Source organism: Corvus cornix, chromosome 15 (assembly GCF_000738735.6).
Source record: "Corvus cornix cornix isolate S_Up_H32 chromosome 15, ASM73873v5, whole genome shotgun sequence".
NCBI lineage: Eukaryota > Metazoa > Chordata > Aves > Passeriformes > Corvidae > Corvus > Corvus cornix.
In genome coordinates this window covers 11444035-11585370 of record NC_046345.1, presented here as the reverse complement: position 1 = coordinate 11585370, position 141336 = coordinate 11444035, and the positions used below count along the sequence as shown (strand labels likewise).

Here is a 141336-nt window from a genome sequence, read left to right as displayed (position 1 = left end):
CTTCCAGCCTTTTTTATCCCCTTCCCTTTGCTTCTGCTGCTGGGTGAATCCATTTTATTAACAGCGCTCCATAAAGCCTGGCAGTGTTTGAAAGACTGCAACGTTTGCCTTGGAATATCAATCAGCAGCCGCCTTTCCAGCCTAGGGAAGGTTTGAAGGAGGAAAGAGGGGAGCTCTGACGATCAGTGATCAATGCCAGCCCCACGGGGAGCCCGAGTTTAGGAGATTTGTTAGTGAAATATTAACTCAGTTCCTGCCCAGAGTGGGCTGAGCAGGAGCTGTGCTGGAGGATTGAGGAGCCTCCAGCCACGACGCGTCCTTCAGCACCAGGAGCATCCCTGGAGCATCCCCTCCATCCCACCGCAATGCCATCAGCTGCATCTGTGGCCAGGAGAGAAACTTTCAGGTCTCTTCTTCCAACAGAGCTTTGGTTTTTTTTTTCCCCTCCAGGTGAAATGCTAAAATCATGGAATCTCCTGAGTGGGAAAGGACCCACCAGGATCATGGATCCAGCTCCCGGCCCTGCCCAGACACCCCAACAACCCCAGCCTGGGCATCCCTGGCAGCGCTGTCCAAACGCTCCTGGAGCTCTGGCAGCCTCGGGGCCGTGCCCATTCCCTGGGGAGCCTGGGCAGTGCCCAGCAGCCTCTGGGGGAAGAACCTTTCCCTGCTGTGCAGCCTGAGCCTGCCCTGGCCCAGCTCCAGCCGTTCCCTGGCTGCTGTCCCTGGCCCAGGGAGCAGAGATCGGAGCTGTTCCTGCTGAATTCACCCCTCAGTCTCCTCCTGCCAGAATTCCCTTCTTCCTGCAATGGGCAGGAAGGCAAGGTCAGGGATATCAATCCAGCCAATGTCCAGCTTGGTTCCAGGCTCTCCTGCTTGGGCTCAGCTCCAGAAGCCTGGCAGGACCCAGGAGGGCACTGCTGGCTGGGCAGGATGGGGGTGGGCAGCACGGAATTGCTTTGGATGCAGTGTGTGTTTGTTTTGTAGAAAACACCGTTTCACCATTTTTTTTCTTTTTTTTCCCCACCCAAACACAGCGGTTTTTGATGAAATATTCATGGGAAAACTGTTTCTCTGGTCCAGGAGCAAACTTTCCATAAGTGAGTGACAGACTACAAGAACACTTTGCCCTTTGTTTGGGGCACTGACATCGGACTCCAAGGAAATCCTAATCCTCCAGAAGGGACCAGAGCACAGAGCTCCCACTCCATGGCAAATCCCCTGCACCAAAGCCTTGTTTTTAAGGTTGATTCCCCAGCACATTTTTGACCTGAGATCCCATCCCAGATCTTGGCAGCTTTCCCAGTTCAGCTTTAATGGAGACTTTCCAGCAAGACATTTCACTTTTGACAAAAAAAATAAGCAAACAAGCAAAGGGTGGCAAAAAAATCTTGTATTTAGCAAATTCCCTGCTCAGCCTCTTGGCTGTCTCCATCCCAACCCAAAATCTGCTTCTGTTCCTGCAAGTAAAGCCTGTTTTGGCTGGATACAGAGCTGCTCCTGGCCATCCTTCCAGATGGATGAACCACAGCCATTGGGAATCTGGTTCTTCCCAGCTGCTGGTGCCTCACAGCTCCTGGGGATTTGGGGTCCCTGCAGAGACCTGAGCTTGGTCCTGGACTGCAGAATCCACTTGGCCAAGGGGGAGCAACACCTTGGAGGGGATGGAGAAAGAGCAAACCCCTGCCTGGGGGAAATTCTGGGGCAAATTCTGGGAAGCAGCAACCAGGCTGTCCTGGCTCTCCTCTCTCTGGACCTCACGGACTGCAGGTGCTGCTCTTCTGGGACACAGGGCTCTGGCAGGAGGAAGGAGCACCAGAGACAGGAGCAGCTGCTACAGGGGGACAAAGGAGGAGCAAAGGAGGCTCAGGGGGGACCTTGTGGCTCTGCACAAGTCCCTGACAGGAGGGGGAAGCCAGGGGGGTTGGGCTCTGCTGGCAGGGAACAGGGACAGGAGGAGAGGGAACGGCCTCCAGGGGAGGGTCAGGTTGGACACCAGGAGGAATTCCTCCATGGAAAAGGTGCTCAGGCCTTGGAACAGGCTGCCCAAGGTGGTGGTGGAGTCCCCATCCCTGGAAGTGTCCAGGGAAGGACTGACGTGGCACTCAGAGCTCTGGGCTGGGGACAAGGTGGGGATCGGGCACAGCTTGGACTCGATGGCCTGGGAGGGCTTTTCCAGCCTCGGCGATTCTGGGATTCTGTGATTCTGTAAGTCCTTAAGGAGCTACAAGTACCAGGCTGATTTAATCCTCCATGGAAGGCTTCCTACATGGGAATTTTACCTGGATATTGTGGAGCCCTTTCGTGACATCGAAAGAGGAAAAATAAAGATACTGAGAACAATTTGGTGACACCTCAATGCACTGGGTTGGGAAGGGTGAGGAGCCAAAGTGCTGCAATTTAAAATTGCAAAATGCCTCAGGGAGGATCAAGAAATGGAGGGGAAGATAGACATGGAAATATCCAGGGAGCTACACGGAGAACACAGACTGGAAAGCAGAAAATACAGACAGAAGATTCCTCAAACATGGTTAACAAGGGCTGGAACATGAGCAGGGCTGGGAAACATTTGGGTTCCAATGCTCAGGGGTGGGCAGAATTCCTCTGGCCTTCCTGCTGCTCTCAACACCTGGCAGGAGAACTTCCACACCTCCTTCTGCCACCTCCTGCTGCTGCTGGCTCACCACAGGTGACGCACAGTGCTGGCCACTGGTCACTGTGGGAGGAACTGGACCAGCCTCAATCACACTGGTGTTCATCTCTGACCCAGCAGCACCAGGAGAAGGAATCCATTAGCAGAGTCCAGCCTAGATGGGTTTGGATAAGGAGGGGTGGCAGCAGTGCCCTGCTTCCCCTGCCCTTCCCAGGTCAGTCCTGCTCCTCACCAGGAGCACCCACAGCTCTTGCCCCAGCTACCCCTGCCCCACCCTGGAGAAAGCAGCCAGATCAGTGCAGGCAAGGAGGCTCTGGCCTGCCCAACATGGTTCCCCTGGATTTTGGGGTGGCTGGATCGCTGTGCTCCCCCCATTTCCCAGGACAGCCAGCGTGAGGAAACATCAAAGGGGACTTTGCAGCCTGCGCTTCCTCCAACACAGCACTGAGCAGCAGCAGCTGGGAGCTGAGTTATTAAATATGCACAACCTCGCAGATCACACGGTAGCACTTAGCCGGCCTCTAATTAAGAGGCAGCTGCTTCCTCATCCAGGGGAAGAAGCCTGCTAGAAGACACTGGAATTTCCCTGTGTATGGCTGATTAATGAGGAGCCCTGGAGCTCCTTCCTACCCAACTTCTTCCACCGCCCAGAGCTGCTGAGAGGCTCTGCTCGAGACACTCCCAGCCATGCAGGGGGTTGAGATCTAACTTCAGCTGAGCTGGAGCTACAAAGGTTAATGCTGGGAACAGGTGGAAGAACTTTTGGAAGTCCATGCCAGCTCCAGAGCTGCTTCCTGCACAGAAGAGCTTGGAATGAATAAAAGAAATCTTGTTGCCCGGAATCAATCCCTCCAGACACGAGCTCCGCCTCCTCACTGGTTCCTTTCACTAATTAATTATATTTGTATTCACGGAACACGCAAGTTTCACAACCATGGGCCAAGATCCCACCCTGCTGGGGTCGGAGCAAACAAACAAAACAAGATCCTTCCTGCCCCAAAGAGCTCCAAATCCAGAAAAGAGGTGACTGCAGCCAGCCAGTCATGGATTATCCCAGTGCTGGGATTATCCTGCCCTGAACATACTTTGGGGAAGTGCTGAGGCATTTCACAGCAGTGGGATGCCAAAGGTGCCTTTTGTGTGATTCCCGGGATCCTGGGATATGGAAAGCCCAATTGGCTGCTCAAAGGGATGTTCCTCTGGAGGACATGGGATCCGTGGGCTCGGCTGGGACAGACAGGGTCAGCACCCCCTTTTCCCTCAGCCAGGTGGGGCAGGAGGGTCCCAGAAGCTTCCAGGAGCTTCACCCAGAGCCAGCACTCCCTTTTCCCTCAGCCAGATGGGGATGGAACCTTCCAGAAGCTTCCAGGAGCTTCACAGAGGATCAGCACCCCCTTTTCCCTCAGTGGGAAGACGCTTCCAGGAGCTTGCAGGAGCTTGGCTGACCAGAGCATCCCTGTACCCTCCCAACAAGGGGGAGAGCAGGTCTGGGACCCTCAGGAGGAGCTGGACATGGATTCTCCTGCTCAGCACTGTCCCCGTGGATTGGGGGGATCAAAGCCACCCTGCCTCAGACTCAGCAGGATGCAGGGGGAATTCTGAGTGGCTGCACAGCTCCCAGACGAAGCTTTCCCGTAACGAGAGAGGAGTCGATAGGGATGAGCCGGTTATTTATGCTCTGGGAGAACAGAGCTGATGCCAAGAGGAGATTGGGAGGCGCTTCCCATTCCCTCAATAATGAATCACAGCCTCTCCCTGCCTCCCACTTTTTTTTCCCCAGTTCCCAGCCCCTGCTGAGAACTGGGGACCCAGTGAAGCCAAATTGCCACTTGGCCTCTTCCACCAGTGACACAATGCATAAAATCCAGGCATGGGAGGAGATGGAAAGGGATGCAGGAAAAAAAAATCCCTCTTGAAGCCTGTATTTATTTATATATTTAACATGAAAAATTAAACAGCAAACAAACCCTGTATCTCTATCAAAGCCAATGGGATGAAAAGGATTTGCAGTGCTTTTTCTTGCCATTCTATTTAGGCCATTTCAGAGAAATCCAGGGATAAATTCTTCCCAGTGTTTCCCAGAGCCTTCATGGGAAAGCACAGGCACCCAGGTGTGCAGGCACTGGGCAGGTTAAGCACAGCTTAAGGATTTCAGGAGCAGGGCCCACCTTGGCAGCGCATCCCAGATCCTGTCTGGGAGGTGGAGGGGCCACAGGGATTTTTGCATAATCTATCCCAAGGATCTGAGCTCTGGAATCTGCAAATGTTTGTCCAAGGTAAACAAAGAGAGGACGTTTGCTTGGGATGAAACACAGTGAGGAGCCATCCTGGGATGAACTTCGGAGGAAAAACAGGCTGGAGCATGGAATGGAGGCTGCTGCAGGGATCAGCTTGGGGAGCAAGGCTGGGACCTCCTCCAGTGCAGCCAGTCCTGCTGGGAATCCTGTGTGTGATTTCCCTGATGGGACCAAGGGAATCCTCTGCCCTGGCACTGGGGTATTGCCCACCTGGGCAGGAGCTGTGTGGTGGGAGGTGCCCCGTATCCCTGTTCCCACATGTCCATGTCCCTGTTCCCATGTGTCCCCGTGTCCCTGTTCCCAGGTGTTCCCGTGTCCCTGTTCCCACGTGTCCATGTCCCTGTTCCCACGTGTCCATGTCCCTGTTCCCAGGTGTTCCCGTGTCCCTGTTCCCAGGTGTCCCGTATCCCTGTTCCCACGTGTCCATGTCCTTGTTCCCAGGTGTCCATGTCCTTGTTCCCAGGTGTCCCCATGTCCCTGTTCCCAGGTGTCCATGTCCCTCTTCCCAGGTGTCCCTGTCCCTGTTCCCACGTGTCCCCGTGTCCCTGTTCCCAGGTGTCCCATGTCCCTGTTCCCAGGTGTCCATGTCCTTGTTCCCAGGTGTCCCCGTGTCCCTGTTCCCAGGTGTCCATGTCCCTGTTCCCAGGTGTCCCATGTCCCTGTTCCCAGGTGTCCATGTCCTTGTTCCCAGGTGTCCCCGTGTCCCTGTTCCCAGGTGTTCACGTGTCCCTGTTCCCAGGTGTCCATGTCCCTGTTCCCAGGTGTCCCATGTCCCTGTTCCCAGGTGTCCATGTCCTTGTTCCCAGGTGTTCCCGTGTCCCTGTTCCCAGGTGTTCCTGTGTCCCTGTTCCCAGGTGTCCCCGTGTCCCTCTTCCCAGGTGTTCATGTCCCTGTTCCCAGGTGTCCATGTCCCTGTTCCCAGGTGTCCCATGTCCCTGTTCCCAGGTGTCCATGTCCTTGTTCCCAGGTGTCCCCGTGTCCCTGTTCCCAGGTGTCCATGTCCCTGTTCCCAGGTGTCCATGTCCCTCTTCCCACGTGTCCATGTGTCCCTGTTCCCAGGTGTCCCCGTGTCCCTGTTCCCAGGTGTCCATGTCCTTGTTCCCAGGTGTCCCATGTCCCTGTTCCCAGGTGTCCCCGTGTCCCTGTTCCCAGGTGTCCATGTCCCTGTTCCCAGGTGTCCATGTCCCTGTTCCCAGGTGTTCCCGTGTCCCTGTTCCCAGGTGTCCCCGTGTCCCTGTTCCCAGGTGTCCATGTCCTTGTTCCCAGGTGTCCCATGTCCCTGTTCCCAGGTGTCCATGTCCCTGTTCCCACGTGTCCCCGTGTCCCTGTTCCCACGTGTCCATGTCCCTGTTCCCAGGTGTCCCCGTGTCCCTGTTCCCAGGTGTCCATGTCCCTGTTCCCAGGTGTCCCCGTGTCCCTGTTCCCAGGTGTCCCATGTCCCTGTTCCCAGGTGTCCCCGTGTCCCTGTTCCCAGGTGTCCATGTCCCTGTTCCCAGGTGTTCCTGTGTCCCTGTTCCCAGGTGTCCATGTCCTTGTTCCCAGGTGTCCCCGTGTCCCTGTTCCCAGGTGTCCCATGTCCCTGTTCCCAGGTGTTCCCGTGTCCCTGTTCCCAGGTGTCCCCGTGTCCCTGTTCCCAGGTGTCCATGTCCTTGTTCCCAGGTGTCCCATGTCCCTGTTCCCAGGTGTCCATGTCCCTGTTCCCAGGTGTTCCCGTGTCCCTGTTCCCAGGTGTCCGTGTCCCTGTTCCCAGGTGTCCCCGTGTCCCTGTTCCCAGTTGCCCCATATCCCTGTTCCCACGTGTCCATGTCCTTGTTCCCAGGTGTCCATGTCCCTGTTCCCAGGTGTCCCCGTGTCCCTGTTCCCACGTGTCCATGTCCCTGTTCCCAGGTGTCCCCATGTCCCTGTTCCCAGGTGTCCATGTCCCTGTTCCCAGGTGTTCCTGTGTCCCTGTTCCCAGGTGTCCCCGTGTCCCTGTTCCCGGGTGTCCATGTCCTTGTTCCCAGGTGTCCCCGTGTCCCTGTTCCCAGGTGTCCCCGTGTCCCTGTTCCCAGGTGTCCCCATGTCCCTGTTCCCAGGTGTTCCCGTGTCCCTGTTCCCAGGTGTCCCCGTGTCCCTGTTCCCAGGTGTCCATGTCCCTGTTCCCAGGTGTCCCCATGTCCCTGTTCCCAGGTGTCCCCGTGTCCCTGTTCCCATGTGTCCCGTGTCCCTGTTCCCAGCTCCTCAGAGGAACTGGCCACACCAGGGAAATAAAGGGATGAGGCTGCCTGGGCAGACAAGGAGGCACTGGGCGGTGAAGCCCTTGGGAAATCACGTCAGGGAAGAACAGGAAAGAACAGAGCTGAATTCCCAGATCCAACCAATCGTTCTGACTGGGAAAGGTGACCTGACACCCCCTCCTTTTTTTGCATGTGTGAGCAGATGCTCATTTCCCTCTCCACAGGTTCCCTTTGCCCACCAGATTCCCTTTTCCCACCAGGTTCGACTCCAAAGCCACTCCCTGCTGTCCCAGTGCTGACCCAGGATGCACCTTGACCAGTTTCCCTGTACCCAGAGGCGAAGGAAAAGGAATTTATGAGCAACCCTTTTGTTTTCCTCCTGTGAATGGTTTTCAACACTTAGAAATCATTTGAATATTATGCAAATGGAAGTGACTTGGCTTCTAAATATCCTGAAAAATGCCCACTCCAGCAGTCTGTGCCATATGGAAATTACCTCCGCTGGGACGTTGGGAGGTAAATCACCAGGAAGGGGAGGATGGACTGGCCAGCAGTGAACAGCTGATGTGGACAGGGGATGTTTGTGGGACCTCCCCGATGGATCCTGCTCCAGGGGCGGGACAGACCCCACTGCAGATGGGCCCTGCCAGTCCAAAGGCAGCTCCTGGGAAGCTGCTGGTTCCCTTCCAGCACACAGCACAACTTCAGCTCGTCATCCTCGGGGAATAATCCCTCTGGAGCTGCTGAAGGAGCTGATGGTGCTGGGAACCAAGTCAGGATCCTCGGGAAACAGGGGTGGTGGTGGTGGAGCTGCAGGGTGGAGTCAGGAGCATAGATGGTGATTCTGGCAGCAGTGCAGTGTCCATCTGTCCATCCATCCATCCATCCATCCATCATCCATCCATCCATCATCCATCCATCCATCCATCCATCATCATCCATCCATCATCCATCCATCCATCATCCATCCATCCATCATCCATCCATCCATCCATCCATCCATCCATCATCCATCCATCATCCATCCATCCATCCATCATCCATCCATCCATCCATCCAACATCCATCCATCCATCCCTCCATCCATCCATCAACCATCCATCATCCATCAGTCCATCCATCCATCCATCCATCAACCATCCCTCCATCCATCATCCATCCCTCCATCCATCCATCCATCCATCCATCCATCATCCATCCATCCATCCATCCATCATCCATTAGTCCATCCATCCATCCATCCATCATCCATCCATCCATCCATCCATGATCCATCCATCCATCATCCATCATCCATCCATCCATCCATCATCCATCCATCCATCCATCCCTCCATCCATCCATCCATCATCCATCCATCCATCAACCATCCATCCATCCATCATCCATCCATCCATCCATCATCCATCCATCCACCCATCCATCATCCATCCATCATCCCTCCATCCATCCAACATCCATCCATCCATCCCTCCATCCATCCATCAACCATCCATCATCCATCAGTCCATCCATCCATCCATCCATCAACCATCCATCCATCATCCATCCATCCATCATCCATTAGTCCATCCATCCATCCATCCATCAACCATCCATCCATCATCCATCCATCCATCATCCATTAGTCCATCCATCCCTCCATCCATCATCCATCTATCCATCCATCCATCCATCCATCCATCATCCATCCATCCATCATCCATTAGTCCATCCATCCATCCATCCATCATCCATCCATCCATCCATCCATCCATCCATCATCCATCCATCCCTCATCCATCCCTCCATCCATCCATCCATCCATCCATCCCTCATCCATCCATCCATCCATCCATCCACCCATCATCCATCCATCCATCCATCCATCCATCCATCCATCATCCATCCCTCCCTCTGTCCATCCATCATCCATCCATCATCCATCCGTCCATCCATCCATCCATCCGTCCACCCATCATCCATCCATCCATCCATCCATCCATCCCTCCATCCATCCATCCATCCATCCATCCATCCATCCATCCATCCCTCCATCCCCAGGACCTGGCAGGGTAAAGGAGACCCGGGAGGGAGGACACATATAAATCCTTGAGGATTTTGGGAGGGACTGCAGAGGGACTCAGGAGCCCCAAGGGGATGAATCCAGGCAGGAGCAGGAGGAACAGGGCCCATCCTGGTGCAGCTTTACAAATACAGTGGAAAAATCCCTGCTGGAAGGAATCAGATTTTCCTCACATGACAGGGAGAGCAGAGGAGGGTGGGGGCGGCAGGGAAGGAACCCTGTGATCCTTTCCTGTGGAAGAGGATGGGGAATCCAGACCGTGGGACTTCCCAGAGCAGGCACAGGGGGTGGGATGAAGCACAGGAAGACTGGGACCGCTCATGTGTTTATTCCTCTGAGGGAGGATAAATGCAGTGGTTTAGTCCCTCTGCATTGGAAATAAACGTTCCAGGAATAATCCATGGCAGAAGGAATTCACTCTCTCAGCTCTTTAAGGAAGTTTTCCACATAAAATTCCAGTGTCTTAGACATGGTACAAACTGTTATTTACACATGGCATAGAATTATCAGCTCCGCCTTCCTGAAAAAGAAGCTTTAAAAGAACAAAAACTGATCACAGGTCACAGTCCTGGCTTTTTCTAAATGATCCAGAGGACTCTGGGCTTGGGCAAGTTGGATGTGGAAAAATGGATCAGTAGAAAAAAGAGAAAGTGGTTTGGAGGCTGGGACCAGTGGGTGTCTCAGGAGCTGAGGAGAGGAAGAAAAGGCTATGGAGCTGCCCCAGAGCTTACTGGGCAGGTTCCATGTGATGGGAAGGTCTTTGGTTCTGTCACCACATAGAAATGATGGATGAGAAGTCAAGGAGACTTCAGGAAGAGACGCCCAGAGGCATGAAATTTTCCCAAACTGCCGTGGGAAGAGACATAAATCCAGGTGAGAGGCAGGAGGGTTGGAACCAATGCGTGTTTCAAAAGGAGGAGAGGTTTGAGTGGACAGCTCCTCTTCAGGGGGTACCCAGCCCTGGGAAGAATTCCTGGTAAAAGCATCTCATGGCCCCAAAGATTCTTCTCTGGGAGGGTGGGGAGGCCCTGGCACAGGGTGCCCAGAGCAGCTGGGGCTGCCCCTGGATCCCTGGCAGTGCCCAAGGCCAGGCTGGACATTGGGGCTTGGAGCAGCCTGGGACAGTGGGAGGTGTCCCTGCCCATGGCAGGGGTGGGATGGGATGGGCTTGAGGGTCCCTTCCCACCCAACCCATTCCATGATTCCATGGACTGGCATCAGTGGGTGAGCCAGGGTGTTCCTTGGCACAATCCCCAGCCTCTGATGTCACTGAGGTGCCAAGGCAGTGCCAGGTGCTCTGGCTCTGGACAGGCTTTTCCCTGGGGCTGGCAGAGCTGTTTGGAGTTATGAAGAGCTCAGGAGGTGCTGAGGATTTTCAGGTATTTCCGTGCTCATTTGGGAATGAAATCTTTGCCATCCCCTGGTAATGGAAGCCCCTTTGATGCTGAGGACAACACGGATTCTCTGCCTCATTAAATCCCGGTTCAAACCTCCCCCTGCTCTGCCTGGCACTGACTCCACTGAAATTCAGCCTGCCCAAGCCATCCATGGCACTGAGGTGCCCCCCTAGCCTGCCCTGCCCCCCAGCTCTGCTTTCCAGGACCATTCCAGCAGGACAGGCAGGGCAGCTCCCAGGGGAGCACACCTTGTCAGGTGCCTTTTTCCCCCACTAACAAGCATCAGGACGCTGCAGGCACTGAATCAGAAATTGGAATTCTGTTGCTCTCCATCCCATGGGAATTCTCCTCCCTCCTGGGTGAAAACAGCCCTTCCCAACTCCACCAGGATCTGAGGCTTAGAGCAGAAAAAAGGGGCTGGAGAGACACAAGAGGAGGGGCTCTGGAGTTTATTTTCTGTCCCTTGTCTGCCCCTCCAACATCCAGCAGGCGATGCTGCCTTAAAAGGCAGAATTTCTGACGCACTGTGGAGGGGAAAGGTTTATTTTGGGGTTTCCAGCACTGGTGTGAAATTCAAATCTCATTCAGCAGCAGCTGACTGGCTCATTAATTGATTCTGCTGCAAGGCTCCCTCGTTATCCCTCACTGCCTTTCCCTGCCTTTGCAGGATGTGTCCCCACTGGATTTTGCCATCATTTCTGATCAGAAAACCTCTGTCCTGGGACCCCAGAGTGTCCCCTGCTCCCCTTCTCCCTGCTACTCCCTCAGCTGGTTCCTCTCCTCCCTGTTGTGCCTCACCCATGTCCTTCCCTGTCGCCCCCCTAAGGTGCCACCTCTGCCTCCAATCTCCCGTTCCACTGCAGTCTTGGCTTTTCCCTCCATGAGTTTTCCCTCCCCTTGACTTCCCACCCTTTTCCCAGCTCATCAGATAAATCCCTCAAACCCTCCTGGCTGCCCTGCCTTGAGAGTTTAACAGTAGTGGCAGGTCAAAGAGCAGGTAAGACAGGAGAGGCAATAACCCAAATCATTGTCCGGTATCTCATAAACCCAGTTTATTTTGAGCTGTACTGCCCTGAGATGCCTCATTTTCTCCCTCCCTTGCTCACTGACTTGTGTATTAAACAAGCTCCCCAGGGATGGAGCTCCAGAGGTGCTGGAGTGATGCTGAATCCCAGAATCCCAGAATGGTTTGGGTTGGGAGGGACCTTGAACATCATCTCTGCTATGGCCAGGGTTATCCAGGATCCCATCCCGCCTTTCCTGAAACAAGAGCTAAGTGGAGCATCCCCAAATCCTCATCTGGACCTCACACATCCCTTTCCAGGTGCTGTTCATGTGGCTCCAGCCTTTCCCTCCACATTCCCAAGGAAAAGCCTCAGGACACCCAGCAACGTGTGTGTATCCATCAGGACTTGCCTGATCCCAGGATTTTGGGAGCTTGGGGAGCACCAGCTGTACAAAAAACCAGAGCCTGAAGAGGCATCAGCAGCCAGGAAAATTTTGCTTTCAGGGCTGGGTTTTGTCGGAATGAAAATGTCTCTAGAAAATGATTTTAATATTTCCCTCAGCATTTTCTATTATTCATTAAAAAATTAAAGCCGGGGGTTTATCTGAAGTGGTTTTGTGAGAAGTTCAGCAGCTTGCACAGGAAAAACTTGGGGAAAAAAAGGAGTAGTTTAGGAAAAAATATTCAATTCTCCATCAAAATAGGGCTTAACTGGGGAAATATTAAGCAGCTGTAACAATATTGGATCAGGAGGGAAATCGCTGCAGACAGCAGCTCATTTCTCAGAGCTGACTTTTCATCAAAGCCCTCCCTTCTTTTCTGCCTCAAAATTTCAGTTGAAAATATGATTTCGTATCCCTACAGGAATCAGGAACTTTCTGAAATCAATTTGGTTTAGTCAAGAATCCAACTTTCCATCCAGGGAGAGTTTGGGCAGGAAATCTGTGCCCATCTGTCCACATTGCAAGTGACACCCTGTTCCCATCCCCCAGATCCCTCTCCTGCACATCCCAGCAACTGCTGGTGAATTCCTTTGGAAATACTCGCAGTCCCTGAAGAGGTCATTAAGCACTTCTTGGATTTTATTCCCTCCTCGCTGTTTCCCTCTTTTTTTCCTTGATTTTTTTTCTCTTCTGCGCATGATGAAAGTCCCACCTGGCACCTGGACTTCCTGTTTTTATTGGGATTTGGAGCCATAATGAGTGTAACAGTCTCCCTCAAATATTGATCTTTATCCAATGAGCTGCATATTCATGGCCGAGGCCTGAAGGAGCTGTTTTTGCCGTAAATCCCTGAGCACTGTGCTGTGCAGGGGATAATTGATGGCACCTCATCAGCACTGGATTGGCGTGGCGTCGTGATGGTGCAGCGGGACACCGCAGCTGTGCTGGCTATTCCCAGGGAATGCCTGGGAATAACATCATGGACACACTGGGACTGCTGCATGAGCAGGTTTCAGGCTTTGCAGAGCTTCCCCTGATCTCTACATTTTCCCTGATCCTGCAGCACTCAGGATGAATTCCCAGCACATGGAAGCAGTGGATGGAGAAGCCCTCAGCAGTCGCCGGGAAGAATCCCCATGGATTCTCCACATGCAGCACTCCAGCTTTGCTCAACATCAAAGGGCCTCCTTGCTCCTTTCCTAATTTGGCTTTTTCCAAGAGCAAAACCGTCCCTATTTTCTGATCAAAAGGCAGGCAGGTGCTGCCGAGGAAAATGCTGACACTTCCCTGCTGAAGGGAAAGGTTTTTCATGGAAGCTGTGCCAAAGGCAAGGATCTGGCCAGCTGGGAACCCCTCGCTCGCACAGCTGGGTTTGGCCTCAGGCTCCGTGTGCAAGGGGGCTCCCAATGAGTTCCTAATTGGAGAATTCGGTGCTGCCTGAGCAAAAAGCAAACAGCAACTGCCAATTTCTCCAGGTCTTAAAAGCACTGGAGAGGGAGATTCCTCTCCAGGATAATGAGCCATGGAATATTTGTCACAGAGCTGAGCAGCTGATGTGACACCGCCGAGGCTTGGGGCTGCTGCTGGGCCGGGCAATGTGCCCTGCTTGTTAACAAGATCCTGCAGCCACGGGTTCCAGGGATTCCCTCAGCTCGGGAGTGCTTGGAATGAGTGCCAGCTCCTGCCAGAACCTGGCTGCTCCCAGGAGCAGAGTCCCAGTGATGTGATGTGGTGCCGTGTGCCCCGTGGAAACGGAGATAAGGCAGCGGGAATGTCACAACTGGGACACCTCAGCACCTCTGTGGTGGCCCTGCCCAAACCCTCAGGCTTGGATTGTTTTGGGTCCCAGAGCTGCCTTGGGGCTTGGAAAGAAGTGTTTGGAAAGCTCATCCTCTGAGCTGAGAGATTGGCCACAGCCTTTGGGAAACTGCCTTTGGAAAACTGCCACTTCCAGGTGATCCACCAGGGCCAGAGGGTGGAGACGCCTGGAAGAGCTGAGGGGGTGGAGCTGAAGGGAGAACATGCCTAAAAAATTCCAGAAAATTTGGAATTTGCCTGCTTTGCCTTCAAGCAGCACAGCCACATCCATGCAGGAGAAAGGGTCAGAAAGGGTCCTCCAGTCTCCTGGGAATCCAGAGCTGCATCCTGATTATCCTGCTTGGAGGAAGAGCTGGGGACTCATTGGCTCAAGCCCAAGGGTTTTCCTTGGCTCTGAGGATGATCCACACACAGGTGTCTGTACTGGAGCCATCTCCAAGTACGGAACTGGATCCCACTTCCCACTTCAGTGCTTGTGTCTCTGGGAAAGTTTGGATTTCTCAGACTGACAAGCAGGACAGCTCCCAGAACCTCTGCTAAACCAAAACAAAACAAAGAACAAAACCAAACCCCTCTGAAACAAAGAAACAAACAACCCCCCCAAAACTCAACCAAATAAACAAAACAAAAAACTCAGAAGAAACAAAAAGAACAAGCAAAAGTGACTCTAAACAGAAAGAGAGTAGGGTTAGATGGGATATTGGGAAGGAATTGTTCCCTGGGAGGGTGGGCAGGCCCTGGCACAGGGTGCCCAGAGCAGCTGGGGCTGCCCCTGGATCCCTGGCAGTGCCCAAGGCCAGGCTGGATGGGACTTGGGTCCCTTCCCACCCAAACCATCCTGGACTTCCATAATTCTATAAAAATCTTTGACAAAAAGAAAACGTTGACATCACCTTCTGCAGTCTGGGCTGGCTCTGCCCCAAAAGCCCTGGTGCCAATGAATATTCCCCATTCAGCTCCATCCCCACTCTCCACACAGCCATGAAGTCCCTTCCTCGGGAAGCTGGAGCACCCTTTGCCCTCTGAGAGTGGATTTGTGTCTCTGTTTATCCTCACTGCCCTTTTCTATTTTTTTCTTTAATTCCCCTATAATCCTGTTGAAATGACACAACCAGGAACGCCCTTGGCCTTCAGGGTGCAAATCCCTTCCTGCTGCTCTGCTCCTTATTCCTCACCCTTCCAAGTGCCCTTTGCTTCCCGCTTCCAGATCCCACCAAAGCCTTCACAGCCTTGTCCAGCTCTTCCGCTTCCCAGCAAGAGCTAGTTTGGAGCTCACCCCTCTACCCAAGTGGGAAGGATTGATGATTATTTCCCCATCTATTTTCTTTTGCCTTTATTATCATGTGCCTTCAGCTCCCAGCCCATGGATGTTGTTGATTCCTGCTCCCTTTCCTGCCAGCAGCCTCAGATTTGGCTGCTCCCTAACACACATCCCATGCAAATGTTGCCTCCCTTCAATTTGCTCCTTTACAGGGAGTTTAGGAATATTACACATCCCAAATCCCAGCGCAGACCTTTGGGGAACACTCCCGGCAACCACTTCCATTTATTACTGCTCTTTCTTCCTCTTCCTGAACCTGTGATGTGTTCCCACCAAAGCCAAGGTTCCTGAGGAACTCCTAATGAGGGAACACGCAGGAGGCATTTGGGAGATCCAGGATCACCCTCCTCTCCGTGTTTGCCAGCTCCTTCCAAGGGCTCAGACGTCGGAGGCATTCCTCCCTGCTGCACACCCACGGCTGCCCATTCATTCTGCACTGCAGCTTTTCCCACTGTTCCCAGGGCAGCAGTCAGACTGCTCCGTGCTTCCCAGGTTCCCTGGGAGTTCCTTTCAGACCTTGGCATCTCCTCTGCCGCCTCCTTTTCTGTTGGCACCGGGGCCAGTGTCAGCAAGGGGTTCCCAGGCACGGGCAGAGCTCAGCAATTCCGTACCTGAGCTCCTTGACGAGGCTGGGACTCCAGCTGGGACGGACAATTTGTCATTATTCCCTCAATGGATTCAGTCTAAAATCCCCTTTTCTGACTCCCCAGTTCCTCTGGTTTGTCTCTGCCCCCACCCAAAGGCCCTGGCCAAGGATTGTCTCCATGTTCCAGTGCAGAGAACTAACAGGAGCAGGGATTTTCTGCTGCCATTTTTCCTTAACAAACCCTCCACCACCTTGGGGTCACTTTTGGCTTCTGAGGTCTTCAGCAGGTTCCACAAGGGCCTCTCCTTCCCAGCATTTGCTGGGGAGGGATGGAGCAGAACTGAGGATTAGACAAGGCTTTGCCTTTTCCTGCTTTTTTTCCATGATGGTTTTTCCCCAGTGCCCCTCCAAGGGTTAGGATGTCCCAGGAAGAGCCACCAAAGCCGTCCCTTCGTGTGGCCTTTGCAGCCAGCTGGGAGAGCCTGGAAGGAGCAGAGCTCAGCATCTGCCTGGATTTCCTGCCAGTCCCTGGTGATCAGTCCTGGAAACAGAGCATGTGGCAGAGCTTAGGGAAGGGTTTAAGGGGTCCTGGGTATTTTCTTTTAGTTTGGGGTTTTTCTCCCCATGAATTAAAAGAAAACTTAAAATGGAATTCTTCACCTGCTGCTCCCTGCTCCCCTTAGCACCCTCCTGTGACCCTTCCAGCAGGGCCTGGAATTGCTCCAAATCCAAACCAGACATTTTCAAAATTGAATCATAAAATCATGGAGTGGTTTGGGTGGGAAGAGACCTTCAAGCCCATCCAGTGCCACCCCTGCCATGGACAGGGACACCTCCCACTGTCCCAGGCTGCTCCAAGCCCCAATGTCCAGCCTGGCCTTGGACACTGCCAGGGATCCAGGGGCAGCCACAGCTGCTCTGGGCACCCTGTGCCAGGGCCTCCCCACCCTCCCAGGGAACAATTCCTTCCCAATATCCCATCCAGCCCTGCCCTCTGGCACTGGGAAGCCATTCCCTGTGTCCTGTCCCTCCATGCCTTGTCCCCAGTCCCTCTCCAGCTCTCCTGGAGCCCCTTTAGGCCCTGGAAGGGGCTCTGAGCTCTCCCTGGAGCCTTCTCCTCTCCAGGTGAGCACCCCCAGCTCTCCCAGCCTGGCTCCAGAGCAGAGGGGCTCCAGCCCTGGGAGCAGCTCCTTGGCCTCCTCTGGACTCCTCCAGCAGCTCCAGGTGCTTCCTGTGCTGGCCCCAGGGCTGGGGCAGCTCTGCAGGTGGGGTCTCACCTGAGCAGGGCAGAGGGGCAGAATCCCCCCTCCCCTGCTGCCCACGCTGGGGATCAGCCCAGGGCAGGGGGGGTCTCAGGGCTGGGGCAGCTCCAGCTCTCACCCACCAGCACCCAACTCCTCCCAGAGCTTCTCTCCAGCCATTCCCTGCTCCTTGTGGATTGCCCCAGCCAGGGCCCTGTGGCCGAGCAGAAGGAAAAGTCCTCCCAGAGGGGAATGGGTTTGGGGCTGACCCGCTGCAGGTACAGAGCAAACGCTGCTTTTTCTCTCTCTTGCTTTTGGCCCAGAGAAGGGCTCTTGGGTGGGCACAAGGGCACCTCTGCTGAGGATCTCATGGCTGGGTGATCAGTGCATTTCACTCCTGCCTGTCCAGACTCTGGCTTTTCCTACCACCTCCATTTATTTGTGGGCTCAACTTCCTTTCCTGAGTTATCCCCCCACACCACACCTTCCCCCACAGCGTTTGTTCCTCTGGACAGATCTGTCTCAATAAAAGCAACAGTCGGAGCGTTGAGCGCAGCCCCGGCAGCGGGAGAAGCTCCACACAAATTCCAAAATGTCACTTTGGAAGTTCGCACTTCATCTTTTTTAGCTGCGGAGGGGAAAGATCCTCCTCAATGCAAATTAGCACTGCAGCAAAGATGCCAAAGCTTCTTTGCCTCCCCCAGTCCTGGTGAGATTCAAGACTGCTGCATGATTAAGCCCTGGCAGCTTTGCCTCCCCTCCTTTTTCTAAAACAAACATTAAATTATGAAAATAAATGTAAAAAATCCCTTCTGCTCCCGCAATCTGGATGTTAGGGATCCAATGGACCGGAGTCAGAATATAGAAATTCAAAAGGTTACAGAGAAATATCAGCTCTTCATCCTTCATTTCACAGCCTTTAAATCAGGATTAAATGATTGCATTAAGGCAGCCGAATATTAGAGAGGGAATTGGCTGAAATTTTGCAGGAATACTTCTAGTCAGGGAAAATGGAAATGCGGGAGCAACAAAATGTTTTGCAAATCCATATTTGTTTTGCAGCTCGTGCATTTATTAGAGACACTTGGGCAATGTCACATTCCTTGGGTTCCCATCATTGTGCTTTTGAGAGTTTGAGGTTAATTAAAAAAGGAGAGAGAGAAAAGAGGATGTCCCAGTTTTCAATTGAAATGTTTGTGGTTTGTCAAACTAATTTTCACTTTAGCCATAAGAAATTCTTCTTTGAGTTCCTGCTTTTCCAAAAATTTCAGTTTGGCTTTAGCTTGGAATTGAGTTCTGGGATTCTGTGAAAAATCTGGGTTTGTACAGAATTCAAGTTGCCACCAGATCCTCTCCTTTTGTGTTTTCCAGCTCCTCAGTTTGCATCCCAACTTTGGGGAGCTTTTGTCTTTAATTGCTCCAGTCTATTTTAATAAATACTCACTCAGCAAATCCGTCCGAGGCTCTCCTCCTCCCCTTCTTCTTCCTTTCATCTGCAAAATCCAGATGAGATCTGCATCAGGGCTGGGAACTGAAGGACACAGGAAGGGACGTTCGCCATTCCCAGCTACTTTTTCCTGATGAAAGCCGTGGAAAATTGTCACGTTGGACATTTTGGCCTTTGCTGGGGATGGGCCATGGGTGGGTTGTTGTCCTCCCTCCCCAGAGGTGCTCAGCATCTCCCTGTGCTTGGAATGCTGCCCATGGATGGACCAGAGCTCCATGGGGATACCCTCCATGGAGACCTTCCTCGGAGAGCCATGGGCGTGAAGGGAAATCCCAGTGGAAAATGGGAGAAGTCAGAGGTTTTGGAGGAGGGGGCCAAGGGGATGGACACAGAAATTCTCAGGAGCACTTTTCCATGTGCTGTTCAGTGAGGGAACACCACAACCAATCCATGGGAGAAGGCCAAGGGCCTCAGTTCTCCCTCCTAGGCAGGAAGGAAGGAAGGAGAGATCCCAGAGTGTGGAACATAGCAGGTGCCTCCCATCTCTTCTTAGAAGATCTCCATCACCCAGGAGGGCAGGAGAGTGTTTCCATTTCCTGGGCAGATGGTAATGGAAAAGAAAAAAAAAACCAATGGAAAAGAGAAGGAAGGAGGTGTGTAATGCCTGACTGGGTGAGCAAAGCCTCTGGAGCATATCCTACATTTATTGTGGGAATAAAGTAAATATTTCTCTTTCCCAGGAGAAGACAACCTTCATTCATGCTCCCATTTCCAGGTGGGAAACCCAGCAGCCATGACTGGGATTCAGTGAATCAGCCACCAAGGGGTGGAGGAAGACAAAGAGCCCCCAGACCCTGGCTCCAGGTGGGATCTTCCAAACCCTGGCTCCAGGTGGGAGCTCCCAAACCCTGGCTACAGATGGGATCTTCCAAACCCTGGCTCCAGGTGGGAGCCCCCAAACCCTGGCTCCAGGTGGGATCTTCCAAACCCTGGCTCCAGGTGGGAGCTCCCAAACCCTGGCTCCAGGTGGGATTGTTTTGGGACTGGAGCTGCTCAGTGCCTTTGCTTTGTGCTCCCCACTCCTCTCTCAGCTCCAGCTTCGCTTTGCAGAGACCAAGGGCAGCCTGGGAGGGTGGATTTGTGACCTGGACACCAAGGCCACGGCAGGCTTTGCCTTCCCAAAGAAGAATCCCTCCTTCCTGACCTCCAGCTGTGCTCAGTTCTTCTTTCTTCCGTCCTTTTCCAAGTTCAGCAATTCCCAAATGCCCAAGTGTTTGGTGAGGTTGGCACAACCCTATCCCAATGGCTGCCCACAGTGGCCATGTCCCAGGGCTGGGGAAAACATTGCTAAATCCATGGATTGTAGTAGCTGAGGGAAAATCTGCTTCCAAACGTGGATTGTGGAGCCGTGAGGAGCTGTAGGTGCAAAGCTGGAGTGGGAGAACCTGGACAAGGAGCAGCTTCTGCCTGTGCAGAGCAGCCCCAGGGATGGCGGTGACCGTGCCCCTCACCCTCCACCCAGGGTGTTCCTCCAGTCCTGCACCCGCTCCTCCAGGAGGAAACTGGAAACTGGGGGAGGAGCAAGGAAAGGAGAAATTTATCAGCCCCAATTTATCCTTCAACAGCCTCAGCACATGGAGCCTGCTGGAGAAAAATCCAGGTTTCAGCAGGAAAATCACTGCTTTTCCCTACGTGGAGATGTCCCTCCTGGCAGCGTGGATGGATTGGCGGATTCCTGGCAGGGAGGATCCCTCACTGCTGACCATGACGGGACTCTGGATCATTACTGGGATGGAGACTTCCCCACTCTGCCCCGGTGCCTGTGCAGACGGATCCTGCTGGGCTCCTGATCCCTCTGACACCTGCGGGCATCCAGGGGGAGCCCCATCCTCCCCCTGTTAGGAGGGTCACATCCCATCCTCCTTACTCCCCTGCTCCCCATCCCTGTTCCCAGAGCAGCTGTGGCTGCCCCTGGATCCCTGGCAGTGCCCAAGGCCAGGTTGGACATTGGGGCTTGGAGCAGCCTGGGATAGTGGGAGGTGTCCCTGCCCATGGCAGGGGCTGGGAATGGGGTGAGCTTTAAGGTCTCTTCCAACCCAAACCATTCCAGGACTCTGTGCCTCCTCCCCATATCTCAGAGCAGGCTGTGCCCCTGCAGCCTCTGGGTTCCCATCCCAGCTCCAGCATGAGCCAGGTGAGCAGCTGGGGACTAAAACTCCCCCTTTCCTACAAATCATATTAAAACTATCTCCCCCAGTACAAAACAACCCAATTCTTGTCTGAGAAAATGTTTCGTTTGGCATTTTACCCCACCAGGGGCCGTTTCGCTTCACCAAAATTTCTGTAAAGCTGTAGTTTTGGGTCAGCCTCACACTACTGTTTTTTTCTGGATCACTGGCCAAATCCAGGGAACAATTCCTTGCAGATCCCTGCTCCTGACAATCCGACAAGGCAGCCTTGCCCCGCACTTGCAAAGAGCAGAAGGAGGTGGAAGATCTGAGCTGTCACCACCACACCTGAACTGCTGCCAGCTCCTGCTTTCAGGGCCCACAAAACCAAGGGATTTTACAGGAAAGGGAATTATTTTCTGAGCTCCTTTGCCCGGAGCAGTGAAGGTGGGATGGGGCTGTGATTCAGAGAATGGATGTGGTTCGGAGATTCATGGAAAAGCTGGGGTGAGGGAAGGGGAATGAGATGCAGGCAGAGCCCACGTCAGAGGCAGCATTGATGTTTCCAGGAAAGGGAGAGCAGCCTCAATGAGAGCCCAGCACCTCCATTCAGGGCTGCTCCCAATTAGACTGATTACAGAGGGGATCTAATCATGACGGATTCTGGCCTAGAGCTATCGATAATTAAATATTTGCAGTTTCTTAGCGACATCCTGGGAATTTTTTTCCACTGCAGGACAGCTCTGTGCTTGTTGCTGCCATTGCTTTCAGCCAACAAGGGCACATAAATCTGGGAAATTCAGAAAACTGGAAGAAATTACATTGTGAGTTCAACAAAACAAAAGAAAATCCTTTTCCAAGGATTTTAGTTGCAGGTCCCATCTTTTTTCTAGCAAATCCCACATCCCTCTTTCCCATGGGGGGATTCCCAAGTGCAGAGAGCTCCGTGTCTCTTCAAGCCCTGTCCCCTGTACAGTGACAATGGGGATGCAGATTCCAGGCAGGGTGGACGGAAGGTGGGTTTTCCTTTTCACAGCTCATTCTTGGATTGATTTCCAGTGTTTTCCACAGTGTCCCTTGGGGTTTTTAGTGTCATTTCCATCTCCATGGAAAGGGACAGTCTGAGGAACCAAAGCACGCCTTGGAAGGAGGGACTGACACCAGCATCTTTTTGTTTTTATATCCATGATCAGGAGCTAATTCCTCCTGGATTGTGGAATGCTCCCAGTGAGCAGGGAATATTTGGGATTCAGAGTTAGGGAAGCAGCCTGGCATCTGGCACAGCATGACCTTGCTCCTTCTGCCTGAAATATGAATTTATGGCAGAATTCCCTCCTTCCTTGAGCAAACTGAAGGATTGGGGTCCACCCATGAACACGTGGGTGGCCCTGCCTCAGGCTGTAATTCGGGAATATCCGAAATTTCCTAAAACCCCATCTCAGGTTGCTGCCTGAAACATCTCTCACTCTGGGTTCTGTGTAGCCCCAGGGCTCTGGATTTCTCTGCAAGATCCAGCCCTTCCAACCTGGAGCCCACAGTGTGGAGTGTGTCTCGTTTTTAGAGGTTCTAACAAAAGATCCCGAGCTTTTTAAAGAGTTCCCGTTATCAGGAATGGAGTCCCTGCGTCATTCCCAGCCTCAGCCTCTCATGCCTGCAATTTCCTATCCCTGGATCTTGATCTGTGCTTATCTGCAAAATTAGACATTGTTTTGCTATCAGGAATCTGCACCCTCTGGGGGAGTTTTGTTCTGTGCTATTATTCACAAACTTCACTTTAATAAACTGGAGGATGGAGCTGCTTCTGTTTGGCACACTCAGGTTTTCCAAGGCTCGACTCATCCTTTCGAGGCTTTGTCTCCCTGTTTCCAGCGTGACAACCAACGTGCGTTAACAATGTGGATATCAGCTCGAGGGGCACAGTTTATCTCTCCCCATTGTTGGATGCAGAAATCACAGCACATCTTTCTCTCCACTTGGCATTTCCCTATGAATAAATTCCCGGCTCCTGTTCACCATCCCCATTTCCTTATCTCAGCGTGAGCTCCCATTAAGTTGTTATCTCTTTTCATCTCCCAGTCATTTGTGGGGTCATGCCTTTATCATTCCTCATATCACAAATCTGATCGGTGCTGTCTGTGCCTTGATTGAGGCTCTTGTGTCTGGTGGGTTCGGATGCACATCGTTCATGGAATCACAGGATCATGGAATATCCTGAGCAGGAAGAGACCCACAGGGATCATCCAGCCCAGCTCCCGGCCCTGCCCAGACACCCCAACAACCCCACCCTGGGCATCCCTGGCAGTGCTGTCCAAACGCTCCTGGAGCTCTGGCAGCCTCGGCGCCGTGCCCATTCCCTGGGGAGCCTGGGCAGTGCCCAGCACCCTCTGGGGGAAGAACCTTTCCCTGCTCTCCAGCCTGAGCCTGCCCTGGCCCAGCTCCAGCCGTTCCCTGGCTGCTGTCCCTGGCCCAGGGAGCAGAGATCGGAGCTGCCCTCGGGAGGAGCTGTGAAGTCACCCCTCACTCTCCTCCAGCTGGACCTTCCAAGTATCCTCAGCTGTCCCACAAGGATTTGACTCTTCCCACCTGACCTAGATCTCTCCAGTATTTCTCCTGTAGCTCCTTCCACTGGGAAGGAGTTGAAAGGTTTGGGGCTGGAAACATCCCCAAGGCAGCAGAGGGTGGGGGGCAGCTCCCAGCTGGGGCTGGGCAGCTCCGTGGGGATTTGCTTCAGCAGATTTCCTGTGTGGAATGACACCACGGGAAGGAAGTGACTCCTCTTCCTCAGTGAGAGCAGGATTTTAAGTGATTCCTGTGCGCATCGAGAAGAAGCTGCCAGTTACTCATATCACACTTTTGCCCTACCCTGCCCTGTGTTTTCCATCATGGCTTCTGCCAGGATATTCCATTCTTCCCCTGCCAATGGAAAAGAGTGAGTCCCAGAGCACCTGGCCACTTTCCTCATGGCCTCCCAGGCTTCTGGAGGAGGAAGGAGCCACTTGACAGCTCAGAAGTGACATCCAGCCCCTGGAGCTGCAATCTTGTGCCTGTGGGGCTCACAGGGAGCTGCTCTTTTCCAAGGATAAAGCCACGGAGCCTCAGCGTGGGCTCTGCTCCTCGCTCAGACCAGGATGGGGCTCTGTGTGCACCACAACCCTGGGAATGCTGCGCAGAAAATCCACCCAGCAGCTGCAGAGGTTCCAGAGGAATTCCCAGCTTTGCTTCAGGTAGGATATCGGGACAGGCTGTGCAGCTTTGCTGAGAGCATCACCCCCGGGGTTTGATTCCCGTGAGTCCAGCTGTGCTGGGACACACACGGGGCTCAGGCGGGCACAAAAACACCCCAGCAGTGCCAAGAAATGCAAATCAGCCAGGCCTCCTGAATGACCACTTGGAAAGGGGCAGCGAAACAGCGGCTACCTGGGAGAGGCTTGAGCAGGAACAACAAAGGGGAGGAGAGAAGATCTGGGGTAAGGGGTGCAGGCGGGGCAGCTCCGTCCCCTCTAGCTGCAGCAGCCCTGCAAACCCAGCTCCTGAGACCAGAACCACACTGGGACAATGTTTAAATCATAATCCCATCGCATCGGGGAAGAAATTTGCTTTTAAGCACAATTATGTGGTTTAAAATAGAGGAGAACTGGTTTGCAAGAGCCCCCGTGGCCAAGGCGCGGGTGGGGCAGCAGCTGGGGGCACAGTCCCAGGGCTTTATCCCTCATCCCGTGGTTCCTCCTGCCTGGCATCTGCCAGAGGAGAGCCGTGACTGGAGTGCTTGTGCTCCCTGCCACAGACTCCTCCCCACAGGGGACACTAATGCTGATGTTTCCCCGTCTCCTGCTGATCGCCAATGGCCATCCAGCCCCTTTTTATGGCTGAGGGAGAACAGATGTTCCAGCAGGACGCTAAATCTCCCCCTAAATGCTCTGTCTGACAGAATCCTGCACCTCTGGAGCCTGGGGGATGAACTTTGTGCCTTGTTATAGGGGGGAGCTCCTGCTGTCCTGCTCTTTGCTGCTTTGAGGGGCTCTCTGTGCCCCCACAGAGCTGTGCCCAGCATGGCAAAGACACCCCGACACCCCCAGGGCTCCTGTGCTCAGGAGAATTTAGTGCTGTGACCCATTCCCACCGGGCTTTCCTCACTTCCCGTGACTTCCAAGCGCTCTTCCTCCAAGGAACCCAAACCAAGAGGTTTCCTGCTGCCTTCCTGCTCCCCATCCCTCCCCACACAAGCAAGGCCTCATGAGCATGTCTAATCCCATGAATAATTTATGCAAAGGAATAAGTTCCTGATAGCAATAAACAGAATAAATACAACTCCCAGAGACCACATTACCGAGCAGAATTCATTTTTACACAGATATAAAACTGTTATGATCGAGTAAGGGGAGAAATAATCTCCATCAATAACATTCCCTTATTTCCTCATTGTTTTATTTGCATGGGGCTCCATCTCCGTGGAGTGCCCCATCCATCCAGCTGTCCAGGGGATGCCTGCGAAGCTATTCCAGCCAGGATTGGATTAATCATTTCTCATCAGCACCCAGACAGTGGTGGAGGCTGGTCTTGTTTTCCTCTCAACATTAGATCACTTTGAGAACAAGCAGGGTGAGGCTTAAACTTATTTTCCAGGGACTGAAAACCAGCCTTATTTATAAAAATCCATATTTTCCCGGTTAATTCCACACTGGCACTCAGTGCACAAGACATAAAGCGTCATTATTGGACACCAGGAGTGTTTGAATTCCGAGCTAAAAGTCACTGGAAATGCTCAGTGTCACTTGTGGCTTGATTAGATTTTTGCAGATGGCTTTTTCCATTTGGGTCCAGATTATCTTTTCCCATTATTTCCCAGCTTTTTCCATTTTATAATTCACTAAAGGGTTTGAGAGGCTCAACAGACACCTTTTGAGGCAGCATTTACTGAGCAGTGGCTGCATCCTGTGGATAACTCTAATATCCTCCCTTTCCATAACAACCATTCCCTTCAAATGCATGTGGGGAAGGAGGCCTTCCCTGGTACCTGCTGCTTCTCCTCATTGCTCCCCTGATTTTCTAAACTCTGAAAAGCACAGACTGGGCAGCAATCACCTGAAATTTATGCGTTTCATATTTTGACAGAGATTTGGGACTGGCAGGAGATAAAAAACCAAAACCAATTGAATACTTTGCAACTTTTTAGCCTGAGCTCAGATTCCAGCAAGGACAACATTTCCTCATCAGCACAAATGAGATCCCTCGGTGGGAATCTCTCTCCTGCTCAGCATGGAAAACATCAGGTCCCTCCGGAGGGGAAACACCTACCTCGGCAGCTCTTAATTGCCACTGTTAATTGCCGGGCGGGAAGCGCTGCCTGGCCGCGGCTGATAAAGGAGAGATGAAAAGAGAACAAAGGCAGCGGCAGAGTGCAGAGCCGGGGAGCTCTGGGGATGGAGCCGTGGGGACACAGCCGGGGGGCTCTGGGGGACACAGCTGGGGGACAGGCTTTGGGGATGGAGCCATGGGGACACAGCTGGGGGGCTTTGGGGGACACAGCTGGGGGACATAGCTGAGGATGTGAGCCGTGGGGACACAGCTGGGGGGCTTTGGGGGACACAGCTGGGGGACATAGCTGAGGATGGAGCCGTGGGGACACAGCCGGGGGGCTCTGGGGGACACAGCTGGGAGACAGGCTTTGGGGATGGAGCCATGGGGACACAGTCAGGGTACTTTGGGGGACATAGTCTGGGGACAGAGCTGGGGACAGAGCTGGGGACACAGCTGGGGGACACAGCCAGGGGGCTTTGGGGATGGAGCCATGGGGACACACAGTCTGGGGACACAGCCAGGGGGCTTTGGGGATGGAGCCATGGGGACACACAGTCTGGGGACACAGCCAGGGGGCTTTGGGGATGGAGCCATGGGGACACACAGTCTGGGGACACAGCCAGGGGGCTTTGGGGATGGAGCCATGGGGACTCACGGTCTGGGGACACAGCAGCCGCTGGCAGAGCGGCCAGGCCCAGGAGGATCGGGAAAGGCAGGAGGAAGATGTGGAAGGGCTGTGTTTGGAGCAGAGGGTGAATCAGTGGACTGGACCCAAAGCATCCGGGGGCTGCAATTCCTTGGCTCCCTGCCGTGTCCTTGGCTTCTCTTCCCACACTTCCAAGCAGCAGCTCAGGGATCAGCTCTGCTGAAGGTTGTTGTGGGAAGGTGAGGAACATGTTGGTGGCACAGCCCAGCTGGTTCTGACCCCACAAGGAATGGAATCACAGAACCGCGGAGTCATTAAGGCTGGAAACGACCTCCAAGGTCACCAAGCCCAACCTTCAATCCTGTCCCCGAGTGCCACCTCTGCTCCTTCCTTGGACACCTCCAGGGATGGGGACTCCAGCACTGCCCTGGGCAGCCCCTGCCAAGGTCTAACCACTTGCTGATGAAGGAATTGTTCCCAAATTCCACCCTGCCCCTCCCCAGCCCAGCCTGAGGCCGTTCCCTCTCCTCCTGTCCCTGTTCCCTTCGAGCAGTGCCCGACCCCCCCCGGCTGCCTCCTCCTGTCAGGGACTTGTGCAGAGCCACAAGGTCCCCCCTGAGCCTCCTTTGCTCCAGGCTGAGCCGTGGAATCGCCCAGCTCTGCTCCCTGGGTTATTCCCAGACCACCCTTCCAGGGTTTAATCCCACGTGGCAGCGGGGAGGTAAATGTGATTTAATGCCCAAAGCTGTGGTGCCAAAGCAGGCTTTTCCCAAAATCGGAGGATTCCACAGCAATTATCTGGGATGCCTATCAGGATCAATTCGCCACATTGTGCAGGTGTTGGGAATAAATTTTCCTTGGTTTGTCTCCACCAGGAGTCGGAGAAAAATCTTGGAAAATGGCTCAGAGAGATAATAACACTAAAACTGGTAAGAAAACCGAGGTGGCCTCTCATTGTTTTTTTTCAATTACAGCATTTTCAGGAAGCAAAGAAACCTCTTTATAGTTCCTTTCACAGGAAGATTTCATTTTCCCACCTGGAGTTTCCCTCTCATGTGAACTTTGTCCAGTTCAAAACCATGGGCAAGCAGAGGAGAGCTCCTTGTTTTTAAGAAGTGACATTTTGGGTTTAAATATTCAGGATTTCATAAAGCTACCCTTGGAAAAAAGCTGCTTTTATCAGGTGGGAGCCAATATCCATAGGAGCTGAGTTTTCTCCTTTCTCACAGGGTTTTCAGTGGCCAAAGAGAAGAAAAACCCCCACACTCAACAAAATGCACTTTCAAAGTCTTATGAAGTTTTGTTTCTTAAACATTTTGCTTAAAATAGAAGCAGAGAATGAAAAAAAAAGTAATTGAAAATTAGTGTCAGTTCCTCAAAGCAATTTCCTTCAGAGAAACACTGGTTCTTGAATTAAAAAAGACATTTATTTTGGGAATATTTTCATGCTCCTCTGATTAGCACCATCTAAACAAACACTTGTTCCTGAGTGCAGGACAAACCAGGCAAACCCACAGATATTGGGGTTTTTACACCCCATTTTTACAGCACTGGATCTGGCTCCTCTCTGTCCTCAGCCACTGTTTGAAAATCTCAAGGGCATTTTCCTGGGGGAATTGTGTTCATGACCCACCTCAAACCAAAGTTCTGTTCTTCTGGGACATTTCCCGATGCCACAACTTTTCCGTGTAGAGCAGGGATGGATTTAACAGCTCCTGCCAGGAATCTGTTCCCAACCCTTTGTAATTCCTTCCCTCCCATTTTGAGGAGCTCATCTGGGCACTGCTTTTACCGCCAAGGAAGCCTCGGCCACTTTGACCTTGTGTTCCTCCACACCAGGATTGGCTTCTGGATGGTTTTATCTCAAAATAGGGCCTAAGAGGATTGGTCTGTGTTCTCTTCTGGAGGTTGCCGGTGCTCTGGGTTCCTCTGAAGGAGCAGCTCAGGTTTGTGTGGCATCTTTAGTTCCTCACCTCGTTAACAGCACTTCGAGGGTGTGACAGGCTGGGAGAGCTGGGGGTGCTCACCTGGAGAGGAGAAGGCTCCAGGGAGAGCTCAGAGCCCCTTCCAGGGCCTAGAGGGGCTCCAGGAGAGCTGGAGAGGGACTGGGGACAAGGCATGGAGGGACAGGACTCAGGGAATGGCTTCCCAGTGCCAGAGGGCAGGGCTGGATGGGATATTGGGAAGGAATTGTTCCCTGGCAGGGTGGGCAGGCCCTGGCACAGGGTGCCCAGAGCAGCTGGGGCTGCCCCTGGATCCCTGGCAGTGTCCAAGGCCAGGCTGGACATTGGGGCTTGGAGCAGCCTGGGACAGTGGGAGGTGTCCCTGCCCAGGGCACTGGATGAGCTTTAAGGTCCCTTCCCACCCCAACCATTCCATGGTTCTGTGCTCCCAGGGCTCCTCTGCCCTTGCAGGTCTGTCTGAAGGGCAGGATGGGGACAGGGCACGCTCCCTCTCCCTGGACAGTCCCACACCTGCCCAGGGGCTCTGCCCCAGGGTGAGCATCCCTCCCACAGCCCCTCCGGGGATGTGCTTTGCAGCAGAATTCAAAGTAGCTTTTTTCCCTCTCCGAAAGGATGATCAAAGCCTCTCTCCCCTGAGCTGATTCCAGCAATATTCCTCATCAAAAAGCAAGGGAAGAAAAAAGAACATATTTGCCTATGGTTGTCTTCTAAATAAATCCCCCTCTCTCAGGAGGCTCGGGGCTGCTGTCTCACCCCCAATCAGCTCCGGGGCTGCTGGTAAAATTCTTCTTTTCTCTTCAGCACCTCCAGAAAAAGAATCCCCCTATTGTCGGAATTGGAGATGTTTACATCTGCTTATCTTCCCTCTGATCTCAGGATTCCTGTAACATTCCAGCTCCCTCTTTAGCTGTATCATTAGTTCTGCACAGATGACTGAGAAAAGCCTCCTTGCAGAGCCAAAACCAGCCCAGCATCCCAGAGCATTCCCACCTTCCTCTCCTCTGGCCTCAGCTCCCTTTATTTATTTCTCTGGCCAGGCTGGGGAAGGATTCCTGCCCTGGCTGGACTGAGCAGCTCTTGTGGCAGTGGCTGCAGCCAGACCCTGCTCCTCCTCGGTGAACCTCTAAGGCTGCATGGACAGATCCCACAAAACGTGTTATTCCTACTAAAATTCCTCTTCCAGAGGCACTTCACTGTTTCTTTTCCAGGCACCTGCCTGTGCTGGAGCCCTGCATCCATTGAAATGGCAGTTTCCTTCCGTCCCTGTGCTGATCAGGCAGAGGGAAGGGCCAGCTCTGGCCTCAGAGCTGAACAAGCCGTGCCTGATGTCACGTCAGCTCCCTCACAGGACATTTGTAACCCACCACGGAGCAGAAACAGGTTTGAAATCCAGAAATGCAGGGGCCCCTGGGGCACAGCTTCAGCCAGGGCTGTTCCTACTCAGGTGTAAAATTGAAATGATTTAAATGCGACAGAGCTGAGACAGATCATCCCAAAGCCTCGTTCAGCTCCCTTGGACCCAAAGCCATTCCAGAACTCCAAGATGCACTGAGGGACATTTTTAGAGTCACCTGTGTCCACACCACCAGGCTGGAGCATTCCCAACTCCTGCTGGTCCTCAGGGATCCCACACTGGTGTCCACTGGGGTCCAACCTGGCACACATCCCTTGGGAAGAGACAAGGAGCTGGAAAGTTGTGTCTGACTCTTTTCTCTGTTGGCCCAGCAGGCCCTGAGAGACCCCAGAGCTGGGTCCCACAGAGTCACACCTGGGGGTGGTCTGGGAGAGGTGTCCTGGTGCATCCAAGCCTGGTGGAAACACCTTCAGTGATCCCATGTCCGTGTGGGATACCCTGAGCAGTCCCTGGCGCATGGCCCAGCCCCGAACACCCCTCCAGGGCCATCTGGCAGGAATTTGGGGATGGAATCTCCCTGTGTTTCCTGCCTGAGGGGAGCTGCATCACCCCAAGGGCACGGGGAGTTGTCCAGTGCCCCAGTCTGGCTGTGAGCTGACCACACACTGCCCACCAGTAACACCAGTTACACCACCAGGTAATCCCACAGCATGGATATTCCTCAGAACTCACTAAGCAGAGAGTGTCAAAGGAAAACCATCTTTCTACCAGTCCCACCAGTGCCTCATATAAAGCCAAAATCACCTTTTTCCCCCTGTCCTGGATGCTGCGAAATCCCACCCCAAGGTGCTGGCCTGGCAGTGACATCCAGCACCGTCACCTTCCCCTGCTCCCTGCCGGAGCTGGAGCCTCCAGCAGCTCCAGGTGCCCTGCCCCAAACCATCCAACACTCATCTGCTGGTGAGAAACACATTTTAATGGAGCAGCCCCACTCCCGGGAATTATCTCCGGCAGCAGAGCTGCCTGCTTTTATCTGTACATCCATCCTGCCAGGCCTGATGCTATCTGCAAATTTCACGTTTATTTTTAGATAATTGATAGAAAAGTTGAAAAGTACAAAGGCTTCAGTGTTTCCTTGCGATCCCACCAGAAATGTCCCCATTCAGTGACAGTTTCGTGTTGATTACTCGTGTTCGAGAGTCTGTTGTCGCTTCCCAACCCATTTCACATGGATTAGGTAATGCCCAATATTAATGTTTAAAAACAGAGGATGATGTCAGGTCCCTTTCATGGTTATATCTGTCAGCTCCAAGCTGAGAGGGACTTCAGTGGCCTGGAGGCCACTACTGTGTCACTGTGTCCTGCTTTACTCACACCACACACAAAGGTCCTTGAACCTCACGACAGCACAGAAGCAAAAATCAAGGTCCTGGCAGTGTCCAAGGCCAGGCTGGACATTGGGGCTTGGAGCAGCCTGGGACAGTGGAAGGTGTTCCTGCCCTGGGGTGGGGTTGGAACGAGGTGAGCTTTAAGGCCCCTTCCAACCCAAACCACTTTGGGGATTCTCTGTTCCAAGTCCAGCCAGGAATTCGCTCTGCCCTGAGGACTGGAGCTGTATTCCCACTGCTCCTCCTGAGGGAATTCTCCTGGTGCCCCTGCACCAGCACAACCTTTCTGCAAGACCTTGACCTGCCCCTGTGCTTCTTCCAGTTCGGTGAGGGGGTTATCCATGGGGAGCAGGGAATGGAGCCCTGCAGGGATTGTGCTTGGCAGCCCTGCTCCTGCCCTGCCCCAATGTCACCCTGGCTCTTTCCTGTCCCCAAAGTGCCCCTGGCTCCTGCCCCATCCCCCAAGTCCCCCTGGCTCTTTTCCTGTCCCCAAAGTGCCCCTGGCTCCTGCCCCATCCCCAAAGTGCCCCTGGCTCCTGCCCCATCCCCAAAGTCCCCCTGGCTCTTTCCTGTCCCCAAAGTGCCCCTGGCTCCTGCCCCATCCCCAAAGTCCCCCTGGCTCTTTCCTGTCCCCAAAGTGCCCCTGGCTCCTGCCCCATCCCCAAAGTGCCCCTGGCTCCTGCCCCATCCCCAAAGTCCCCCTGGCTCTTTCCTGTCCCCAAAGTGCCCCTGGCTCCTGCCCCATCCCCAAAGTCCCCCTGGCTCTTTCCTGTCCCCAAAGTGCCCCTGGCTCCTGCCCTGTCCCCAAAGTCACCTTTTCCCTGTCCCCGACGGCGCTGCAGCACCGAGTGATGCCTGGCGCATCCCTGCATCCCTGGAATGATCCCCTCCCTCTGCTTGGCTCCCTCTCCCCATCCTGCCCACCCAGCAGGGAGCAGGGATGAGGCAGCTCTGCTGGGCTGCCTCTGACAGCCTCGTCTGCCTCACAGCAATTATTTCTCTCTCCTGTCCACCGGCTCCTGGAGGTGTAAACAGGGGCTGTGCCAGTGCCTGGCAGTGCTCCAGGACCAGCTCAGTGTCAGGATGCAACAGGGGATTTTTAGTTTTTTTTTCTTTATCGTCAAGCTCAGCTCCAAACAAGCCTTTAATTAATTCCTCCACAAAGTTCTGCTGAGCTCGTGGCCTCCAATTCCTCGGGGCTGCTAATTAACCTGATCTCCCTCCCTGCTCCTTCCTCGTGATTGTCAGTTTGCACTTGTTGAATCCTAATGCCTTTCCCTGGTGCAACAATCTGCTCCTGTTCCCCAGACGCCTTCGCCCCCAGAGCACAGGCTCCACTTCTATTTTGCCTCTATGAGCTCATGCTCCAGCTGCCTGAGGAACAGCAACAGCTCCCACTCCTTCGCGGCAAAATTCCACTTTTTTCAACATTTCCCATTAGCCTTGGGAAAGGAAATCACCCAGGGATTGCAGTTTTCCACTAAAATTTTCATTTTTCAAAGCTGTTGTCTGTAGGGTTTTTTCAGTGACAGTTACAGTGCTGTGGAATCATGGAATCATGGGATGGTTTGGGTTGGAAAAGGCCTTAAATCCCATCCAGCGCCACCCCTGCCATGGGCAGGGACACCTTCCACTGTCCCAGGCTGCTCCAAGCCCCAGTGTCCAGCCTGGCCTTGGGCACTGCCAGGGATCCAGAGGCAGCCACAGCTGCTCTGGGCACCCTGTGCCAGGGCCTGCCCACCCTCCCAGGGAACAATCCCTTCCCAACATCCAATTTAAATCTCATCCCCTCCAGCTTAAAGCCATTCCCTCTGTCCTGTCAGTCTGTGCCCTTGTGCGAAATCCATCAGCATGTTCCTGTTGCAAATGTTTCCTGCAAAAACTTGAGGAGAAGGAATCCAGACTCTTGTCAGATTCACAGATGTCCACAGGCATTTTGTGCAAAAGCCCATTTTTTGGGGGGGTGGATAATTTCCCTCAGCTCCATCTTGACCAAAAGCCCATTGATTTCAGACAGGAGGCACCCAGGCTGTTCTCAGCATGCAAAACATTTCTTGAGGCTGAAAAAAAGAAGCTCCTGAAAGGAATTGAGATGTTTTGGAGACATTTTAGTCTTTGTGTGACTCAGTTCCCTGAGACTGATGTGGGAGCACAGAGCCTTCCAAGCTTCCACGTGTGGTGACAGCGGGCACAAAAATGTTTGTGAAGGTTCCAGCTTTCAGGGGAATATTTTCAGGTTGGATATTTGGAAAATTTCTTCCCTGAAAGGGTGGTCAGGCATTGGCACAGGCTGGCTGGGCAGTGCTGGAGTCGCCATCCCTGGAAGTGTTCAAAAAATGGGCAAAGGTGGCACTTGGGGATTACTGGGCATGGTCAAAGGTTGGACTTGATGGTCCTGGAGGTCTTCTCCAGACTCAATGACTCTGTGGTTGTTTCCATTCTCCTACAACACCCATGGGCACCATGTGGCCAGGGAAATGCTGAGGGTGGAGCTGTGGGGGGGGGGTGAATTTGCAGCCCGGGAGCAGGGAGGCGAGTGCGGGACGTGGCACCACGGGGACACCGAGGCACAAAGCCCGCTTTCGCTCCGTGTGGGAAACCAGGGCCCTGCAGCAAGGCAAGGCAAGGACAAGGCGCTGCAGAGGGCCCAGGGACAGGTGGGATTGCTCACGTGCATTCCCACGGGAACAGCCTGGCACAGCTGGGCACAGTGAGCCCAGGGGAGGAGGGAGCTGAGGGATTTCACCCCAAGCCCAGCGTGCACCGTGAGAAGAAGCAAAGGGGACGCCCTGGGCCCTGTCCTGGGCTCCAGTGCCCTCTCCCCTGGCTGGCCACTGCTGAGATCCCTCGGGGGGCAGAAGCAGAGCAGGGACCAGAGCTGTGCTCCCCACCCTTGGCAGAGCTCCCAGGGCTGGCCTGGGGGACAGGAGGTGGCCTCCGCCCGCCTCTCTCAGGGACTGGCACCTCACTGCAGGCCACTGTTACTGAGCTTCTGCTTCCACTGTCAAGCCTGAAATAGAACCAATCCCACAGCTTTTTTTTCTGTTGAACACACAGTTTTTGTCTTTCCAGTCCTCCTGAGGCAAAAAACTTAAATTTGGAAAAACGCTGATATTTCCATTGGGTCCAACTCTTCTGGCCTCAAGGATTACTGGGATGTTGAGTGGCTCAGCTCCCTGCTGAGACTCAGGCGGGAACACTGAGACTTCCAAACCACCTCGGGAAGTGGCACTGGGAGCAAAAAAATGCTGGAAAAGTTTCAAGACACTGACGTGGCCATGGAAATGCTGAGGGTTGGGGTGGGGTCCAAATTCAGAGAATGAACCTGCACCCCAAAACACTGTCATTAGAGACAGCTGGGAAATTTGCCCAGAGCAGCTGTGGCTGCCCCTGGATCCCTGGCAGTGGCCAAGGCCAGGCTGGACGGGGCTTGGAGTGGCCCGGGACAATGGGAGGTGTCCCTGCCCAGGGCAGGGGTGGGAGCAGATGTCCTTTAAAGGCCCCTCGCAAGCCAACCCATTCCATGATTTTATAAATGCTGCCTGTTAGCTGAATGCTTGGGATGGAAGGAATATAAATGCCATAATTTTGAGGAGTTTTCTGTTATTCTTGTGGGTTTTGTTTGGGTTTTTTTTTAACTTGTATGTCACCCTCAGAGCAGTCCAATCAGGATCTTTCATTTGCTGAAAAGGAGGAGTTTGGGAGCAGCTTCCTGGCACTTTGCTGCTCTAACAACCAAAGCCCAGGTGCATTTTGGGCAGATGAGAGGTCACCAACCCCAGCCCTGCTCTCCAAGCACCTGGAAAAAACCACTGCCTACAATGCTGATAAAACAACCTCCCTATTTTCCAACATTTAAAAACCTTCCTGCCTGGCTGGGAAGCGCCTGGACACCACAGCAACGAGCAGCAGCCCATTTTTAGTGCTCTATCCAGAGCAGGGCTGGGGGAAAGAGGCCATGCATGAAGCAGTGCCTGTGGGAAGCAGAACCGAGCTGCTCTTCCACCCCCGGTGCTCTCGAGGTTGAGTGAGGTGAGGCCACGTTGGGCGGGAATGATGAGATCATTTCGTTCCTCATCTGAAGAAATGTTTGCCAGGATCTGGCCCCATGGGGGGCAGCCCTGGAATTCCTACCTCATCCCACCACAAGGTCGCTCCCCAAGCCAGGCTTTCCAGCTCCAGCTGCCCCTCCTGAGGGGGGAAATGTCTCGGACCTGATATAGTCCTCTGGTAGTGAAACACAAGAGGAAATGTGAAGGAGAAACCATATATAAGTGAATTTATGTATTTGGGAAAGATGCTGATTGTTGCTCAGTTCAAGATTTAAATTCTGAATATTATGTGAGCCCTGGATGAAAACACAGCAGTTCGAGCCCAAATCCCACTTCTGCTCCCACCCTTTGAGGCCACCTGGGGCATTTTACTCACCCAGAGCCTCCATTTCTCTATGAGCAGCGACAACACGGGGCTGAGCCCTTCCTGCAGGGAATGAGGTGTGGAAGAGCAGCTCTGCCTTTCTCTGTGACACTCCTGTCACACAGGGCTCTGGGGACTCTCCTTTGGCTGTTGAAGACAGGAAGAAAAGGTCATGGGAGCTCTAAAGGAACAGGGTGCAAACACCTTCCAGGGACTGCCCCCATTCCCTGGCGAACCTTCAGTGTCCAGCACAGCACCTGGGCTCCATCCCCCCCAGGGCAGCTGCCACATCCCAAGTGGGCCAACACAATGCAAAGCAGGCCTGGAGCAGGGGAGAGGGGGAGGCTGGCCTTAAAATAAAATTCTTGGGGAAAGAAAAAAAAAAAAGAAAAGGCAAAAAAACCCCCCACCACGCCCCCTCTCCAACTGAAATGCTTTGGAAATGTGAGAGTTTCTCTGAGGCTGAGAGATGACAAAGAAGGAGCCCCAGGGAGAGGGGCTCAGTGGGAAGGAGAAAGCCCCAGGAACAGCAGGGCTTTGCCAGGGCCTGGGGGGTGCAGGGGGATGCCAGTTATCCTACCACAGCACATTTGTTTCCTTTCTGACTGTCCTGCTGTTGCTACAGCCATTAAAAGCCGCCCGTAAATAGCTCGGTGTGGTGATTTCCTAATTGAGTTAACTGCTGCAGTGGCTGTGCTGCTGAGGGATGTGGCTGGTGATTAGATAAGAGCATTACCCCTTGCAAAACGAACACCACAGCGAGGGGTTTTTCTAGGTCAGGCCGGGCTGCTCAGCACAGCTCCGGCAGAGCCCAGAGCCCGTGGCCCCAGCCCATGGCAGACACTCATTACAGCTAATGAAGGGCTGTGCTCTCCTTCCCCCAGGGAGCCAGCATGGAAAACAGCAGCATCTTCAAGCTGGAGTTAAGTGTCCCCTGCCACAAAGTCCAGGGTGGCCAACTCAGGGTGCTTGGATTTGCCAGGTCCTGCTGGGCAGGCGGTGAGTGAGGTGTCCCCGAGCCCTCAGGGGCTCTGAATTCCCCCCAGGATCAATCGCTGGTCGTGGACCTCAGTGCAGAGCACAACAGCTCTGGAGTGTGATGGTCCCTCAGCGCAAACCCCGCTGGAGCCTCCCCTGCAGATCTGTTTCTCCCCAGATGTGCCAGCCCCACGCTGACCCTGGCCAAACCTTATTCCAGGGCAGCAAACTCTGGGTCAGATGGTTCCTCCCTGGGTCACATCTCCGGTGCATCTCCCAGGGTGCTGAGAGCCAGACCCACATCAGGAGGACCCACAGCCCCAGGTGCAGGGCTTGGTGCCCTGATTCCCTGGGATGCCCACAGGAGACTTGATGGAGTTGGTGGATCGCAGAATCACGGAATCAAGTAATGGTTTGGGTGGGAAGGGACCTTAAAGCCCATCCAGTGCCACCCCTGCCATGGGCAGGGACACCTCCCACTGTCCCAGGCTGCTCCAAGCCCCACTCAACCTGGCCTTGGGCACTGCCAGGGATCCAGGGGCAGCCACAGCTGCTCTGGGCACCCTGTGCCAGGGCCTGCCCACCCTCCCCGGGAACAATTCCTCCCCGATATGCCATCCGTCCCTGGGGTCAGTCATAGCACCAGCAGCCCAGCCTAGATGCAAAATGGGTGATGCTGAGGTGCCACCAATCCCCAAGAGTTTCACCCCTCCAGAGTCAGCCCAGAAGGACAATGAGATGCAGCAAGCCCTGGGGTTTCTCAGTCCCTCACGTCCTCCAGCTCGCAGTGACAAAGAGTTGGAGGCAAACCCTTCATTTCTGATATCACAGAACTCAGAGCAAAGGGGTTCTTGTTCCCTTGGTGGTGCTGAGGCACCTAAACCTGCACTATATCCCAAAGGAGTGGCCAAGGGAACAGCAGGGCTGGGGACAAGCCATGAGGAAAGACTACCACAGCCACATTCCTGGATTCACTCCTCCACCCAAGTGCTTCCAGCCTGGAGGAGATGTCCCACTGGAGAGCAGCTCCATGTCACACCCCCAACACCTGTGCTGCTCCAGGGCTGAATCCAGAGGCTGGTTCTGCCTGGCTGAAAGCCCAGAGGGAGCTGCAGGACATCTCAGCTGCCCCTGGAGCCTTCTCCTCTCCAGGTGAGCACCCCCAGCTCTCCCAGCCTGGCTCCAGAGCAGAGGGGCTCCAGCCCTTGGAGCAGCTCCGTGGCCTCCTCTGGAGTAGCTCCAGCAGCTCCAGATGCTTCCTGTGCTGGGCCCCAGGGCTGGGGCAGCTCTGCAGGTGGGGTCTCACCTGAGCAGGGCAGAGGGGCAGAATCCCCCCCTCCCTGGGAACAGCCCAGGCTTGGGAGGTTTCAGGGCTGGGGCAGGTCCAGCCCTCAGCCACCAACACTCAAACACCAGCTGAACATGAAATACACCCCTTTTAACAAGAACTGAAAGTTTTAAAGAGTGAAATCCTATTTTCCCTGTCAGCCCAGAGCTGGAATTGGCAGCACAAAAGCACCTGCCAGGGCTGCGCTGGAGTCATTAGCAGGATCAGAGCCCTGGCAGAGCAGCGGGAGCCTGGACTCGCTGACCTAATTTGCGTCCCTTCCAGCTCCGAGAGGCCTGTGATGTATTTTTAATGAAGCACACACAATAAACTGCTAACATAATATTAGAGGCTCACTTCAAAGCTCCATCAGGCAGGGAAATCAAGGTGAAAGTTTCTGGATTCATCATTATTATGTGTCACTCATCTTCACTATGACAACCCCTGGGCACTCCAGATGCTTCCTTTCCAGCCTTTGGAACGTGGTTTGGAGCCCACTCTCCTCCTCATTTTTTTCCAAGCAAACCAAAAATAACCTGGAAAGTAGAAATCTTGCCTAGATTCCCCTTATACACACATGCATTGTTCCCGCACCACAAAAGCTTTTGCAAGCAGCAAAATTTAGCAGCTCTGGAGAAAGCTGAGGCCACCTTAGACAAGTTTTCAGCCACCTGGGTGGCTCTTGTTCTGCTCACCCCTTCGGAGCTGGCATCTGGGAGGTTTGGGATGTGTCAGGGAACAGCAAGAGCACTGCTGTTCCCTCAGGGAAGGCCAGGATTAGGATGCTACGACTGGAAAAGGCCCCTCCAGTCACAGCTTGGCCCAAAGGACCTGGGTGAGGGAGCAAGACCAAGGGATGGTGGCCAGGTCCAGCCAGGAGCCCGCACAGCTCCAAGGGGAAGCCAGGGAATCAATCCACAGGTCAGGACAAGGTCCAGGGATCATCCAGCAGGGTCACAGTGAGGTGACAGCTCCAAGGGCAAGCCATGGAATCACCCCATGGAGAAGCCAGGAGGGACACGGCAATGGCCAGTGCAGACCAGCACCCCCCAGTATGTCCTGGAGGCACCAGGCTGGACAAAACTGGAGCTCCTGGGGCCAGGGTTTGGGTGGAAACACCAAACCAGGCTGGCCAGGACCAGGAGCACCCAGAGTTAGAGCAGGGCCCTGGCAGGGTGGGAGCTGCACCAACAAAACAACAGAAAATGGGGGCTCTGAGGTCACTTTGCTCCTTCCCTGAACTCTCAGGCCACTTCTTCTCCCAAGTATTTTCTCCCACAAAGCCAGGCCCAGGGTGGGGTTGTTGGGGTGTCTGTGCAGGGCCAGGAGTTGGACTGATGATCCTTGTGGGCCCCTTCCAACTCAGGATATTCCATGATTCTACAAAACCCCCCTTCCTTCTGGGATGGCTCTGCATCCCCCAGTGGCTGGAAATCATCTCTTAGGTTGTTTAAAGCCCACAAATCCGCTGGAAATAAAGAATCTATTCCAAGGGTAGGAACAGATCAAAACCTCAAGGGTCCTCTGACTTCACCTAAATATTCCTGACCCCTCCAGCTGACAACAGCTGGCCAAGAGCAATGTGGTCAAAGTCCAAAGCACCTCTCGGGTCCTACCAAACCGACAATGTAGAACTTACCCACACGGAGGAGTGTGGAGGAAGCTGGTATTGAACCCCTCTGGTGAGCTGGAATTGCTGGAAAATTCCTAGAGGTGACACACAAATTAAAACATAGAGAGCAAAGTTAAACATCCTGGGGGTTTTCCACTCCCACCCCTAATTCCCAGAAATCAGGTGTGTGTCTGGGAATGCATTCCCAGACTTCACATTGCTTCTCCTTCGTCCCCACATCCCAGCAAGGTCACTCTGGCAGCATGGCAGGAAAAGAGCAAAGAAAAGGCATTTAGTGAGATACAGAATGTAACAGCCTTGCTCGGGAACCTCGTTAGAATTCCAGCTTTTACTGCCCAAAGCGAACGGGAACATTTAGTCCCGGAGTCTCGAAGTGAAGCTGGCTGGGTGCGAGCGCCTGCCGGGGGTGAGGAGCCGCTGCTGCTGCCCAGGCTCCCGCAGCTCCCGCAGCCTCCCTGCGGGCAGGGCAGAGCCCAGGCGCGGTGCTGGCTGCGGAGCGGGGCTGGGGTGCTCCGGGCGGAGCGACAGTGACGGATGCCTGTGCCGGTGTCAGGACACGAGGCACGGGAATGTCACCGGGACTTGCGAAGCGCTTGTAACCACTACACACAGCACTCGGAGCAAGGATCACAGGAGATAACTTCCCGAGCCCGCTGCTCCGGGAGGGCGTTCGTACAACCGCTGGCTCTTCTTGACATTTCTGCAAACAGCTCATGAATATTCCATGGCAGCGGCTGCTCCCGCTGCTGCTGTGGTTTGAATGGAAATACCGGGGAGAAGAGAGCAGCTCTGCCCTTACTGAGCAGCGTGCGGCTCAGTCCGAGTCCTCAGGCAGCCACTCCAGAGCTGGGCTCCGGTGAGAGCAGAGAGCAGCCGAGCATCCTGCCCCTCTCCTGCTGCGGGAGAAGCTTGGATGCGTCTGGAGACCCAGCCCACCGCACCCAGACGGGCCCCGGGAAGGACTGAAGGACGCACCCGCCGTGTCACCGTGTCGGAGGCTGCAGCATCTCCCCGGCTGTGCCCCAGGGCTCAGAGGCAAACAGAGCTCCTCGGGATGATGTCTGAGGGTCTGGGGGCAGCTCCACGTGGATTTGGTCACTGTGGAAGGAAGGTGCTGGGTCCCTCCTGGCAGCCACGGGCACGGGAGAGCCCAGCACAGCCCCTGCCCAGGGCAGCGGGAGGGTCCCCAGCCTGTCGGGGCACCTGGTGAAAGGTGCTCCTGCTGCCCATCCCAGGAAACTCCTGCTCCTTCTCCAGAGGTGCTGGATCCACCTGCACTGGGAGGCTGGTGCAGAAAGCAGAGCAGGATGTCCCAGCTCAGCAGGGAGCTGCAGGAATTACAGTTGAAACCCCAGCAACCACCACCACCAGAGAGGTGCAGCCTCACTGCTTCAAAACGTGAGCTGCCCACTCCCATGGAAAAGCCCAGCACTCCCTCCTCACACCAGACCTTGCAGTTGTTCCCTTCCTAGTTGAAATTCCAGGGATAACACTCCGGACCAGCCACGGAACAACAAATCCAAGTGGGATCCAGCCCCAACCACACCAGCAGAGAGGAGCTGAGCAGTCAGCAAAGCACTGCCCACAGACCCGACCCAAAACAAACCCCTGAAGGTGGAACCTGCCACAAATAAACCCCTGCAGGAGGACCCTGACACCAGTAAAGCCCTGCAGGTGGGCACTGGGACCAGTAAATGGAGTGCAGATGGAGACTGGGACCAGTAAAGCCATGCAGATGGACCCCAACACCAGTAAGGCCCTGCAGATGGACCCTGACACCAGTAAAGCCCTGAAGGTGGGCACTGACACCAGTAAGGCCCTGCATATGGACCCTGACACCAGTAAATCAGTGCAGATGGATACTGGGACCAGTAAATCAGTGCAGATGGACACTGGGATCAGTCAGGCCCTGCAGGAGGACCCTGACACCAGTAAATCAGTGCAGATGGAGCCGCCCACCAGCGAGAGGCTGCGAAGGAGCCCAGCCCGTGAGTCATGCGAGCAGCGCCCGTGTCGCTGCCATGTGGAGTGCAGCAGGCTATCAAAAGCGATGATTTCATCCCAAAAAACGGCCCTGTTTTTGTGCTTGATGACAGCTGGGCCTTTTTGGTACCTGCTGACCTAGAACAAGTCTCTCCACCAGCACTGAAGGTGGGTCACTCTGAGATTTGAAGTGCCTCATCCTTCAGTGAGTGGGCAGGGTGCACCGTTATTTCCATTGTGCCTCTTTTTGCCAAGGCTCTGTTATCCCTATTTATAGATACCTTGGGATGCAATTCCAATAAGTCTCACCTGCCTCAGCAGTTCCCCCTGCAGTGTCCTACTTATGGCACAAATCAAGGGGGCTCTAATTAGAGTTTCTGGCCCAAGCCAGACTCAAATATTTGACTTTGGATTTATAAGAAAGCTTTTCACAGATTCCTTGCCCTCACTGTGGTCATAGGCAGAGTTCCTGCTGTCTCCAGAGCTTCCCACCAGCAATCCTGCACCGTGGCCCAACATCATCCCTAAAAACTCCTGTCTCTCCTGCCTGTTCTCTGCTCTCCTGCCCACCCCCAGCTCTCAACAACTCTGGTTTTTTTATCCTTTCCTGATTTTGAGAAGGAGGCAGAACAGCAATAACTCTACTCCCTGACTGCCTAATGATGGGGAACTAATCCAGAAACACAGCTTGGAATTAAAAACCCTTCCAGCCTTTATTATTTCTATGCATCATGTTTGTTTGGAGCAAAACTCAGCAGCTCGGATAATCTGCTCCGTGTCAGAGCAGAGATGTGGAAACACGGCTTGCTCACAGGGTTATGGGGAGTCTCTTTAGGAGCAGAGATCTCATCCCTGTGGAGTCACAGCCAGCTCGGAATTTGCCACAGGATCTTCTTTTGGGGAAGGATGGAGCAGAGAGGCCACCTGCCTGCAGCCCAGGTGTCCCCACGGACAGGTGAGGAGAACAGCTCCCTGACACAGCTCTCAGTGCTCTCCTCATTCTTGTGGCATTTGGGGTTTTCCCTTGGTTCCCCAAGTCCTGGGAGGAGTGGGGAGACTCCAGGCTCAGATGAGAAAAGCCTGGAAAAAGGATCCCCAGTCCCAGAATGCAGCTAACAGGACTCAGGTGAGCTTCATTAAGGAGCTGATTTCAGCTCGGGAAGCTGAGCAGGGGGAGAGTCCCAGTGCTGCTGTCGGGAACAGCTTGGAAACGGGAGCTACTTGTCCCAGGAGAAGGGCAGGAGAGGCAAAGGCAGCTCCTCCCACATCCAGTGAAAGAGGGGGAAGTGGGGAAATAAACACATTTGAGGCAACTGTCGATTCCTCAATCTGAAGCCAGGAGACACCACCAGAGCAGGCACTGAGGTGAGCAGGGACAGCAGCCAGGGAACGGCTGGAGCTGGGCCAGGGCAGGCTCAGGCTGGAGAGCAGGGAAAGGTTCTTCCCCCAGAGGCTGCTGGGCACTGCCCAGGCTCCCCAGGGAATGGGCACGGCCCCGAGGCTGCCAGAGCTCCAGGAGCGTTTGGACAGCGCTGCCAGGGATGCCCAGGCTGGGGTTGTTGGGGTGTCTGGGCAGGGCCGGGGGGGATTCCGTGATCCTTGTCCCATCCAGCTCAGCGTATTCCGTGATTCTGTCATTCTGCATGGAGCAAAATGCCTGGAACACTCCTGGGGACACAGCCTGGTGTGGACAGAGGATGTCCCCCAGTGCCTGCCATGGTCCCTTTGGCTGCCCCTGTCCTGCTCCCAGTCTCTCTCAGTCACCTGCTGGGGCGTTCCCAGCAGGGCTGACTCAGCAGCTGCAGCCATGAGCTCCAGTCCCAGCCCCATGGGGCACTGTCCCTGCCCAGACTCGGACTGTCTGTGTTGCAAAGGCTTGGAGGGGCTCTGGACAGGGACAGGGAGGAATCCTCAGGAGAACACAGCTTGTACTCGAACTGCTGAGCCACAGTGTCCGAGCAGCTCAGTCCTTCCCGATCCATGGCCAGGATATCTGCTGAACCAGGCCATCAGTGGGGCTTCTTCCACACTGCATTCCCCCTCTCTTGCCTCCAGCTTTGATGGGAAAGGTCTTGCTGATGGAAATGACATCAGAGCCACAGCACCCCTCCATGAAGTTTTGATCCCGGTGAATCACAGTTATCCATTAGCAAAGGAAAAAAAAAATCTTTCAAAACCAGTTGGATGAAATTCCTCTTCCATAGAATCTGTCCACATGAGGTGTTGCAGCTTGGCAGCAGAGATGGGGTCCCCCGGAGTGAGGGTCACCACACCTGTGTGTCAGGGACCCATTTAGGATGGGACAAATCCCCACCTGTAGAGGCCTTCGGGATCCACTTCCCCATCCACAGGCAGAGGAGCAGCCCCATCCCCTGTGCAGGAGGGTGGGAAGGGGGAGGGAGGGGCAGAGGATCAACGCCCTCCCCGTGTGACCATGACAGGGAGGGGCACAATCATCTCATTGCCAGCTTGGGTTGTCCTTCCAGGTGGACCCGAAAACCTGCAAAAAGGGTTTCTCTTTTGGTTCTGTTCCTGCTTGGAGCTACCAGCCAGCAATCCCTGGAGACAAATTCTGGAATTAAGGATGAATGTGGTGTGTTCCCACCGCTGCTGGAGGGGCTGTGGTGCCGCTCCTCTTCAGCGCTGCCAGGGCTCTGCGTGGGGACGCTGCCAGGGGGCAGTGGGTGCTGGGGGGTGCAGCTCTGTGCTGGTGATGGGGAGCCCATTCTTCCCAGGGATTCTATCCCTCATCCTTCCTGGCTCCTTGCTGCTGACTTGATTTCATTGCTGGCATCAATGTCAGGAGCAGGAAATTGAGTGTGACTTGCACAGGAGAAAGGAAGGGAGAGGGAGGATCCTGAGATGAGGAACAGCCAACAGGGTCCTGAGCCCTGCTGGGTGAATCCCACTCAACTCAGTGACATCCGAGTGTAAGATATGTCTGGGAATATCTGGAAGAGTTGTCCCAGTCCCAGCATGGCACAAAGCAGGAGCAAAACTCCCTTCATTTGAATTCCTCTCCTCCCTCACCAATACCAGAGCTCAGCCTTTGCCTCTTCCAAGCTCCTACGGGAATTCCTGCTGCCCACTGCATCCCCTTCTTCAATATTTGTCACTCCAATGGCCTTCTAATGCCTGTAAACACAGGAATTGGCATCTGGACAGCAGGAAATCTAGGAAATTAGCACGAGGGACTCTTCTGGGCTTGTGGCCAATGTCTAGTCCTAGGAGCCACTGAAAGCATGGCAAAGTCGAGCTCTAGAAAGCGGGAACGGTGTCACTGGGTTGGCAGAGCGCAGCTCCTGCTCCGTTCAGGATAACGACAGGAATTCCTTGTCTGCTTTGCATTATCCACAGGGAGCCAAACTCCTGAGACCCTGATCTGGGCAGGGCAAGCCCAGCTCCCAGCTCTGCCCTTCAGCTCCTGGGTGGAAATGCCACAATGGTCTCTTTTTTCTCAATTTTTCCTTTCAGGTCTATCCTACATTTTTGCCACCTGGTCTGGCTTCCTTGTGCCCATGGAGCAGGAATCTGGACCACAAGCCTCGCTGATTACTGTACAAGGGGGTCACACTGAGCCTATGACCCAAACAGGAGGTTCCACGGGAGCCTGTCACAGCAGAAATCTTCCAGCTTTTCCACGGGCTTTGGGGCGGTGCTGACCCCATGACCAAGCTGCTCTCTACTCCTGAGCTTCAGATTCCAGTGCAGCTCTGAATCCTTCAGGAGTCTCGATGATGCATTTTGGGATGAGTGGGAGAGGACAGGGAATGCAGGGCCTTGGGAAATCCTTCAGCGCTGGCATGATGGGACAGATCCGAGCAGGAATGGCAGAAGTGGCTGGTGAGGTCCCAGTCAGCGGCCTGTGAGTGTGGACAAGTGCACACCAGGCTGGGCACACCCAGCAGGGCTGGCAGGGCTGGCCAGCTCACCCCGGCACTGTCCCAGCACATTTCCTGCTCCATCCTTCTGGCAGGACAAGGAATTTGCACCCAAACACACCTCAACCCTCTGCAGAGGCTGGATCGTGGAGCTGGGCTGGCAGGAATCAGATCTGCTAGGATCCCAGGGCTGTTCTGCACAGCAGCTCCTGCCTGGCTGGGACGGACAGACCTGTCCCCATCTCGGTGACACGAGGAAGGTGTTCACTCCCGGGGCTCTGTGCCACACCTTTTTGGCAGCTCCAGGCGGGGATTTGGAGACAGATCACGAATGCAGCGCTTTGGGCACTCCCTGTCACTCACCGAGGTGGGAACTGGCTGCGGCAGAGGTGGGAAGAGGCAGCAGCACCCCAGAGTGGGGCACAGCCCCTGCCACGCTGCCCTGCAGCATCCCGGGGGGAACATCGGCCATCCAAGCATCTTCCCATGGTCTCTGCTCCCTCCTCATGAGCCATCAGGCCCAGGACAAGGCTGGAGTAAGCCACAGCCCTGCTGATGCCCATCACTCCTGGCTGCCAGGGCCTCACTCCATCTGGGAAGCTCAGCACCAGCCCCAGTGCTGGGAACCCCAAGGGATGGTGCAGCCTGGAGCCCCCCCAGTCTGACTTCCACACATAATCCTGGAGTGCACGTTCCCTTGGGACTGTGGCACTGCCCTTCTCTGGCCTCCATCCCATTCCAGCTGCATGTGACAGGCTGCTCCTGCCTGCACGGAGCTCCAAACCCCAGCAGGACAGAGGGGCACAGGAGAATCTCTGTGGTTTGATGAGGAGAAGCAGCCTCCTGATAAGCTCTGTGCCCAGCCCTTCCTAGCCTGGCCCAGGAGGTGGTTGCAGTGCCAGGAGGACACAGCCATGTCCACTTTATGGCCCACTGGGTCCTATGGGGTGGCATCCACTGTATGTGGACAGCAATGGTTTATTCCTTCAGCATCCCAAGGTGACCCTGGAGATGAAGCCACTGGCACGGTGACCCCAAGGATGGACACCTGAGCTGCCAGGCTGGGAGCTGTGTTTTTGAGGAGATACCTCCCCATTTCCTAAATCCCAGTGCTGCTCCACTCGGGATCTACCACAGAGCTGAGCCCATCTGTGAAGAGCAGGAGAAAAATGGCCCTGCCCAAATCTTGGGATTGTTGCTGACATTCCTCTACCCCAGCTCTGAGGGGCTGGGCCAATATTTCCTGCTCTTCTGAGCATCCTGGAATCTGAATGATGCCAGGAGAAGGTGGGACAGTTTGAAGAGAAACAGGAGCATGAGCAGGGCATTTTCACACGACCAAACCCTTTGCTGGCACCAGTTAAAGGTTGCATAACCATCCAAAAATGCCTTATTTATCACTGTGGTGTTAAATGCTCAGATCACACTTCACATCCCTTTAAATTTTCAGCTTTTGAGCTGCTCCGAGTCCTTCACCCCTCGCAGATGACAAGCACTTAGGAAAAAGAAATCTTTATTTTATAGGTTTTTTGTATACTTGTACACAAGTAAAATAAAATGCATATCTATATATACTGCAATCTTGTGGAGGGGCAGGCAGCATTCTTTAACAAATGCTGCCCGTAAACATGGAAGGATGGAATGGAGATGGAAAAACTGCAAGAGTCATCAACATAGGATTAAAACAGCATAAAATCCATTACCTCTGCAAATGGGAACCTGCAACATTGTTCAGTGTGATGGTGAGTTACAAACAGATTTTGGACATTCTTTTCAGAGCATTTCTTACACTTCTTTTTTTTTTTTTTCCTGTAAATAAACCATATTTCTTTACCATCTGCTGTAGCAAAAGCTGCTTTGTGGGCAAGTGCAGTTCCGAAGACCAAAGGTATAATTCACAGGTTTCAGGACAAATAAATTATGTACATCTCAGTATTTGTCTTTTTGTTTTGTTTGTTTGTTTGTTTGTTTGTTTTAATAAAGGCATCCAGTTAAGTTTTGTGTAACAAAGCTTTCTCAGGGTGGATGGGAGTCCTGCTTTTGTTTGCAACATTTATGGAGGTCAGCAAAAGTCGAGTATTAAAGTGTCATCAACCCAGGAAAAGAGTTAATTTTAGCAGAACAACAGTAAGCTCCACAGCAAGGGGGGGATCAAAAGGCTTAGGCTGAGCTGTAACGTGGAGCTGTTCCCCTGCTGGGTGAGGCGGCACTGGGCCTTTGATCTGTTCTTTTTAGAGCAGCCCTGCCTCTTTTTGGTTGGGACTGTGGAAGGTTCAATGGGCTCTAGAAATTCGGGTCTCAACTTGGTCAAAGGAGGGTCTACAATGCTGGGGAAGGTCCCAAAGGGGGAATCGTTTATCTGCTTGTTGCTGCCGTTTTTGGAAGGGTCCGTCTCCATGTACTTGGGCCTGGACATGTTCTCCTTCTCCTTGAGGTGGTTGTTGGACGAGCGGCTGCTGTGGGAGGAGGGCCCTGCCTTGCCTTTAGCTTCGTAAATAAAAGACTTGTCCATCTCAGGCTGGCAGCACTTGGAGGAGCCGTCGTGGGAGCCCAGCGGGGGGAGCCCCGTTGGGAGTTTCCCCGACCTGGTTTTGGTGCTAAAAACGCTGGTGCGGATCTGGTTGAAGGAGTCCACGCAGCCGTCCAGGTCGGAGCTCTGCAGCCGCTTGAGGTCCCGCCCTGCCAGGCGAGGGGGCAGGTGGCACTCCAGCTCCGAGGAGGAGCCCTTGAACTGCTTAAACCAATTCCAGAGTGAGCGGGCCTGGCAGTCACAGATCCACTGGTTGCCGTTGAGGCGCAGGTACTGCAGGGACACCAGGGGGGCCATGGTGTCCCCCGTGAGCACGGTCAGGTTGTTGTTGAACAGGTACAAGGTCATCACCTTCCCCAGGTCGTGGAAGGCGCGCCGGTGCACCAGGCTCACCCTGTTCTGATGCAGCAGCAGCCGGTCGAGGTTGATCAGCCCGCGGAAGACGTTCTCCGACAAGCTCTTGATTTTGTTCCCGTGCAAGAACAGGTACGTGAGGTTCGCCAGGTCGATGAAGGTGTCGTCCAGCAGGATCTGGAGGTTATTATCCTGAAGGTAGAGGTACTGCAAGGAGAACAACCCTCGGAAAAGCCCCGTGGAGAGCTCCAGGAGCCCGCAGCGGTCCAGGTGCAGGGTGTGGAGGTGCACGAGCCCCCGGAAGGTGACGGGGTTGATGGATTTCAGGTTTGTGTTGTCGCTGAGGTCCAGCTCCTCCAGTTTGGTGAGCCCGTAGAAGGCCCCAGGCTCGATGAGGCTGATGTTGTTGGAGTGGATCCACAGGATGGTCATGTTGCGGCAGGAGGTGAAGCTGGTGGCCCTCACCAGGGTGATCCGGTTGTTGTGCAGGAAGATGCGCTGGCTCTGGATGGGGATCTCCGTGGGGATCGCTGTCAGCCCCTGCTGCTGGCAGCTGATGGTGATCTTGGGTTCACTGTAGCATACACACGCCCCGGGGCAGGACTCCACTTCTGATGGGATGTTCAAGCAAAGCACCAAAATCAGCAGTTTGCTTCCTGAGGAATGACAAGAAAAGGGTGGGAATTAGGCAGGGTCATGGAGAGAGCTTCTCCTTGCAGAGGAGCCTGCAGTCCCCCTCTGAGTGCGGCACCACCAACCACAACCAGATGCCAGGGCAGCCAGCGATTAAAAGGTAGGATTAAAAATGGGATCCTACCACTCAACTCAAAAGCTTAAATCAATGTACACTTGTAGAGATGGAGTCTGAGTGTCTCCTCTGCCCTGCACCCTCGGGACATGAAAGAGAGGGATCAGCACTTGGATTTGCACATCCAACACCAGCCCTATTCCCAAGATCTTACCTGAGCAAAGGGACTGAATTTTAGGGCATTTCCCTCTGCCATGGGCACACCTGGCACAGCTCAGCCCCTAGAAAAGCACCTGGGATGGACCAGGAAACTCCAAATCCCATCCCAGCACTGCCACCAGCTCCTCGCCTTGCAAGGTCACAGAACAACTCTTCCAAACAAGCAGGTGTCCCCACACTGCTCTCAAAACAGAACTGTGGCTTTCCACAAATAATTTTGGATGGATTTGATCTTCCTGGGAGAAATAACTGTGAGACATTCCCAGAATAACTTTCAGGTCAGACCTGCCTGGAGAAGTCTCAGGGCCAAGAGGATCCTTTCCTTCTCCTGCTCAAACTTTCAGACACATATTCCTGCTTCCTCTCTCCCCATTTGTTTTTTCTTTGAACCTGTGCAGCCATGGAGGAAGAGGAGGAAACAGCAGGATCTTCCACGGTGCTGTTGTAGGAGAAAGGCACATGGCAGGCTTCATTCAGGGATCCCCCCCAAGTGTGCCAGGCAGGAACAGATTCCATGTGTCCCAAGCGTGCAGGCAGCCCCATGGGGCTGGAAAACTCCTGAGAGGAACAATTTTTCCTGGTGATGCCCACCTGCTTCCCCAGGAGCTGGGCTGCACTGGAATCACAAGGAAGCATTTTGGTTCACCAAATTCCCCAGCTGGGGAGCTGGGAATGAGCCTGGAGGGAGGGAAGGGATGGACAGAGCAGCAGCTGCTGCTCTTTCTTCTCCAAAGGGACCTCGAGGGTCCCTGAAGCTCCTGCGGAGACACCTGAGGAGAGCCAGGCTGTTCCCTGCTCCCGGTGGGGAAGGGAAGCAGTGCCAGCAGTGCTTTCCCAGCAATTAGCAGTCAGTAATTAGTCTGATTCCTCCGAAAGGGAGCTGAAATGAATGGGCAGCAGCCGGAGAAGCGGGGGGCTCCATTTGGGAATGCCACGTGTGAGCAGGGACACCGTGTCCCCTTCCCAGCTCCTCACAGCACCGCTGGCAAAGGGACGCGGCCTCCCCGTGGCTGGGAGTCTCCAGCCCGGGGACAAGAGTAGCTTTGCCTCTCTTGTGGGAGGGTTTTTCCTCCTCTGAACCACTCAAAACTTCGTTCAGGGATGTTGATGCCTCATTACGAAGAAAGGTGGAAAAGAAGAGTTCAAAAAGCCGGACAGGAGAGCCCAGCGGTGCAGAATGGGATGAACTGGGGAGACTGGAGCTGCATCCAGCCTTGCAAATTCCTGAGGGGGAACCCAAAGGCAAAACCTGCTCCTCCCTTATAGCCTGGCAGGTGCTCATGTGGCCAATGAAACCACATCAAACACCAACAATAACAGATTAAATCACACGGAAACCTCACCAAATGTTTACTGCAGGAATAACAATTGGAAAAGCTGAGGTGGGAAAGTCTCTTTCCTGCAAGAACAGGCCGGGATCCCAGGTGTGGGTGTCGGCCTGGTCAAAACGATTCCCCGTGTGCAGTTAATAAAGCTGGTGTGATCCAACAGTCCCATACAGGCAGGAGGCTCCCATATATCATATTCCACGAGGGATAAAAACCCCAGCTCAGCATGCAGAGATAATTGGGGGCTGATGTTATCAGCTGCTGAGCCGCCCTGCAAGGCAGAGTTTGAGCGCAGTGTTGTGACACATTTTGGCTGCCTTGTCATGTTTTGACGTGTCACGTCCCATTGCAGGAAGCACAGTAACACGAGACAGCTGAAGTTCCCCGCCGGAGCCGTGGCACACCAAGAGCAGCCTCCTGGGAAATTAAAACAGTGCTGGCGACTCTCCGGCCATCCCTCTGCAGCTGATAATGAAACCCCGTGGGCAGGGAAATGGGACTTTCTGGAGCCTCTCTCTTCAGCTCCGTGACTGGGGTGATGGGGATGGGGTGACACCGGAGCAGTGGGAGTCACCTCATTATGCAACACCTCCCACTCCAGCAAAACAGCTCGGACTGGGACACTGTCCCCAGCTGTCCCCAGCTGCTCCTCCCTGCCATGGCCTGGGGCAAATCCAGCCACAGCCCGGGTGCATCCCACAGGCCTTAGGAATACATGGAAACAGTGGTGGGAGTGCAAAGAGGAACCGCAGTGATGCCATCCCTGTCCCAGCTCCAGCCAAGGGCACGATAAATCCATGTAAATCCATGTATACACGGGGAGAGAGGAGAGGACAGGAGGCAGCTGGCAGAGGATGAGCCATGAGCATCACCCTGCCCGGTGCCACCCATCCTGGCAACTGAGCGCACACGGGTGATCCACAGGATCTCTCTTCCCATGGGAAGCTCCCGGGCCGGCAGCAGGGTCCTGTCCCAGCTCCTGGGTGTGCCCAGAGCCGGAGCACTGCGGCTCCTGGCTGGCACAGAGGAGCAGCAGGGAAGGGGCACATCCTGCTCCGCTCCGAGCCTCGGCTCCGATGCCCCGGAGGCTGCCAGCAGCGGTGAGTCAGTGCCACTGAGAGCGCTGCCAGCCAGCAGCACGGGGAAATTAATTACAGCGGGGCCAGGCTATGTGCTTTAATTAGGGACCTGGTGTTCATGAGCTGCTCGGATTAGCTCCTTCCACCGAGACAGTTCCTGTCAATCATTCCCCAAAGCCTTTTTCCAGTGACTTTCCCGCCGTGCAGCTCAGCCATGTTCTGACTGATCCACGACAAAGCCCAGCCGCTGTCAGTCCCAGCCAGGGCAGGGCCAGAGGGACGGGCAGGAGTGGATGAAGCCGTGGGAAGCCGAGGTGACACTTTCATCCCCAGCCAGGCTGGGTGTGCTGTGACAGAGACCCCAGGGACCCTGCCGTGGCTTTCCCTGCTCCTCCAAAATCCTCCTCCAGTGCCTGGTGTCCAACCAGCAGCTGTGCCTGCTCCAGCATGTCCCAGACCCCAGTGGCCACCAAGTGCCATGAGCCACCCAGACTTTGCACTGGGATATTTTGATTTGTTTGTTTTCCTGGAGCACTGGGTTCAGCTCTGGCCATGGGGTCCTTCCTTTTCCAGGAAAAACACCCCCTGCCCTTAGGCCAGAAGTGCAGGAGATGTTCAAGGCCAGGTTGGACAGGGCTTGGGGCAACCTGGGACAGTGGAAGGAGTCAGGGGGTGGAACGAGATGAGCTTAAAGGTCCTTCCCAACCCAAACCATTCCAGGATTCTGTGATTTACGGGTGTTACAGGGAGGAGGGAGGTCAGAATGTTCCCTGTCTGCCCATTCCCAGAACATGCCACGCTCAGCTCCCAGGGAGGAACAGCATCCTCCCCTCACCGTCCAGATAAACCCATGCCAAGTTCTGTATGTGCAGTGAGCTCCCACCACCACTGGATGCTGGATCCTGCACCTCCAGCTGGACTCTTCCACCTCAGGACCCCTCTCAGTGCCCATCCCTGATGAAAAGCCTCTTGGAATGACACCCATCCGCTCCTCTCTTAGCCGAGAAACCATCCCTCCCTCTTGCAGAACATGATTAAAACTTAACTCGAGAGTTCCTGTCAAAAGTAAAAGATGAAAGAAATTCCAGAACCTGGAACCTTCAGTCCCTCCAAGACTTTGGCTTTGAGTTTAGCATTTGTTCCTCCAGAGCTTTCTTAAAAGCCAGAAAGCTCCTTCAGTGAAGCTGCAGTGCTTCTCCTTTGCCATCCCCGAGTGTTCTGACTCATGGAACTGGAAGCAATTAAAGTGGGTCCATTATCTGCCTCTCCGCCGCTCCCCCGGGCCATCGCCTTGTCAAACGTGGCAATTAGAAAGAAAAGGCTCCAGAGACCTCCAACAGATGCTTTGCAAACTTTTTCCAGGAGGCCAAAGTGAGCAGCAATTTGGTGCCGTTTGCAGAGCCACGGCCTCTCCCTGCTGCTCTGCTCGCGCCTCGATTGATTCGGAGATATTCTAATGTGGCTTTCCTGCAGTGGAGGGTCAATAACCATCTGAGTTCTCTCCTGCTCGGACATAAAGGGAGTACTTCACAATACGAAGCCTTTTGCTGATGCACACAGCGTTTTGCCTTTGTTTATAGTAGGGACACACTGGAGCTGCCGAATTTCCGGCTCGGAGTGGGCATCGTTTGAAATTCCGTGGGCATCGTTTGAAATTGCGCACTTGGCTGCTCCCGGTGCCTCCCGCTTTGTCCTGCGGCCAAAGGTGGGGCTGTGCCTGTGCCGCAGGGAAGGGGGCAGCGCTTTGATGCATTTCAAATGAAGGTGAACCGAGAGGTCAATGAGGAAGGACAACTGGTTCGGAGTAGTCTGGAGTTTCCCTCCCTTCTGCTGCGGAGAGGAAGGATGGAGCACGATGATGCAGCTGGAGCGGCTCCAGCTGGGAGGAGAGGACGGGGTGAAGCTTTGGCACCATAAAACACCGGGGACAGGCACCAGAGTCACAGCTCCGGGGCACTGAGGCCCTGCGGCAGGGACAGAGCAGGTCCGTGCCGCCCTCAGGCAGCTGCAGCACAACATTTTGGGGCTGAGGCAGATCCTGGGACACCTCTGCATCTCCGTGGGGGTGTTGGGGTGTCAGACACCCCTCTGAGGTGGGACAGTCAGTGGGGTCACTGGGATGAGCGAGCTCTGGAGTTCTGAACCACTCCCCAGGCTCTGCTGGGGATGCACCCTGTCCAGGGGCTGGAGCTCAAGCCCCAACTCACACCAAAACACCAGTGATGATTCCCAGCGGCCTAAAAAAAGGGAGCTAATTCCCTTTTAGACACCCTTGGGGGCCTGAGGCAGCAGGAATGGTGCAGGCAGGTTGGGCACAGCTCCCATGTGAGACCTGCACCAGCCCTGCCTGGAGCTGCTGGGATATGAGCACCAGTAGGAGCAGCAATTTAGGCACCTGTCCCTGGTCCCACATCCTCTGGGACTGCATCCAGACCCATTAACCTTTGGCACTGTGGTGCTCTTCCTTGCCTTTGGCAGCACAGCCCTGCTGGAACATCCAGGCTGTGCCCTGGACAGGATTTGAGCAGGAAAATTCTCAGCTGTGGCCAGGGCTGAAAGGTCATTTCCGTAATGCATCCCGGCAGGGAGGCAGGCAATGGCTGTGCCATTTCCTCACTCCGGGGTGTTCATCTTTTCCTCTTAAATCACACTCCCTTAATGTGATTTTTGGACTTAATATTGCAGGGATATTTTGAAGGGAAGAAGGTAAAAACGAGTTATATCTTGTGCAATTCTTCCACTCCATCCTCCCAAACCTCCAGGGGGGTTTGAATGCTGATTCTTCAGCATCGCTCGGGGCTGAGCTCCACAGCTCATCCCAGGAGCTCAGGGCAGCACAAACCTTCCCTGGGACGGCTCCATCCTTTCCTGGGGTGTTCCAAAGCACCTCCAACTTGTGGGGCTCCCCATCCCTCGCTCCCAAAATTTTGGCGGCAGCCTGGACTTAGCCTAAGAACATTTAGGCGGGGTTACGCTTTTGGTGCTTTGCCAGCATTTCTCTCGGCAGCAGCACGGAGAGGAAGGAGAAGGGGAGAGTGAACAGGTTGTATTTCAGCCCATTTGAATGAGAACTCGACAAGGAGCAGAAAAATTAAAGTTTTTTCTGTAGCCAGAAGGTTTTCATCCTGCTGGATTCCCAAGGCCTGCTGCAAGGCACCGAGGTGTGAGAGCCTCGCAGAGAAAAGGTCACCAGAGCCCTTCCGAGGGGAAATATCAAGGGATTTAACCCCAGGAGTCATCAGGTCCCCGGTTAACAATAACAATTATCAATTATTACAGCCCAGGAGTGCCCTGGGAGGCCAGGGAATGGGAAAAGTCCTGATTCCAATAAAAGGAGGTGAGAAGAGCTGCAGGGAGACAGGCCAGGGACATCTGGGCTGGGCTGAGATGGGATCCAGACAGAGGTGGGAATGCAACTCTAAATAGTGAGAGCGTTTCCCAGGCAGCTTCTCCAAGCCCTGGGCACACAATGAGGCAGAGCTTCCCTGGCTCCCTAACAGCCATAAAACCTTCTTTCCCCTCTTCAGGATTCTTCCAGGCCCTAGGTCCTTGTGGGAATGCTGCTCCAGATGTTTTTGCTGTTCTTCACAGCTTTTCCTCTTCGCTGCAGGGGTGGGAGGGCGATACTTGGGATAGCAGGGCAGCGTGGGCCATCGTAGAGGTGCGGATGGAATTGGGCAGAGATTTAGACGGAATTTTGCAGAAATTTAGGTGGACTTGTGCAGAAGTTCAGATGGACCACTCCAGAGGTTCAAAAGGACTTTTGAAGTGTTTTAGATGGACTTTTGCAGAGATTTAGATGGACAATTCCAGAGCTTCAGATGGACTTTGCAGAGTTTCAGATGGAATTTTGCAGATGTTTACATGGACCGTTCCAGAGGTTCAGATGGACAATTCCAGAGGTTCAAAAGGACTTTTGCAGCATTTTAGATGGACTTTTGCAGAGGTTCAGGTGGGCAATTGCAAAGGTTTCAGCTGGGCCATTGCACAGATTTAGCTGGACAATTGCAGGGGTTCAGATGGACTTTTGTAGAAGTTCAGATGTTCTGCTCTGTCCCGTAGTCCTGCACTCTTCTGCCACTGCAGGCCCCAGGCTGAGCGTTGCAAAGATCCCTCCCCGGAGTCCCCGGGTCCCTCTGGTGAGTGGCAGCAGCTCATTCCCAGCCCCTCTCTGTGTTTGTTCAGGGTGGCTCCGGGCTGGCTGCCAGGGTCCATTAAAGCTCAGCTGGGCTTGGGAATCTCTCCATGAACCCCTCATGCAACAATTCCCATGCCCAAACATGCACTGCCCTTCAAGCAGAGATGTTATCACAGCTCACAGTGCCCAGAGCTTCAGAGGTCAGCTGGCTGTGAGCAGGGACATCTCCCTGAGCCTTCAGCCAAGCTGCAGCAGGAGGTCACAGAAACAGCCATGGGATCACAGAATTATGGGATGGTTTGGGTTGGGAGGGACCTTCAAGCCCATCCAGTGCCACCCCTGCCATGGGCAGGGACACCTTCCACTGTCCCAGGCTGCTCCAAGCCCCAATGTCCAACCTGGCCTTGGACACTGCCAGGGATCCAGGAGCAGCCACAGCTGCTCTGGGAATTCCATTTTAGTGCCTCTCCTACCACAGGGAACAATAAATAAGGACTTGGCCAATCCTACACAGGTTAAAGATGGTGTTTGAAGTGGTTTTCATGAAATCAGGAATAATCTTTGAGGTTCTTAAGCACTAAAAACCTGACCTAGCTATCCCTGTTTCCTATGGATAGGCATTGGAAAATCCTATGGATATACTGGCCCTCTTTCTAGTGAGTGCTCCTGCCTGTGCTATGCTCTGCCCCTCAGCTGCTGGGGCTCTCTCTGACACGTCAATCAGCACAAGCAGAATTTTCAGCTCTTCTCGTGTAATATGGAACAAATCTGCATGGTTGACACCTGTTCTCTTTCCATTTGGGCCATATCTGGAAGGGGAAGGCTCCTGACCTTTTACAGGGAGAAGATGATGAGCTTAAAGTAAAACATGGGGAATTCCTGTGGAAAAGGCCTCTTAGGTGGGTTTATTCCAGCCCTGGGCTTGACAGAGTCCAACCCTGGTCCTTTCTGTGCAGACAGTGCAGGTCCCAGGTGCTGCTGGCCCACCCAGAATCCCAGTTCCCTTTTCCTTCCTCAGAGGTGGACTGGTTCCCCCACTGCATGCAGGAGTGTGGCCCTTTTTGGGATGTGATCACATCTGCAGCTGGAAAAACCATGGACACGTCCCATTCTCCTCAACACCTAATGCAAAGTCTTGTGCTGGTGTCCTCTCCACCCGTGTGACACCACAAAGCCCCTGCACCACACCAGCAGGCTCTGGACCCCGTGGAGCACGTGGGATTTGCAGGGATTTGGCTCAGAGCAGGTGAGTTGGACTTGATCCTTTGCCAGGTACCAAATTCCACAGCGACAGCAGGAGGAGAGGCCAAAATCTCCTGGAGATGCACCGAGCAGGGGACAGGCTGTGCCAGAGGCAGGGATCCAAGGCTGTGGGAGCTGGATGAGAGGCAGCAACAGCCCAGTGCCCAAAGGGAAGGTGAAAGCACATGGCCTGGAATGTGCCTTTGGAGAGCTTGGGGCACACCTGGGGAAAACGGGCACAAAAAGGGGAAGAGAATGGGCAGGAGGGCTGCAGGACAGGGGGACATCCCTGAAAGCCTGCACGTACTTGCTGGACTCTCCAAATCCACCTGAATTCACCTTGGACAGCAGCTCTGAGTAGCTGCTGTGATCCTGATCCACCTCCCAGGGCTGTGCCGGGCACCTGCCAGGCTGGGCCTGGCCACACCGAGCTCAGGGGCCAAGGAAGAGGGAGGCCTCCTCCCTCACAGCCTGGGAGAACCAGATGGGTTGGAAAGAGTTCATCATCAAGGTGTCTTCCCACCCAGACCATCCCAGGGTCATATGAAATGTCACAGCTGCATTGTCCCAAGTGACAGCCACCGATGGCCACGGTATTGTCCCAGCTATCACAGAACTGTGGGATGGTTTGGATGGGAAGGGACCTTAAAGCCCATCCAGTGCCACCCCTGCCATGGGCAGGGACACCTCCCACTGTCCCAGGCTGCTCCAAGCCCCAATGTCCAGCCTGGCCTTGGACACTGCCAGGGATCCAGGGGCAGCCACAGCTGCTCTGGGCACCCTGTGCCAGGGCCTGCCCACCCTCCCAGGGAACAATTCCTGCCCAAATCTGTCCCTGTCATGCTGCCTTTGCCAAGAGTCCCATGGCCAAACCCACACCCAGCCCAGTAAAGCCAAACCCAGCAGCTCCCTAAGAACAGAGCAGCAAAGCCGTGCCTGGTTCCAGTACTGTGCTAGGGCATCCTAAGCGGTCTGAATCCTCGTTCCCATCCTATCCAGATGGGATGCATCCAGCACACTGCACGAGCAGGATCATGTGTGATCCTGCCACCATTCCATCCCCACGCTGGGGAGAATGAAGTGACAAAATATTCATTGTGAATCACAAGCAGCTCCTCCAGAAGTCAGGATTATCTGTGCCATATCTGTAAAAAAGCAGGGACAAACAGGTGTCCAGAGGAAGGAAACTCAGGTTCCCGAGATGATTTAGGTCTCCCATGAAGCACAAAGTACCTCAGGAATGCTTCAAAACCCTCCTAGGAAGAAGGAGAGTTTCCTGCAGCTCCAAGCCTGGCGTTGGTGGCTGCTCTGTGTGTGAGTGACTCAGAGACAGGAGAGGTGAAGCTCCAGATGGGATTTACACCTGCTCCCCCCCAGCCATCTGCGACTGCACCCCCTGCCAGCTGCAAATCCCGCCCCCACAGCTTCTGGAAGAGCCCCCTTGCCCGAGGCAGCATTCGCCTCTAAAATAACATTATCTCAGTTTTTGCTCGCAGCCCCAGCATCTGCATCATGTGGAGTGAGGGACGAAGTTTAGGAAAGAGCCTGGAAGGGAAAGTTGCTCCAAACATCCCCCACGGCCTCAGCTTGGTTGTGTGTGTGGATGCAGAGTGACCAAACAGCCCTGGGCAGCTCAGGCAGGACAGGGAGGGGGAAAACATTCCAACTCGAAGCTCGGACACAGCCACGTTCCCAAAGAACAGCTGGAAATGAAAACATGGGAGAGCAGACACGCGGGACTGGAGATGACGTTCTCTGGCCTGCTCACGACTTGTTGCTCCCCTTGCTGTGCCTGGAGGACCAGAGCTCTCCAGACATCTCAAGGTTTGTCACCTGGAGCAGGGGGGGAGCAGTGGAGGAGCAGAGCTGTGCAACCATCTGTGAGGTCTCCACCTCAATGTTCCTTTCAACGGCTCAGGTCATTTCTCATTCCCCCTGGGACACCCAGCCCCTCCAGCCTGGCCATGATCCCCCTCTCCCTCCTTTCCCCTTTTCCCTCAGCATCTCTCCTGGCTCCTGGCACACATCCCTGGCTCGTCCTTTCATTCCCAGATAAAGCTGGGAGTGGTGTTTGATAAGTGTGTGTGTCTCAGGTGAGTGCAGCTCACTCAGCCACGCTCCCCAGGTGAGGAGAACGACACCCACAGCTCCATCAATAAATATACTCCTCTGAACATAACTCTATAAATAAACACATTCCTCTGCAATGTGCAGCTCTGTGAAGCCAAGCTAAACACGGACTCAACAGGCTGCTAATGATACAACTTTCTGTTTTCCTGGAAATTGGGAAGGGAGCAGTGGGGAAGGGATCCTGCAGCTCATCAGGGCTTGAGCCCCCGTGCTGGGCTGAGCTCACCTCACACCCACCCTGAGATCCCACAGAATTCCACCAGGAATTCACACCAGATTTCCATGCCCGAGGCCCTCAGTTCAAGGTCTCATTACAGGCAGAGGGATGACAGCCCCTTCCTGCTTCTCATTCCCGCTGGATAAAAGCTCCCTGTTCCGCTGCAGCCTCCCCTTTTCCCCCACGCCCGTGCCCATCCATTTCCCCACTCCAGGGCCTTAAATGTCCATAACCACCTGTTCTCCAATGTGGTCTTAAATCAGTTTTAGACCCTGCGGCTCCCAGGCTGCCGGAATGCCCCATTCCCTGTTCCCAGACGGATGGCCAAGCATCTGGCTGGACTCAGATTCCTGTTGTTTCCCAGTCACCAGTCTCCCAAGCAGTTGCAGTTGCTCTGCATTAGAGCCCTGCCTTCAGCTTTATTTATCAGGGCAAAATCTCAGCCAGCTGCCAACTTTACGGGCAGTAATTTATAGATATTTTCCGGATCATTCATGAAAAGAGGGAAATACAGCGGGGTGGAAGCTGAATCCCGCAAAGCTCCTGTGCAAGCAGCTTGTTCTGCACTGAGCCTCCACCAACAATCGCATTTGGAGGGCTTTAAGCTGCCTGGTTCTTAATCCATTTAATAACTGTCCATTGATTCCATAGGCAGGATATTCTCCGCCGCAGAAATCAAGCGCCTGACATAAATCTGAATTTATTATGATAATCCAGATCCATGAGCAGAGGCTGGGGGAGTTTGTGCATCGGTCCAGGCCTGGGGCTTGCTGGCACTGAGGGGATGCCATCAATAAATAATTGTGACAGCAGAACCTTTAAAAATAATATCAGGAAAAAAAAAAAGAAGACAACTGTGCTTAAGAAAAATTCCTGGGAAATCTAGCAGCAGAAATTATTGGCATTTCATGGAATTGTAGAATCAATAAGGTTGGAAAAGCCCTCTAAGATTTCCAAGCCCAGGTGTCAACCCAGTACCATTGAACCACATCCCCAGGTGCCACTGGAGCACTCCCAGGGATGGTGACTCCCTGGGCAGCCTGTTCCAGTGCTTTCCCATGTATTTGTCTCTGGATTTCCATGCCTCCATGGAAAACATCTCCTCCTTCTCCACAGCACTGATCCCGAGCTGAGCAGCCTCTCCTCACTGCCGGGGCTTTCCAACTTTCTGCTTCCAACCTTCCCTGGCCTTCCCTGCCTCTGGGAATCCTGTGGTTTTCAGGTTTATAAGGAATTAGAACCAGGATCTTGTCAGCAAGTCCTGGCCATGCTCCCACACACAGTCCTTAGAAAGGGCCTTGAGCATCCATCCGTGTGGGATTATTGTCCATAAATGAGCCTGGTGGGTGGGGTCTCATCCCAGCTGGGCAACCCTCTCCACAGACAAGTTGTTTAAGCATTCAGGATCATTTCAGAGGAAAGAAAAGATTTCCTTGAGCAAGAACAGCATTTTCTCCTTTCCATGGGAGTTGTTTTTCTGCAGGACTGGGCATTCCCATCACCCCAGCATGCCCTGGTGGTGAGGCCACCTGTCCTTCCTCTCCCACACCAAGCACACAGGGTCAGGCTGTCCCTGAGCTCAGCAGCCCCTGGAGCTCATTTCCTAATTAAGAGAACCAAGCCATGAACGTGATTGAAGACAATCACCATCCCATAGCCGAGCCCTGCAAATCCCCTGGGGCACAGAGAATTCCCACCCTGCAGGTCCCTCCCTCCAGCAGAGCCCTTCCAGAGCAGCAGGGCTCACTTCCCGTAAGTGCCTGTTAATATTTCATGGGACTAAGTGAATTTCTTTCCATTTCATTTCCCATCTTTGTTTAATTCACCTCCTTCAGCGCCCTCCTTGGAAGGGAGACCAGGGACCAACTGCTGATGTGGGGGAAATATGAATCATCTCGTCAAAGGAATGAACTCAAGTGAAAAAAGGAAGAAATCGGTCAAATTAGGAATAGAAATTACAGCAGAATCACAGAAATGCCACTGGAAAGCTCAAACCTGCAGGGGCAATAGCATCAGGCACCCAAATGGCACCTCATAGGAAATATATGCATTTCCAAGCAGAATATCCCATCTCTTCCAACCTGGAAAAGCCTCATCCCAGCATATTCACAGTTATTTTCTTCAGGATTTCTCATATGATGCAAGTCAAGGAAAAAGAAGAGTAAATTTTGTGGATTTGAAGACAGAAATAACCATCTCCTCATGTCCTCCTGCTCTTTTTCCCTGGCAAAGTGGAAGGAAACTCTCCTTTCCCTGGGGAAGTCATTTGTGCCGCTTCTGACAGGAGCAAGGACAGGGAGCACAAACCCTGCTGCTTCCAGCGGGAACTCTCCAGACATCACTTCCCAAAATGTGCTTGGTGCCAGCCTTGGTTCCCAAACCTGCTCAGTATTCCCACCTCCCAACCCCAAAGCTCCACAAAAACTGCCCAGCAAATCCCCTCCCAGCCTCTTGTGGGGCATCAGGCCTGGGACCTCTCACAGGAAAACCAGGAATACTTTGGAGTGAAGCTGGGAATTCCAAATTGTCCTTTTCCTCTGGTGCCTCTGTCTCTGCCTTCCCTTCCTTAAGGACTTTTTCAGAGCCAGTCTCCCCTCAGTTCCAGAGTCCAAATCCTACATTACCACTCATGGAAATGTGTAGATACAAAAATGCTGCTAGCGAGGATTTTCTTGCTATTTTCTAAGTCCGTGAGAGACTTTTCTCTCTCACAGAAGAGGTAGCAGAGTTATGTAAACACCCAAGCCACCTGCAACCTTGAAAAGTCTTGTTTATGGTATAGTAGAAAAATATTTTGACAATGGATGTTTTAGGATTTTAGCCAATGACCCCAAGGGGTGGCTGATCCTTGTCCAATTAGACTATGAAGAAAAAAAGTCTATAAAAGAGTTTGTAAAATAATTAAATAAATCAATCTTGCTGCACAATTCCTGCCTGCTGGATCTTCTCTCCTCCTCCTCCCTATGGCTGCGGGACACGGTGATATACCCTAGGAACCAGGCCTGCGGTAATAGAAATGTTTCCTCCCAGGATGTGATGCTGCTGGTTCTGCTTCACTGATGCCTTTTCCTGGTCTTAAAACCAAGAGTCAAACACGGTTAGAAGGGAAAAAGGGCTTTTACCTCAGCATTTATTTTAAGGACCCTTAGGTGCACACGTCCAGGTGGAATGCACTGAAATGCACACCACAAAGCCCCCACACAATAGACCGGGTATGTCATTATAGGTCTTACTAATTAGCAGATCTATCAAGGATTCCCCAGTGAGAGGCTCGAGTGAGCCCCCCTCCCCAAGGAACCTTCCCCTGGATGGTTCTATCTTAGTTTACAGAATATGTTCTGGAGAGGACCTTGGGGTCTGGGGTTTTCTGATCCCTAGCTACGAGGCTTCTAAGATGTTTAGTCTCCTAGCTTAACAAAATAAGTCTAAGAATGTAGGCTTAAAAAACACTAAGAATACAAAAAGCTGTAAAAAGGTATATAAAAGGGGTAGAAAAGAAAAGGCAAAAAATCATCATGGCATCATCACCACCCATGGCCTCTCTCTTGCTACTTTCCTGCTGAGACGTTATTTGGGGGAAAGCAGCCCAAACCCTCTTCCCTTGTGCACAGCCTGGTCAGACCCACACGGGGCAGCGCCAGCTCTGGGGATTGGCGACAGCAAATCAGGGTGGCAACAAAGAAACCAGGAGCAAATTCTGCTCTTTTTTGTGCATGTCCTGGGCTGATCCCACAGAGTGGGGGACCAAGGGAGGGGATTCTGCCCCTCTGCCCTGCTCAGGTGAGACCCCACCTGCAGAGCTGCCCCAGCCCTGGGGCCCAGCACAGGAAGCACCTGGAGCTGCTGGAGGAGTCCAGAGGAGGCCACAGAGATGCTGCAAGGGCTGGAGCCCCTCTGCTCTGGAGCCAGGCTGGGAGAGCTGGGGGTGCTCTCCTGGAGAGGAGAAGGCTCCAGGGAGAGCTCAGAGCCCCTTCCAGGGCCTAAAGGGGCTCCAGGAGAGCTGCAGAGGGACTGGGGACAAGGCATGGAGGGACAGGACACAGGGAATGGCTTCCCAGTGCCAGAGGGCAGGGATGGATGGGATATTGGGAAGGAATTGTTCCCTGGGAGGGTGGGCAGGCCCTGGCACAGGGTGCCCAGAGCAGCTGGGGCTGTCCCTGGATCCCTGGCAGTGTCCAAGGCCAGGCTGGACATTGGGGCTTGGAGCAGCCTGGGACAGTGGGAGGTGTCCCTGCCCATGGACTACCTGACATTTAAGAGGTCCCTTCCAACCCCAGCTGTTCTGTGGTTCCATGAGTGAAGCAGCAGCAGTGACCTGTCCTTGGGACAAGGGAGCCTCTTGCAGTGGCAAATGTCCCCAGGAGCTGCCAGCACCTGAACTGCAGCTGCCACGGCACCTCTTAACCCAGCTCCCTGGCACGTTTAGGTGTGAAATTTAGATGAAATCTCAGGCACTTTTCTGGCACGGGAATTCTGTTGCCACGCTGCAGCGTGAGGGTGCGCATTTCCATCCCCAGGGCTGATGGAACACGCAGTGTTTGCTTGGCCAGCTGGGCACGGGGGGGCTTCCAGAGGTCTGCAGGGGTGTGTGACCATTCCTTAACCACTCCTAAGGCACCCGGGAGCACAGTGGAGGGAGATCTGCTTGTTTGATCCTTCCAAAGCCTGGCTTGAGGCAGAGCCCTGCACCCTCACCCCACAGGCAGGACCACACCACACTGCAGCATCAAGCTGCTCATTCCTGCTGGACTAGGGGAATGACTTCTCCACGTCAGTCCATGGAGGAATCCCTCCTTCTGGCTGGGAGATCCCAACTCAGTGTTAAGTGGCTGATGCATGGAGAGGAGGACACTGTGCTGTGACAGGCCACTGGGACCACCATCACACCCAGCCTCATTAGAACTCTCATTAACGATCTAATGAGAAGGGGAGAAAATAGCAGGTTAATTAAATCTGCCCTTCCTGAGCCGGGGAAGGTTTCAGCTTTAGTGGGGATGGATGAATGACAGGGAGGGCTGTGGCAAGAGCTGGCAGATTGTTCTAGGCTGGAAAACTGCTCCTTGTGGGGAAATTGAGGCTCCTTCCACCTCATCAGGAAGGGGAGAGGCTGCAGATGAAAGAGTCGTGTGTGAGGAGCTGCCAGGAGCTGAGAGGTGATGCCTGATAATGAGAGAGGGAAGGTGGGGGCCTTGGGAGGGAATTTTTTGCTCTGAGCTTGTATTGCCAAATGTTACTCCTTGCCTGGGGCTCCTGGAGCCGATCAGAAAGAACCCAATTGTTATTGATCCCTGTTCCAACAGCTCTTAGGGGCTGATGTTCTTCCTTAGCCAAAACACCAGGAAACTCAGAGAAAGGAGGAGAGAAAGAGCTTTATCCACAGGTGAACTTGGAGCAGCACAGGGGGGAATGTCAGAGCTGGAGAGTCCTGGAAATACAGGAGGAAGTGGTGTGGGGCAGTAAACTAACTGAGCTGGAGGAGGACGAGCTCCAGGACTTCCAGGGCCCATCAGCAAGGAGATATGGAAAGAGTGCAGGGAAGAATGCTGTGTGATCTCTCTGGTTCAAACTGATCTCCTAACTGAGCTGTGCCGTGATGGGAACCCCCGTGTAGGAGGGTACCACAAGGCCCCAGGGCAAGGGCACACCAGGACAACACCTGGCAGCTCGCAAAGAGCTGGCAAAACAAAAGCACCCAGGAAATTATGGGCAAAATAGCCCCAGCTCAATGTCTGTGTTACCCTGGGACACAGCAACTGGAAGGCTTGGAGCAGCCTGGGATAGTGGAAGGTGTCCCTGCCATGGCAGGGGGTGGAATTCCATGATTTTTAAGGTCCCTTCCCACCCAAACCATTCTGGGATTCTGTGATTTGGTGTAAAATGATCCCTCAGACCAGCACAGCACCAGAGGTCAGCGCTGTTTGGCCTCCTTTCTGTCATCCCTATCCAAGGGAAAGGAAGAGAAGGACATTTGGTGCTCCACAAAAATAAATATTTTAGGAGAAAATGCCTGCAGAAAAGGAGACAACAAAATGTCGCCTTTCCAAGGCAGAAATGTGTGCAGAGTGCGTCTGTCCCAAGTTCTGCTCTCTCCAGAGTCAGAACTTCCCTGGAATCCTCCAACTTAAACCAGCTGCAGTCCAAGTGCTCTCTGAAACCACATTTAGTCACAGCAGTGAAAGACTAAATGACTTAAACCCTTTTCTAAAGGCAGGGACTTCAAACAAGAGGGAGAAGATAGTCAAGGCAAATGTGGAAGTATGACTACTTGAAACAGCTCCTGAAGAGCAGAGACGAGGCAACAAAGCAAGCTCGGAAAAAAAAAGGTGTTAAGGCTTGAGAGCAGCATTAATGCACAAAATCAAAGCAATTTCTCTAAGCTGTCAAAATAATCCCTGGATGTTGGGAGGAGCAGACCCACAATTGGAGAAGGAAGGGATCCCTCCTGCCTGGGGGGTGGGAATTCAGCCATTCCTGACAATCACAATAGGAGCAAAGCCCATGGCTGAGTGGCATTTACAGGAGACTGAGAGGAAAATCTAAATGAGAAAGAGAGAATTGAAAAGCCCTGGCAAGCAGGGACACAAAAGGTTTCTGTTGAGATGCTTGTAAGCCTTGGTGCATCTGAGACGTGCAGAAATTAATAAATCAGTGGTGTAGGGCTCTGATTAAAAAAATAAACCCATATATAAATAAGAGGTTTTCAGCTCTCAAATCCACGTTGTGTCACCACCAATCAGATCTCACCCAGCATGAGCAGCTCAGCACCAGAGTGAAATTAAAGACAAAAGGCACAAAATCAGCATTTCTGACTTATGAGCTTGTTCTAAACTCCCTCACTCGAGAGGAGAAACCCTCCAGGATCAGAGGGATAGACCAAGAGGCTTCAGCTGAGTTCTGGGTTGGAGTGGAGCTCCTGGAGGCTGCGCAGCTGAGGAAGGGCCTGGAGCATCCCCGTGCCCAGCACAGGCTGAGGGAGCCGGGGCTGCTCAGCCTCGAGAGGAGCCCCAGCTGAGAGGGGCCCTCAGCCCTGGGTGTCCCTGGCTGCAGGGAGGGCTCAGGGCAGGGCCCGGGCTCTGCTCCGGGGCCCAGCAGCGGCACCAGAGCACCGGGCAGGGCCTGAGCCCGGCAATTGCCCTGCCCAGGAGGCAGAACTGCTGCCCTGGGCAGGGCCCGGCCCTGAGCAGAGCCCAGAGAGGCTCTGGGGTCTCCTCGCTGGGGATATTGCAGAGCTGTGGGCACACACTGCTGTGCCCTGGGCTCTGGGATGGCCCTGCTGGAGCAGGGAGTGGCACCAGTCACCCTCTGTGCTCCCTTCCAGGCTGACCCATCCCGGGATCCTGTAACTGTGATATTGGAGACTCTGAGAACCTGTGGCACTTTAAAGAACATTTGAAAGGGCTCTGATGGAGCAGAGGATCCCACCCAGCTTTCCCAGAGAGCCGGATATCAGCTGAAAGGGCACATCCCCACCTCTGCCTCTTCTGCATTTCCCTCTCCCACCTGAGGTGTGGAGATCAGCTGGAGCCCAGGATAAGTTTTCCATCCCTCACCCTGTCCCTGGGACTGCCTAGAATGACAGGCAGGGGGAGGGAAGGGGCCACAGCTCTGCCTGAGATCTTTACCAACATTTGCACGAAGGCCCAACCTTTAAGAGGAGTGGTCTGAGCTGACCTTGAGCTGAAATCCCTGCCCCAGTACCCCCGGAGGAAGCACAATCCATGTGACATTTTGGAGCACGGCCTCTGCGGCGACTCTGACATTACAGAGAGAGAAAACAACGTCAGACTGCAAGGAAAGTTAACATCAGCTCCAGAAACCTCGGCTGACAGCAAACACCCAGGGCTGGTGCCAGCCCAGTCACAGCCCCAGCACTGGTGTGACAGTCTGGGCTTGGGAAGAGCTGAGCTGGGGACCGTGGCCAAGCACAGCACAGCACAAACAAACCCAGATGCTGATGGGCTCCATCCCTAAGCAAAAATGGAGATGTCAATTGAGAAATTCTTGCTTATGAAGAGATCTAAACATTTTAGACCCCTTTAACAACAGTGAGTCTGTGGGCACAGCACGGCACAGATCCTAGGAAAATGGAATTCAAAGGGTGGGAAGCAAAGCCCCTGGGTGTAAATCGTGACCTTTTAACAACCAAGCCCCTCTTGGATGATCAGCTGCAGCTCTGTCCCAGCACCACAGGATGAAGCTCTGCTCACACACTGGCCACACTCTCACACCTGCCCAGAGAGGAGAGCCATCCCTCAGGTGCTCTCCAAGCACATAAATCCTGGGAGCAGAGCTCAGATCCCACGTGCAGGTTAAAAATCACCAGCTTCTTGCAAAAGGCAGCACCAGCATTGATTCACGGTGATAATGTTGATGCAGGGGTGTCACAGCATGAGGAGAAGCTCCTCCACAGACCTGGTGTCCCATGAAACTCCGTGTCTACCTGCACTTCCCAGGCAAATTCCCAAGCTCAAAGCTGTGCCTGTGCATCCCAGAGCATCTCAGTGCTTGGTGGGAGGTTCCAGAGAAGGGGGGAGGGGCACTCAGGCATGGAATTCTCCAGCTCACAGCCACATCCAAGTGGATTCGAGAGGAGTGATCGGGCTGGGTCACGAACCTTGTCAAGAAGGACTGGAAATTGAAACAGTTCTGCCATGACAAATACAGCCACAGCTTGCACAAAATGAGGCAGGAGATGAACTGGAGAGCAGGACAGAGAGCAGAAGGAGAAGGTTTATTTCAGGCCCTGCTCTGAGGACTGTTCCTGTATCTGACATGACACAGCTGGGAATTAAAAACCAGCAATGCTCTGCTGAGAAGGGAGGAGGGGAAAGGGCTCCTTCCCTCCTGCGTGTTCCTGCTGTCCTCTGCATGCTCCCTCGGGATCCCTGCACTTGCTGGATGCATCGGGGATGGGAAGGAAAAGCTGCAGAGCACCACTTCCCTCCCCCTCCCTTCCCAGTTGTCCATCACTTGGGGTGGCTGCTGGCAGCAGCCTGGACCAGGGATCTCAAGCCTCAGGGACCAAGCCTCTGCCTTGGCTCCCCCATCTCAGAGCCTGATGGTGAAGCACGGGCAGGTGTCACCCTCAGGCTGCCATGAAGTATTTGGAATTCATTCCTTGCTGACCCCTGCTCCACCTGGAGCACTGCATCCAGCCCTGGGTCCAACAGCAGAAGCACCTGGAGCTGCTGGAGCCACTCCAGAGGAGGCCACGGAGATGCTCCAAGGGCTGGAGCCCCTCTGCTCTGGAGCCAGGCTGGGAGAGCTGGGGGGTGCTCACCTGGAGAGGAGAAGGCTCCAGGGAGAGCTCAGAGCCCCTTCCAGGGCCTAAAGGGGCTCCAGGAGAGCTGGAGAGGGACTGGGGACAAGGCATGGAGGGACAGGACACAGGGAATGGCTTCCCAGTGCCAGAGGGCAGGAATGGATGGGATATTGGGAAGGAACTGTTCCCTGTGAGGGTGGGCAGGCCCTGGCACAGGGTGCCCAGAGCAGCTGTGGCTGCCCCTGGATCCCTGGCAGTGTCCAAGGCCAGGCTGGACATTGGGGCTTGGAGCAGCCTGGGACAGTGGAAGGGGTGGAACAGGATGGGTTTTCCCACCCAAACCCATCCATGATTCCATTGTCTTCTGCACTTCTCATGTTGACTTTATTCCTCAGGAGCTCTAACACTGCATCCCGAGAGTGCCACATCCCCTGAGCACAGCAGGAATGCAGCTGTGCATTATCCAGCAGAGTCGTGTGGCTCAGCACTCTGGAGCTGAGGAGCTGGGGTTGGCTGGGTGACCATGACCAGGTGTGGGCACCCAATAGGGCACATTTGGTGTGTAAAAATAATAAATACTTGAGTGAGAAGTTGTCAGGCCCTGGAGAGAGCGAGGTCACCGAGGGTTTGCCATCCTAAGATATCGTCTTCCCAAGAGCTGCCACTCAGCTCTGCTCTCCCACTGCTCCTGCAGCCTCTCCCTGTGCTGAACTCCAGCTCTTGCTCCCCTTTCTGCACCCCAAAAACGCCCCAGCCTGTCAGAAACCCACAGCTGGGTGCAGGTACAACATCCTGGGGGAGGGATGACATTCACCACCACTCCCCCGACACTACAGACAAGAAGCAGCTCTGAAATGCCTTTAAAGCAGGAGAGCTCAGAGAAGTGTGGATACAAAAATGCTGCTAGCAAGAATGTTCTTGCTAAGTCCGTGGGAGACTTTTCTCTCTCACAGAAGAGGTAGCAGAGTTCTATAAACAATGAAACACCTGCAACCTTGAAAAGTCTTGTTTATGGTAGAGTAGAAAAATATTTTGACAATTAACCCAGGGGGTGGCGGATCCTTTGTCCAATTAGACTATGAAGAAAAAAAGTCTGTAAAAGAGTTTGTAAAATAATTAAATAAATCAATCTTGCTGCACAAGTCCTGCCTGCTGGATCTTCTCTCCTCCTCCCCACGGCTGCAGGACACGGTGATATTTTACGGTGTTAATAGAGAAGGAGCTCCAAACATCACCTGTGGTTTCCTCGAGACAGGCTGACCCAGGGGAGGTTACAGAGCTGTCACCCGCTGCCAGCACCAAGGGGAAATGATGGGATCAGGCTGCTGGGGAGTGTCTGTGACCCCATTAAACACAGGCTGCCCCATCTCTGGCTGCCCAGGGATGGCAGGGAGGGGGCAGGAGCCCCCTGAGCTCAGCCCAAGGCGGGGAATGTGTGGCACTCCCACGCTGCAGCTCTCGCCACATTGCAGGGTTTGGCACTCATCTTGAGCAAATTTTTTGAGGTGCCAGCTTCCGGATTCGGGGGCTCCTCACATCTTTCTCTACAATGCTATTTTATTTTTCTGGCAAAGGAGATACAAACATGAACTCTACCAACCCTCAGAGAGAAGGAGGGATATGAAATATCCCAAACCGTGTTCTCTGGGAATCTCCTTCCCTGTTCCTGAGGTTTGAAGCTGCTGTTTGCAAGCAGAGTGCATGAGGAAAGGCTCAGGGACAGGTTCCCAAATCACATCACCCCTGGAGAGAGCAACACCCCTCTCCTCAGGAACACGGCACCATTTTCCACGATTTTCTGATTTCAGGAGGGCTCCAAGCAGAGCTGGGTGGAAAGATCTGGAGAAGGGGTCACAACCAGAGCCCGAGCACTGAAGAGGATGGTGTGAAAGGACAGGGGATGGTGTGGAAGGACAGAGGACCGTTTGAAAAGGCAGCAGGGAGGGAGGACAATGCTGACAATCCTCCAGCACAGGCTGAGCTCAAGGCTCGGCTCAGCCCGGCCCTCGGGCTCTGATTTACAGGGTTGTGCCTTCTGGAGCGCAGATGACCAATAAGTGCTCGTCGCTTTTAAGAAAGCCCTTGTGCCTCGCAATAACTCAGCGCTGATTGCCCGCATTTCCTTAAAAGAGCTCATTTAGGGTTGATTTAAGCACTCCTGGGGAGGGCAGGCAGGCGGGGGGAGGTGATTTATAGGGCTGGTGTAGCCGCAGAGGCAGCTCGGGCTTGCCTGCCTGAAATGTGGGACTGGCTGGAGAATGGGAGAGCCAAGGACTCCCCAGAAAGGGTCCTGGAGCTGAGCCGTGGGAAGGATAAATTCTTCTCCCCCTTTTTAAGGGCCAGCTCTGCTTCCAGCACGGATTTGCTGTGCACCACAGGTGCCAGAGGTCGGGTGGTGTTTGTAATTGCATTTCACCGCTCGCATTTGGGGGAGGGCATCAGTCTGGGCTGGCTCTGGGAAACCGGGGAGTTCAGGAGGAAACACCACGCCCTGGACTCCACTGAGCACAAAGGTGACCTGCAGGGACTTTCAAATGACCAAGTAAATGTCACTGGACAAGGAGATTGGACGCACACATCCCCACGGGGCTGGTCCCTCTGTTCTTGCAGCGACACCCCTGCAGGAGCCTCCAGTGAGGCCCTGTGGGCCCTGAGGGGAGGAGGTTTTGCCCTCCTGTGTTACAAAGCCTCCTCCCCGTGTTCTCCTGGCTCTGCAGGGAACTGCTCCCCTCGGGACAGCCCTGGGAGCAGAGGCTAGGGAATGTTCCCCCATTCCTGAGCACTGCAGGACATTCCTGCTGTGGCAGAGGTGTCTGGGAATGACAGGAAAGTGATCCCCAGGACTGTCCAGCTCTTCCTGCTCAGCCACAGCCTCTGACATTCCCAGGAGCTGCCTGGCAGGTGCCTGCCATGCTCCTGGCAAAAGCAGAAAAGCAGGAATAATCCAAACTTTTAATGACACATCTCCTAGTCCTGTAAGTGTGCTGCCTCTTTAAAACACTGCCTGATATTTCTGTGCAGTCTGGAAGGGCTGGAAAAGATTAAGAAAAGGAATGAGGAGGAGAAAAGGATCAGTTAAGAAATGAGCAGAATGGGGCGATTTCTGCTGTCCTGCCCTCCCTGTGCCGAGTCCCCCTCTCCATCCCTGCCCACCCAAACTGGGAGCAAGGCCAGAAAACCAAGGAGCTGCCCCATGTGTGCCCCAGCGAGGTGCAGCAGAGGCTCAGAGTCTCTCTCCTGCTCACTGCTCCCCACCCTGGAGCCTTGTCTGTGATTCCTGGCTGGCTGAGGGCTGGAGCTGTCAGAGCAGGGCCTGGTTTCCATAGCAAACACGGTGTTAGCAGAGGGAGAGGCTCAGCCCTGCACTCAGCAGAGCTGAGAAGAAAAGCCTTTATTTCCCCACGAGCATGAAGGGCACGGAGAACTCCGGTGCCCCGTGTGGTTTAGTTTCCATGAGCTTCTTCAAAGCCGGAGGAGCCTGTGAGCCAGGTCCTGCTGACAGCTTTTCCCTCCCGCTCGAGCCAGGGGTTGAAGCCTTTGTAGTTCTGAGCTGAGTTTTGCTCCCAATTTAGGGATTTGTTGTTCTCCCGAAGGATCCAAGGCTGTGTCCAGGGGGAGGATGGGCTGCTCCTGCCCCACGACACACAGAGGGAAACCTGCCCCAGGGCAAAGGGCAGTGAAGGCACCAGGACCTCCGGGCAGGACAGAAGGGAGATGGAAATGGCCAAGAATGCTGAGTCCTGTGGGAGGCAGGGAAAAACCAGGTCCAGGCAGGTGGGATGAAGGCCCTGGGCTACCCCCAGGGAGGGGCTGGGCATTGCCAGGGCCACAAGAGGTGAGAGCCCCTGGATCAGGCGGGGTAGGACACTCCCCTTATGGCTCTGCTCTGTCCCACCCCGCTCCTGGGGACACTGAGGCTGCACCCAGGGTGTTCCCCCTCCCACAGCAGCCAGGAGAGCAGCACGGGGACAAACTGTACTCCCCCCAGCACAGCCGGGTCACTGCCACCCTCCAGCACCTCTGCTGCTCGTGCCAAACTGCCTGCACAGGGACACACCCGTGGGCTTGGCTCTGGCTCCATGGAAAACAGGAGAGGACACTTCCCACATCCACCTCCCCAAGCACCATCCAGATCATGGCATCTCCTGTGGCTCACCAGCGCTGTGGGGCTGGTGAGCTGTGGTTCTGTGTGTGCATCCAAAGGGCTGGGTTATCTCATCTCTCCTCTCTGCCATCAGGATCACAAACTGCTCCCAGAACCGCAGCCCTGCTCCCAGAACCGCAGCCCTGCTCCCAGAACCGCAGCCCTGCTCCCAGAACTGCAGCCCTGCTCCCAGCAGCTCCAGCCTTCCTCAGGGATGGGGCTGCAGAGGGCTGGGAGGGGACACTTGTTTAGCTGACAGAGGAGAGGCAGAGGGATCCACTCCCAAAGAGACAAAGGGTTGCAGAACCCTTTATGGGAGTTATTTCTCTGCTCCCCTGTGGCTGGGGATCCCCAGCTCACTTGGCACAGGCCGTGTGCCAGGCAGTCCTTGCGGTGTCCCCTGCGAGGCTTTGGGGACTGGGAAGGGCTGGGGGGTGGTGGGGACATCTTTGCCTGCATGGGGGCTGGTTCCACATTCCCAGGGGCACACGGGAATCCATCCTCTCCTGGACTGCTCCTTGGCAGTCCCCCAGGAGCAGAGGGATCCCCCTCTGGTGAGGGTGTCACAGGGCAGCTGTGACAGTCCTGTCCTGTCCCCTGGCAGGACCTGAGGGCTGTGTCCGTGCCCTCCTGAGCAGGTTCCTGAGCAGAGCAGGCAGAGCAGGCCTCCACCCCTGCTCCAGGAGCAGAGATCTGCATTTGCAGTGGACGTTAAATCCACAGCGATGATAAAAAAGAAAAACTGTGCTGCAGCCACAAAGCTCCTTCCCTCAGCCAGAGCCCTGGGAGTGCCTGCGGTGGCAGGGACACTGTCCAGGCCAGGGGAGGCAGGAGGGGACACGGGTGACCTCTGAGAGGTCTCACCTTTCTCACAGCTACCCAAGGGCAGGACAAGCATCCAGCTCTTCCCCTGCTGGATTCCCATGCAGGAATGTACCAGAACACTGGGAATGTGCTGGCAGGAATTCCCCTCAGCCCCAGCTGCCCCGGGGCTTTTCCCTGGCTCTGGGATGGTCAGGCATAGCTCGGGGCTGAGCATTCTGCAGGTGGAAGGGAACACTCCTTTTCCCAGCTGGATGTTGGACACAGGCTCTTCCTGCTCCCTTGCCCCATGAATTCCCTTTCCTGTGGGAGGTGGGAACAGCCCATCCTGCAGCCCTGTGCTGGGAACAGACCCCCAGCCCTGGTGCAGAAGGAGAACTCCAAACTCGTTTCCAAAGGGCCGGTTAAGGAAAGGCAGTGAAGGAGGGAAGATGCTCTTTATGTATTAATTAGACATTAACTAATTTGCTCTAGAGCTGCACCAGGAGCACAGGAAGAATTACTGCATTAATTAGGGAGTAAATGACCCTGAACTCATCCCTGCCAGGCTCCCAGCCCTGGCAGCCGTTTGTCACCAGCAAGGAAAAGCCCCAGGTCTCACTGCAGAGCAGAACAACGAGCGACCACACACTCAGCACTTCAGCGTTCCCCTGCTGGAGCACAGGGAACTCGGCTGTCCCGCTGGAATCAGCCGGAGCTGCTCCATACAACGCTCCCAGCATCTCACACCTTTGATTTTGGGACCAAGAGATTTTTCCTCCAGCTGAAAATCTCTGCAGCAGCACATCAGAGCAATGACCAGGGGCAGCTTTCAGTCCTGCACAGCTCATCCCCTGCCAGAGCCCCAGCAGCCTGTGCATTCTTAATTGACAGAATTAGGAAGCTTATTTGAAGAATACTTGAGTCCTCAGAGTCTAATTTCCTGCTGTATAAATAATACATCAGCAACAGCAGGCTCCGGGAAAACCAAATAAATAAATAAATAAAAATAAAGAACCAAAGGAGCCCAGATGAATATTCCAGCTTCCATCACACCGTGAGAAATCCTTTGCAGAGGCTTTTCACAATAGCCCCCAACTGCATTGTACCATTTCTCGCCTTGTCTGCTGCAACCAAGGGGATGGGAGCTGAAAATTACTCTTGGGGGCCTCTCTCTGCAGGCGTGATCACACCTTGTGATGAGCACAGCAGCACTGGGCTGGCCAAAATAACCATTCCAGCCTCCCAGAGCCTGGCCTTCGGCTCTACATCCAGGGAAACCACCAGCATTCCCAGGAGACCCCCCCAGCCCTGCTGCCACAGCCACAAAGGCTCATGACAAAAAAACCACCATGAATTTCCCAGCCAGTGCCAGCTCCCAGTTCAGCCAGTGAAGCCCAGACTGGTTTGGGTGGGAAGGGATCTTAAAGCTCATCCCATTCCACCTCCCTGCCATGGGCAGGGACACCTCCCACTGTCCCAGGCTGCTCCAAGCCCCAATGTCCAGCCTGGCCTTGGACACTGCCAGGGATCCAGGGGCATTCCTGCCCGTGGCAGCCCCGGGGCTGGCACAGTGCCAGGAGCTCACATAGCAGGTGCCTGTGGGATTGAATCCCGGGCAGGGAGGGGATGAGAACTGCACAGGCATCTGGAGTTTGGGTGCATTGCAACCTGTTAGGGCTGTGTTTGAAGCTGCCAGCTCCCTCAGCAGGTCCAGCCCCAGGGTGACAGGGCAGTCTGGGCTATGGGGCCCATGTCCCTGGAGCTCTCCATGTCCCAGCACCCTCCCTTGCTCCCGGCTTCCATCCCGGGAGCTGCACCACTGCCGAGCAAAGCTGCACTCAGCAGCTGCCCCCCAGATTTACCTGGAATTACTCAGCCCTGGTCCCTCTACATTCTGATTTCATTCTTGCTTCAGTTCCACACTGCTGAGAGATCCAGGGAACCAGAGAAATCATGGAATGGTTTGGGTTGGAAGGGACCTTAAAGGCCATCCAGTGCCACCCCTGCCATGGGCAGGGACACCTCCCACTGTCCCAGGCTGCTCCAAGCCCCAATGTCCAGCCTGGCCTTGGGCACTGCCAGGGATCCAGGGGCAGCCACAGCTGCTCTGGGCACCCTGTGCCAGGGCCTGCCCACCCTCTCAGGTTAATTCCTTCTTAACATCTGATCTAAATCTCTCCTATTTCAATTCAAAACCATTTCCCCCTTTTCCTGTCCCTGCAAAAGCAGCTCCATGTCCTACAGCCCAGGAAGCACAACAGGCCTGTGAAAGGCTAAAAGGAATTGAGCAGGAGAGCTCCAGGACTTCATGGGAAGTGTTTCTGCAGCACAAATATTTGTACTCCTCTGCTGTGGGATTTACAAGCACACACTCGACTCCAGCAGGGAGAGCCTGCAAACAGAGGCGAGGTTTCTGTGTACTCACCACTTGCTCCTGCCTTTCTCCCTCCCTCTGGCTTCTCCCTCATGTTATCTCCATTTTTTCCTGTGCCTGACCCAGGGAATTGTGGTTTCTCACAGGAGAAAATTGTCACTGGGTGCTCTCACCAGAGGCAAAGCAGCCCCTGAGAAGGGGAGCACACACTGCCTGGCTGCAGAGTGACCACCCAGACTGTCCCTTTCCTTCCTGGAATCATGGAATCACAGGGTTGGAAAAGCCCTCTAAGGTCATTGAGTCCAACTGCGTAACACTGCCAGGGCCACCACTGACCCCTGTCCCCCAGTACCACATCCACACGGCTGTTCAATCCCTCCTGAGACGGGGACTCCAGCCCTGCCCTGGGCAGTCTGTTCCAATGCTTGACCACCCTTTCCAAGAAGAGATTTTCCCCAATATCCGACCTGCCCCTCCCCAGCCCAGCCTGAGGCCGTTCCCTCTCCTCCTGTCCCTGTTCCCTGCCAGCAGAGCCCGACCCCCCCGGCTGCCCCCTCCTGTCAGGGACTTGTGCAGAGCCACAAGGTCCCCCCTGAGCCTCCTTTGCTCCAGGCTGAGCCCCTTTCCCAGCTCCCTCAGCTGCTCCTGGGGCTCCAGCCCCTTCCCAGCTCCGTTCCCTTCCCTGGACACGCTCCAGCCCCTCCAGGTCTCCCTTGTCAGAAGGGTCCCAGAGCTGCCCCAGCACTGGAGGTGCCCCAGCAGTGCCAGCACAGGGGGATGTGGAGGGACGTTCCCGGCCCTCGGGGCCCGTGCAGGGATTGGGTGGGACACAGGGGCAGAGGTGCCAGGCACCCTGAGCTGATGCACCCCGGGCCTGAAGCAGGGCGGGGACAGCCCTGGGGCTGCCCTGCTCCAGACACCTCCATCTCCACAGGAACCTCACTTACAGGATCCTTACGGCTGGAAAACAGCTCCAGGATCATCGAGTCCAGCCTTGGACCCAACACCTTCAGCTCCCTCTCCACCAGCAGCCCCACAGCTTCCAGGCATTCCCGTTGTTCCCACCTGGCAGAGTGGAACGGGCAAGGCTGTGGGACGTGGAGCTGTTCCTGTCCCCAGCTCTGCCTCGGAGGAGTGGCCTCGTCTCCACCTGGGAGCACCGAAATGTGGAGCAAACGGCGCAGACAAAGGGCCCTGTTAGAACCAGCATTGCCGATAAATAATTCATGGGAGAGAAGTGGGGAGTCTCCAGGGAGCCAGCGCAGGGATCTGTGAATCCGGATGAGTTTGCAGTGCTTTAATTATGCAAATTGACAAATGTCTCTACACTGAGAAATTCTGCTAGCCCTGCAAAAGAGCAAGAGCTGGAAAACAGCAAGAATTTCCCAAGGCCGCGTGCCCAGCCAGCTGCCAGCCACAGCTGGCAGGGGAGCATCCCCCAGGCCTCTTTGGAGCTGGCTCTGCTCCTTGGAAGGGCAGCCAGGAGCATCCGCCATGCAGGAACAGGGGGGCAGTGCCATCGACAGCCCCACCTGCCCTGCACAGCCATGGCCTCAGAGCCTCCCTGGCTCCAGCACCTTTGCTCCCTGCCGGCTCAGGGAGAGGGGGTGAACACCCAGCTCAGGGCTGCTGTCGGATCGCAGGTTATGAGTTTGTGGAATCACAGTATCACAGGATTTCCTGACTTGAGAGGAACCCACAAGGACCATCCAGTCCAACCCCCGGCCCTGCCCAGACACCCCAACAACCCCAGCCTGGGCATCCCTGGCAGCGCTGTCCAAACGCTCCTGGAGCTCTGGCAGCCTCGGGGCCGTGCCCATTCCCTGGGGAGCCTGGGCAGTGCCCAACAGCCTCTGGGGGAAGAACCTTTCCCTGCTCTCCAGCCTGAGCCTGCCCTGGCCCAGCTCCAGCCGCTCCCTGGGTGCTGTCCCTGGCCCAGGGAGCAGAGACTGGAGCTGCCCCTTGGGAGGAGCTGCCACCCCTGGTGAAGTCTGAGCTCAGTGTCCCCTGCTCCAGCTGAACATTCCAAGTGCCCTTGGAGTCCCCCCCCCCGGCCCTGAGCCCTGCACCAGTGCAGCCCAGCACCCAAAGCACGGAGAACCCGCAGGTGATGCCCTCTTGTTCCCAGACACATCCAGGGACGATCCACCATGGCTTGGAGAAGCAAAGCCTTTGCCTGTGGAATACTTTTGGAAAGCTGAGCCTGCCTTGGCACCTCGATGGGCCAGGCAGAAGTAGGGCAGAGGAAGCCGAATCCAGGGCACCAGGGGCTGGCACGGCCCCAGCAGCAGCCAGCCCATATGGGGCCTGTGGGAATGTGCTCCGTTCCAGAGCCGGTGTCCCCTGGGACCCAGACAGTGTCCAACACCATCTGCCACCAGAGCGGATTAATTAGGTGCCTTAATTAGGTGCCTCATCCAGCTTCATTAGGATCAAACCAAGGAAGGGGCAGAGAGCAGGAGATGGGCACAGGGAAATCCTGGCACAGGGAAGGCATCGTGGGCTCCGGGTCATGAGGAGCAGGATGGAGCCGAGGGCAGGGACACTGCTGTCCTCCCTGTGCTCAGGGCTGCAGGGCTGAGGGACACAGCATCCCCCGTTCCTCTCTGCAAACCCTTCCCCAGGTCGTTCTGGTACCCCCACTCCATTACCTGTTAATGGTTTAATTTCTGACAACTGAGTTTTCCTCGGTTTGGAGGGAAAATATTTGATTTGCTCTCAAAATATGCAGTCCTCTGTTACCCAAAACCAGACACTTTCACTGAAAAATTAACACTCCCTCTGAATTATTTTTGGGCTTGTCTCTTTGGAAGACAGTGGGAGAAGGAAGGAAGGGAAGTGTATCATTGAAAAAAAATGGAGAAATGTCAATGCAAACAATATTTCATGCAGAAACGCCTGCTTTGATTGAAAATCCATTTTCTTGCAAAATAAATTTTTCATGAAAACCCTGTCAGTGCCAGCTCCAAAGAGGGACAACCTGGAGTGGAGACAAGTCACCGTGTTCCTCTGCTTCTGATTTACACCAGGCTGGGAGCAGGAGCTGGTGGCAGCTGCCTTGACCTGCCACATGCTGAAAAAGTGGTTGAACCTCCCCATCCCAAGGCTCTGGATGTTGTTCAGGTTCTTTCCAGCACCTTGGCATTGTATTGCTGGCTGCACCGATGCCTCCTGAAGCAAATCATCCTCTTCCCTCACATTTTTGGGATGCTTCGGGTGGGGCAGGATGAGGGCAATGAGATGGAAGGCCTGTTCAGGGTGATGTGCTCTGGACTGGCGGGGCACAGCCCTGCCCCTCATGGTCCCCGCTGTTCCTCGGAGGGCTCTGGGACACACGGAAAAGGAGGCACCCCAAAATTACCGTGCTCCACACGGCTGCAGAGCGACTCCTCTGAGGTTGGTCCCGATCCCGATGCTCCCATCTCTGTGGGGACGGAAAAAGCTGCTCCTGACGTCCCTCGGGGCTGCAGCAGAGTGTGTGACACATCCCGCTCCGCCAGTGCCTCTGGAAATGTTCAGTCCCAGCAGGACGGGCACCCAGGGCACTTCAGGGCACTGGGGATGCTCTGGGATCAGCTCCGTGCTGGGGGCAGGGTGCTGGCAGCTGGAATCTCCATTTCCCACGCACTCTGCCCTGAGGGGTTTTCCAACAGCAGCGGTGGAGATCCATCACTGTGCCCTGCAGGTTGGGCTCACAGCCGCATCAGGTCACGGGATGGAATTTGGGAGGGGGTTGGGAGGAGTTTTGGAGGAGCAGGGTCTGCTGACTGCCCTGCCCCTCCCACAGGAGCTCCGGCCAGGGACGGAGCCGGGTGGAAGCACAATCATCCATACACTCCAGGCGCAGTCACTGGAGCTGCTGCCGCGCGGAGAACAGGGAATGAAGCTCTTGAGGCACCGCTGGGGCACCTCCAGTGCTGGGGACAGTTCTGGGCCCCTCAATTCAAGAAGGACCTGGAGGGGCTGGAGCGTGTCCAGGGAAGGGAACGGAGCTGGGAAGGGGCTGGAGCCCCAGGAGAGGCTGAGGGAGCTGGGAAAGGGGCTCAGCCTGGAGCAAAGGAGGCTCAGGGGGGACCTTGTGGCTCTGCACAAGTCCCTGACAGGAGGGGGCAGCCGGGGGGGTCGGGCTCTGCTGGCAGGGAACAGGGACAGGAGGAGAGGGAACGGCCTCAGGCTGGGCTGGGGAGGGGCAGGTTGGACATCAGCAGGAATTTCTCCATGGGAAGGGTGCTCAGGCCTTGGCAGGAGCTGCCCAGGGAGGTTTGGAGTCCCCATCCCTGGAGGTGTCCAAGGAAGGCCTGGATGTGGCACTCAGAGCTCTGGGCTGGGGACAAGGTGGGGATTTGGCATAGCTTGGACTCGATGGCCTGGGAGGGATTTTCCAGCTTCAGAGATCCTGGGATTCTGTGACCAAGAACTTCATGTGAGAAAGGTGATCTGGCCACAGCCCCTCCCTGGTGACGAGCTGCCATGCCCTGGTTGTTCCCAGCACCTCCAGATGTACCATGAGAGCCGGACATTGGTTATCCCCTGACCCCCAAGCAAAGGCCACCAGCCCCAGGACAGACTGCAGGAGCCTCGACTGGATTGGGGCAATTCCTGAATGGATTTTTGGGAGTGTCTTTCGGTCTCTGCACTGCCATTCATCTACCAGAGCCATCAGCTCTGCGAATGCATCATCTCCAGCCACCCTTCCTGCTGCCCTTGGCGGGGAGCTGAGAGCTCCCCTGTGCCAGCAGGACACACAGCCCTGTGTCCCTGAGAGCACAAAGGGACCCGGGCTTCTCCCCAGGGCCTGTCCAGCCCCAGACCTGCCACGAGAGTGACACAGCATGGTCCTACTGCAGAGCCAGCGTTTGTCCTCTGCAGGACAGGGCTGCTCCTTTCCCTGGAACCAGAGAGGCTCCTGACCCATTGCAGCATCAGCTCCATGGAAACACAGAACCATGGAATAGTTTGGGTGAGAAGGGACCTCAAAGCTCATCCAGTGTCACCCCTGCCCTGGGCAGGGACACCTTCCACTGTCCCAGGCTGCTCCAAGCCCCAGTGTCCAGCCTGGCCTTGGACACTGCCAGGGATCCAGGGGCAGCCACAGCTGCTCTGGGCACCCTGTGCCAGGGCCTGCCCACCCTCCCAGGGAACAATTCCTTCCCAATATCCCATCTAAATCTACTCCATCCCAGTTCCAGCCATTCCCCCCTGTTCCATCAGTCTGTGCCCTTGTCCCAAGTCAGTGGCCACATTTCCTGGGGACCCTGAAGCCTTTGCAGGGCAGCTCTGGCTCTTCTGCCTGTTCCCTGCTCCTCCTCTCCCGGGAGGGTCCGCAGGGATCCGTGCCAGGCCCTGGGGGGAGCACGGCCTTGTTGTGCAGTTCTGCCTGGGCAGCTTGGCCAGGTGCTCAGAGAAAGCTGCAGCTGCCCTTGAGCAGGGGTCAGAGGTCGGTGCCACCTGGTGCACTGGGCATGGCCAAAGAGGAGAAGGCCCTGTTATTTTCTGCCTCGGCACTGGAGACAGACAGCAGCGCCTTAAAACAGGATCCTCTCATCAATCATTTATTGGATTTATGCAGCTTCACTTAGGAACCTGATTTATATTTCCTCTCAATTTACGGCGTTTGAATTGTTTGCAAATAGGCACGTGAATCATCGGCTGGAGAGGGAAAAAAAGCTATTTTCAAGCTTCATTTAGGCCTTTCCGAGCATTAATTTTTAGTTGCAAAGGCTATTTTTTGCTAAATTGGTTTTTAGATGTTGTCTTTCTTGTGCTGGGTTATAAATTTAGTGCTGCTGGAGCAAAAATGAGCAGAATTGGATTCTTTTCAGCCTTCTGAGGCAGGTGCAAGGGCCCAGCCCTGTGCTGGGTTGTGCAGCGGGACGAGAGGATGGAATTTGACAGAAATACCCACCCTGCCCCCAGCACAATTCAGCACAAGGGCTTCAGAACAAGCACTGTGCACACTCCCTTGTCTTTCCTTGGTATCAGGATTGGATCTTTCCTTCAAGAAGATTACAAATCCTTCAGCTGCACTCCAAGGGTGCCTTTGCTCCTGGAGCATCACCTCAGAATGCAGCAGGAGAAAAGCCTCCAGCTCAGCTGTTTTAGAGGTGAACTCATTCCAGGGCCACAGCCTCCAGCAGCTTGTGTGGGTGGCTGGTGGCTGATGTTTTATTTAAACACAAAGCCATGAGATTCCAGCTCAGTTAAACAAATCCTTTGCTGGGAAAATATGCACATATTTTTGACACAAATCTGTCCGCGGCTCTATTAATTCTCCACCAAAGTGCTTTACCTGCTGGAGCAGATGATAATTCAGCAATGTAAACAGAGCCTTTTAATTTCATTTTGGGATCGTGAAGAGAAACAAACTGATTAACAAAAGCAGGGTAAACAATGGTTCTGCCTTCTCCTGTTAGGATTAATATTCGCCTGGAATTGATGCTGCTCTCCCGGGAGCCGGTGCCACGCAATGCCATGCCCTGCTCGGGGCCTGGCACATCCAAGGACATGGGACAGGGCCAGCAGGGTGGGTTTGGCTGCCTGGACACAGGGACAGTGCCTTCTCCACAGGGACAGTGCCTTCTCCACACTGGGATCCACCAGCACAGAGGGAATGCATCCCCTCGGCTTCTGCAGTGCCCCAGTGCCCCTCTGTCCCTGCTGCCAGGGCTGCCCCACCACCCACAGGGTCAGCTCATGGAATCATCACATGGAATGGTTTAGGTGGGAAGGGACCTCAAAGCCCATCCAGTGCCACCCCTGCCATGGGCAGGGACACCTCCCACTGTCCCAGGCTGCTCCAAGCCGCAATGTCCAGCCTGGCCTTGGGCACTTCCAGGGATCCAGGGGCAGCCACAGCTGCTCTGGGCACCCTGTGCCAGGGCCTGCCCACCCTCCCAGGGAACAATTCCTTCCCGATATCCCTTTATATATATATATATATATATATGATAAAGTGTGAGATATATATATATATTTATATATGTATATATCACACTTTATCAGTGTGAATCCCTTTCCCCCCTTGTCCTTGGCACTCCAGGGCCTTTAAATTGTCTCCCTCCATCTTTCTTGTCATCTCCTCCAGGCACTGGAAAGCCACGTCCTTGCACACCCAATGCCAACACTGCCAGGGAGGGGACATGAAAGTCCAGGGTGGGATTGTTGGGGTGTCTGTGCAGGGCCAGGAGTTGGACTGGGTGATCCTGGTGGGTCCCTTCCAGCTCAGGAGATTCCATGGTTTATATGATTCACTGGGCAGGTGAGCCTTCAGGCAGCCCAAAAAAGTTTTGTTCAGGAGCAAGGGGAAGGGACAAATCTCTACCCACGGAGGTTTTGTCCCTGAGAGCAGCACGGAGTGGCAGCCCCAGCCCCAGCCCGGTTGATCCGGGAATGCTCCGGAGCTGCAGGAAGCGCTGGGAGTGCCACTGCCCCTCTCCAGGTGTCAGGAATGCCTGTGGGTTCAGTGCAAACACGGGGGAGGGACAAAATGGTACCCCAGCTGCAGCAAGGGCACAGGGATGTGCTCAGAGCCCTTTTTCTTGGCCCTCATCCCACGCTGCAAACCCAACATCCAGGGAAGGGCTGGGTACCCCAGGGGTGGCAGGGCACCGTGGGGCTGGGGCAGGGGACATCACGGCTGCTCCGTCTCCTCAACACCTGAGCAATAAAAAACAGTTCAAGCCATAAAAGAGAGCAAGATGTGGCTGCTGGCTGGTCAACAGCTCCATCCCATCCAGCTAGCTGGATCTGATCCATGCTGAGACGCAGGCAGGGAGGCAGATGGAGAAGGGAAAGGGCCTCAGGACAAGTACAGAGATCATGTTCAAGCCACAGGATGAATTAAATCTTGATGATCTCGTTCATGCTGCAGCTGCCAGAGGAGGGAAACCCAGAAGGCAGCAAAGTTTTGGGGCTACAAACACAGGTTTTTCTTGCTTGATTTCGATGCTGCTGGAGAATGCCAGGCTGGGCCTCTGCAAGACAGAGCAGGATGATGACTTAGGATTTTAGCTTTTGTATTTTTCATATCCTGCAATTCTTTAGTGTTTACCTCTGAACTCCACACAGCCTGTTAGCTGCTGGTCTCCCATCTTGGTCAGACAAAACAATTCCTCTCCAGGCCTGGGAATCAAGGGCACCTCACTGCCTCAGGCCCCGAGAAATGTAAACAACAGTGAGTTGGGGGAGCAAACTTGGGGTGAATGACTTCATTACCTGAAGCTGTAATTGGAGGATTAACCCCTGATATCCAAATGGACCAAACCTATAAAAATATGGAAACTTGTGACCCCTGTGCTCCATTCTGGGTATAGCTCCTGGGGGCTTTGACTGCCCTGAATGTACCTGAAGGCCCTCCAATAAATATCACAGTTTTTATTCTCTTGATTCGGTCTGGCCTCTGGTTTTAGGTAGTCCCATCAAGGTGTCAAGGGGAGCATCTCCTCACACACCTGTGAACCCAGAGTGGGCCATGGGCACCACGGTGGCAGAGCTGGGCTGGAGAACAGACACTGGCATCAGGGAGTACCATGCCCATGGGGAAGGAATCCCTGGGGAAGCCCCAAAGGAAGTGTTTGTGCGTGGGGACAAGGAGAAGAGGGAGAGAAGCCAGCTGGGCTCATATGAGGTGCTCACAGGAGACCAGGGAGGTGAAGGGAAGGCACAGCATCCACACCTGGCTTTGCTGGGCCTGAGCTTAAGGAGGGGATATCTAGACCAAGAACTCACTAAGACAGCTCAGACAGGTATCCTGAACCTTTGGATGCTAATAACAGATCTCCCTGGCTGTGGCAGAGTGGTTAGCCTCATCCTGGGGCACTCCAAGATGCTGGAGATGTCAAATCAGAAACCTGGGAGAGATCAGCAGGACATCTGATGCTGCAAAGGCTGGAGCCCCTCTGCTCTGGAGCCAGGCTGGGAGAGCTGGGGGTGCTCACCTGGAGAGGAGAAGGCTCCAGGGAGAGCTCAGAGCCCGTTCCAGGGCCTAAAGGGGCTCCAGGAGAGCTGGAGAGGGACTGGGGACAAGGCATGGAGGGCCAGGACACAGGGAATGGCTTCCCAGTGCCAGAGAGCAGGGCTGGATGGGATATTGGGAAGGAATTGTTCCCTGGGAGGGTGGGCAGGCCCTGGCACAGGGTGCCCAGAGCAGCTGTGGCTGCCCCTGGATCCCTGGCAGTGTCCAAGGCCAGGCTGGACATTGGGGCTTGGAGCAGCCTGGGACAGTGGAAGGGGTGGAACAGGATGGGTTTTCCCACCCAAATCCACCCATGATTCCATTGTCTTCCTGCTCAAACTGTGGCAAGTCCAGGTCAGGGGGAGAACTCCCACTGCTGCTGGAGGAACTGAGGAAAGGGATGGAAGGAAATTCACGGAGAGTGGTGAAGTACAGAGCTCCCAGGCACCATCAGAGCGTTGCAAGGAAACCATGAAAAATAAGGGTTCCAGGAAAGTAATTCAGGAATTGTGTGGGAACAAAGTACCCACCTGTGTGCTTGTTTGTTGCAACTTAATTTGCATTCCAAGGGTGTCATAGGTATTGAATAAACAATGATTTCGGAAATGCTCTTATTGCAGGTTCTTTGTGAAGGAGTGAAAAGGTTCCCATGGAAAGGGAAGGAGGAGAAAAATGAGCTCAGATGAGTGGGGACACCGAGGGCCTGGTGTCGTGCGGGAGCTGCAAAGTGCTGCAACACCTTCTTCCCACTGCAGTTCAACTGCCTCTTGCAAGAAGAGGCAAACAGGCACAAAACCATCACTTGAGGGTCTCATTTTCTTATCCAAGAGATTCCTTCTCAAATCCCCTGAAGAGCATTTCCTCAGCAGCATTTCCTCAGGCGCTCGAGGGGCAGCAGCAGCAGGATGCCAATATAAGGAAGCCCCAACAGCAGTAGAATGAAAAGCTCCCGTGATGGTGTCTGGGATGGGTGTGGATGTGATTCCAGAGGCACCAGGACATCTCTGGACCCTGCACATGAGCTCTGTGGTTCTCCCTGCCAAGGGCACACACGAGAAGTCACAGAACCATGGAATCATGGAATGGTTTGGGTGGGAAGGGACCCTACACATCATCCAGTGCCACCCCTGCCATGGGCAGGGACACCTCCCACTGTCCCAGGCTGCTCCAAGCCCCATCTAACCTGGCCTTGGACCCTTCCAGGGATCCAGGGGCAGCCACAGCTTCTCTGGGAATTCCATCCCAGCCCCTCCCCACCCTCCCAGGGAAAAATTCCTTCCCAATATCCCATCCAGCCCTGCCCTCTGGCACTGGGAAGCCATTCCCTGTGTCCTGTCCCTCCATGCCTTGTCCTAAGTCCCTCTCCAGCTCTGCTGGAGCCCCTTCAGGCACTGAACAATCACAGAGCTAAGGTTGGAAAAGCCCTCCAAGGCCATCGAGTCCAAGCACTGACCTCATTAACCAGACCTTGCCCAGGCCACCACCGAACTCTATCCCTCCATCGCCACATCTGCATGTGCAGGGATGGTGACTGCACCCCTCCCCTGGTTCATACACCAGGCAGGACCTTCTGTGGTGTGGAACAGAAGTTCTGTTCCCTCTGGCCAGGGCGGGTCAGCTCTCCTGGCCATGTTCCATCCCAGCTCACGGGCAGAGCCTGGGAGCCTGAAAACTCCTGGATTTGGAGTAAGCACAGCTTGGCACCAACCACAGCCTCAGTGTGTTCTCAACATTATCCTCACACCAAATCCCAAACACTGCCCTGCATCAGCTCCAGGAAGGAAGGGATCCTAACCCAGCCCAAACCAGGACAGCAGGACAGTGGTGACAGCAGGACAGTGGTGGCAGAGGGACGGTGGTGATGGCATCTTGCTAAAGGTGCCACGAGGTCCAGCCAGAGCAACTCCGACCCCAGCACACACAGAGAAGGGATGGAAAGCTGGGACAGATTTGTCACCACCCTGCATTTGTGGACTGGTGACATCAAGAGTCCTGAGCACAGAAGCGTCCTCGGAAGGTGACAGCCAGGCCCTGGCTCAGAGCGAGCTTAGGGAAGGAGAGTTCCTGCTCTCATCCCACTCCCAGCAAAGCTTCCAGCCGAGAGAGCAGAGCACGGAGAACTGGGAAGGTCAATGATGTTATTTGGGATCTTCCATTTAAAAAGAATTCCAGCTCTTTCAGAACACCTGCAGTGATTTAGGGAATTTGTGTTTGCCATGTGATCCCTGCGACTGGCACAGAGCAGCTGTGGCTGCCCCTGGATCCCTGGCAGTGCCCAAGGCCAGGCTGGACAGGGCGTGGAGCAGCCTGGGACAGTGGGAGGTGTCCCTGCCCAGGGCAGGGGTGGCACTGGATGGGCTTTGAGGTCCCTTCCCACCCAACCCATCCCACAATTCTGTGATACTCATTTCACCAATCAGCTGCAGGGTCTGTGTGTCTCTGGAGACCAAGCAGGGTGCATCAGCGTGCTGTGGATTTTCACACTCACACACAGTAAACCAATCAGAAATCCACCATCTGTGGGTGCTTTTTGGTAATTTTAGAAAACCATTAAAAAAAACCATAAAACGACAGACGAGAGCCAGGACGAAATCTGCAGCTTCTAAAAGTTAAATCCCTGTTTCTTCAGCACCCAAGCAGCTCGGAATCTGGGTCTTGGCCGCTCCTGTGAACCCTTTTAAAATGCTTTTTTTGTACAAGCCCTGGAATATTGAAGCCCTACAAAGACCATGGGGCTTTCATCCTGCTCTGGCACAGGCAGAGGCTCCACGTGGGTCTGAGCAGGTGACAGGGCAGAGCATGACAGCCCTGCCCTGCCTCTCTGCCAGAGGGAACAGGCAGCACTTGGACACTTCCAGATTTGGGATTATTCACATGCACCACCCGCTCCACAGCCACAATGGATCCCAGGCAGCCACTCTGCCTTTCCTCTCTTCAAACTCACTCTGTCCTTTGGCTCCCACAGCATCCTGGAGCAAAGCCCTCCACGAGCGATGGATGTGTGGTGAGGTTCCAGCCTCACCTGTTCCCTGAGTGCCACCAGGGTGAAAAATGTGACCAGTTCCTCAGTGCCCCCCTGCCCTGCCCTGCACACCTTTGGCAAAAAGGTCTCCAAAAGTGTAAAACCTCCCTGAGGGTCCTTCCTTACCCCAGCCCTCTGCTCACCCTGGCTGCCCTTCTCAGCAGCTTTTCCTTTACTCCAGCATCTTCTCTGAGACAGGACAATGAGAAATCCATGGATTATTCAAACCATGGACATAGCATATGGCTTATTATATCCATATTAAAAACCCTCCTCTCTTAGTGGCATAAAATCTTTGCACATTCAAAACAAATTGATTCCTTGTTAGCATTAAAAAGGGATCTCAGCTTGCAAGGCACCAAGTGGCTGTAAAATTCCTGTGCACGCGGGCTGACATTTCCAAAGGGAGCAGGATAAAATCAGCCTCGTGCTCCAGGCAAAGGGAAAAGGGAAGGGTTTGCTGAAGAATTTCAATGCCTGAGGTGCTCAAGTCCCAATTAGTTCAATCTGGAAACTCTGATCGGGTAAAAAATCACAGAATGGTTTGGGTTGGAAGGGACCTTGCAGCCCATCCAGTGCCACCCCTGCCATGGGCAGGGACACCTCCCACTGTCCCAGGCTGCTCCAAGCCCCAGTGTCCAGCCTGGCCTTGGGCACTGCCAGGGATCCAGGGGCAGCCCCAGCTGCTCTGGGCACCCTGTGCCAGGGCCTGCCCACCCTCCCAGGGAACAATTCCTTCCCAATCTCCCATCCAGCCCTGCCCTCTGGCACTGGGAAGCCATTCCCTGGGTCCTGTCCCTCCAGCCCTTGTCCCCAGTCCCTCTCCAGCTCTGCTGGAGCCCCTTTAGGCCCTGCAAGGGGCTCTGAGCTCTTTCCAGAGCCTTCTCTTATCCAGGCTGAGTAATCCCAATCTCTCAGCCTTTCCTAATAGGAAGAGTGCTCCAGCCGTCTGATCATCTTTGCGATGATTGATGATTGATGATGATCAATCTTTGTGACCTGTAAGGTCAAATCACAGCCCCTGGATGCCTCCCAGTGCATTAGAACTGGACACTGAGCCTCAGCAAATGTGCCTGCATCATTCTTACAGCCAAGCCTTCCCTTTCACTTCATGTCTTTCCGTATGGATGAGCTTTTTTAAGCCTAACCTTAAGAAATCAACTTCAGAAGAAGAACAAGTCTCCATAGGAAAGCTGGGAAGCTGCTAAGAAACTAATTAAAGGAACAAGCACAAAACAACCAGTTCAGCAGTACCAGCCTCTAAGAGGAGCAGAAAATGAGGGAAAGAAAATGCAGCCCCGCAACATGAAAAGAAATAAAACTCATTTAAATTTTAAAAACTTTTTAAAAATTTATTTATTTTTTTAAATTTTTTTTCCCAGTTGCTTTGTGCTTACCCTGGTTTCTCTGCACACAACAGCCCTGGGCCACAGATCAGCCACTGCCACCTCACACCCAGGGAATTCTGAGCAAAGCTGCACTTTGAAGCTCATTTGGATCACCAGATCCTCCAGCAGGGTCAGGAACAGTGTCCAAGGCAAGGTGTGTGCCTTCAGGGAGGATGTCCCTCCTCTTGACATGCAGTCATAGAACCTGGTTGGAAAAGCCCTCCGAGACCACCAGGTCCAACCAGTCCCAGCCCTCCAGGGATGGAGCCATGGGCTGGGCACTGTCCTGCAGCTCCTGTGTGTGCCAGGGCGAGCAGGGGGCTGGGAATGCAGGTGACAACACCCTGTCCCTGCAGCAGCATTCCTGCCTGGAATCACTGGACAGAAAATTGTTTCTCTGACCTCCTCAAAAGCAGACACAACAAAACTCCCTGGGTTTAATTCTGTCCCACAGCTGGTCAGGAGGGAAATGCCAACTCTGCCAGTTGCCCCAGACCTGCCCCCCTCCCTGTGGCAGCAGCCTCCTCCTGCTCCTCAAACAGGGGTTTTAGCTCCAGCTGCTGACACCAACCCCTGCCTGACCAAAGGAGCTCTTTGCACTCCGGTGTCTCAGTGCTTGAGCCACTCCAAAGTTCTCCAGCCCCAAGGCACGAGCTGAGCTGGGGCGGGCATGGCCATGGTGGGATGGAACCCACAGCTCTGGGCAAGACCTGCTGGGAAGAGATCCTGCCCCACACAGCCCCTGCCTCTGCACGGTGCTGGTGTGAGCTGCTCCTGCAGTGTGGAATCACAGAATCATGGAGTCATTCAGGTTGGAAAAGAGCTCCAGGGTCACTGAGCCCAACCTGTGCCCGATCCCCACCTTGTCCCCAGCCCAGAGCACCGAGTGCCATGTCCAGGACACCTCCAGGCATGGGGACTCCAAGCTTCCCTGGGCAGCTCCTGCCAGTGCCTGAGCACCCTTCCCATGGAGAAATTCCTGCTGATGTCCAACCTGCCCCTCCCCAGCCCAGCCTGAGGCCGTTCCCTCTCCTCCTGTCCCTGTTCCCTGCGAGCAGAGCCCGACCCCCCCGGCTGCCCCCTCCTGTCAGGGACTTGTGCAGTTCCCAGCTCTGCCCTTGCATGGATCCCAGGGGCCTCCTGCCTCCTCCAGCTCCCAGTGCCACATTCCTGGGACCACTGGGCTGCCCTGACTTCATCAGGGAAACTCAGAGACCCAAACCATCAGCAGGACCCAGTACAACCCAGTACCACCCAGCACAACCCAGTACAACCCAGCACAACCCAGTACGACCCAGCACAACCTTGTATGATCCAGCAAAATCCAGTACGACCCAGCAAAACCCAGTACAACCCAGTAAAACCCAGTACGATCCAGCACAACCCAGCACAACCCAGTATGACCCAGCACAACCCAGCACCACCCAGTACGATCCAGCACAACCCAGTATGACCTAGCAAAATCCAGTACGACCCAGCAAAACCCAGTACAACCCAGTAAAACCCAGTACAATCCAGCACAACCCAGTACAACCCAGCATGACCCAGCACAACCCAGTACAACCCACTATGACCCAGCAAAACCCAGAATAACCCAGTAAAACCCAGTACGATCCAGCACAACCCAGTACAACCCACTATGACCCAGCAAAACCCAATACAATCCAGTAAAACCCAGTACAACCCAGCACAACCCAGTATGACCCAGTAAAACCCAGTACAATCCAGCACAGCCCAGTACAACCCAGTACAACCCACTATGATCCAGCAAAACCCAGTACAACCCAGTATGACCCAGCACAACCCAGTACAACCCAGTATGACCCAGCAAAACCCAGAATAACCCAGAATAACCCAGTAAAACCCAGTACGATCCAGCACAACCCAGTACAACCCACTATGACCCAGCAAAACCCAATACAATCCAGTAAAACCCAGTACAACCCAGCACAACCCAGTATGACCCAGTAAAACCCAGTACAATCCAGCACAGCCCAGTACAACCCAGTACAACCCACTATGATCCAGCAAAACCCAGTACAACCCAGTATGACCCAGCACAACCCAGTACAACCCAGTATGACCCAGCAAAACCCAGCACAACCCAGTAAAACCCAGTACGATCCAGCACAACCCAGTAAAACCCAGTATGACCCAGCACAACCCAGTATGACCCAGTATAACCCAGTATGACCCAGTATAACCCAGTATGACCCAGTATAACCCAGTATGACCCAGTATAACCCAGTATGACCCAGGGTGGCCCAGGTGTCCCCAGCCACCCTCAGAAGCAGCAGCTGGGGACACCAGACAGGTCCCTCGGGGTCCAGCTGCAGCTCTGCTCTCTGCCAAGCACAGGCTGTGTGGGGTCGGAAGGGTTCCCAGGCACTTCCCAGCCTGAGCCTCGCACTCAGGAATTGCAGGGAGATGGGAAAGGTCGAGCATTAAGAGCCCTTGATGTGATTCTTTGCTGAACCACTCTGGAACCTGGAAATGCTCAGCCTGCTATTTACAGAGGGGCTTTCCCAGGAGACGGGCCTGGAGCAGACAGTGGGAGAGGATGGAGTTATTACCCTCCCTACACTTTGTCTAGGAGAGCTTCCCCAGCCTAAACCCCATGGAAACACCTGAAATGGATGTTGCAGAAGCTGTGGGGGAGGGGATTCCTGCAGGGAACACGGCCAAGCGTGGGAAAGGAGGGAAGCAAGCAGTGCCTGCTCGGAGGTTTGTGCAGAGCCCAGTGTCACTGCCGGTCTGTCACCTGTAGCAGGACAAGCCCCGGATGAGGGAGCTGTGGATGTGATCAGGCTGGATCCTTGGGAGATGTGGAGCTCCCTGCAGCTGAGGGAAGTTCTCCTTGCTGGTGGGAACAGATCATCCATGGAGGGAAACAGGGAACAGGGCAGGGGAAGCTCAGAGCCACCAAGGACACAGACACCAAACAGCTCAGCACAGGAGGACACAGGACCAGGCACCCTTGGGTGAACCACGGGTCAGTGGGTGCTGTCCCTCCTGGGATGGAGGTTTTGTAGGATTTGAGACAGTTCTGCCTAAAATCAGACTGTCCTGCCCAGCTCCCAGAGCTCTGTGTCCTCTCAGACACGAGCAAAGCCACTGGCTCTGCACCCTCCCTGCAGACAGGGACCTGATCCTGGGATTCACGGTTGTCCTGGCTGTCCTGGAAGCCCCAAGGAAAGCCATCCCATGTCGAAAGTCTGCCCCAGACAGTGCTGGCAGCCTCAGGAAAGGGTCCTGTGCCAAAGAAGAGGGGCTGGCTCCTATTCCCAAGGCTCCTGGTTCACCCCCCTGCCCTGGGTGAGGTGAAAATACTGATTTTTCACTTTCATGGAATCACAGAATCCCAGAATGGTTTCAATTGAAAGGGACCTTAAAGCCCATCCCATCCCACCCCCTGCCACGGGCAGGGACACCTTCCAGGGGCAGGGACACCTTCCATTATCCCAGGCTGCTCCAAGCCCTGTGCAGCCTGGCCTTGGACATTGCCGGGGTGGGGAATGTGTTTTTTTCCAGGGAAAGGGAGTATTTCTGTGAAACACCTGGAGCTCAGTGTGAACACAGGAGGAGAATCAGCGAGCCAGAGGGATTTCACTGGAGAGATTGGCAGGGCAGGGGAAGAACCTGGAGCAGCTCTGTGCAGGTTCACACCTGCCTTGGTTACACCTGCAGTGCTCACCCCCCCTGCACTTCCCACCACATCCCTGACATTCAGGCACCAGCCGTCATCCCCCCCAAACTTAAAACTGGGAACTAAAACTGTCACTGCCCTGAAGGCACTGCTGAAGGACCCTGATGGTTTTAGCTCCACATCCCAGGATAACCACGTCCTGGGAATTTCTCATGGAACTACCACAGCTGCCAGGAGTGGAACAGTCAGAGGGACCTGAGAACCTACTGATCCAATCCTGGCTGCAGCCTACATGGAGAGGAAAGGGCTTTGAGAGCACAACTGAGCAGTGATGTCCAGCTTGGGAGGAACAGGAGGTGGCTGAGTGTGCCCAGGGCAATGCCTCATCCCTGCAAGTTGGTCCCAAGTGAATTCTGGTGCAAGGCTTGGTGCTGCTTTCCCTCACCATCAGTGCACTATCCTCGCTCTCTGCAGCAGGAGAAGGGAGCCGGGATGATGGGGTGCTGAGGGCAGGACCTCCAGGGGTGCACAGGGATGGGCCTGGGCTGCACAAGCAGTTCCCTGCTTTGGCCGTGGTCCCCAGCTCTCTCGGGTGGGCAAAGGCCCTGGAATGCCTTCTCTCTCCAGCTGAGCTGGCATTCCTGGCTTCTCCAGGAGGATGACATTTCCCTCCCTTCTCCCAGGAGGCCTCAGGATGCAGCTCCCTCCAGCTGCCACAACCAGGCCAGGATCCAGCCCACGGGTTTGGGTCTCAGGGAGATTGGGAGTCACTCCTTGGTGCAGGGATGGGGATGGAGCTCAGCCCTGCCTCTGCCACCCACCATTGGATGTTCCTGGATGAGCCTCGAGCCAAGATTCAGCTTCACAGAGAGGGGAATAAAGTAAAATAAAACTTCATTTTCTGTGTCCAAACACAGCAGATCCAGCTCTTCCTGCTCCACACATCCATGAATGTGGCACGGTATGTCCAAAACCAGCAACTGCTCATAAAAAGTGCAGCTTCCAGCCAGTGTCAGCTCAAGCCACAGTGCTTGGACTGAACTCCAAAATTAATCCCACCTGGGTGGCCTTCTGCATGTCCAGAAGGGAATTGGCCCACGCTGCACCAAAGGGAAGGCAGGATTAGAGTATTGCTGCAGTGGAAAACTATCCCAAGGGAGTTCAGAGAAAGGCACAAGACTGAGACCAGTTGTGAAGAAGAGCCTAAAACGATGCCAAGAGCCAGGACAAATGGTGCGAAGTAAAGACACCTGATCTGACTGTCCCTGAAGAAAAGCTAAAAGGTGACGTGATACCAGCCCTTGAGCACTTCCAGGGAAGGAAACCACTGAGCACTCAAAGGCTCTTTAGTCCAGCAGAAGATGGCAAAGCAAGACCCAGGTTCCAGCCAGGGAATTTAGTTCAGGAGTGAGCCACAGTGATCAACCACAGCCACAAAAGCTGGGGGGGAGCAGCAGCTGCTGCATCGGCTGGTGCCTTCCAGGGCAGACTGCCCAAGATCCAGCCTGCATTCCTGCACCCAGCCCCTGTTAGCTGTGCCTGCCTGCTGAGCCCCATTCATGGCCCTGCTCCCAGGCCTTATCAATGGGAAGCAGGCAGCCTTGTCCTCCCAGACAGCGTTTGCTGATGCACAGCCCTGGCACAGAGGCAGGGGAGGCTCTGGACCTGCCTCTGTAAGAGTGTTCCCATTCTCTCATGGCACAGAATCATAGAATCACTGAATGGTTTGGGTTGGAAAGGTCCTTAAAGCCCATCCCATCCACCCCTGCCATGGGCAGGGACACCTCCCACTGTCCCAGGCTGCTCCAAGCCCCAATGTCCAACCTGGCCTGGGACACTGCCAGGGATCCAGGGGCAGCCCCAGCTGCTCTGGGCACCCTGTGCCAGGGCCTGCCCACCCTCCCAGGGAACAATTCCTTCCCAATATCCCATCCAGCCCTGCCCTCTGACAGTTCCAATCCACTGCCCCTTGTCCTGTCCCTCCACTGGGACACTCCACTGCTGGGGCCCTGCTCTGTCCCTCTTCCAGCAGAGCCCCTCAGGAGTGATGTGAGGCTGCAGCAGCCAGGCCCAGGCCCAGGCTGGACCCAGCACCTGCAGTTCCCCGTCAGAGGTCCCTGTCTGGGTCCTTGAGGAGATGTCACAGCCCTGTTTCTATTCCAGCCAGTGCCTGACACCCCGAAACTGCCCCTTTCAAGGTGGGACTTTGAACGCTCATGGTGCCTTTAGCTCCTAAAATCGGGTGATGACATGCAGGGCAGGCAGCAAAGCCCAGCACTGCTCACAGCTCCTTCTGCAGTGATGGGACAAGGGCCCTGCTGGCGCTTGCTGCTCTCTCCGCTCCCAGGTTTCCAGGATTTTGCTGGAATTCCAGTGCAGCTAGTGGGAGAGTGACGCCGGGGGTGTGCAGCACATGGACCACACGAACCCTCCACCGCCCTCCAAGCACACCCAGCAGCAGCACCAAGTTCTGTGGCCAGCTTTGCCCCGGGCCATTTGCTGCCGAGCCGAGCACGACCCCATCGTGCCGGGTTTTCCAGCCTCTCCCGGGGCTCCCATCACCCTGTTTCGACACCTTTCAGCTCCGCTCCATCTGCGGTGCCAGCGCCGGGCGCCCCCGCCGCTCGCTAATGAAGCTGTTAATGAGAGCGCGTCCCCTGCGCACCCCCTGCCCAAAGCCCCGGACAGTCTCTGCTCGTTGTGACAGCGCTTCCAAACCCATCCCGAGACACAGATTCCCTGAGAATCCACTCCAAATGTTTTGGCAATCTCGCCTTGCCCGGCCTCTTCATTTTATGATTCCAGTCCCGAGGGTGGAGCCAGAGGAGGGGCTTTTGGCAGGGCCTTTGGAAAGGGACACACTGAGCCATCACATCTCTTTCAGCAGAGCCCCCCAAACAAGCACCTCAACACAGTTTGCTTTGTTACCCTGGTTTCCTGAACATCAATTCCAAAATGGATCCCGTGGCTGTGTTTTTATTGGTGCAAAGCCTGCTCGGGAAGCACAGAGAGAGAGACGCTCCCGTGTTTGCAAAGCAGCCAAGATCGCATTTCCATGGGAAAACTTCACAGTTATTTTTATTCTTCCTTGGGAAATCTGGAGTGGGGAGAAGAGGGGCTAACACTGGAATCTCCCAAAGAATACAAATGCTGGGTTTTCAGCATCTCTCCTGAACAGCAATCCCGTTTTGTTAGCAGGATTAATTTCTGATAATCCTAGAGTCGAGATTGCCCTGGGACCAGCTCTTTGCTCGGCCCTCGTTCCCGAGTTTGGCAGTGTCAGAGGGGCGGTGCCAGGAGGTGTCCCCGCAGCAGGACAGGGTCCCAGGGTGCCAAGAGCTCTTTTTCTCCGCTTATCCCGCGTCTGCCGGAGCTGCTGTGCAGGGAAAGGGCCCATTCCTGCTGGGAGAAGCACACACCTGGGCTCCAGTCCCACTGAGCTGCAGGCACCGTGCTTCCCTCTCCCACAAAACTCCTGTGGGACGAAGCTCCAGGTTGTTGGAGCTGGACCAAAGGAGCAGCTCCCAGCAGGCTCCGGGAATGACAGCCCTGTTTGAATTCCCAGGGCAGCTCCCTGTTTCAAGGACACAGCTCTGTCCTCCCACCCCAGGGAATCATTCAGGGCATTTGGGCCTCAGCTTCAGCAGCGGCTTCCCTGGAGGAGCTCAAAGCTCCACTGCAGGAAATGTCCTCTGGGACCTCGTGCCACCATCCCTGTCTGTCACGGAGCAGCTCCATGCTCGGAGCCCAGCACATCCAGGTTCTCCCCCATTCCCTGGTTCACCAGGGGTAGAAGTTGGCACCAGGCTCTCACTGCTGCCCTGGGCCACCTCGGGTGCCCGGCCAGACCAGCACCGCCTTTCCCTGCCCCAGCCTCGGGGGGATGCCTCCATCAGGAAAAGTTCATCCCCTTCACCTGAGCACAGCGAGGTGCCAGGGCAGGTAAAAGCATACCTGGGGCTGAGGAAACCACCCTGGCTCCCTGCTGGCTGAGCAGGGAAAAGGGATACTGCAGTTTTCTCCATGGCCAGGGCTCTGCAGGATTAGGGACGTGAAGGTCCAGGACTGGCCATGGCCAGCTCGGATTCCCGGAGTGGGGGAGCTCCAGGACACAACCAGAGAGGAGCTCTGTGCCTGGAGAGGGAAGGTGAATTCACAGCTCAGCAGAACACAACAGCATCCAACTGACTGGAGCACATCTTCTGTTTGTCAAAATAAAATGTAGATGCTTAATAATTAATCAGCTCATATGCAAAATAGGTATCATAGCAGAAGGGGGGAGGGGGGAACGCATTGTTCCTTTAGAATAAATATTTAACATGATACAGAACAGCATGAATTTTTAAAGACGAGTTTTTGTAACTGCTGAGGCTCCGTTAAAGAAGCAGAACATCTTCAAGCAGCAGTGCCAGCTTCTTGAGTGGGCACAGCCATTTCCACACAGGGACTGCAGAGGAGGAGGAGGAAGGACAGGAGAGCCTGGGCCCCAGGAATAGCAGATTTTCAACCCCCTCCTCCTACAGCCACAGTAACTCTGAAACTGCAGCTCCAGCCGGGAGGGGCAGCTGGATGGGAAAGGGCTCGGCCTGCCCTGGTGGGTCCATGAAGAAATCCAAGGAATTCCTGCTGATTTCAGGCTTTTCAAGATTTCAATGAGAGCGAAGGCTCAGGGAGCTGAGATGCTCCAGCCATTTCTGCTTTCTGGGATGTGAGGAAGGTTTGTGCCCTACTGGGGCTGGTGGGTGCAGCGCCCAGGGCCTGGGACCCTGCTTACACCCACCTTTTCCTCAGCCTACCCCTCGCAGTGCCTCTGCACCATCAGCCGCTCCAGGCCCTGCCTGCAGCCTCAGGAATGAGTCAGAAAGGGATTTATCCTGCAGGGAATGCAGCCTGCTCCAGCCCAGCTCAGCCCTCACAGCTCTCCAGCCCAAGCACTGCCAGCATCAAACCCAGCAGAGCCTTTGCCAGCCCTGGGCTGCTCCAGGCTCACCCAGTAGCTCCCACTGGGATTCTGCTGTGGTGTCCAGCAGCTGCTGGCATCCCCAGCTCCAGTCCAGCAGCTCCCACTGGGATGTGGTGCTTCATCCAGCAGCTCCCAGAGGAATTCCTGCTATCCCTATCTGCTGAACACTGGATGTCCCCGGCACCCTGTTCCCAGATGGTCCCTGCCCCCTCCAGCTCAGCTCTCCTGCCTGGCACCTCCCCAGCCAGGGCAGCCCCTGGGGCTTCCCTATGGGGGTGGGTGACGGGCACAGCACCATGGGGCAGGGAGAGGACAGAGGTCACCCCCACAGCTCCATCCCCACCCTCCCAAGGGCTCCAGGATGCTCAGGAGAGCTTTGGGAATGGGAAGTGAAACAGGAGCCAATCTGCCCCTTGCTGCCTGTCCCACGAACCAAGGGACCCTGGGCCGTTTTCACAGGCAGGAGCACTGGGAGGTGGCAGTGCCTGAAGGGACACCTTGGGACAGGTCCCCAGGGCTGGGCCAGGAGGCAGAGAGGGGCCAGGAGGCAGAGAGGGGCCGGAAGGCAGAGAGAGCCCAGCAGCAGCACCAGCTCTGGGTACCAGCAGGGAGGGCCAGGAAGGACAAACTGCCCATGGTGGGGTCAGGAGCACGGAGAGAGGGTGGGCACGGACAGGACACTGCAGGAGGGTCCTGCAGGAAGAGCAGGGAGTTGTCTTGGTTGAGCTTTGGGAAATCTCCCCTTCTTCCATTTCCCATTCACTGCCAGAAGCCAAAGGGCTTTGGATCTCACTGCCAGCTTCCTCCCAGCACAGGATCAGCACCTTGGGCACTCTGGGGTAGTGGCAGGATTGTCCCTTCCCTGCTGCTGAGGTGAAGGAGTTACAGCAGCAACACCGGTGAGTGTTCCCACAGCTGTCCCTGCTCCCAGAGACTCCAGGATGTCCCCCCCGGAGACGGGCCACAGGAAAGCTATTACACTGTGCCTTGATATATACCTCCCATAAATCCAGGGCCCATAAATTAGGGTAACCTTCTGCTTTAAGGGCTGTCTGAGTCTGCAAAGACATCCCAAAGTCAGGCACATCCTCGCTGGGGACACGGGAACTCTGTTCTCACTTCCCTTGGGAGCACGGCCCTGGGACAAGGGGCAAACGTGCCCCAGCCCAGGGGTGCAGAAGAGCTGTGCCAACAGCTGAGGGCCTGGGAAAACCCCCAATTCCTGTCCTCAGAGGGGACCAGTGCTGAGCTGGTGTCTGAGCTACTCCTGCTGTTCGCAGGGCCTGTCACCCCTCGGGATGCAGCTCCTCTGTCCCCGTGCCCCTGGTTCGGTCTCACCGAGTGCACAGAATGAGCTCTCAGTCCTCGCCAGCCTCTCAGAGGTCAAGGAAAGGGCCATAAAAAGGATGCAGCACTTCCCTGCTCCTCTGGAAGCACCTCACCCTCCCATGACACTCAGGCGTGCCCTGGCAGGAGCAGGGGCAGCGCTGGGCCAGCACAGAGCCTCTCCTCATCCTCCACCAGAGCTAAGTGGTCACTGCGGCCTCGTGCCTTGTCCATGCTCAGCATCCAGCCCCAGGCTGACTCTCGCTGCACCAAGGCTGCCTGGGCTCCCTCTGCCCTGTCCCATCCTCCCCTCCACCCCACATCCCAAACACCATCCCAGGCTGTGCTGGGAGCCCCAGGGATGAGAGCAACACAAATGGAAACAGACCCAAACTGGGATTTACCCTCCTGGATCCAGCTCCAGGCTGATGCCAGGAATAACAACCTTGACCACAGCCCCATGGGAACAGGATCCACCAGTCCCCACTGCCCTGGGGCAGCTGAAACCCCTTATGGAGTTACAGCCCTTTGACTTTCACCTCATTCCTTCCCACTCTTCTCTTGCCTCTCCTTGGGAATTTCTCCTGCACAAGCAATTAGTCCTAGAATCATGGATTTTGGGTTGGAAGGGGCCTTAAAGGTTCCAAGCCCTCTGCCAGGCACAGGGGCACCTTCCACTACCCCCGGTTGCAGGAGCTGGGAAGTGACAGCCAGGAGCATGAGGGCATTGCTGTGGGGCAGCACTTGCCAGCCATGATCCAGCTTTCATCCCTGAGGAAATCTTGTTTTCCCAGCACCAGGATCGTGCAGGGGCTCCAAACACAGGAGAGCACAGCCAGGGTATGAGGGAGCAGATCCCCATCACCCTGGGCTGCCAGAAACTCAGAGGGTCCAGACAATCCGGCCCAGATCCCTGTGGGATTGACCCCTTCACATTCCCAGGCTGTGGGGAAGCAGCTGCAGGGGTGAAGGGGCCAAGCCCGACCTGGAGCACCCCGGTGTGAAGCACTGCATGTCCCAGCCTGGGTCCAGGGCTGGCACCCAGCCTGGCAGCATTTACCACACACCAGCAGTCACAGCTGAAACTAAGTAGGATCAGCTTCCCAGCAGAAAACACTCCCCAAACCCAGCCTGCTCATCTGCTCCGGGATGAGGAATCCAATAAAGTCATCGAGGTGAGTTCGGGCTGGGCACCATTATTCTGCCCCAATCTGAGCTGTCAGCCCCGTGTAAAACATGACATATGGCCCTGAAAATTCATCTTGGGCACCAAACTGGATTTATTCTGCTGTAAAAAAGAAAGAGACAGTGAACAGTGGCCCAGGGACCTCCACACCACTGCAAACACACCCGCACTGATCTCAGCAAACAATTTATTTGATTCCCCACCGCCGCCATCCGTCTCCACTCCATCCATTGCCTGACCAGGCTGGCAGGAGAAGATGAGTTTTAAAGGTCACTACTTAATGATGTTAAGGAGCCATCCTCCCTCCCAGATAAAATACGGATCAATCTGTAATATTTCTGACGGGACTCTGCTCGTGGAGAAGATACAGGCGGGATTCTCTTCTCCTTTATGTTTCCTATAAACTCAAAGCTTTGCTGACACCGGGCTGGGCCCAGACCCAGCTGCAAGTGGCACATCCCGGGAGCAGGGAGCAGGCAGGAGGGGGATGAAGCTGGGATTGCACTGCAGCATAAAGTGCTGTTAAATCCTTACATCATTTAATGTAGAAACCTATGGCTCTTGCCTCTCCTGTCACCTGTGGGGAAAGAGAACAGTTGGAGCAGCTCTGGCTCCACTTTTCCCCTGATTTCTGCACTTTGGGTGCCCAGAAGGAGCTCACACCCAGCTCAGAGGTGCTGCTGCGGCTGCTCAGTGCTCAGCAGACCTGGAGCAGCATCTCCCACGTGGATTTGGGATGGCTGGGATGCTGAGCAGGCACAGGGACAGCAGCACCCCCCTCTGAGTGTGGCATCCCAGGGACTTCCTGTCACTGCCACAGGGCTGGGCTGCAAAGTGTCCCCCAGCGAGGCTCCTTGGGGACCACTCTGGCGAGACCTTCCCAAATCTTTGCTGAGCCACTTCTGGCTGCTCCCAAAGCACAGCAGCCACCAAGGGTCTGTGTGACAGCTCCATCTCCCTACAGCCTATCCCTGCTCCGAGGAGACCCAGCAGCACCCTGGACCCCATCCCAAGGGATTCCCAGGAGCCCTCCCACAGCCCAGCCCAGGCACCTGCGCTCTCCTGGCTTTGGAGAGGCTCCTGAGCCCTCTCTCTGGAGAGCATCACACGCCCTGTCCCACCCACCCCTCCCCAGCCGGGCTCCCAGGCAGAGATTCCCCTCCTGAGCAGCCTGAGAAAAAGGTAAATACTCTGAATCCACAATCATCAAACTGAAGCAAACGTCTCCATTCGATATTGCACTGAAGAGGATTTAATTTGCTTTTGGCTGTGCAGCCTCTGCCCGAGGATGGGGTTTATAATTTATTCAGCAGCCAGAGCATTTCCGAGTCTGTCAGAAGTTCCTCACAAAGAAAGCCGAGGGGAGGGGGGGTGTGCAGCAGAATTTTATTTATATTTTAATTTTTTTTAAACAAAGCAAGCAGGGTCAGCTCTGAATTTCTAAAGCATCTGCGAGGTGTGCAGGCTTTTAAAGCTCTCCTGAGAGAGCACTCACATCTTTTCTTCCATCCTGGCTCGTTTTTCTCTGCAAAGTCGATCCCTGAAACTTTGTTTTGCAAACAAACCAACACAAACCTGCCTGCCTTGCTCAGGGAGCAGCCAGGCTCCAACCCCCCGTGGTTCCTTTAGCAAAAACAAAGAGCGAATTAACACCCCGGACCTCTCTTTACTCTCAAACAATTCCACAGAAAAACAATTTAGCTTTTACTAATCGAGGCCAGGAGCTTAAAGCAGCCAAGGAGCCTGGGCTGTGCACAGCAAACAAAAACGGGTCAGGTTTTTGCCTCTTTTCCCTCGGGCTGGGTTTCAGAGCAGCTCCCAGACGCTGATGCTGATGCAGCTGCAGCTGAGGCTGCATCAGAGAGGGCTGGAAAGATGCTGAGCCCCAGAGGCCTCTGTGGATGCCCCACGGAGGGTGGGATGTGTGGCGCAGCCTCCTGAATCCTCTGTCTCCTGTGTCCTTGTTCCCCAGACCTTCCAGAGCCACCCTGGGGATGCAGCCAAACCTCCAATCCCCACCTTTCTCCTGCCCCAGCAGAGGCAAAAACGAGAGAGAGCATTTCGAGGATGCCTTAATTCAGGGATACCCCAAAAGGCTTTTCCCAGGAATGCCTGGCAGGGACATGGAATTATCAGGGCAGCCTGGGACCTGTCTGGGATGCAGCTGAGCTCGGTTCCAACTCCCTCAGTCACTGTCAGGGCCTTGTTTAACACCATCAGCAGTGACTGGGGGCAGCAGGGGAGGGGGGGATTCTGCCCCGCTGCCCCACCTGAGGCCAGCACAGGAAGGACCTGGAGCTGCTGGAGGAGTCCACAGGAGGGCACGGAGCTGCTCCAAGGGCTGGAGCCTCTCTGCTCTGGAGCCAGGCTGGGAGAGCTGGGGGTGCTCACCTGGAGAGGAGAAGGCTCCAGGGAGAGCTCAGAGCCCCTTGCAGGGCCTAAAGGGGCTCCAGGAGAGCTGGAGAGGGACTGGGGACAAGGCATGGAGGGACAGGACACAGGGAATGGCTTCCCAGTGCCAGAGGGCAGGGCTGGATGGGATATTGGGAAGGAATTGTTCCCTGGGAGGGTGGGCAGGCCCTGGCACAGGGTGCCCAGAGCAGCTGGGGCTGCCCCTGGATCCCTGGCAGTGTCCAAGGCCAGGCTGGACACTGGGGCTTGGAGCAGCCTGGGACAGTGGAAGGTGTCCCTGCCCATGGCAGGGGTGGTACTGGATGGGCTTTGAGGTCCATCCCAACCCAAACCAGTCCATGATTTTATGATTTTACAAGCAGATGGAATCCCAGGCCAGATTCCATCCTGTGCAGTGCTCCTACGGACACAATGCCTATGGAAAAGGGCAGGACTAACGCAGGGCTGGGGGTGTGCAGGCCGCCCCATGGCTGGCAGGGGCTGAACCACAACAACCCCTTCCAGGGCAGCTGCTGCAGCTCGGCGACAACAGGGTGAGGCTGCCCCAGCTGTCACAGGCTCAGGAGAAACAAGGCCTGTGGTTTGGGAATGAACAGGAGCTGTAATTCCTGTCTATTTTACCCCTGAAAGCTCTCAGGGTTACAGCCCTGGCTTCAGCCCTTCCCTCTGCTGGAACAAAGCCTGCAGAGAGCCCAGGACTGGCTGCAGGTGTGCACAGAACCACTCCAGGGACTGCCTCAGCACCCCCAGGGGAATCCCAGGGCTCTGGGGGAAAGCTGGGGATGGTCTTGGGATTTGTAAAGGGAAAAAATCTCCCAGATAACTTTGTGACCCAAAAGCTGCAAACCCACAAATCCACGGGGTACCCACCTGCCAGCCATGGAGCCTGCTGGGCCTTCAGCAGCCGTGGAATTCCTACGGTTGGGACACTTGGAATGTTTCACCCCGGCAATTTGTAACTCAGGCAGGAAAGGGCCCCCATGGAGGTGAGACAGGCACAGACACTGCTGCCACACCACGGGGGGCAGAAAACAAACCATCATGGAATCAGAAAGGCTGGAAAAGCCCTCGGAGATCCCCAATTCCAACTCCTCAGGCCATCATTACCCCATGTTCCCAAGTGTCACATCCACAGGGATGGGGACCCCACCCTGCCCTGGGCAGCTGTGCCAGGGCTTGATTTCCTCTTCCTCAGGTGTTCCCCTGGATCCTCCCCAAACTCAGGGCCCAGATCCCACTGGATGCATCTCAGAGCTCAAATAATCAGGAATAAGCAGCAGTTCTGGTTGCTGACATTCCTGGATCCCAGCACAGGCATGGAGCATCCTCCCTCTCCAGCGGGATCCCGCTGCTGCCCACCTGACCCTGAAAGCAGCTTAGGGGTGAGCATGGAGCTGAGTGGTGGGGCAGGGCCGGCACTCCCGTATTAGCTGCCCAAAGGAGGGGGATTACACACTGCAGCCTGTCCTGGGAGTGCGCAGCACTCGGGGCTGGCTCGGAGGAGCTGCCAGGGAATGGGAAGAAGGGAAAAGTCAGGGCTGGGCTGGCTGGGAATGGGGACAGTGACATGAGGCTGCAGGCCCTCTCCCCAGGAAGGGCTGTCCCTGCTGATGGTGCTCCCATCCCCAAGCACTGTCCCAGCCCTGCTCCATTCTCCTCACAACACCAGGATGCTGAGCACGGGATGTGAGGAGGTAAAGGTGCTCATGCCATGGCCCCAGGAGCAGAACAGGAGATCCAGGTGAACATGGAAGAGCTGCATTTCCCAGCAATATCCCAACTCTAGAGCAGTGTGAAGAGAATGAAATAAAGGCCTTAAATATGACAGATTAATGGGCTAGAGCTGAAATATGAGATTAGAAATTTCAGAATATGCCTGCATATTCCAGGTGCTCTTTAAATTTGTACAATCCAGTTACTCTATTATGTGCAATTTAATTGCCTAAGAAATCCATATCACTCCATGCTCTCAGCCGCCAGAGCAGGGGCTCCTTACTTCTGCAATCTTTATTCAGGTTGGTTTTAAAGATTGAAATGTGAGCTCTCCTGGGTGCAGGGAGTTTACTAAATCAAGTGCCAGCCTTAGGCTGGAGCACAAAAGGACGTGTCCAACAGCACAGGGAAGCAGGGTCTGCATGGCCAGGCTGCCCAACAGCTCCTGGGGTTAACGAAATCCATGGAATCACAGAATCATGGGATGGTTTGAGCTGGAAGGGACCTTGCAGCTCATCCAGTGCCACCCCTGCCATGGGCAGGGACACCTCCCACTGTCCCAGGCTGCTCCAAGCCCCAATGTCCAGCCTGGCCTTGGACACTGCCAGGGATCCAGGGGCAGCCACAGCTGCTCTGGGCACCCTGTGCCAGGGCCTGCCCACCCTCCCAGGGAACAATTCCTTCCCAATATCCCATTCAGCCCTGCCCTCTGGCAGTGGAAATCCATTCCCCCTTGTCCTGTCTGTATATTCCCTTGTAAATTGTCCCTCTCCAGCTCTCCTGGAGCCCCTTTAGGCCCTGCAAGGGGCTCTGAGCTCTTTCCAGAGCCTTCTCCTCTCCAGGCTCTCCCAGCCTGGCTCCAGCCCTTGGAGCATCCCGTGGCCTACCCTGGTCCCAAAATGAGAGGGTTTGGCACAGCCCGGGCAGCAGAGCGGGGCTGGCACAGCAGCAGGACCCTGGACACAGGAGGGTTTAAAGGATGCTGAGCAGACACTGGGGGGGCACAGGTCAGGGCCAGCACCCCCCTGCTCCCGCCTGAGCTCTGCCCCATGAGCAGAGGGATGGAGAGAGGGCTCAGAGCCACTGCGATCATGGGATGCCCTGACACAGGCTCTGAGCTCTGGCAGCCCTTTCTGAGAAAATCCCAGCTCCTGTGCCTGAGGATGCACGAGGACAGGAGGATCAGGGCTGATCCCAGCCTGGGCAAGGAGCCCACGTGGAAGGGAAGGAGCCTCTCAGCAGGGGCTGAATGCATCAGGCTGTGAGCCATGTCCAAGGACAGCAATCATCCTGGAATCTCACCCACAGCCTCCCTTCTCCGGGACTCATCCTGTCTGGCTGGGCTTGGGACAAGGCATGGAGGGACAGGACACAGGGAATGGCTTCTCAGTGCCAGAGGGCAGGGCTGGATGGGATATTGGGAAGGAATTGCTCCCTGGGAGGGTGGGCAGGCCCTGGCACAGGGTGCCCAGAGCAGCTGTGGCTGCCCCTGGATCCCTGGCAGTGCCCAAGGCCAGGCTGGACAGGGTTGAACACTCTCCCTTCTTGTCCCTGCGAGTATCCCGTGGTTCTGGGGGATATCAGGCACTGAACAGCAATCCCTGAGCTAAAAATCACACCTGCAAATCCACTCAGGCCCCTCTCAGAGCCGCTGGGCAGAGCCAGGCCCTGTGCAGAGAGCTCTCTGTGAATAATCCACCCCGCAGACACTCAGCCTTGCAGAAGCAGAGCAACCAGCGGAGGGATATTTAAGGTTGCTCCTGAGCACTTAATATAGTTTATATTTACAGCTTAATGGCTTTTCAGCATCACTAACTTCCACTCCAGCAAAAAGACCTCTACTGTATTGCCTCGGCTTAAGTGCTAACGACATCTTCACATTAATAAATATTTTAAAACAGTGGAACTCTAAACTCCTCTGACACCGAGCCGGCATCCGCTCAGCTGGAGCCGGCATCTGCACATGAGGGAGAACAGACGGAAAACCCCTTACAGACCCTCGGGACACGGCAGCCAGGGGCCTCTCCAGCTGCAGCACAGCACCCCTGCCTGGGGGAGCTGCCTTCTTCCCTCTCCACATCACAGGGCGCGGCCACACGGATCCCCAGCTCCTGCAGGCCCTGCTCCTGATGCCAGACTGCCATGGGTGCTCCCAGGCTCTGCCGACACATCCGTTCCCAGGGATTTCCCGGGGTTCCTTCCTGGATGATGGGGCCAAGCCCTCAGCTCAGCCCCCCACTGCTCCTCAAAATTCCCCTTCCCCTTCCCTGCACCCACTCATCCCTTTCGTGTCTGAGCTCTGGGGCTGGGAATGGTACGAGGGGCCTTCTGTGTGTGCTCCCACACCTCAGACACCCCAAAACCTCCACACACACCCCAAACCTTCACATACACCCCCAAACCCTCACATACCCCCTAAACCTCCACACAGACCCCAAAGCCTCCGTGTATACCCCAAACCTTGACATAAACCCCAAATCTTGACATACACACCAAAGCTTCCACGTACACCTCAAACCTCCACATACACCCCAAAGCCCCCATATACACCCCAAATGTCCACATACACCCCAATTGCCCCCCAAGGCCCCAGAAGGCAGAGCCACAGAGCCTTCTCCTGGCAGCCCCAGCAGGCGCTGCTGCCTCCAGTGCCAGGGCCTGTGGTGTCCTCAGACTGTCCCCAAGGTCTGAGATATCCCCAAGATGCAAACAGAGCCATGGAGAAGGGCAAATGTCCAGGCTGGCTGAGCTGAGCTGAGCCAGGAGCTCAGCAGTTCCCAGGAGATCCCTTGATCTGTGGTTCTCCCACAGGGATGGAGCTGCCATGGAGTGGGACAAGGACTAGGAGGGCTCCTGGCACACCGAGGGCTCTGCTGCTCCACAGAATCCTCGCTCCCCCTGCAGAAATCCAGATGCTGTGCTCCTCCAGAGCTCCTGGATCATCCACTCTCTCCCAGACCCGGGTCCTGAGGCCCACGGAGCTGGGCAGTGCTGGGGAGTTGCCCCTCTCCTTGCTGGAAACCCCGGATTCCTGCCCAGCTCCTCAGCCTGGAGGAGACTGCCCCGTGCTAACCACACCAGCCTTTCCAAATCCAGAGGTCCTGCTGGAAACTCCCCCTTGGGATCAGCCCTGGGGGATCCCTCTGGCAAGGGAAGGGCTCAGGAAGCAATGGGATGGGGCTCTGCCACTGAGAGCGGTGAACACATCAAGGACATGCTGGGGAAGCTCTGCTTTGAATTCTCGAGATGGTTTCCTCCAGGAGGGACAGAAAAACCCCACCCCACCTGGCTGTGGAGGATCCAGCTCTGTAGCAGTGTTCGGATTGCACAGGAAATTTTACAAAGCTCAGCTGAAGGAAAGCCTTGCCTTGTACAGGGAGAGATAAAAATCCTCCGCGCTCACAAATGAACGTTCACATCTGCTGTGCACAGCATTATCTCGCTCAAAGAGGGCAGAAAAGAAAGAAAGGGAAAGGCATAAAAGAAGAAAGTGAATGGAATGTTGGATGCTTTTCATTTCCCAACAATGTGCAGCAAACTGTGATTCCTATTCATTAAGAGGGAAGATTGACATTCATTAGAGGGAGCATTAAATTCCTCATTCTTCTTCTCCCCTCAAAATTAATCCGCAGAGGGTCGTACGCAGTCATTTTGATATTGAATTTCTAGGAACTACAGTGGGTTTTTTCCAACTAAGCCGGGCAATTACACCAGGACACGCTTCTCCCTGGAATGGGAATACAGGCAGTGCCATCTGAACCTTCTGCTGTTCCCTTTCCAGCTGCAGCTCCAATGTGCACCAGCAGCTCATGTTTGCTCCTGAAGGAATTTGGGAAGCAACAGCTCTGCCCCAGAGCTCAGGAGCTCAAAATCCCAGAATCCCAGACTGGCTTGAGTTGGGAAGGACCTCAAAGCCCATCCAGTGCCACCCTGCCATGGGCAGGGACACCTCCCACTGTCCCAGGCTGCTCCAAGCCCCAATGTCCAGCCTGGCCTTGGACACTGCCAGGGATCCAGGGGCAGCCACAGCTGCTCTGGGCACCCTGTGCCAGGGCCTGCCCACCCTCAGAGGGGGAACAATTCCTTCCCAATATCCCATCCAGCCCTGCCCTCTGGCAGTGGGAAGCCATTCCCTGTGTTGTGTCTGTACATTCCCTTGTAAATTGTCCCTCTCCAATGTCTGCCAGGTTTGGATTTGTGTAATCACAACATGTGATCAGATATGGGAACCCCACCATCCTCCATGCACATGTGGCTGGCTGGGAATCAGATATTCCCATTCCTGCACCACGGGATGCTGCACAGGGAGATCTGATCCCTGTGGAGGTGCCTCTGCATGGACAAGCCAGGAATTGGCTCCCCCATCATTTGTCCTTCCTCAGCTGAATGCCAGAGAATTGGTCCATCCATTATGGAATCTCAGGGTGCCCAGAGAAGCTGGGGCTGCCCCTGGATCCCTGGCAGTGTCCAAGGCCAGGCTGGACACTGGGGCTTGGAGCAGCCTGGGACAGTGGGAGGTGTCCCTGCCCATGGCAGGGGTGACACTGGATGGGCTTCAAGGTCCCTTCCCACCCAACCCATTCCATGGCTCTGTGACAGTGGTGGCTGGAAAGCTTTAGCACAGGTGCCCACAGAGGTGGGCTGGGGTGACCCCCTGGGACCCCCTTGCTGGGACAGGGACATGGCACTTGGTGTGTCACACAGCTGTGGGGAGCAGCTGGGGACAGCCAGGGCAGCACAGCTGGAGAGGAACCTGTGAGTGCCTTCAGCACTCAGCCCCTGCTCCTTCAGACACCCCTGGAGACAGGGAAGCCTCACAGCAGACACAGCCTTTTTACAAAAGCACAGCAATTTGGGTATTTCGCTATTTCCGGGCCACGTTCCAAGGTCCAAGCTCTGTCCTTAAGGAACAAACTCACAGCCACTGAACGTCCTTGCACGGGACCTGGAAGCACCACGAGCTCCCCCAGGACAGGCTCAGGAGAGGGTGCAAGGACAGGAATGGGCATTGATGGACACGGGGGTTCCTGAGGGGCACAGGCAGCAGGGGACAGAGCAGTTTCCTGCCCCAGGACAGGTGAAGAGGAGAGTCTGTTCTAGAAACTGCCGGTCTGGAGCTGCCAGGGCCCTCAGATGTTACCTGGGGATTGCTTAGATTTTGTCTCTGTGCCTGGCAAGGTCTCCTTTAGCCCTGCTGGTCCCTGAGCTCAGCACCAGACCCTTGTCACACAGCAGGGACACAGCCTGGGGGCACACAGGGAGCCTGGACAGGAGCTCTGCACAAGGAGCTCCAAAATCACCTTGTCAGGGTCAGCCACAGCGTCAGGGACATCCAGGCCTCTGAGCCCACCGAGCAAGGGAACAACTCCCTTCTTGCTCTGAAGGAGCTGCACCACCAGTGCCGACACGGGAATTGGGAGAGCTTGAGTAAAATCAGGATACTCCCCTGGCACAGCATTCCAGGGACATGATCCCACCACAGCTGGGGACCTGAGTGTCCCACCCAGGCACCCACCTCCTTCTGGCAGCTGTGGATTGACCACACCTGCAGCTCAAACCCCTTGAGGGTCCTCTCTTTTTAAGGAATGAGGAGTACCTTTCACAGAGGGGAGCTTTAATCAGGAGATGTGGATATGGTGGCAACTCTGTGTGCCACTGCTGGTTTCAGGAAAACTTGACCAGGAAGGGGTGTCCCACACCAGGGAGACACTTCTGGTCAAGGCCCATACAAAGTCCAAAGCTGCTCCAGGGGTCAAGGAACTGATCCAGTGCTTGGGCCAGTTCAGATCCCAGTTAGCCAGTGAGGAGAGAAACATGGAATCACAGAAAGGTTTGGTGGGAAGGGACCTTAAAGCCCATCCAGACCCACCCCTGCCCTGGGCAGGGACACCTTCCACTATCCCAGGCTGCTCCAGGCCCCACCCAACCTGGCCTTGGGCACTGCCAGGGATCCAGGGGCAGCCCCAGCTGCTCTGGGCACCCTGTGCCAGGGCCTCCCCACCCTCTGAGTAAAGAATAAATCAGGCCTTGGCCATCCCCAGCCATAATCACAGCTTAAAGGTGCTCCTTAAAATGGTTTGCATGAAGAGAGGGATGAACTTTGCTCACATCTTTGGGATGAGGTTCTTCTCTCAGGCATTAAAAAGCTGACCTGGTTCTCACGGTTTCCTATGGATAGGCCCAGGATAATCCTATGGATGTCGCAGGCCATGCTCCCAGCTGGGTAGGGAATGTTCCACACCAGCCGCTGCTGTGAGCAGCAAATGCTCCAATCCCCAGCTGCATTTGGGGCCATTCCCCTTTGTGTAAAAAATCCAACACCTTGCAGAGCCTGCCTGGCCTGGGCCGGGCTGTCCCTGCTCTGGTGCAGGGCCCCTTGTCCCCAGGCACCACCACTGGCCAGGCGCTCTCAGGTTGCACAGGAAGGGAAACCCATCCCTGCCCTGTTCCCATCTTCCCCTCCCCACTGCCGGGACAAAGCCTGGGATGTTTTCCCGGCCCCAGGGTGGGCTCAGCTGGTGCTGATAACACCAAGGTTCGATGCCAGCATGGGCCCTTCACTTCAGAGCTGGACTCGATGATCCTTGTGGATCCCTTCCAGCTCAGAATATTCCATGATCTGGCAGATCCAAGGGCTCTGGAAATCGCTGATGAACCGTGAGAGCAGCAGCTCTGCCATGTGGATCCTGCCCTACTCCCTTTGTTTCACTGCCTTGATTACACCTTGTGATGGATTTGTGATTGCTCTTATCTGACCGTACAGAACTGCAGCACACATAGCACAGCTCCGACCTTCTCCTAATTAGCAGCCAAAGACCAGGAGCACAGCAGATCCAGGGATCCACAGGGCCCCACGCTCCTCCCAGAGCCTCTGGAGGTGTGAGTGCAATCCCAAACAGCTCAGGCTGCTCGGAAGGGCACCTCCAAGGCATCTGTCATTGCTTCCAATCCCTTATTTACTCTCTACTGCTTCCCAAATCCCCTCTGGGAGCTGGGAAATGAATCTGTTCTCCTGTTGGAACCCACCACGTGGACCTCCTGCCTTGCTCATTTTGGCACCTGCTCTGGTTTTTCAGGATCCTGCTCTGCTTTTCCAGGGTGCTGTTGGCCCAGAGCTGCCCATGCTGCTCCTAGGGGAGAGTCTTGGCCTGTCCTTGGAGAGCTCCGGCCCTGCTGACCCCAAGCATTTGTCCCACACAGAGACAGACCCGAAGTGGCAGCTGAAGTCGCTCTGCAGAGGACACGGCACCAGGGCCACCCACCCTGAGCTCTCCAGGTGTGCTCTGCCTGCCCAAAGCCACGGCTGGAGCTGGCACAGCCCACTGGGAATCACAGAATTGTCTGGGTTGGAAAAAACCTCTGAGATTGTTGAGTCCAACCCCTAACCCAGCAGCACCACACTCACCACTAACCCATGTCCCCAGGTGCCACATTCACACAGCTTTCTGAGCTTTTCCAGGGATGGGGACTCCAGCACTGCCCTGGGCAGCTGTGCCAGGGCCTGAGCACCCTTTCCATAAAGAAATGTTCCCACTATCCACCCTGCCCCTCCCCAGCCCAGCCTGAGGCCGTTCCCTCTCCTCCTGTCCCTGTTCCCTGCGAGCAGAGCCCGACCCCCCCGGCTGCCCCCTCCTGTCAGGGACTTGTGCAGAGCCACAAGGTCCCCCCTGAGCCTCCTTTGCTCCAGCCTGAGCCCCTTTCCCAGCTCCCTCAGCTGCTCCTCAGTGGAATCATGGAATTATTCCATGAGAATGGTGGGAATGCTGTGGACATCAGCACATCCACCCTGGTGGGAGCTGCCAGGAGCCACAGAGCTGATGTGGCAGGAGAGGCTTTGCCCTGGGATGGTCCTGCAGCCAGAGCAAAGCCCTCCAGGGGTGTTGATAAAGGCTTTGGTTATACCGGTGCTGAAATTCCTCTCTTTCCCACAGTCACTCCTGCCCCCACCTCAATCACGCCTTTGTTTGTCCCACAGGTGCCTCCCAGGAAACTCAACCCTTCATCTCAGTCTGGGCTGGGCTGGGATGGTCCCATCAGCCACTGCCAGCTCTGCCAGCTGCGATTCCCCTCCTCTCTCCACACAGACAGGGAGCTCCCTCTGCCGCAGCAGCACCCTCTGGATCCATCCATGGAGCACAGGAGCCTCCCCAGCATGGCACTGGCTTCCAAGCCTCTCCCAGCAGCAGCAGATGTGTCACTGCCCCCAGCCATGGGGACACGAGGACACAACCCTCCCTCTGCCACTCAGGAGCTGGCTCCGGTCACCAGAGTGTTCATCCCATCCCATCCTCATCCCATCCCATCCCATCCCATCCCATCCCATCCCATCCCATCCCATCCCATCCCATCCCATCCCATCCCATCCCATCCCATCCCTGCTGACAGCAGGGCAGGGCAGGGCAGGGCAGCTCCCACTGCTCCCAGAACACTGAAGGCTCCCTGGAGGAGCCAGCTCCATGCCGGATCATCCCCAGGAACCAGGCACACGCCACTGATGCTCATTCCCCCAGTCCCAGGAGCAGGCGATCCCAGCTTGGTGCCCCCAGTGACATTTCCCAGGAAAAGAACAGCGCAGTAAATTCAAAGGTTAAATTTGCATATTCCCTGTGCTGCTCCAAAGAGCCAGGCAGACATCCAGGAGGAACTGCTGCCAGCCTGGGGCACGGGGGCACCAACAGCCTGTGCCAGCAGGGCTCAGGGACCTGTTCAGGTGGCACCAGGCACCTTCCTGGGCAAGAGGGAAAGGGGAAACGGCCTCAAGCTGCACCAAGGGAGGTTCAGGTTGGAAATCAGGGAAAATTTCTCCATTGAAAGAGGGGTCAGGCCCTGGAACAGGCTGCAGTCACCATCCCTGGAGGTGTTCAAGAAAAGAGCAGACGTGGCACTTCACAATATGATTTGGTGGCCATGGGGGTGTTGGTCACAGGCTGGGTTTGATGGTCCTGGGGAACTTTCCCAGCCCTAAGGATTCCATGATTCCGTGGCTCTCCACAGCGGCCTTTGGCTCTGGGAGGGAGCAAAGCAAAGGAGGGGACACAGCTGTGACCCTGCCTCTGTAGAGCAGCCCAGGGCAGGGAGGGGGAAGCCACCATCACCTCCTTGTCCCCCTGTGAGGGACAGTGTGGCTGCACCCTGGGAAGGGCCATGGAGCCACCTCTGCATTTGCTAACACAGCATCTGCTTCCAGCTGTGTCCCTGGGACTGCAGCACCGCAGGGTGCCCAGGGAGGCCACAGAAACCTCCCCAGCAGAGCTCCAAGGGCCCCAGGCTCAGCACGAGGCTCCCATTCAACACCTCCCGGAGTGGTTACAAATCCAGGTGAACGATCCACGAGTGAATCACCCAGCAGGGAAGGAAGGGTGGGAAGGGCTGGCTCTGGCTAAGCAAGGAGGGCTCTCCAGGACAGGACTCAGGCTCAGCGAGAGCCCCTTGGGGGAGGTGCAGAGGGTCCCCAGCTCAGCACCAGTCACAGAACCACGGGGTCACTGAGGTTGGACAAGACCTCCAGGTTCACGGAGCCCATCCTTCAATCCTTTGGCACCACCAAACTGTTAAAAGAGCATTCCAGATCCATCATTTCCTATCACCACTGCTTCCCAAGCCTTGGCTGCTCCTCCAGGCGTTTGCGTTATGCCCTGAGGGATCCCCCTTCCCAGTCTCAGCTCCTTGGAAGCTCCTCTGGAACACAAACTGAGGTGGCAGTGCTTGAGAGGGAGCAGGTTTGGGGATACCCCTGAGCCCAGAACTGTCACCTGAGGAGAAAACAGGGTCCCCAGAGGGGCAGAGGGCACCAGCTGCTGGTTTTGCAGGAGGAGCTGCTCTGGTGGGCACTGGTGATGACCCTTGCTTGCATTCCCACAGGGAGCAGGACTCTCTCCAAGCCCGGCCAGAGGTGGGAGAGCTGCAGGCTGGATGCTGGATGGTCTCCTGAAAATAGAAACATGTGGCCCTTGCTGCACCTGCCGTGGACTTGGAGCTCAGGAGGCCTCTCCTGCTCACGGAACGCCCTCCTGTGCCATTTGTCACCAGCCTGCCTCCTGTACACTGTCCCCTTGTTCTGTCTCCCTTTGCAGCCCCTGTGAGCCCTGCCCATGCCAAACTCCCCGTGTGACCTCAGCATTTTGGGTCTGTTGGGAGAGAAGGGGATGGAAGGAACCATAATTCTCCAAGGGAGAGGCACCACTTTACATCTACACCTTCCATTTCCTCCTCACACACATCAGAGAGGAGGAGAAGGAGAAGGAGAAGGAGAAGGAGAAGGAGAAGGAGAAGGAGAAGGAGAAGGAGAAGGAGAAGGAGAAGGAGAAGGAGAAGGAGAAGGAGAAGGAGAAGGAGAAGGAGGGAGGACAAGGAGAGGCCTTTCACCAGCTCCAAACCCTTGAGTTCACACGCTGCCCATGCAGTGCTGACCACAGCCCAGGTGCCTGGCAGAGCCTGTCCTTGCCCTGTGTTCAGCATTTGTTTCATTGTTTCAGAGCCATGTCCCTGATTTTCCTGTCCCTCCTGGGTGACAGACAAGCCGTGGCCCATTCCCCTTCACGAGCTGTGTGCCCATCCCATGCTGATTTTCACCCCTGTCACACGCAGGGGAGGTGGTGGGGGGGCTGCTGGCCCGTGGCCCCTGTGTGCCCCTCACTAAAGCATTGTCCGGACAGCAGGGCTGGATCTCCTGCCCCTCCCAGTGACCCCACCGCCGGCACAGCCACGCTGCACACATCCCCCACCAGCATGGGGGGAACACTCCCAGGCTCATCCCGCAGAGCTTTTAGGAGCTTTCACATTGCTGTTCCCACACAGAGCCTTCAGGGTGGCTTCAGCAGCAGGGAAGGGCAAGGGAGTCGTGCTCAGATGGGCCACAGTGAAGGTTTAATTTTAGGAGGAGAGGAGCAAGTCAGAAACACTCAGAAACCCAGGTGAGACCAACAGAGCCCCAACAGTGCCAGAGGGTCCATCCCAGCTGCAGCAAGAGGAGGGATCAGAGGGCACAGCACCCAGGAGCTGCCTCGGCCAGCACCCTGTGCACGTTTGCCAATGGAACAAGCTCAAAAGGCAGGCAGGGAATGTGTCAGAGGGCACATCCAGCGCCAAAGCAGAGCCTACGCAGGGCAGGGAGTCCCAGGGATGCCAGCACAGCTCCTGCCAGTCCTGCAGCTGATCCATCAGGGCTCCCTCCCAAAGCATGTCCCCTGAAGCCGTGCAGGGAGCAGCGCTGGAGCAGGCACAGGCTGAGCTGGGGGGGGTCTCATGACAATAAAAACAGGATCACAGAACCATGGAATGGTTTGGGCTGGCAGGGACCTTGCAGCCCATCCAGTGCCACCCCTGCCATGGCAGGGACACCTTCCAGTGTCCCAGGCTGCTCCAAGCCCCAATGTCCAGCCTGGCCTTGGGCACTGCCAGGGATCCAGGGGCAGCCACAGCTGCTCTGGGCACCCTGTGCCAGGGCCTGCCCACCCTCTGCACAAAGAACTTTGTACCATCCAATCTAAACCACTCTCTTCGTTTAAAACCATCCCCCTTGTCCTGTCACCATCCACTGGTGCAGGAACCTGCCAGGTGTCCCTGGCAAGGGGCAGGCCCAGCTCTGACACATGCACACCTCCCTACCAAGGTGCCACCAGCCCGGGCACCCAGTGACTCACATTTGGGTCCCTTCTCTCCCAGCAGCAATGGCCCAGCCGCTGCCTCTCCCAGGGCAGAGCACATTCCCTGTCCAGCTGATGGGGGAGAGCCAAGGGGCTTCTCCACTGCCTTCCCTGTGCAGGCTGCAGCCACAGGGACCTCTTCTCATGGAATCACAGAGCCCCAGAATCATGGAATCATAGAACCACAGAGTCATGGAATCACAGAGTCACTGAATGGTTTAGGTTGGAAGGTACCCAAAGACCTGCCCATTCCAACCGTCCTGCCATGGGCAGGGACACCTTCCCCTGTCCCAGCTGTCTCTCCATCCAAAGCACTCTGCACATGCCCCAGGTGTCCCCAGGTTAAGCTATTCCAAGCTCCCAGTAAATCTGAGGTCCCCAGGAAATGACCAAACCCGGTGTTCTGAGGCTGACTTTGTCCCCACAGCCCAGCTGGCCACCCCAAAGCTCAGGATTAATTGTAAGCCTTGAGAAACTCCAGGAAAGCCAAAAATAAACACAACGAAAGCAAAGCATTTCCCACTGAAAGCCATGGCCAAGGAAAGGCTCTCCTGGGCTCCTCCCCGGAGGCAGCTCGGGCTCATTTATTGTGCCACTGGTACAAATGTCTCTCCTTGGCCGTGCTGCTGCCTTGGAGCTCCTTTCCAGCCTGGGAGAGAAGGGGACAGGGACTGGACACGATCCCGGGCCAGCAGCACCCCCAGCCCCTCACAGAGCCCCTTCCCAGGGCTTGGGGCACCCAGCAGAGGGTGCAGCCTCAGGAAAACAGGAATAGTGCTGGAATAGTGGGGATGATGTTTAAACAAGCACTGTCTGATGTCCAGACCCCACACTGCCCTCAGAGCCTCAGCAGCAAAATGTGTGTTGTGGTAGAAACTGGGTCTTGGTAAAAGCCGGGGAGAAATGGCTCGTGGGCTTGTGGGTGACATGAAACCCAAGGATGTCACCTTGGATGTCACCTGAAGATGAAGCCACAGCCCCCAGCCAGGCTCTGCCTGCAAGCCCAGCTGAAGTCTCCTCTCACTTCACCCCCTGATGTTGGAACTTGAGGTTCAAACCTGACACATCAAGGCCTGCAGGAGCTGAGCCTGCGGCCCCAGGGAGGGCAGAATCCCTTTGCTTCCCACCCAGAAGGGCTAAAATCCATTTTGTGGCCTGAAATGGACCCAGCCAAGGGGGGATTCAGCAGCTCTGCACGGAGTTGTGTAAAGGCAGGGGAGCAGGGTGGGGTGAGTGATGCAGCCCATGAACCCAGCCCGGGCAGCTGCCCCAGCCCTGAAGTGTCCAAGGCCAGGCTGGAAGGGGCTTGGAGCAGCCTGGGATAGTGGAAGGTGTCCCTGTCCATGGCAGGGGTGGCACTGGCTTTAGGGTCCCTCCCAACCCAACCCATTCCATGTTTCTGTGATTCCTGAACTGCCCTGCCTGGCTGGCACATGGGCAGGGCACAGCAGCTCTGTGCCAGGAGGGTTCAGGTGGTGCCCTCCTGCCTGCCCAGAGCCAGCTATGCCCTGGGTGACAGGGACAGGGACAGCCAGGCGATGCTGCCTGCAGCAGTGACCCCTGAGCAGCAGAGGGGCCCGTCTCGGACCCTCGGCCCAGGGACATCGCTGTCCTGAGCCCAGGTGACAGCAGGTCCCAGCTGCTCCCACTGCTGCTCCTGCTCCTGTCCCAGCCATGGGTGGGGTGGATGCAGAGCAGGTCCAACACTGGATCCCTCTCGCCATGGCCCAGCAGTGTCCCACCACCATCACTGGGGTCAGTGCCACCACTCAGTGCCACTGCCACCACCATCATTAACCCCTCTCCTTCAGGACACATTGGGGGTAAATTGAGGGAGGGAGAGAAGTGCCTGGAGTTCATAAATCGTGCCAAAGAACCGTCCTCTGCACTTCGGTGTGTGCTGGACACGGCCCCAGAGCGCTCCCAGTGCCACCAGTGCCTCCCCTCCACTTGCTCCTGGCCACCCCAGCTGGTTCCCCCACTCCTACCAGCCCTCCTCACTGGGGCAGACCCTTGGGCAGGGTTCAGGGACTTTGCTGCTCTCAATTATCGCCACTCCTGCCCAAACTGAGCCAAACCTTGACTGCTCAGGCATCCAGGAACAGGAAAAACCGTGTCACAAATGCAGTTGGCACGAGGCACATGGGAGTCACTGAGGGGTTGTGTTTGGGGCTGGAATTCTCCAGGCAGGCAGCCTGGTTTAATGACAGGCCTCAATTCAAACCAGGTCTGTCAGGCAAAGGCAACCTCAGCTGGTTCCATCTTTACCTGAGCTAAAAATGAGTGGGGATAGAATTAAACAAATCAATTAAATCAAACCAGCAGGAAGCTGGGCCAGGACAGGCTCAGGCTGGAGAGCAGGGAAAGGTTCTTCCCCCAGAGGCTGCTGGGCACTGCCCAGGCTCCCCAGGGAATGGGCACGGCCCCGAGGCTGCCAGAGCTCCAGGAGCGTTTGGACAGCGCTGCCAGGGATGCGCAGGGTGGGGTTGTTGGGGTGTCTGGGCAGGGCCAGGAGCTGAGCTGGATGATCCCTGTGGGTCCCTCCCAGCTCAGGATATTCTGTGATTCCTTGAAAGCTGTCGACCAAAGCAAGTGTCCTTCATGGTGGCAATGTCCCCACAGAGGTCCCAGTCCTGCAGGTGACAGGAGAGCCAGAGGAGCTGTCCCAGCTGAACTTTCAGGCAGTAGCTCCCAAATCTCTTTCAGCCCAGAGCATCCCTGTGCTAGCACTGACTGCTCTACTCCTGACAGCAAAAGGGGCCTGGAAAAACAGCAGGGGAAGGAAACCTGTTTGGAAACTGCTGCTTCCTGCTGAGCTGGCCAGGGGGACAGAGCCAGAGAGCCCCACTTCACCTGGGCAAACAGCTCCAAAGTGCCTCCAGCCCAGGGCAGGGATGTTCTGAGCAGCACAGAGAGCAGGGCTGAGCAGCAAACACCAGCCTGCAGCACATGCCCCAGGACAGGACGGGATGCTGTCAAACTGAGGGATCCTGTGGATAGGAACATTCCCAGCACACGGACTGCGATCCAAAGGGAAAGGGACAGACAGCCCTCTAGTGTAAAGCCAATGCTAACCGTGTTTGCACGGCCATGGAGAGCATTGATCAGGGCCAGGTCCATGAGGATGTGTGCCTGGGAAGGAACCTGGGCACAGGAAGAGGGATTTGCTCCCTCCACAGCTCCCACTGCTCCTGAAAACATGCCAGTGCCACAGGGATGTGCAATCCCAGAATCCCTGAACGGTTTGGGTGGGAAGGAACCTCAAAGCCCATCCAGTGCCACCCCTGCCATGGGCAGGGACACCTCCCACTGTCCCAGGCTGCTCCAAGCCCCAATGTCCAGCCTGGCCTTGGACACTGCCAGGGATCCAGGGGCAGCCCCAGCTGCTCTGGGCACCCTGTGCCAGGGCCTGCCCACCCTCCCAGGGAGCAATTCCTTCCCAATATCCCATCCAGCCCTGCCCTGGGGCAGTGGGGAGCCATTCCCTGGGTCCTGTCCCTCCAGATCCTTGTAGTGCAAGTCCTACAGGTCCCGGTGGTTTCCAGGTGACCATTTCTCTCTGCAGAGACAAATCCCACGTTCCCAAAGTCCGGATTTGCTCTTAGGCTTTCCAAAGACCCCTCTGGTCCAGGGGAGGGTGTGGAGCCCTCCCAGCCTTATCCCAGCACCCCCAAAAGGCTTCTGAGAGCCCAACCTGCCCAGCAGCTCATGGCACATCCCTGACAGCCCCCACAGGAGCAGGGAAAGCTGAATTGTGGCCTCCAAAGATATTTTCCTTTCCTCTCCCTCCCCTCTGCTGAAGAGCCAGGCTGAGTTCCCAGCTCCTGGTGCACGTGGCTGTGTTGTGCACAGGGCTTATTGTCCGTGGCTCCCACCATCACTCACAGCCTTAAGAAAGACGCACAATTAAAATCAATATTTAAAGTCATCAAACAAGCAGAGGCAAATTTGAACAGCCCCACAATTCACCATGACATAACAACCCAGGGTGCAGGGCTGAGCGCTGAGCTGCAGCGCCGAGAGCACAGTTCTGCCCACAGTCTTCAAAATTTAATGAAAACACACCAGTTTTAAACACTTCCCCAAATCCAGCTCACAAAATCTGTCACTTTGATGTGAATGGTCCCAGTCTCAGACTAATCAGTCACTTTTACTTCCTCTTTAGTAGCTGAAGACGCAAATGAACTCCCAGCAAACCGCACAGCTCCGGGAGGAGAATTTAGCAGCCAGATGGTTCTTGCAAAAGATTGGTTTTTAACAAAAAAATAAAAGTGAACCCGTTTCCCCCACGAGCAGCTCACGGGAGTTGAGGTGACACATCACAAGTCACTGCGGAGCGTGACATTAGAGCATCACTTCTGCCACAGAAATGCCCCTTCCTAAAGCACGGTGTAAATCAGAATTATCGCTAATAATGGATCAATTAGTGCAAGGCACTGTAATTATCCCGTGCACTCAGGGAAGAAAGGGAAGCGTCACACTGGAATGCAAACATCCCTTTGTTTCCAGAGGAAGGCACAGCACGGAGAGAAAAACAAAGCACAAAGTGCTGGAAAGGCACTAGGACTCCCAGAGCCATCGGAGGGAATGTGTCCAGCTCCCATGGGATGGAGAAAAGCTGGGATGGGCTGGAAACTCCCATCCAGGCAGTGAACCTCCCTCTCTACTGCTGTATCCATTTCTTTCTCCAGACTGTTCCCACCTCCGTGTGGAATTGCAGCTGGGGATGGGGATCAGAGCACAGCTGACAATGAGGACTCTCCAGACCTCCATGGATCAAGGACAGAAGTGCTGGACAAGGAAGTTTCTGTGAGTCAGCTCTAGGAGTGAACACCAAAACAAGCACCATGGGGCAAAAGGGTTTGGGTCTCCTCAGGATGCAGATCCTGGAAGGAAGAAGGAGTCCTTATCCAGTGCTTGTCCTTGGCTGTCTGGGCTGGAACTGGGGCAGCAGCACAGGGAACAAATCCCATCCCACAGGTGATTTGGAGATCTGCAGGGTGGGAACCCTACACTCCTTCAGATGTTTCTGACCCACTGCTAAATAACTCCTCAGCACCATGAAGAGAGAAATCATGTGCTGGGCACCCAAATGTCAGAGCTTTTTCAATGTCTGAGTGAAAGGGGACAAGATTAAGAAGCAATATCATCATTAATGGGACAAGAAGTGCAGGAAGTTCTGCTCCTCAGGCTCCAGCCCCTTCCCAGCTCCGTTCCCTTCCCTGGACACGCTCCAGCCCCTCCAGGTCTCTCTTGTCAGGAGGGTCCCAGAGCTGCCCCAGCACTGGAGGTGCCCCAGCAGTGCCAGCACAGGGGACGGGCCCTGCCCTGCTCCTGCTGCCACCCCAGGGCTGGCACAGCCCAGGATGACCAGAGATGACCAGAAGCCGATAGAATGTCATAGAACCAGAGAACCAGAGTCCCAGACTGGTTTGGGTGGAAAGGGACCTCAAAGCCCATCCAGTGCCACCCCTGCCATGGGCAGGGACACCTCCCACTGTCCCAGGCTGCTCCAAGCCCCAATGTCCAGCCTGGCCTTGGGCACTGCCAGGGATCCAGGGCCAGCCACAGCTGCTCTGGGCACCCTGTGCCAGGGCCTGCCCACCCTCCCAGGGAACAATTCCTTCCTAATATATATCCTAGTATGTCCTACAGGGTCAGGCAGAGGGAATTATGATAGCTGGGTCTGGCAAAGAGAAGGTGAAGGGAGATTTAACTCCAGCCTCCAGTTACTCCAAGGCAGTTGAAAGGATGGCAGAGCCAAGCACACCTGTGTGTGGCCAGGTGACACAGCAAGGAGCCACAGCCAAGAACTACCGCTTGGGAGGTTCAGTTCAGCCATCAGGAAAAGCTTTTTAATCAGCTCCAGAACTGGGAAAGGCCAGCAAGGCTCCAGCATTGGAGGTTTCCAAAGCTTGGATAGAGAAATCCATGGCAGACCTGAGCGGAGGTGCAATAGTCCTGTTCTGGACCCTCCCACCAGCACCTCCAGGGTTCTGGGATTTGGCCAGGTCTGTGTGCCCCCAGAGAGGTCCCTGCCCCTGCAGGGTGTCAGGAAAGGCTTCCAGCACAGGGTGCATCTGAGGACTCCAGAGCTCCAGGGAAGCTCTGCTTTAATTACCATCGATGTGGGACACCAGGCTGGGGCGGCTGGAACCAGTCCACACAAAACGTGCCCAGGGGCTTCGACCCCAGGAGCAGCCAGCAAAGCAAGCACAGGCACAGGACAACGTCTGCAAGGGTGCGCTGCCATCCTGAGTGTCCCTGCCACCATCCCTGGCTGTGACCCCAGCACCTGCTCTGAACTCACAGGGAGCCAGCACAATGCTCACCATCGCTCTGGCCCCAGCCCTGCCACGCCCAGGGACAGAGCCAGGTACCCCACCCCACCCATGGTGCTGATCCAGGCCAGGTGACAAAGGGCTTGGGCTGCCTCGGCCAGACAGGCCATGGAGCTGTGGAGGAGGACAGGGTATCTCCATCCTTGGGAAGACATCCATCCTTGGGAAAGACATCCATCCTTGGGAAGATCTTCATGCTGGACAGGACAAACCCCTGAGCAATCAGACCCAGCTTTGAAATCAGCTGTGCTTTGAGCAAGAGGTTCTTTAGATCCCTCCAGAGGTACTCCAGGGGTATCCAGGTGATTCCTCCAAAATATTCCATGATTTCTTGAAAGCAAATATTCTGAGCCATGCCTTGCCTGACCCATGCAGATAGGACCCAACACTGACCCACTTGAGAGTCATGAGGGTGATGTCTTGAACTACTGAGCCCTCCAGAAACTGAACTAAAAATCCCAGCACTGGAGTGTTTGTTTTTTCTTGTTTCCAGACTCCTTGATGCTTTGCACGTGCTTGTGGAGTGTTTCTGCTTTCCTTGACAACCAGGGAGGATTCCAAATAAAACTCAAGTGCTTTTCTAATCCCCTGGTTCCAGGAGAGGGACGATAAATGGTGTAAAATCTGCTGGTGCTGTTGATCAGCTCCAGTGTGAAGGCTGGGAGGAAGGTGGGCCAGCCCAGAGACACGAACCTGCTGTGAATGCAGCAACACCCCTCAGGAGATCATCAGTCTTGTCACCTGACACTGTGTCACTGCTAAAGAGGTGATCAGTGACTGCTCAGACCTCCACATTTCAGCTCTGGGCTGAATTTAAGCATATCCTGGGTCCCCTGGGAGATAACTCAGCACCACTCTCCGAGGGACAGAGCTGGAAAAGCTGAGACTACATCACAGAAAGGCTCATTGACCTGGTCAAGGATACACAGAAGGCAGACGCAGGACCAAGACCAGACTCCAGAGGCCTTCTAGGAGCACTCTGAAAGCAAAGCAAGCATGGTCAGAGTCTGTGCCACACCACGAGATGTGCTCTGCCCACACAGGCAGGGCCTGGCTGTGAGTTGCACACAGCCCAAGGGGAACACCCGTGTCACCTGGTGCCACTGCCCTGAGCCCACACCCCCACCCTGAACACCACCCAAAGGTAACCAGCCACTCCGAACTCCCACTCCGGTGTGTCCCAGCAGCCTCAGTCAGACCCAGCTCAGGCTGAGGTGAGTTTGCATATTTGAGCAAACTCTGCACGAATTCCTTCGGCATCTCTGCGCAAGCACGGCAGGATCCACCCTCGGCCTCTTTTAGCTGATTAAGACTTTTCAGTACAATTGTCCCCTTTTCCCTCAGCCTCTGGAAACCTCCAGGGGTTGCAACCACAGCAGGAAAGGGGAGGAGAAGCTGGGCTTTGTGTGTCACCAGCCTCACTCCTCCCTCCCACACCTCTGTGTGTCTGTGATGGAGGAGTCCTGACTACTCACAAATCCCAGACAGATCCTTCCGGCTCCGGGACACAGCACAGAGCTTTCCACACGGCCAGGAAGGACAAGCCCTCCCAGAAACTCCCAGCCCTCACAGGCCCCACACTGACATGCTGCCTCTGCCAGCCCCTCTGTGCAGCGGTGCAGGATACTCCTGTCCCACTGGGGCTGCGCCTCCTGCATAAAGAGAAAACCTCTTTAGGAACATCAAAAGAGGCGCCTGGCACTCGGAGATTCGTCTTAATGAAGGTGACAGCAGCAGAGAGCACTGCAAATCCAAGGGGAAGAGGACACACACCTAACCAGACCGGCTCCTTTCCTGTCCCCTGCACTCCAGCCCTTCCAGCAGGATGGGCTCCCAGCACGGCGGGGCTGAGCCGCCTGAGCTGCGGCACAGGGCCGGGGGCAGGCTCCGAGCAGAGATTAGTGCTCAGCTCTGTGCAATCTGTCTTGTCCTGCTTTGTGTGCAGGCTCAGGCGATTTTCCCTCTCCTTCCGCATGGCTCGGGAGGGTGGGAAGGGAAGGAGGCCCAGCCCTTCCCAGGGCAGGCCCCAGTGCCCTCAGCCAGCAGCGCTGTGCATGCAGGGGTGCAGCAGCCTCGGAGCATCCGTTCCTTTCCTGCCCCCAGCTCACAGCTGGATTTTGTGGATTTTGGTTATTCCTCTGGAAGGCTCAATGGCCAAAGTCGTCATTGGCGTCAGAAGAAGATTACACAGCACAGGGCCTATGTCAGCAGCCACAGACTGGCACAAGGAATGTGGGATCTCAGCCATGCACCCCAGGTCCCTTGCCAGCTTCCAGCTCCACAGGAAGAGTGGATGCAGCAACAACCATTCCCCCGCCCTCTCATTCCAGGCCCCTGGAGCAGGGCAGGGAGCAGGGGAGAGCAGAGGGAGACACGCTGTGTAACAAACTGTCCCCTTGCTGCTTCCCACCAGTGGCTCCCGCTCCTTCCCACTCCTTTATGGACACAACAGGCTCCCAGGAGGTTTTCCCAAGCCAGGCCCGGAGCTCCTGAGCTCGGGATGGAGGGATCTAATGAGGGGCCCGGCTGTTTCAGCTCCCTGTGCTGGTGGAGCTCAGCATGTGCTGCTCACAGCCCTCAGCACTTTCTCACTGCTTCTCATTAACTCATCCTCTGGCCCAGCTTTGTCTGGGAAAACATCCCAGATCCAGCAGGGAACAACGACGTCTGCACCAGTTCAATGCCCAGGCACCGAGTGGTGCAACAGCACCTCCACCTTTTTGCCCTAAAATTCCTCTTTAAGCACATTCCTCTTTAGAAAACCTCTCCAAACACAGCTTCTGGTGGGCCCATGGAATACAGGTCTGAGGGCTGGGCCACTTGCTGGGAAAGGGGGGAAAAAGCCCAGAAAATGCAGCGGCCCCTCGATAAAAAATTTACATTATAAAGACAGGAAATACAGAATAATGCAATGAATGGTGTTTTCTCTCAAGAGGAAAAAGAAGAGCTGCTCTCATATCAGTGATGTTGATGTAGGTTCTCATATTACAGGGATTTGTATTCAGGTTTAAAAAAAAATGAATAAGCATAGAAAGCCCTTTTTCAGTAAAAATGAATTGTGTTAATAAAGCAGCAAGTGCTGAGAACAGGGAAAGCTCTGCCTGTCCAACTGCCCCTGGTGGCTATTTCTGGCTTACAAGGCACTTGAAGCATCCTGGCAGCCCACAGTGGGAAATGTAGTCCAGATCCAGCAGGATGGACACTCAGCTAAACAGAATCTCCCAGGTTCATAAGGACTTTCCAGCCAGACCTGCCAGCAAGCCAGGCTCCCCAGCCTCTCACAGGAGCAATTCATAAACTGCAGCAAAAACCCAAATAATTCAACCCCAAACCCCTCCAAGCCTTGTTCTATAAATAAAGCTGTTGTAACACGGTTTTTATATTTCATTATCCTCTGTGTTGTTCCACACGATGCTGGCGGCAGCCGGGAATGTCACAGTGTGGGGAGAGCAGTGCTGCAGCATCGGGGATGGGAGCAGAGGGGATCGGGGTGGCCGTACCACACCCAGCACCTGGACGCTGCTCTGCCAGCACCGCCAGCCCCACGGGTGACAAAGAGCCCCCGGCACAGCCTGGCACCGGCGGGCTGAGCACGGGCACGGAGCCGCCGGGCTCAGATCGATGGTAACTCCTGCACCCGGCAAATGGAGGCTCGGATATCAGGACCCCCCCAGGGCCCGGGGAGAAGCTGGCACCAGAGCCTGGTGTTCCCAAGGTGTTCCCCAAACAGGAATAAATTGGCCATTTCACGTTTCAGATCGACACAAAGCCTCTCAAGGAGGCGGTGTGCGGTGTGGATCACAGCTTGGATGTGTCCTTTGATAGTCACAAATAAATCAGCCAGAGTGTCCTCCAAAATAGAAAGGAAAAGAGAATTATATCTGTGCCGCTGACGGGAACGGGAAGCCAGCTGGAGACGGCACAGCTGGGAACAGAGTCCTTGCAGCCAGAGGCTCCGCATGCCCAAATCTCCCCTGCCCAGCAGCCCGGCCAGCCCTGGAGCTCCCACGATGGGCTGATCCCTCCAGTTAAAAACTGCAATCCGTGGGCTGGGCTCCCAGGGAGCACACCTGGGTGGCACTCGCTTCTCCGAGCGGGCTGAGCCCGCAGCCTGGCGCCAGTGTCCCTTCCGAGCTGGGGCCGCATCCCGGTCCCCCCGCAGCCTCCGCAAGCGGCACGGCGGGACCGGGGGGTTCCGAGAGCCGCCGCAGCCCCCGGCCCCTGTGCCAGCCCTGCCCCAGCCCCAGCCCGCACACGGGGGCCAGGAAGCAAAGATTATCGCCGGAGTCCCTGGAAAAGGGCTGGTTCCACGGCTGTGCCAGGCTGAATGTTCCGTGCCTCTCCCGCGGCGCAGTGAGCGGAAAGGGGGTCCAGCCCCTGCACCCCCCGCCCTTCCCAGCCCCTGGCTCCCGGGCACGAAGCGGGGGCACCCTGAGGGGGGGCTCTGCGGGAAGCCCGCACCGCACCCCGGGACCCGCTGTCCCTGCGGGGAGCCCGGACCCTCCGCGAACTTCCCCGTCCGGAGGCACCGCGAGCGGGACGGGCTCGGGCAGCGGGGCCGGAGCTCCCCCGGCGGCCGGGCTGGGAGCGGGAGAAGCCGGGCTGCCCCATCCCCTCTGCCGCCCGTCCCGGCCCCCTCCGCCGCGGGATGCGGGCTGGGGATGCGCTTCCCCCGGAGGCACCAACTTCGCCCGGTCACCCCAAGGCCGAGCCGAGCCAAGCCGAGGATGGGCGGCGGCTGGAGGGGGCTCAGCCCGTTGCTCCCCTTCCGTCGCGCTGCTCCCCTTCTATCCCTCTGTCCTCCTTCCATCCTGCTGCTCCCCTTCCATCCCTCTGTCCTCCTTCCATCCCTCTGTCCTCCTTCCATCCTGCTGCTCCACTTCCATGCCGCTGCTCCCTTTCCACCCCGCTGTCCTCCTTCCATCCCGCTGCCGTGCTCCGCGGCTGGAGACGAGCCGTGCCCGGTGCTCGCTCCCCCTCCGGCCTCGCCTCGGCTCCGCTCCGCTCCCGCAGCCGCGGCGCTCCCGCTCCCCCCGCGCCCTCCTCGCCGCCTCTCCCGGCCCCAGCGCCCGCTCCCGGCCCGGCGCCCGGCCCCTCTTCCCCTCGTGGGACCTCGGCCGCTCCCGAAGACGCCACGGGGAAAAAAAGTTGCAGCGAGGGAAGTTCCCGGCGCAGGGCGAAGTTGGGGCCGCGGCCGCCGTGCCCAGCCCGGGTGAGCTGCGGCGGTGGAGGGGGCCGGGGCGCACCTACCTTCAGCTATCGCCCTCTTCATCTTAGGGGTCGGGGAAGGCACGTCTGGAGGCGCAAAGTGGAGCGGCAGCGGTACAATCCTTGGGAAAGCGGGACAGATCCCGGTGCCAAACTTCAGCCCGAGCGGGGAGCGGCGGCGCACGGGGAGGGGGGGCGCTCCCGGTGCCGGCGCCCTCGCTCATCGGGGGAATGAGCAGCCCCCGAGCTGGAGTCAGCATCCAGGCGAGGCTCCCCCTCCCTGCCTCGCCTCGCCTCGCCTCGCCTCGCCTCTCCTCGCCTCGCCTGCCTCCTCCTCCCTCCGCCCGCCCGCCCGCCGCACGCACGGGGTCGGGGCTGCGGCGGATCCCGCGCGGAGAGCGGAGCCGGCTGCGCTGTATCCCGGGAGCGAGCGGCGAGCGAGCGGGGATGGAGAGGCGATGAATGTTTTATGGGATCATGTGGTTTGACGTGAGAGGAATCAGCCTAGATCGGATTTACTGGCTGGAGGAGTGAGCGGGAGGACGGGGGAGCCGGGCACGGGCTGGCGGGGGGGAGGAGGGGCCGCTCCGACGGCGGCGGCTCCGCGGCGGAGCCCCCGCGGTGCGCGGCCGCGGCCCGGGCAGGGCTGCGCGGGGCGGGAGCCTCATTCCTGGAGGAGAGGTGCCACCTAAAGGAAGCGACGGAGAGGGACGCCCGGGCGGCGGCGGGCACCGGGCCCGCTCCCTCCTCCCCACCTCCCGCCGCAGCCGCGCCCGCACCGCCCCGGGGGCCGCGGGGACCACGGCTCGGAGCCCCTCGGGAGGCAGCCACCGGAGACCTCGGCGGGTGTTTTCCCCTGCTCTGGATCTGCGCACCGGGGAGGCGGCGAGAGACACCCGAACCCGCGGTGCCTCCTCTTCCTCACCAGATTCGGCTGCTGCAGGTGCGGAGCTGCTGCTTTCCCGAGGGAAGGATGTCTACGAGCCCCTTGGGTACAGCCCGAAGGAGAACTCTTCCCTGTTCTCTGTGGCTGAGCCCTCCCGCCATCCCTGCCCCTTGGGATCACTCTCCCGCCGGCAGGAGGAACAGCAGCTTGCCTCAGTTTACCCAAAGAGCACGAGTTACACTGTAGATGAAGCAGGGCTGGATTTCCACCCTGCTGAGCTCTCCGGCAGCCTTCCCTGTCCTGGAGGGACAAGGGCTCCCGCACGGGCAGATCCCACCTGCAGCTGTCCTGGGAAGCAGAAAGATGGATTTTTATTAAGTGAACTCCTTCGCTCAGTGGGGAAAGGAGGAGGGAAGGATGGTGCCAGGGAAAGCTGAACATCCGCAATACAGAGAGGCGGTGGCTCTGTCCCTGCTAGTCAGAGGTCCAGCTGCCACCAGATCCATGTACAGTGTGTGTGTACGTCTGTATCCATGTGAAACCCCACTTGGAATTCTGCATACAGTCCTGGTGCCCCCAACATACAGGACATGGAACTGTGGGAGCAAGTCCGGAGGATGCCATGAAGTGCTCAGGGGACTGGAGCCCCTCCCCTATGGAGACAGGGTGGGAGTTGGGATTGCGCAGCCTGGAGAAGAGAAGGTTGTGTGGGGACCTCACAGCACCTTCCAGGGTCTGAAGGGGCTACAAGGAAGCCAGGGAGGGACTTTTCATCAAGAACAGGAGTGCCAGGACAAGGGGAATGGCTTCCCACTGCCAGAGGGCAGGGATAGGTGGGATATTGGGAAGGAATTGTTCCCTGGGAGGGTGGGCAGGCCCTGGCACAGGGTGCCCAGAGCAGCTGTGGCTGCCCCTGGATCCCTGGCAGTGTCCAAGGCCAGGCTGGACATTGGGGCTTGGAGGAGCCTGGGACAGTGGGAGGTGTCCCTGCCATGGCAGGGGTGGCACTGGATGGGCTTTGAGGTCCCTTCCCACCCAAACCATCCTGGCATTCTACAGTGTGTGTATTTGTCTTTACCTACGTACCCCAGGTATAGAAATGCTGTTGAACCTTCATTCCTCACTTACACTTTGTCACCCCAGTATTGGCCACCTCTTCCAGCTTGCCCTCAGGGCTGGTGTCACAACCACATCCTCCAAGGCCTGCGCAGTTTCCACCTTTCCACGCAGGCATCACTCCAAGGTGAGCCAGGGTTCAGTTTCTTCTGTGTGTGATAACCCTCTCACCTCACCCACAGGCTGTGGGGGCCTCACACTGACCCACCCCACAATCATCTGTGGGAAAAGGAAACACAACCAAAGGCACCCAACTGGACACCTGAGGCAGATGGAGGTGATTTACTACGTGTGGGCTTTATTTGTGCCAACAGCCTCAGCTGGCCCAAGCTCCTGGGCTCAGAATCACAGAATCACAGGATGGGTTGGGTTAGAAGGGACCTTAAAGCTCATCTGGTTCCAATCCTACTGCCACAGGCAGGGATACCTTCACTAGATCCTTGAAATTCCATCTGAAAATGATCCAGGAGAACTGTCCAGACACCCTCTAACTGTGCAGATGTGAAGTTCTGTACAGCCTAGGGCCTGCAGCCCCTTCCTCCAGCCCCCTGGAGAGGGCAGGTGACACCTGGGGAGGGCAGGGGGCTCCCTCTGGCCACTCACTTTCTGCTCCTCCAGAATGCAAAAGTGCAGAGATGATTCCCTAATCCTCTTCCTTCCCACACCTCCAGCCCAGCTCAGGCATCCACTGACCTTCTCTACCCCTTCTGCCTTGCCTGCCCCCTTCCCTCTATTTGCTCTGAGTGACTCCCAGCTATATCCTGCCCATCCTGGATTTTCCAGGAGCCCTGTACACGTGTAATGAACAGGATAACACTTAATGACCATGCTGCCAGAGGAGCACTGTGCCCACAGGGCCCCAGCTGGGACACTTGGGTCACTCTTGGGTGCTTGGGCCATGGCAGGTCTGCTCTGAAGGAACAGAAGGGTTTTCTGGGAATGCCAGGATAGGTGAGTTCTGGGAAGAGAGAAGGAACATTCCTGTGCAATCTGCTGCAGCGCACTCTGTTGTTGATTTATGGATATCTTCTGGGAGGGAGGATGATCCCACCCTGCCCTGCTACTCCTGCAGTGGCAGCCCAGCTGCCACAGGTTAGGAATGTGCTGTTCCTCCCTTTTGAGCACACCTTCAAGCACTCCTGTTTCAGCAGTGCCCTTTGACTCCACCATCCCAACTGGTGCAGCAGGAGAGAGAGGTCACTGACGTGCAGGGCATGGAAACAGCTGCAGAAGAAAGGACCCTGGAGCTGGAATTTCCTGGGAGAGGGCTGGAAGGTGAGCAGGAACACTGAAGGAGTTAATTGAAGCTGTAGTCACAGGCCCAAAAATTCCATGTTGTACCAGGGAGGCGGCGGCTGTTTGGCTGACATTTCTGAAAGGTTAATCTGGAAACAGAGAGAGCACATCTGCACAGGCTGGGCCTGACTCCTCCTGCAGGTCCCTGCACCTCCTTGGGCTGGTTCGACGTGGCAGCTGTTACACTGAGGTCACCATGAGGCAGCGTGGGGCGATGACCTTGGCTTGCTCTGATGCTCCACAGTGTCCTCAGGCCAGCTCTGCTCCCAAGCCCGTGTGACAAGGCACAGGAAACCGGCTCTGCTTTGTGCCTCGTGTTGGACATCTGCGCTTCCCATTTCTCCACGTGGCAAGGGGTTGTCCAGCAAGAACTGGGTGAAGGAGGGGGTCTCCAAGCAGGAGATCTCCGGCGGAGCTGGGGTGCTGGCAGTTGCAGTGGGAGCAACTCCGTGCAGCTCTGGAGAGGAGCCAGCGCTCCCCGGGATGAGGACACCTTGCTTTGACTGGATAATTATATGTTTGTCTCTACCTACTGCCTGATCACACTTGGATCAGTTCTCTTCCTTCGCACTGGGAGTCTTGTTTGCAAAGTGCCAGCCCCTCCCTGCTCTCTGGAACCCGGGTGCACATGGGCCCCAAAGGATTTAGGGCACATTCCTGGGCCTTGTGGGCACTGAATGGAGAGCTGGATGTGAGGATACATAAAATAGGAATTCATTGCCCTTTGCTGTGCTCACACCCACCTCTTTCTTTTTCAATAGAGCCTAAAGGAATCGACTCCTGAATCCCAGTATTGAATAAAGTGTATCTTGTGCTGGTCCAGGATAGGCTTTTCACCTTTCTTCTCCACAGCCTTATGGCTGCACCTGTCCTGTGTCTGATGTGGCTGGGAGCATCTGAAACCATCTCTGAGAGGAGCAAGGAGGCAGAAGAAGGACCAGGTTTTTTTCTAGTGGAAGGGGAAAAAGATGATCTTTTAAGGTGCCTTCCAACCCAGACCATCCTGGGACTCCGTGTTGTGTCTCTGCCGAGTTCTGGCACTGCCTGTGCTCACAGGAGACAGGAGCAGATGTGGGCACGTGGTGCAGCCTGGGCAATCAGCAGCTGAGGGAACATCACCTGCTCCAGTGGATAACGATCCTTCTGGCCCTCTGGAAGAGTCACCCTTCAGAGACACCAGAAGAGCTGCTTGAAGTAGCCTCCACCTGCTCTGAGGCCAGGCACGGGCACACCATGGGGCAGACTCTCAGATACAGAACTGAAAGGGCTCCCCAGACCCACCAACACCGGACTACTGACAAAGTTTATGTTTGACACCTTCTACCTGTTGACTTGTGTGAAGGGCACCAAGACCACAGCCACAAGACCACAAATGTCTCTCCTGGACATTTCCAGCAGCTGGAACATAGCCCCTGCAGACTGGGAGGCACTGGGAGGCTCTGCATGAGCAGGGCTCCTCGGCCAGGGGAGCACACGAGGATGATCTGTGCTGACAGGATTTATCCAGGCACCCAGCGTAGCTCCTGCTCCATTTTCAGGACCTGAACTGATGCACTCCAGTGGGCAGAGACGTTCTGTGCAGAGTGGCTCTTCCAGCAGAACAGAGTGCCAAGACTGGATCAGCCTACCAGCACTCCAAATACATAGAAATTTAAAATAGATATTTTACATGTAGCTATATTAGCCATTGACATGAAGTTGTGGCAGGTGGGACTGGGATCATTCTCCAGAACTCCTCAGCTTCCACAGGAAGTGCAGCACAGAGAGAAGGGGCCAGGTGTCCACAGGAGGAATTTCCTGGGGAAGAGGAGGGGCAGCTCCGATCTCTGCTCCCTGGGCCAGGGACAGCAGCCAGGGAACGGCTGGAGCTGGGCCAGGGCAGGCTCAGGCTGGAGAGCAGGGAAAGGTTCTTCCCCCAGAGGCTGCTGGGCACTGCCCAGGCTCCCCAGGGAATGGGCACGGCCCCGAGGCTGTCAGAGCTCCAGGAGCGTTTGGACAGCGCTGCCAGGGATGCCCAGGGTGGGGTTGTTGGGGTGTCTGGGCAGGGCCGGGAGCTGGGCTGGATGGTCCCTGTGGGTCCCTTCCAGCTCACGGGTGATGTGCCAGGTCTGGTTTCCGCCCTGCAGCTGGGTGTGCCCTGGGTACCAGAGCACCTCAGAAGCTGCATGGGGCCAGCACCTGGCAGGCCCAGCCCAGTGACCAGAGGACGGAGGCATGGCTGCCCACCCCTGGATCCTTTGCAGGGACACAGGACATGGCAGGGAGCTGCTGGCTGACCCTGGGCCCTGGTGTGAGTTGTGCCTGGCTCCAGCCCCAGCAGGCAGGGCACTCCATCTCTGCCCGCTGCTCAGCTCCTAACCAGAGCTCGTTAGTTCAGGGAAAGGCACTGGGTGTCTGTGTGGTTCCATGGGCTGCTTTGCTCCTCCTGCCATGAAAAACTGCGCCAGAGCCTGGCTGGGCAGGGCAGAGAGAGAAAAGCTCCCCCTCTGTCAGTGCATCCACCCCTGCACCACCAGCAGTGCGGTTCCCCCGGATGCTGCTTCTCCCGGGAGTGAATTATGGCCCTCACAGCTCCTGCTCCGTGATTTCGCTCACATTTCAGGCCTCTCCTGCCTGAGCAATGGGGTCGGCATGGACGAGTTGTTCCTGTAAATCATCCCAGCGCCGCTCCAGCCTGACACATCAATCCCCTCTGCAAAAGGTTCCCACCTGGTCCTGGCAGTGCTGCTGAGATTGGGATGTGCCAGGAATCCTTCAGAGGCCTCTGCAGGAAGGGCTGCAGATTTATTCAGGTGTCTCTTGCAGAAAGCTGCTCCCTTTCCAGCCCTGGGGAAACTCACCTGGCTGAGGGCTGGCACTGGGCTTGGAGCTGCCCTGAGCTTGTCCTGCACTGGCTGTGAAGCAGCTGGGATCAATCAGAGAATCCCAGACTGGTCTGGGTGGAAGGGACCTTAAAGCCCATCCAGTGCCACCCCTGCCATGGGCAGGGACACCTCCCACTGTCCCAGGCTGCTCCAAGCCCCAATGTCCAACCTGGCCTTGGACACTGCCAGGGATCCAGGGGCAGCCACAGCTGCTCTGGGCACCCTGTGCCAGGGCCTCCCCACCCTCCCAGGGAACAATTCCTTCCCAATATCCCATCCAGCCCTGCTCTCTGGCACTGGGAAGCCATTCCCTGTGTCCTGTCCCTCCATGCCTTGTCCCCAGTCCCTCTCCAGCTCTCCTGGAGCCCCTTTAGGCCCTGCAAGGGGCTCTGAGCTCTCCCTGGAGCCTTCTCCTCTCCAGGTGAGCACTCCCAGCTCTCCCAGCCTGGCTCCAGAGCAGAGAGCCCAGGAAGGAGGGAGAGGTGGAGGAAAGCTGTTTTTAAGATTTATTTTATTCTCATTATCCTGCTCTGATTTTTTGGCAATAAATTCAATCAATATCCCCGGGTTCAGTCTGCTGTGCCCGTGATGGTGACCAGGGAGGGATTTCTCCCGGTGTTTATCTCAACTCATTCACCTCTCACTTTATCTTCTCTCCCCTTTCCAAGTGCAGAGGGCACTGATAAAGCAGCTTTGGTGGGCACCCAACATACAGCTGGGGCCAGCCCACCCCAGAGATTCTTCACGTGCAGGGGGAGCCAAGGGGAGTGGGAGAAGTGCAGCAAAATCTGAATAAGGACCGAGCAGTAAAAGCTGCTCCTCCAGGGAGCTGGGCCAGGGCAGTGCTGTGCATTCCGTGGGTGTTGGCGGTGGAGTGAAGGAGGCTGAGCTGAACTGGGAATGCTGTGTGTCCCACAGGCCATCCCAGGGACCTCGGCCATGGTGATGACTTTTGGGACTACCTAAAACAGAGGCCAGACTGAATCAAGAGGATAAAAGCAGTGATATTTACTGGAGGGCCTTCAGGTACATTCAGGGCAAATGAAGCCCCCGGAGGTCACAGGTTTCCATACTTTTATAGGTTTGGTCCATTTGGATATCAGGGGTTAATCCTCCAATTACAGCTTCAGGTAATGAAGTCATTCACCCCAAGTTTGCTCCCCCAACTCACTGTTGTTTACATTTCTCGGGGCCTGAGGCAGTGAGGTGCCCTTGATTCCCAGGCCTGGAGAGGAATTGTTTTGTCTGACCAAGATGGGAGACCAGCAGCTAACAGGCTGTGTGGAGTTCAGAGGTAAACACTAAAGAATTGCAGGATATGAAAAATATAAAAGCTAAAACCTTAAGGCATCACTGGGAACCCAACATGGCCACAACCTCTCCATTTCTGCACCGGCAGCTCCCATCCCCACCTGAATGCCAAACCTCCAGGTGGACACAGGACCCAAACCGAGCCGGTTTTTGGGATGAAAAGCCCTCCCAGCACCCTTCGGTCAGAGCAGGTGGGCACATCCTGCACAGTCTGGGGTGTCCCTGCATCACAAGCACGTGTTTGTACACAGTGCCAAGGAGCGGGAGGAGCCCAGCTGAAGAATGGCTGCTCCATCCCAGGTGATGCCGGAAGATTTTTGCTTTTTATGTATTTTTCATGTATTTGTGGCTTTGTAGACCATTAATACGTGGTTATACAGCTCCTGGTATTTTTCTTACCCTTTCTCTTAGATTTTGGAGTAATAAATGAACCTTCTAACACATTCCTGAAATACTGCTTAGTCTTATTTTCAAGCAGAGGACCTACAAGAAGAACATTCCATTTTCTAATCAGAATTTGAGAAGACATAACAAGAAGTGGGGCAAAGAAGCCCTGGACCAACTCCAGTGGGGCAGTACCTGGGGGACAAATTCCCTAGCCCACTGCTCTTCTAACTGGACAATGTTTGTTAGATTTGCTGATTCATTAAATTTATAAAAATTGTAGAAATCCAATACTGGGTGTGCCCATGACCAGCGGGACACCTGGAAGCTTCCGAACAAAGGTCAGCTTTTTATTTTACTATTTTAACACTGTTGTGAGAGTTCCCCCTTTTGATCCCACCCCAGTAGGATCCAGCTGGGGTCCCATTCCAGGTCCTGTCCCTGCTCCGAGCTCTGCGTTCCAGGGGCTCTGCTGTTCCCAGGGTAGCACGTGGTGGGGTGGGCTGCGATCCGTGTGTTATCCGTGTGTTCTCTGAGGGCTCAGCTTTGTGTTTCCCTCCAATCCAACGGTGTCTCCACTGGGATGGAGCTTGGGATGGACATTGCTGCCCAGACTTCCTCTGCCTTGAGTTTCTGGGACGTGGCTTCTCCTCCTCAGTTTGTTTGTTTGTTTGTTTGTTTTCCATTTCCTTGGGTATTTTTAAGGCTGACTCCTCCTCTCCCAAGGCCTCTGGCTGTCCTGGCAGAGGCAGCTGTTGGGCTTTGCAGGAAGGCTGCTGGAAGCACTGGCAGAGAATGAACACGGAATTTGTGACTGGGAGCAGCCGCCCTTGCAGCCCCATTCCAAGCGTCACCGAGATCTCATGGAGGAACGGGAGCATGGCAGCACCACCTGACCAGTCACAACAGCTCTGATTTCAGATCTGCAGTGCTCCCAGCAGAGTTAGCAAATGAGTTGCAGACCGGGAACTATCTGCAAATAGTTTCCAATAATGAATTGAGGTGCGAAAGCTGCAATCTGCTCCGAGACAATCTGTAAACAGAGGGAAGGAAAATTCACCAAAATAAATTATTCATTTCGGATTACTCCTCTAGCTCATGTCTTAACTTGAAAATCTCCAGGGCCTGCAGAGATTTCCAGGGATGCTCCTGCACCTCAAGCAGAGCTGTGTTGGAGCAGGCACAGGGATGTGAGACAGACCAGGGCATCCTATCAACACCCGGCCAGCTCTGCTCCCCCAGCTGATGGGGATTTGCTACCAAACACGGACCAGCTCCATGGGTGGTCCAAGGGCAGTGAAGGTAAATCTATTCCAGGCCAAAAACTGGACTCTTCCCCTCTCACTGCTGCCATCAGCAGAGAGGACAAGGAGCCACCCTGGAGCAGGAACCAAAGCAGAGGCGGGATGGGGAATGGGGGAAGGAGAGCGCACAGGGGTAGGGGAGCAGGGCTGGCTGGAGGCAAATCACAGCTTCAAGCTGGACCAGACCATGTGGGACACACAGATGTGCCCACCATGGCGTGGCAGTCCTGGGCAAGGGCACAGGGGGTGCCGGGTGCTGTGTGAGGCACCAGGAGCTGTGCTCAGCCACCCTTTGGAAACCTTCCAAACAGCCCGAGGAGGAGAAACCGGCCCTGAGGAAGGAGATCCCCAAGATCAGCCTGAGGGGCACAACAGGACAAGCTGTTGCCCCAGGCAAGGGGAGCTGTGATTGGGCTCTGCCTGAGGGATGTCAGGGACTCAGTGTCCCATCCCTGCACAGCTTCCTGATGAGTCTGGGACTGGCGTGGCACTTGGCGTGGCACTTGGCATGGCACTTGGCGTGCCTTGGTGCTGGAGAAAGTGGCTAAAGAGCAGAAAAACTGCACATGGAAAAGAGAAACATATGGAGCTGGAGGAAGGTGCAAGATGGGAAGCTGGGGTAGAGCAGTGATTACTTGTTCTGTTGTCTGCAAAGATTGGCTTGAGCTGCTCCTGGGTCCTCCTAGGCACGATCTTCAGCTGGCACAGGCCAGGTTTAAGCAGCTCTGTCCTTCTGCCCCATGGATCTCCAGGTCCCACTGTCTGGCTCTTTAGTTTTTAACCCTTTTAGTGCAGTCCCAAGTCTTCAACCTCACCATGGAAAGCAGCAGAGTGGACTGGAGCACACCCAGGAGCTTCACAGAGAGGTGTGAGGCAATATTGTCTTCTTTAGTTAGAATTAAACAAGTAAACAAAATTCTAGTGTGTGTTTTCCTGAAATTGTAATTGGGGACTGCAGGGAAGGGCAAAGTTCAGAGAAGAATTCTCCAGTCCTGATTGTGCCAAACTGGGCAGAAGATTGGAGAGCCAAAGTATTGCTCGCACTCCAAGGGGGTTTGAGACTAAACCTGACCCCAGACATCACCAGGAGAGAGCCTGCGGCAAGCTGGACTTTTTCAGACCTTTTTTTCTGCCCTGAAACTCGCTCTATATTCAGGGGAGTGCAGGAATACTCAAACAGTGAGCTCAAATCTGGTGGATTTGTCTTTGATCCAGTTTGGCAATTATTGTCCCAAACTCCTATGATCCCAGCAAATGCCAGGGTTTGGCCTTTTGGAGCTGCTGGTGTTAGAGCCCAGCTAACCCTGCTCACCAGCCACAGAATTACCGGGGCATTATTGCTGCTCTGGACCACAGAGGTTTTCCAGAGGATGTGCTGGAACTTCCAGGGCTTTACAAGAAGTGTTTCAGCTTTAAGTAACCCCAAGAAAATGCTGTCAGCACTGTTCAACCAGCTCCTAATGAAGGCTTTAGAAATATCCCTGCCAAGGCCATGCTCTGCTGGCAAAGGGCAAGGGAGCATTTGGGTGCCCAATTCCACAGGGGAAGTGGCAAATGAAAATCATAGAATTGAGTATTTTGGCAAAAAAAAAAAAAAAACACTGAGTACAGTGAGAGGGAGGTGTGGTTTTGGCAGTGGCCTGAGTCTAGATGAGCTCCTGGGATTAGGCCACCTCCTGAACCCCCTGGTCTGGTGGCCCCTCCATCATCCACCCTTCCACAGAGCAGTGCAGACACTGGAGTGACAGCTGAGAGCTGTTCCTGCAGAGTGCCCCCAGGAAAAGCAAAGTGCCCACGTAGCTTCCTAAAGCAAGTGGTTTTCAGGAAAAGACAGAAGGCTGCAGGAAAACAGAATGCAGCTCTGTGGGAAGGCTCAGCGGCCCGTGGAAATCAGCTCCTCTCATTGAAAACTTGACTCTCTGCAGAGCAGCTGCTTGGTTCAGAGCCCTGGCAGCAGCACCAAGAGCTGGGAATCCAACGTCCTTGTTCCCATCTCCTGCAGGACTGGCGCTCCCGAGGCTGTGCTGGCCAGTCCATGAGGAGGGGATGGCACTCAGGACACTCAGGCCATGCTGCTCCTCCAGGGTGAATGTCATACATGTGTGGAGCTGAGATGCCACCAGGAGTGCTGGAGGATGTTGTGGAAATGACACACAAACCACATCTCCAGCAAACCCTTCCACATTCCTGAACTGGAGGAACCTCCATGAGGCTCCTGCTTGCCCTGGGGGCTGCTGTTTGTGCCACCTCTTGGCGAACGATGTAAAATGGGCAGCACAAGGATGCTGGTTTGGGGTTTTTTTTGTTCCAGAGATCTCAAAGCCCTGAAGAGCACCTCAGGATTGCCCCCAGTGCAGGCTCAGGAGCTCAGGGAACTGGTGCAGGTGTTGCAGATGTGCCTGAGTGTGAGCTGGAGGGATTTCTGGCACTGAAGGTGCTGCTTGAACCGGTACTGACGGGGCTGCGGTGCTGCCTCGCTGAGCAACATGTCCCTGTTAGTGGGACCCCTGAAGCCATCAGAGAGTGCTGGCACCGGGGCTGTGCTCAGGTGTGAGCTTGGCTTTGAACCGTGCTGCCAAATCGGTGCCGAGCCAGCGCTGCCCATTCCTTCACAACGAAATAATCTTCTGTTTTCTGGCTGCTTGCAATTAGCCTCCTGCAGCAGATGAATAATCTGTTCTTGTTGGTTCGACAGAGACGCTTGGAAAGGGGACAAACAGCGTGTTCCGCCTCGCCCGGCAATCGCAGGCAGTGAGGGAGGAAAACACGGACACACCACTAATTCCCAGCAACAATCCCATAGATTTAGCAGTGCTGGCACAAAGCAGGCGAGAAATGCAACAAACAGGGATTGGAGGAGCAGCAGAACTGCTGCCACCAGGCAAAGCAGCCCCCGGGCACCTGAGCGTGGCTGGAGAGAGGGGTCAGGGAGGGCAAGGGCAGCCCCTGGCCGGGCTGCTCGGAGCCGGGGGGTGCCAGCCCACGTCCCCACAACCCCCGTGGGAGAGCTGCTTTCTCGCCGTCAGAAAATCAAAGCCATTTTCAGAAGGAGAACAGATTTTGGTTGGGAGGTGAGGGAAGCAGAGGGCCAAGAATAGAAGGGAACAGTGGGTGGAATTCTGACTCCCTGCTGCATTCAAAGTAAAGTACAGGACAAGTTTCAAGGAAGCAGCGGGGCAGCCCTCGGGGGAGCTGGCAGGGACAGAGGAGCCCGGCAGGGTGCTGGGAGCCGGCCCTGCTACCCCGGGGGCCGCGGGAGGGCAGCGCTGCAGGAACATCACAAAGCGGAGCTGCACCGCTGCAATTCCCTCAAGCAGGGTCCAGGGGCCCCAGTCACAGCCCCCCCACCGGGGATTTTAAGGGAGACAGGGATTTTACAGCAGGACATGATGCTGCTGGGTGGCAGCGCTGAAGGGGACTTGGAGCGTGACAGCGCTGAGCGTGAAACGGAGAGAAATCACTCAGGTCAGAGCGCTGACCGCTGTCCAAACACGGCGGTTTTGGGTATTTATCTCCGTGTCCACGCACCTGGCCGGCCCTGCAGGGCCGCGCTCACGCGGCCGGGCCCAAGGCGCGGCTCCGCGGCCGCGCAGCCCAACGCCATCTGTGCGGCCACGGCAGGAACTGCACCGGACCCGCGGGAACTGCACCGGACCGCCGGCAGGAACTGCACCGGACCCGCGGGAACTGCACCGAACCGCCGGGAACTGCACCGGACCGCCGGGAGCTGCACTGGACCCGCGGGAACTGCACCGAACCGCCGGGAACTGCACCGGACCGCCGGGAGCTGCACTGGACCCGCGGGAGCTGCACCGGACCGCCAGGAACTGCACCGGACCGCCGGCAGGAACTGCACCGGACCGCCGGGAACTGCACCGGACCGGCCGGGAACTGCACCGGACCGCCGGGAACTGCACCGGACCGCCGGCAGGAACTGCACCGGACCGCCAGGAACTGCACCGGACCGGCCGGGAACTGCACCGGACCGCCAGGAACTGCACCGGACCGGCTGGGAGCTGCACCGGACCGCCGGGAGCTGCACCGGACCGCCAGGAACTGCACCGGACCGGCTGGGAACTGCTCCGGACCGCCGGGAGCTGCACCGGACCGCCGGGAGCTGCACCGGACCGGCCGGGAACTGCACCGGACCGGCTGGGAACTGCTCCGGACCGGCCGGGAACTGCACCGGACCCGCGGGAACTGCTCCGGACCGCCGGGAACTGCACCGGACCCGCGGGAACTGCTCCGGACCGCCGGGAACTGCACCGGACCGCCGG

At 55.5% G+C, this 141336-nt stretch overlaps 1 protein-coding gene across 1 annotated transcript; it reads right to left on the bottom strand.

The window, feature by feature from the left end:
• Positions 1-47022: 47022 nt before the first annotated feature.
• On the bottom strand, positions 47023-128451 carry RTN4R (reticulon 4 receptor). The gene is made up of 2 exons (XM_039561088.1): positions 127941-128451; positions 47023-49066 (listed from the first exon to the last, which is right to left on the bottom strand). Exons 1-2 carry the CDS (start codon positions 127960-127962, stop codon positions 47640-47642), a joined length of 1449 nt encoding a protein of 482 aa, XP_039417022.1. The 5' UTR covers positions 127963-128451; the 3' UTR covers positions 47023-47639.
• Positions 128452-141336: the final 12885 nt, after the last annotated feature.

Bases quoted from the DNA above. Each gene is read 5' to 3' on its own strand.
- RTN4R (XM_039561088.1), bottom strand. From the start codon at position 127,962: ATGAAGAGGGCGATAGCTGAAG. The intron at 49,067-127,940 runs GTAGGTGCGCCC...GTCATTCCTCAG, and splicing joins GAAGAGGGCGATAGCTGAAG to GAAGCAAACTGCTGATTTTG.